The 138995-nt window shown below is 41.8% G+C and overlaps 3 protein-coding genes and 1 long non-coding RNA gene across 6 annotated transcripts; 2 read left to right on the top strand and 2 right to left on the bottom strand.

Moving 5' to 3' along the window:
• Positions 1-771: 771 nt before the first annotated feature.
• On the top strand, positions 772-23297 carry RNF32 (ring finger protein 32). Of its 3 annotated transcripts, none has more exons than XM_079946942.1 (9): positions 772-1053; positions 4773-4853; positions 5400-5670; positions 8207-8349; positions 9469-9501; positions 10672-10796; positions 11734-11842; positions 19512-19679; positions 22647-23297. In XM_079946942.1, exons 1-9 carry the CDS (start codon positions 787-789, stop codon positions 22884-22886), a joined length of 1437 nt encoding a protein of 478 aa, XP_079803068.1. In that variant the 5' UTR covers positions 772-786; the 3' UTR covers positions 22887-23297. The 3 variants fall into 3 exon arrangements, with proteins under 3 accessions (XP_079803068.1, XP_079803070.1, XP_079803069.1); XM_079946944.1 differs by having other exon boundaries at positions 922-1007; XM_079946943.1 differs by lacking the exon at positions 772-1053 and adding an exon at positions 1066-1365.
• A 389-nt stretch (positions 23298-23686) lies between these two features.
• Positions 23687-24616, bottom strand: LOC307199319. The gene is made up of 2 exons (XR_013831864.1): positions 24227-24616; positions 23687-23869 (listed from the first exon to the last, which is right to left on the bottom strand). It is a non-coding gene; the product is annotated as an uncharacterized lncRNA (long non-coding RNA).
• A 519-nt stretch (positions 24617-25135) lies between these two features.
• LMBR1 (limb development membrane protein 1) lies at positions 25136-86501 on the bottom strand. The gene is made up of 17 exons (XM_079946927.1): positions 86095-86501; positions 69680-69752; positions 66376-66415; positions 65014-65153; positions 59514-59617; positions 48123-48249; positions 47672-47740; positions 45880-45944; positions 43789-43861; positions 41880-41960; positions 40680-40756; positions 40034-40111; positions 39064-39137; positions 38715-38805; positions 34033-34099; positions 30318-30479; positions 25136-28894 (listed from the first exon to the last, which is right to left on the bottom strand). Exons 1-17 carry the CDS (start codon positions 86155-86157, stop codon positions 28809-28811), a joined length of 1470 nt encoding a protein of 489 aa, XP_079803053.1. The 5' UTR covers positions 86158-86501; the 3' UTR covers positions 25136-28808.
• A 22437-nt stretch (positions 86502-108938) lies between these two features.
• On the top strand, positions 108939-125412 carry NOM1 (nucleolar protein with MIF4G domain 1). The gene is made up of 11 exons (XM_079946692.1): positions 108939-110008; positions 110629-110753; positions 111421-111616; positions 113435-113758; positions 114469-114579; positions 114925-115092; positions 115888-116009; positions 121666-121798; positions 123044-123175; positions 123781-123890; positions 124978-125412. Exons 1-11 carry the CDS (start codon positions 109076-109078, stop codon positions 125153-125155), a joined length of 2532 nt encoding a protein of 843 aa, XP_079802818.1. The 5' UTR covers positions 108939-109075; the 3' UTR covers positions 125156-125412.
• The last annotated feature ends 13583 nt before the right edge of the window (positions 125413-138995 follow it).

Below are 138995 nucleotides of genomic sequence, written 5' to 3' on the forward strand. Positions count from 1 at the left end.
CTGCTTCTTGGGAGAAGGGCAATGACAGGCCTAGACAGCATCTTGAGAAGTAGAGACATCACCTTGCCAACAAAGGTCCGTATAGTTAAAGCTATGGTTTTCCCAGTAGTGATGTATGGAAGTGAGAGCTGGACCATAAAGAAGGCTGATCGCCAAAGAATTGATGCTTTTGAATTATGGTGCTGGAGGAGACTCTTGAGAGTCCCATGGACTGCAAGAAGATCAAACCTCTCCATTCTGAAGGAAATCAGCCCTGAGTGCTCACTGGAAGGACAGATTGTGAAGCTGAGGCTCCAGTACTTTGGCCACCTCATGAGAAGAGAAGACTCCCTGGAGAAGACCCTGATGTTGGGAAAGATGGAGGGCACAAGGAGAAGGGGGCGACAGAGGACGAGATGGTTGGATAGTGTTTTCGAGGTTACCAGCATGAGTCTGACCAAGCTGCGGGGGGCAGTGGAGGACAGGAGTGCCTGGCGTTCTCTGGTCCATGGGGTCACGAAGAGGCGGACACGACTAAACGACTAAACAACAACAAAGCACTATTAGCTACTCTTAACTAGGAGAATGAGGGGTCTCGTAGACCGACAACCCTCCATCTCTTCTCCAAGTGAAACACGTTCTACTGCGGTCCCCTAACAAAATCATCATCATCAGCAGCAGCAGCAGCGTTCACTGTAAACCACGCGCCGGATCCACCTGAGCCGCCCACCGCCAGAGGCGCGTACGCGCCTGCGCCTGCGCCTTCCCTCTTCCTCGCCGCTTTGCGTCTCCTCCCGCGCGCCGCGGATGTCCGTTCCGTCGCTCGCGCGCGCGCACGCGCTGAAACCTCCAATCACAACGAATCTTTCTCGCTCGCGCTCAACCGTCTCCGTCGCCGGTGGGCGCGCGCGCGCCGCGCTCTTCGCTAAAACACACGCGCGCGGGCACACAGTCTGTTTGGGCGAGCCTGGTCGCTTAGCAACGGGGCGCGTGGCCGAGCCTGAGGGGGGAAAAGAGCGGTTGACCAGGTCGGAGTGTTGGAGGGGCGAGGGAGAGAAACGTCGCGGGAGGCAGGCAAGCTGAGGGGGGAAATCTGGAGCGGGAGCAACTACTGTTAATCTGTTTATTACATCATTCATATCCAAGAGTTTTCTGGTTTCCTCCTCCCTCTTAACCCTTTTTCCTTTTATGTAGCAAAAGCCTGAGGGCAGGGACTTTTCTTTAGCCGTTTGTAAGCCGCTCTGGAGCCTTCCCTCCACCTTTTTCTGAAAAGCGGGGTAAAAATTAGTTAAATGAAATAAAACCAACATCTCGCCTTTCTTCCAAGATGCTTCAAGCAGCGCACGCCGACCTCTTTCCTCATTATTCTAACGAAAAGCCTGTGAGGTAACTTCGGCAGATTGGTCACCATCACTGAGCTGCTTGGCCGATGGTGGAAGTTTGAAACAGGCTCCCTTGCCCTGATTGGACACTCTTAACCAGGGGTCGCAGGTGGCGCTGTGGGTTAAAGCCTCAGCGCCTAGGACTTGCCGATCGAAAGGTCGGCGGTTCGAATCCCTGCGGCGGGGTGCGCTCCCGCTGCTCGGTCCCAGCGCCTGCCAACCTAGCAGTTCGAAAGCACCTCCGGGTGCAAGTAGATAAATAGGGACCGCTTACCAGCGGGAAGGTAAACGGCGTTTCCGTGTGCGGCTCTGGCTCTGGCTCTGGCTCTAGCCAGAGCAGCGATGTCACGCTGGCCACGTGACCCGGAAGTGTCTCCGGACAGCGCTGGCCCCTGGCCTCTTAAGTGAGATGGGCGCACAACCCCAGAGTCTGTCAAGACTGGCCCGTACGGGCAGGGGTACCTTTACCTTTACCTTTAACCAGGGGTCAGCAAACCTTTGAAGCAGGGGGCCGGTCCACTGTCCCTCAGACCTTGTGGGGGGCCGGACTATATTTTGGAGGAAAAAAAGAACGAATTCCTATGCCCCACCAAAAATCCAGAGCTGCATTTTAAATAAAAGGACACATTCTACTCAGGTAAAAACATGCTGATTCCTGGACCATCTGCAGGCCAGATTTAGAAGGCGATTGGGCCAGATCCGGCCCCCGGGCCTTAGTTTGCCTACCCATGCTCTTAACTAACCACTCAGGGGTGCCAACTTGAATAAAATACAGTATTGCAGTGGGCAGTTAAGCCCTGCCCTGCACTTGACACGATGCATGCACAAACCATTTGAAAAGCAATGCCCATCAACTTTGGGAGGGGGAGGGACCCCCTCAAATAATTTATTGGGGGGAGCAAAGGAACCTCGACCCCTAGGAGTTTTGCTTCTATGACACCACTGGACTCTTTGTAAAGTTTTTCTGTTTCATTTATGCTATGCGATTCATGCTCAAAGTGCTTTACAATAATTTTAAATTGGGATGCGAAAATATGTAGCCCTCTATTTTTATTTATTGAATTGATATACCGCCCTTTACCTGTAGGTCTCGGGGCAGTTCACAGAATAAAAGCAAGATATAAAACCACAAAATACATAATAAAAACAACAAGCCAGTAGCCCCCCCCCCCAAAAAAAAACACATTTTATAAGGGCATAGCAACTCCCCTCACCATTAGCTGAGGTGGTGTCCAACTACACCTAGAGAGATCCCTGATTTAAAATGACAAGATAACAAATCAGGGGTGAGACTCACCTTTTGGAATCACAGCAAGGGACCTGTGAGAATGATCAGTAAAAACATCATTTTTTGAACGTTAGTTGGCGTTGAATTCCAACAACAACTAGAGGGAGCCCTGATTTAAAACAACCTGCTGTTAAACCAGGGGTGGATAACCTTTTGCACCCATGGTCAGCACTCCAGAGGCTGCATGTCAAAATGCACAGAGCCAATTCTTGATTTATTTTGAAAAGGACAAATTTAGAGGTACAGGTCACAACACAGATTGGCATCACAGTGACCTTTTTTTTAAATGGAGAGATTCTAGAGGACTGGGTTTAAAAAACAATAATAATAAACCTTTGAGCACCACAGTATTAGAGCTGGGGACCTATGGGATCAGTGAGTAAAAACATTTAAATTTAATTTAAAATTTTTAAAAGATGGAAAAGTTGGGAGGAGCGTGCAAAACCTTCTGGCATTATGGTATCCAAGTGAGGAACCCAGAGAAAGAATCAGTTTTATAAAAAGCAAATCAAACTTTTATTTGGTATCACAGTAAAATGAAGAGTCCCCTGCACCAAGGAAGTTACATACTGTATTCCAAAGTTTGCTATAGAAGAGGAAGATGGCAAAGGAAGATTACACATCCATTTCAGATGTCCTCATTTACGCGTAGCTTCAGTAGGAAGATGTAGATTAAAGGGCTGTGATGAAAAATATGAACAGGTAGAAGTAGTATAGAGCACAGCTCGGAAACCTATTGCCCTACAGATGTTGTGGACTACAACTCTCATTTTCCCTGACTATGGGCCTTTTAGACTAAGGATGGTGGGAGTGAAAGTACACCAATATTTAGAAGGCCATTGGCTTCCCAGCATTCATCTGGACAGAGCCTGGCCCAGCCAGTCTGGCAGGTGCACAATGCAATATTAGTTACCTGCCAGACAATGTTTTTGTTGGTCAATTTAGTGACAGTTGGAGGAGAGCTACATTGTACTTCAGCTTTTAAAAAATCAGGATAAAATTGAATTCCTGTTAATGCATCTTATGTGTTCATAAGATTAAGAGGTTGTATACTGAGAGAAGTAGAGGGGGGTGATTGAAGTAGGAATCATAAATAAAGCACAGTGTTATGGGGTGTTAGGTGCCAGTAGAGGGAAAACCACAATGGACACAATCACACAATCCACTAACAGTCTGTTCTGAAGTCCCCCTAAAAGAAATGATGCCTAGCTTAGTTACAACAAACTCACATCCCGTTGCTTTCAAAGGGATTTAGTTGCAATTATCTTTTACTAGATTTTGTTTAATTAAATGTTGCTGCTCAGTCCTGTCCATGCTTTGGAGCACGTCCTGTTGATTTAAAGTAATAATTACTTCAAGTAACTATGCTTGGAATTATATCCTTAAAATAGTAATGTGCATATTTACAGATAATTCGCCCCCAAAAAAGTAAGATTTTTGGTTACAGCAAAGATTAGCAAATGGGGAGGCCAAGGTTTCTGATTAATAAGAAGATACCATAAGTGAGGTAGTACTGGGAGACAATTAGAAACAGAAGATGACCGAGAAAGAATATTTTTATATTGTGGAAGAATAAAGGAACTAGTAACTCATCTAGTCAGTCATGCTTTGAATATTAGTAAAGAAGAAGTCAAGAGGAAATCTTAAGTTAATAAATTATTTTTTATCTAATAGAAAATGTAGACTATTTGAAACATTTTAGAAGAAAGCAGCTTGCTTCAGGTTTTGGTCAACCATCTAGGATGGCCAAGCAACAATGAAAAATAATGTTAAACCTGTGACATGGAAACTGTTGGAACAATTGAAGAACTGAGAGATGTATTTTATAAGAGCTCACTTAAGTCTTTGAGAGGCCAGCTCTTCCAAATATATTCCTGAAGAGTTTTTGTCCACCACATATGTCACCAGAAATAGGCATGCCTGTTTTATAGCATACAGCTGTGATGCTAAAACTGACTCATGGCATAATAGACTGGCCCCACCTGTCTCATAGAGCAACTTCAACATGTGCCATTGTGCTACATACACATTATATTTTGGGTTATCATTCCAATTACTTCTCTAATGTTTGTATTTGTTGTTTTAGGACACAGTTTTGACAGTCTGTTCTATCTAATGTTTAGATCAGTGAAGCATCCTTCCATACTGAAGATAACGAAATCATCATTGCCTCCAGTTCCATGATGCAAACAAAGTATAGCAAGGTGCATGAATTGTATGGTTGTAAAACATGCTAAAAATTGTAACTTTTACAATAAGGTATTATAAATAGGCCCATTTGATGTATATAGAATATTATCTACTGACATGGGTTTTTTTTTAATGTGTAGTTGCTTTGGAAGGCAAGAGTAGCCTAAGGTTTGGTTTTTAATTACATCGAAACAAAATATGTTTAGGCATGTCAAACTTTTATAGTTCATAATGAGTTTATTGCACATAATAATTATGGGTTCAGTAATTAAGTTTAAAAATTGCTGCTATTTTATTTAATATAAATGATAAATCAAAGATTTCTTTTGCCTTTATATAAGTAAAAGTTAGGATGTGTCAAACATCAATCTTATGTTTCATATTATGGTAATTGTATATTAGTAAGACTTCAAGCATGGGAGTTGTAAGAGTATAAAGCCTCTGTCAAGCGAAAAAACCATCATTGGCTAAGGGCTGAATTTCTTTTGTTGTTTAATATGCAGTACATAACGTACACATACAGAAGTAATTTATAATAATAATTATGAAACTTTATTTAGGGGAGTTCCTCCAAACGAGACTCTGTAGCACTTACCGCCGTGGCATTACAAGATCACATTTTACATAATCTTCAGCTGCAGAATCTTTCATTAGCAGATCCTTTTAAGTCAAAGACACAGAGTAAAAAGAATTCATACAAGCCTGTGAAGAAGGAGACAATCAGAGCAGTAGTTGATACTGGACTAAAGAAAACAAGCAGGCACCAACAAAAAAATGAAGATCCAGAAAAGGAGTATGTTCTTGATCCTTGTCCTCAGCCTCTCACTTTAGGTAAATTATGTTACAATGTGTTATTTGAAAGAATATTAATTAAATTATAATAAGTATTTTCTTTCCATATTGCAACAAAGCAGAAGAAGAGTTCTACTTGTCCTTACAAGTAGACCCATGTAGTCTGCACTGTTTGGAAGCTTATGAGCAGGGCACAAAGAGAGCCTGACCTGGTTTGCCTAAGCATCTACTGTTCAGAGATAATACTGTCTCTGAACATGGAGGTTCTAAATATGATAAGTAGAAGGAAACTTTTAAAGACCAAGACTAATTCATTTCAAGACTTAGAGCAAAAAAAAATAAATTGGTAGGGAGGTGAAAACCTAATTTGTGAATTGATATAGCTATGATTAGCTTCAGGTGAAATGTAATAGATTACAGTGGTTGAGGGGGGGAACCACATAAGGTGCTGACTATATCTTTGATAATTGTGTTCACTGATTATGTTTGCTAACATAAAGAGGTATCTCACGAAGGCTAGGACTTACTTACTTGCATGCATAATATACTTTGTGACTTCATCCTTTAAAATAGTAGCTCTGGCTTTGGGTTAAGGGGCAATGTCTTTAAAAGAATGTATTGTTTCCTCCTCACCCATATATGTAAATTTCCACTGTGATAAAGAATAGCAAAAGACAATCCTTCCAGAATAAATAACTTTTTGAAAGAGAGAACTGAGGTTCACTCTTTATATCAGTGAACTGAAAATACAGTGCAATTAAACTGTATTAGCACCATCTAGAGTTGTATTATTACTGCAGGTGGGATAAGCACTTGGGCAACTATCGCTTTTTCAAAAGGCAGATACTAGTCTGGGCATAAAACTTTTACTTAACCTTTACCTACCCCTTGCTCAAAACTTTACAAGTTATGTTTTCATAATGATTTTAGGGCAAACCCATGAATAATGCCTGTAGTTAAACACTTCAAATCAAGAAGCAGACGTGTCTCATAATAAAAACACATGGATGCAGAAGCTTAGAATCCTGCCTCAGGAAACAGGAGTTGCACAGGCAACACATAATATTGCCATGAGATAACATGTTATATTATCTGGCAATCAGGAAGGCCTGCCCAGCTCAAATGTCTACACTTTTCTGACTCCTAAAGTTTCTAGCTCACTCTTATTAACCCAATAACAGAAAAGCATTTAGCCTTTCTTTCCCTTTCAATCCCTTCCCCCGGCACTTAAAAAATGTGACTCAAGCATTTCCAGAGGTTTAAAACTCTAATCCTGCAACCCCATTAGATACTTACAGGTATGTTTAGAAGTCTGCAACTGGAAGCTCATTAAGATATGTAGGTATGCAATCACATAACTCTCTGGGCAAAGGGACTTCATAGTTCAACCCTGCCAAAAATTGTTAAGATCTTGGTTTCCGTACATCATCCTACATCTTGGACCTCTTTCTTCTGCAGCTTTCTTTCTGCTAATATCTCAACTGCATTTTTAAAAAGGCATCTTACATTTGTTTGTGTATTTAAAGCACTTGCACCCCACCTTTAAGCTGCATAGCAAATGCCCATGCAAATAAAAAGCCATCAGAATTGGGAGGGATCCAGATTGGACATGCACACAAATCTCTGGCGCAGTCATACTGTATAGGCCCAAACTGGGCTTGCTGCTGCTATTGTGCAATATATGAGGAAAGTCAATTCATATATGACAAAGGATTTCTCAGAAACATTAAAGCCTGCTACATCTTTCAGAACTGCAGAAAGGATTAATAACTGCCTTCAAAGAACACTTCATTGAACTGGCTTGATGACCAAGATACTAGGTGGAAGGGTGAATCACACCTTCTGCTGGTTCAAACAAATAAGCCTGCAAGTTCCAAGAAATTTACAATCAGTTGATCAGTCTGCATTTGTTTAATTGTTCAATGCACTTTCTGTGAGTCATAACATGGAATGGTTTTCGTGCTATTGTAGGTAAATACAAATATACATACAGGGATGGGATCTGAGGTCTATACACTAAGATGTTCTGACCATCTATTTTTGATTCAGGATTTTGTTTGTTGGCACCCTGCACTGCACATATTCTCTCAGTAACTTCAGTTGAAGAGTTGCCAGAGGTTTTGCTTGCCTGAAAAAACTATAGTTTACCTGTTGCGTGCTGCTTTCAAATGGCACATCTGCCACTCTGAATAAGTGAGACTTAAGGGTTCATAAAACAAACCAATTAATTTTTTCATTTAAATGTAAATTTTAATATTCAGATTAGTAATAAGTTTAATATGTGCCCATGCACAAAGCATTAATTTTTGGTGGTTTCTTGTGGGACTAAAGCCAGCCTGCACACTGTCTGAAAGAACTCTGTCCAACAGAATTCCATTTTAAAAAGGGACAAATAAAGTTGAATTCACTGATTGCCTATTATTCTGTTACTTTCATCAGAGCCATTATTTTCAAACCTGTGTTGGCATGGTATATGGATGTATGTTTGTATACAGAGAAGGGTGAAAGCTTCCATGAGGAAAAAGCTTTAATGTGTGTCAATGTCATTACCATATTTTGGACTTTGTGTCTATAGCTCAGCAACTTGGGTTGGTGGAACCTCCTGCCATGCCACTAACCATTGAGGAATGGGAGCATGTGAAACAACGATCCATAAAACAAGGAGATTCAGTTCAACCTTGTGCCATATGCAGAGAAGAATTTGCACTTCAGCCACAGGTATTTTGTCTGTCTTAGCATTAAGTCAGCTATCCTATGAATATGTTGAAATATGGACTGAAATCACAGTCAAAGCGTTGGGAGAGGCAAGCAAAACTTAAATTATATCATTTTGCCACTGCACAGGGTCTTTTTGTATCAATGTGTATTCATAGAATGTATGCTGAAGTTGGGCATAGGAAAAGTTGGACCACTTCCCAACGTTTCTGAGAGAATGGAATAGTTTGCTACTCCTGAGCAAGCGTTGAATTCCTCTTCCCCAAGTAGTCTTCTGTCAACAAAGAGCTGGAACATGCTTTTTAATACAGAGTACCTTGTGTGGCTACTATAAATAGCTCAGGTCTAGGCCTTGTGAAATAGAATCATAGAATCATAGAGTTGGAAGAGACCACAAGGGCCATCGAGTCCAACCCCCTGCCAAGCAGGAAACACCATCAGAGCACTCCTGACATATGGTTGTCAAGCCTCTGCTTAAAGACCTCCAAAGAAGGACACTCCACCACACTCCTTGGCAGCAAATTCCACTGTCGAACAGCTCTTACTGTCGAATAGCTCAAAAGTTGCACCATTTTTGTAAACCGAGAGGGGGGAGAGAAGCAGGCCACAGGAGTTGAAAAACTTTAGAAGAAGATCCTTAAGTTTATGTATTACAGTCAATAATAAAAACTTATTATTATTATTATTATTATTATTATTATTATTATTATTATCATCATCATCATCACCATCACCATCACCACCATTTCGTGAGCAGAGTTCATGATCATTTTTAGGAATTTCAATTGTACTAAGGTAGAATTTCTTAATTGCTTGCAATCACGCTTTTAAGAAAGGGAAAGCCAATATAGTTTAGGAAACAACTTTTCAAAGTAGTTACTGCAACTTTTTGTTCTTGATCTGAAGTTGCAGATTGTTATTCTAGCCAAATCCCCCAAATTGTTAATGTAAGTTTTGCTAGATAAAGAATTACACATTGTGTTTGAGCCCTAAATATTCTATTTCTTCAACGAAAGCTATTTATCTGACATACCACTGGCAATTTTCACTAGTTATACCAAGAGTAGTATATAGTTTTTGAACTTTTAAGTTTCACAAGATGTTTTTATTCTCTCCTAACAGGTGCTGCTGTCATGTTCTCATGTGTTTCACAAAGTAAGTAAACCCTACGTTTATTAAAAGTGAAATGTGCATCAAAACAGTCTTGTACATTGTAGAATTAATGTGAATTTAAAGTGTTGAAGTCAGTCTTTTGTTTCTAAGATTCACAAGTTGAAATAATTTGAGGATATACTGTTTTGAGATAGTTGTTCTTTCTTGTAACACTAAGCCAAGCCGTGGTTTAGCAGGAATACATGAACTCCTGGAGAAAAGATTCTGGCTGTTTTGCTCCTCCTCTGTTCCTGCTGCTGCTGCTGTTGCTGTAAGCTTAGCTGCAGTTCAACATAGTGTGTTGCCCAAACCCAGACTCATGATTTGTCTCCTTAACACAACAATGGCATGTTGTAAATCATGAACCTATCTTGGTTTACAGCGCATAGCTTGTCTGAAGCAAGATAAACCATGAGCCCAGGTTCAGGTGCTGAATTAAACCATGGCTTAGTTCTCCATGGTAGGATTGAAGAATGAACCAAGTAATTGTGATCTCCAAGAGAGCACACTAAGCCATAGTTTGGCTTAGCTGTACATGTGAGATGGATCAGTGTCCTTTATCTTATTGTGAAATGTTATCATTCATATATATAAAGGCAAACGTACCACAATTGCATGTAGTTATGTACTCTTTAGGTTCTAGTTAAGTCAGTGGACCTAGTGTTGCATTCCATTTAATAGTTAAGTGTATCAGAATCAACAATGTGCAAGATTTAACTGGGTATAAGAATAAACAATTTGCAAAATTTAACTATGTGTGGCTCTTTATTTACTCTAGCTGCTTCATAGTTATTTTATTACAGTAGTTTTATAAATAGTCTGATATTCCTCTTAAAGAGCCAACACTGTTTATTAAAGTAAATCTGGACTTGGCAGTCTAAGTAGTGCTCTAATAAGGATGGCAAAAAGTGCCTAGACAACATGGAAGTATAGGAAGAACAGAAACAGATCAGGAATTGTAGGAACTCCTCTCCCCATTCCAATTTCATTACTTTGAAATAACCCGTTTCCATAATTTTAGCATCATGTACATTTGCTTTCCCCTGCTGCTAGTTCCTGTGCAAGCTTTGCATAAATTGTACCCACAAACTCATATGTATAAAGATGGTGGGGTAGTGGGGGAGAACACATTTCAAGCAGATTTAAAGGTAAAACTGAATGTTATTTTTCTAGGCATGCCTGAAAGCTTTTGAAAGATTTGCGGGTAAAAAGACCTGTCCAATGTGTAGAAAGATCCAGTATCAGACCCGAGTAATTCATGATGGAGCACGCCTATTTAAAATAAAGTGTGCTACAAGGTAAGGATGACTGGCAAATGACAAAACTGTTTTCACTGAGAAACATTTATTGGAAGATCTGCATACACAGAAGACACTACACAGTGATGGGTGCAATGTTGTACAGGAGCTAGAGAATGATACTTTAACTTTTTTTATTTACATTTTAATGGTTAACATTTATTTTTTACAATTTAATCATCTCATATTTAAGCAGAGATGCAAAGCTATGCAGATTTTTACTTTGAGGCAGATACTAAGTTAAGGTTGATTTTGCTCAGAAAATGTGTAATCATTTTCCAGGCTCATTCCAGACCATGTGGTCCATGCAAGTGCCTCTACTGGTGCAGTGGAATAGTAGTTACTACGAAACTACTAGAAATTTAAAAAGCTCAACAACTTCAATCCTAAAAAAAGCGCAACAACTTTGGTCAGCCCCCACGGCCCTTCACTTCATCAAATCTGGCCCTCTTTGAAAAAAGTTTGGACACCACTGCTTTTGATGGTAGATGTATGCGAAACCAAATGACCTGCTAGCAAGATTTTAAAGATAAAAGAAAGACCATAATAATATTTCTACCTATAGAAAATCTTTCTAACTTGTAGTAGCAATAATTAGTGTGAAATGGTAAAAAATGGAAGTGTCTAGTCAGGAGCTCGCAGTCAAGGGCTATGTTTTGCTGCTGTGGGAGAGCCTGTCATGTTCTAGTAGTGGTGGAAGACAAAAAACAATAACTGGTGCAAATGCATTCTGGATGCATGGTGGCCACATAAATTTGCTTAGCAGTTTTGGCTCCATTTAATAGAGAGCCATTCCTCTAAAGTAGCCACCGCTAACAGAAATGAGCTCTTTTTTCATCCAGTTTGTTAGTCCCAAGATAGGAGCCACCAAAGCTCGCAAAGCCCTATTTCTAGCCTTCATTCTGGGTGTTTTGATCTGTATCTTTTCTTGCTACAGAATTCAAGCTTTTTGGCGGGGGCATATTGTTAGGAAATGGTATAAAAAGCTAAGAAAAACAGTGCCTCCAAAAGATGCCAAATTAAGAAAAACATTCTTTGAAGAAAAGGTATGTGTAGCATTTTTTTAATTCTTAACAATGTTCCCCAGATTCCTCAACCTCAAATTATAGTGCTATAAAAACAAAACCAGTCCAGCATTTATTAAATTGTTCAGAATAAGTTATACTACAGCAGAAACCTAATACACCTTGATAATGTTTAAAAAGTATATAATGACTTTAGGTTTTTCCTGGAAATTGTCTTCTGCATGCATTTTATGTTTAGTCAAACTTGCAGGTAAGTGTTCTTTTGTTTTTTCTCCTATACAGTACATGGTGGAAGAGCTGGATAGCTACAGTGCTTCTGATTTAATCTCAGTTTTAGTTTAGACCTTTACCTATGGAATAGTGAGAAGAAGGGTCTCCACTTTGTGTAGCAGTCCACTACACAGAAATATGTTGGGGACACTACCATGTGGAATAATTTCAAATACCTTTCATAGTTCAGTAGCTGAAAACAAAAATGTTTTTCAAATGATTTAAAATAGTTATTCTAAGTTCTGCGGGAATCTTACACTTTGTAGTTTTGTGGAATTTTCTTATTATATTCTCGAAGGATTATTTAATGGTTAGGCAAAGTCATGTTTCATACATAAACCATATTCAATGCCCTTCTAATGATATGATTCAATTCCCAAAAATTATTCACATATTATCTATTTCTATGGATATCTCTTCTATGTAGAATAACAGCAGCTTTCATTCCAGTGTTAGTATCTGCAAAGTAGTTGCAGATATTAAGAGCGTATATATATTGTAACAAAAGGAAATAATGATTATGACAATAAGAAGCCATGTCCTCTCACCCATCATGCTCTCTGTCTTTCTGACCTTTCAGGTTCAATCATGTTGCTTTTCAATGCAGCAAAATCACTCTGAGTTGACTTTACTGCATCAGTTACAATCTAAGATGCGTGGTTTGAATCTTCCCACACCTAGTTAAAAAAATTGCTTCAATGCTTTACTGTGTCACAGTAATTACTAGATCTCACCATGTGAGGGCATATTTAAACAATGTATTTGCCTCTCAAAACTGATATGGGGAAATCACCTCAAGGTGACTTTATCACATAAAAACGTAACATGTTAATCAAGCTTCAGTCTTAATCTTAAAATGCAATCTGTACAACTTGAAAATATGCACTTATGGAATTAAAGGTAGAAAGCTAAATATAAAGAAGAGTTGGCTGAGCCACAGCTTGCATAATCATAGTCACTGGCCATGATCTAGAGCAGTGCTTCTCAACCTGTTTTAACTGATGCCCCATTTTAGCTAATACAGAAATCCCATCACTAACTTCAAACCCAACTTCCCTAATTATTTTATTTTAATGTTCAAATGGGTGGAAATTTCATGATGTTCAGTTTTTTACTTATATTGTACATATTTTTTTGGAAATACACCCACACACGGAATATATTCATATGCCCCTGGAGATGGGATGCCTCCTGGCTGAGAAATACTGAACTACACAGCTCACATACAAGGAAGCTTTCATATTAATTTCAACAAAAACACGACAATAGGTGTTCAGGCCCCTCAGACCCTCCATAAAGTAAACGTTGCCTTTTCCTTCTAAAGATTTTCTTCTGTTTTCTTTATTTAAAAAAACTGATCAACCATACCAACTCTTCCTTAGTTGCCTTATCCTTGCTGCTTCTTTCTAACACAGGGGCACACTACTAAAACCACTCAGATGACTTGTACATAAGAGGCAGCATCATTATATTAACGGTGTTACATTGTAATTGTTAACTCTTTAATTCGTTTTTCGTAGTCTCTATTTTTTCCTCAGTCCTAGTACATATTCTTCCTCCTCTCTCTGCATTGCCAGGAAGTTCTCAGGAAGTTGCAAATAGCCATGGAAGGAAGCCCCTTGTGGGGGGAAAGCCCTGCTCTATTACCTAGTCTTATTAAAAGGACCAGAATGCAGGACAGAATTTTATACCCTCAAAGTGGTCTACACACTGTCCTTGAGCAGTTCCTTTCTCATGGACTTAATGCTATGCCAGGAGTGGAGTATGAAACACCTGCAACTCACTTTGCTCCATCCATTCAACTTGCTAGGTTTGATGGACAGATAGGTAGTAATAACCAGTCATCCTTGTCTGCAGAAAATAACACATTCACATTCAGTTCTCCTTATGGAAAACCATTGTTCCTAATCATGTATTGCCCTTCACTTTTGAATCAGATATTCCACACTACTTTTCACAGTTATCCAGCCTCATTGTTCACTTGAAATATACTTTTTAATATGTGTACACTTCAAGGTCTCATGGGCACTCAACTTGATCCTGAAAAATATAAGGATGGAAAAATATAGGGCCATAGCTGCATGCACCAGTATGAACTTTATCCAGTTAGATATGGATATAATGGTCACATGGACAATTGGTGTAATAAACTTAGCTATTTATGTATTATTAATATATTTAATATTTAATATTAATATATTTAAGGGATTTGAATCCCACTTTCCACTATACAATATGTCTCAAAGCTATGAACAAGCCTTGTGCCCCCTTATGCTCTTCCCTTTCTGTCAACAAGCAAGCATATCAGAAAGTCATTGGTAAATTATATTTTCCTTTCTGTCAAAAAATCTATAGTTAATGGCTTTAGAGCAAGCTAGGATATCAAGTTGCATTTTGAAGTTGGCTTCATATTTTGGCTTTTCCCAAAGCAGTTAACTGTAGTTTTCTGATTTGAAAGTAATATAGAAAATGGATAGAGAAACAATAATTAACTGATGACTTCCTGGTATGTTTGCTTGCTCACAAAAGTGGGGGAGTGAAGTGGCTGTCTTTGGGGACACAAGACTTGTTCATATATCTGCTACTTATGCAAAGATACAAGAATTTAAACACAGGTACTGCCTTCCAACCAGCCCCTCCCAGTCCCTTACCACTTAATCTGTTCCATGAAATCATGATGTTGCCATTGTTGGATACATTCATGCAGGACCAAAAGAATGACACAAATCAAGACATGTGTCCTTATCAGCATCATCTGTGTTGCTCACATTACTTATCTACAAGTACCTACTGATAGATTCAGCAACTTTGAAGATAAAAAACATAGCCTGCAGAAACAACAAGATGGGTTTCATAGTTAAAGAGAAACTTGGTTTATTCATATGTTTTATCATTTATAATTCAAGCACCCAGGAAGATGCACACGGATTTTCATTAGATATATACAAAAAATACTAGTATTTTACTAGCAAGTGAAAGTTATGGCTGATTCTGCACGTTGTTAATCACTGTAGGTTCAAAGCTATCCAGTACAATTACATGAGAAGTAAGTCCCATCCAAATCAGTGGGGCTTAATTCTGAGTAAACATATAGGATTGCACTGTAAATATCAGTTTCTTAAGGCACTTAAGGCACTTAGTCTGCAATCCTCTGCACATTTACCTAGAAGTCAATCCTTGCAGGCCTTAGTTTTGAGTAAACATGCATAAGATTGTAATGTCACCCTGTGATCGTCCAAAACTGGTGTTTCTAGATTGCAAAAAAGCATTTTAATATGGAAGTCTTACCTTTTCAAAAGTTGCAGAAATGCTACAAAAAGATGGCTGAGTAAAATGTATTAAAATATATATTGACTTCCTGTGGCAGTAACACACAAAAGAAGGATCAGGTTTTGAACTGGTAAAGAAATTCTACAGTTAAACCTTGTGTTTAAAATGTCACTGCTAAGTAGAATGCATTTTATTTGTCTGACTGTGGCACAGTAGCCTTTTTATTAATCCATTCAAAATTTTACTAATAAACATCAAAGGGGTTGCAAAAGGTTACTGCAACCAAGCTATGCTAATTTTTAACACCAATGTATACACAGAGTGAAGTGTTGCCTAGAATTCAATGTGCTTGGTAGTGAATTTCTTTGATCCTTATCTAGAACTCTGCTTGTATATGTCATCTAATTGAAGTAAGATATTTTATTGCTGTAATTAAATCTTTTCAAATGCACTGCATTATCTTAAACTTAGCTAAAAATGCAGACAATTGTTTAAGAAGCTAGGTATATTATTTGTAAAACAGTGCAGCTTGTTCTAGTATCCTCCTTCCCCACCATGTGACTTCTTCCCAAAGATTTTAATTTAAATCTCACCAAACAACATAATGGTCCATGAGTTTGTTTAGCCATTTGACTTCCTTTATCACATAGAGATGGCAAACATTCTGTTGCTAACTTGATGTGGCTCCAGGCAGCAAGGCTATGAGGATTTTAAACCAGTAAAAGCTTATCAACTGATTCATTGATATGCTGTAAATTCCAGTCTTTTCATTTTACTTTAAAGTCAACACATTAGTAAGCAATTTGCTGACATAAAGATGGATTGCTTTAAAAGGGTTCCCCTTGGGTGGACAAAGTTCACCTCAATGCTTTTGTGTGCATCTTTAATTTAATCTTGTTCTTGGGCGTTGCCTAAAACTTGTGACTGATGGTGCTTTACATATTGATAAAAATATTTAGAAGGCCTCCACTTTGTCATATTGTTCAAGTTGAAGGGCAGAGAGGTCACAAAGTAGATACAAAATTAATTTCTTAAATATAGCATTCTTTTCCAAACAGCTTTTCTGCGAAATAAAGATATCCCAGTTTTTTAACAGGATATTTTCCTTTTATCCATTAATTAATTAACTACCTTTCCTTTGAAGAAAACATATAACTGCTTGGATCCTAAGTTGCTTATCCATTCATGTAAAGTGAAAGGGGTAGTTTCTGCCACCTCTCCTTCTGTTTTCAGCCCACAACACCCTATCACAAACCATCCCCAATAGTTCCCCAACGCCCAGGAGGGGAAGTGCCGGGGTGAAGGAGACGTGCGAACGCTCTATTGAGTCCAGAAAGGAAAACTTTAGGATCCCCCCAAATTTATTTTTTAATACAATTTACATTACAAATTTATATTTTTGGTGTCTGTTGAAGACCTTCCTTTTTCAACAAGCCTTTTAACTATAAATTTTTCATCAGTATCACTTTTGAAATTGTTTTCTTAAATGTTTTTATTGCTGAACACTTTGGGATGTTTCATAAATAAAAATAGATTAATTGCAAACACTGACTTTGGTCTTACTGACAGGAAGAAAACTGTCCTATGATCCTCAGATGAAGGGCAGTATAGAAATTGAATAAATAAATAAAAATATTTAGGAAACTTTATTCAGTGTCAAATAGCCAGGGGCAGTTTTAGGTAGAAAACAGGCAAAGGGTCCTAATCCTGATTGAGAGCACCTTCTGGATTGTGGCCCCACATTCTGGGTGAGAAGCAGATGCAATGCTGGTAATGTGCATAGGGAATAGGTAAAGGTAAAGGGACCCCTGACCATTAGGTCCAGTCGTGACCGACTCTGGGGTTGCGGCGCTCCCTTATTGGCCAAGGGAGCCGGCATACAGCTTCCAGGTCATGTGGCCAGCATGACTAAGCCGCTTCTGGCGAACCAGAGCAGCGCACGGAAACACTATTTACCTTCCCGCTAGAGCGGTACCTATTTATCTACTTGTACTTTGACGTGCTTTCGAACTGCTAGGTTGGCAGGAGCAGGGACCGAGCAACGGAAGCTCACCCTGTTTTTTTTTTATATATAAAATTTTTATTGAGTTTTCACATTTTATACACACAAACACACACACACAGACAAAGACAACACATATAAAGTTTCATATCCTTACTTTCCTAACCCCAGTTCTTGACCTCCCCCCACCCCCCCTTCATACATCCTAATTCAATTAAATTAGCTCAGCATATTCATATCTCTCATCCTTTACATATTATTATAATATATATATATTTTTAAAGAAATACTTAATTCTTATTACTTGGCCAAATTTTGCTTATCCAATTTTCTTATAAATACTAAATCCTTTTCTAAGGTCGACTCAAATTCCTTCCACGAATTTCCCTTTTATCTTAAAAATAGGTCATAATAATCAAACACAAAGGTCATAAACATTTTTTTTAAAAAAAATCTCCCCCCCCCCCCGCCCCGGTTTCTGTCCCTTCCCAATGTCCCCATGTCCACAAAAACAGTTTTTAGCCTGGATTCCTCACATCTGAGGCCTTTAAATCTCTGTCAGTCTCTCTGCCGATTTTGTTGATAGCCCTCTTTGTTGGTCATCGGGTCTCGAAGGAGTTCTAGCTCAGTCTCATCAAATTTTCTTCCATCCAAAGTACTTGGTACCAGCTGCTGCGAAAGGTCAGCTAATCTTCCATACTCAAAGAGGAAGCCCCAATCATATTTCTTATTTCTTTTAAATTCAAATATTCCAAGTGTTCCAGGGGCTTCCTCCCTCCTCTTTCGCATCTTTCGCAGATTTATAATCCAAAGGTCTTCTTCTTTATGTTCTGACAATGTAGGCTTCTGGTTGGTACTCTCCATCTGTACTGGCCCTTGTTCCCTCTCCTCCTGTTCCGAAGTTATCTCTTCTAATTCAGCTGCAGATTTTTTCCCGGTCAAGTCCATTGTGCATTCAGCAGAGTCACTTATTTTAGAGTTCAAGGTTATAAGTTGTTTACTCATAGCCGTAGTCTGCTCCTGCAGCTTTCCCACGAGAAAAAACATTCTTTCTATCTCTGCCTGTAGTTTTCCATCTGCAGCCATTGTAGTGTTTCAATGTTTCCCCTAGGGGGATTCTGGTTACTTAATAGTTTTTTCCCAACAGTCCGTTACTTTGTTATTTCACTACTTTGTTCCCAACCAGTTTAATTCAAATATAACAAATTTAGTCCAGAAAGGTGTTAAATAATAAGATTTTTAACTTTCACTGCCCGTTTGACAGCTCCTTTGACAGCTGTCAAACTCCTTGTTCCTTTTTCTCCAGCTCACATACAGGACACTCCCGGGTCTGGGGGGGGGGGGTTTAGACAAAGACTTCTAAAATTCCACTCTTACTCTCCAGCACAATCTTCTTCTGTCAAATTCATGAAAATATTATCTTTTAAAAAACACCAAAAAGAAAAAACTCTCCACCTTAGTTCTCCGATCCTTGCTTTAAATCTTCTGTAAGCAAGGGGGTGCGGACTTCCCTTTAGCACATCCCCCGATCATACCGAATTCAAAGGTTGAAATTTTAAAGTCCAAATTCCATTTTACTCACGGATTAATTAAAGTCCGAATTTCAGGGAAGAAAGTCAGCGGTCTCCGGCCATGGCTCGCGGCTTCGCTCCACTGCAGTAACGGTCCACTCACAGCACCACGCCGCTCCCCGTACCCTCTCCGCAGCCTTTAAAAAGGCTCTTCGTGGGTCGGGGGGGCGCTTTAGGTGCCCGCCGAGTCACCAAGTCCGCAGGCTTCAGCGCCTGCGGTTTCTGAGGGTCCCCGCGTCGCCGTCGCGGTAGAACCCTTCTCCAGCGGAGCCGATTCCCTCCGGAGCTCGGAGGGAATCCGCCATTAACCAGATCGCGCTAACCCGGAAGTCCCGGAAGCTCACCCTGTTGCAGGGATTCGAACCGCCGACCTTCTGATCGGCAAGTCCTAGGCTCTGTGGTTTAACCCACAGCGCCACCCGCGTCCCGCATAGGGAACAGGATTCATTATTTAAGCCTTAAGGATGTGTCTTAACTCCCAGCAATGGAGGCAACCCTGGCACTGATGCCTCATATACTCTTTAGATCTGCTTGCAACCTATTAGAATGGGAGTAAAATCTTTGTCTTACCATTCAGTTTTCAGAGATCTGCCAGCGATTATTGAATTCATACGATACCCGCATAGATGAACTCTTCTCCGAGATTGATTCTAATGTAGCTGAAAGTCAAAACGTGTTTCAGCAGCTGGACAAGAAGTTGGGCCCAGGCATAGATGAAATTGAATGGGAAAAGATACAGATGCAGGTTAGTTTCAGAGACAAAAATGTGTATTACTTCAACCTAGCTAAAAGACTGACTCTACCTCCTGTGCGTTGTGTTAATTGACTGGTAGCAGCCTTTTTGTACATATTATTTACATTTTTGTCCTCCCTTTTCCGGTGGTGTGCATGTGCTACTCCCATGAGGGAGGATTGGCTGGCTGGGCTACTTCTGCATCATTATCTGTGAGCTTAGGAGTTGAACAAAGTGGTGGACTACTTTTTCTGATCCAAGTCCAAAACTGCTTCCACTATACACCGCTGCACACAGAATTATCAGTGTGCCCTGTTCAGACAGCTAAGCCAGCTATTGGTGGTTGCCAATGCCAACTCGTTCTTGAAGCTTTAACATAATCTACCTTAGAGTTCTACCACCTGTCCAGCACAAAGCGTAGTTACCTGATTTGCTGCATTAACCCTTCATCCTATTCAGTGTTGGCATCTTAATGATCTAACCCATTGAGCAAGTTCAGGGAACCATTTTCAGTGCCAGGGCTTGATCAGAACTCACCCACCCTCCATGGGCTATTTTTGAGGGACCTATCCATCTTACATCATATGATCAGGCAATTCAGATTTCAAGCCAGGAACAAGTTCAGGTTAATCTCCGATTTTAAGAGCTGTAGTGCTTAGCACCATAACTTGGAAATAAAGAGACCTCTGTGATCATATAAGGTCAGTTGACAGATCAGTATGTGTGCTCAGAATGGGCCCAAATTCAGAGGCATGAGCGTACCTAAAGGACCTCTTGAACCCTTATACCTCAGCTTGATCAGAGAGATCATCTCAAGGAGCAGTTACCGTATTGGCCTGAATATAAGCTGCACCCGAATATAAGCCACACCTTTAAAAATTGGGGGGGGGGGGAATACAATACCCGAATATAAGCTGCTCCCTTAAAATTCTGTGAGCACTCACACCTGTTCCGTTTTACCGTATGTCTATTTCAGCAGCGATATCATAAAAATCAATTTTTGTAAGGTCGTGAATTTAAGCCACATTTTAACTTTTCATGGTCAGAATTGGGGGGGGGGGAGTGAGGCTTATATTCAGGCCAATACGGTAGTTGCTGTCCATGTTTCAGAGGCCCAACCAGTCTCTGCTAAAAATTAGGTATTTTGTGTCACTGCTACCATGCTATGGCACACTTTCCAGCAGAGATTCGACAGGTATCGTTGCTTGTGACTTTAGACCTTATCATGCCTACAGGTATTTGCAGTTGATTAATTTGATTAGCCTAGGGACACGGGTGCCGCTGTGGGTTAAACCACAGAGCCTAGGACTTGCTGATCAGAAGGTCAGCGGTTTGAATCCCCGCAATGGGGTGAGCTCCTGTTGCTCTGTCCCTGCTCCTGCCAACTTAGCAGTTCGAAAGCACGTCACAGTGCAAGTAGATAAATAGGTACCGCTCCGTCGGGAAGGTAAACGGCGTTTCCGTGCACTGCTCTGGTTCACCAGAAGTGGCTTAGTCATGCTGGCCACATGACCCGGAAGCTGTCTGTGGACAAACGCTGGCTCCCTTGGCCCATAGAGCGAGATGAGCGCTGCAACCCCAGAGTCGGTCACGACTGGACCTAATGGTCAGGGGTACCTTTACCTTTACCTTTAATTTGATTAGCAAGTCACTTTACGGATTGTTTTTAAATGTGTTTTATATTTTATAGTTGAGCACCACGATGATATTTTATATGATGGTACAGAAATACTTTTATAAATGCAGAAATTAGGCTTGTTGGCCAGAGATTCTTTACCCAATCTTAATAGTCACAACCCACTAGGGCTGTGCAATAAATCACCATCTCAAATACTGGTATTGAAATGATATCGTGATAAGTGTTTCAACAAGGCAATATACCGAGAACAAAAGGTGGAGACTTGACAGCTTCCCAGAGGGTAGCTCAGCTGATACTTTGCAGGCATCAGCTCTCCTGCTTTGTTTGCTCTCTCACTCTTCACTCCTTCCAAACCCCTCACACAAACCAGCAAACTCTTTAAGCTTAACCAGTATCTTCCACACCATCTCTCCCTGCTTTGTTCTCACTCCCCTCACTGAGAAATAAGGAGAGTGGCTGGCTGTTGGTAACCCCTTGCAAACACACAAACCAACTGTTTAAGCCTAACTTCCTGCTCTCGCCCAAGAGGTCTGCTAATTATGCAGAGCCTGCTAACAGTCCAGGAGGAACACGCGCCCCCCCCCCCAGGCTAGACAATCAAAGATCCAGCAGCAAAGTAGACAGAATGTAAAAAAAGAACTGGAAAGCTCTTCTTTCTCCCCTCACACTCACCCCCCACTGGTGGAAAAAAAGAGGGGGTAGAGTTTTCATTTTTATTTTCTGGTGGTGTTTATGTTGTTGGTTTCCCCTAAATAGCTTTCCTCCATATTAAAAAGGAAGATTTTAAAATTGATTTAAAGGAGACAGTCTTTGCTTGCTTGCTTGCCCTCCCTCCCTCCCTCCCTTTGATAAATAGGGAGAGATTGGTAGGATGGGGGTTTTGGGGGAGCCCTTCTGTGGAGGGGGATGGAGGGGAGAAGATTTAGCTGCTTGCCTTATGCTGAAATGGAAGTTGGGTACTATGTGAGAATGATGGGGAGTGTGTCTGTAAGCAATGCAAGCAAATGGGTGTCTACTCACAAGCAAGCACTACTGAATTCGTTGAGACTTACTCCCAGGAAAGTCGAAGTTGGGCTTATGCATGCATAGATTCCACTTAGACCTCCGAGTGGGGAAGCAGATGCAACTTGACTAGTAAATCACTTAAACTACTCTTAAATAAGTTGAAAATATATTAAATATATTCTATGGGAGTTTATTTATTTTTATTAAATCTACTTCCTTACATTTTATCATGATGCTGTATTGTGATGTTGAAAACCAGATATTGTGTATGAATACAAAGTGTTGCTATTAAGCCAGTTCAGTATTTTCTATGCTTACCATTTTCTTTGTTTTAGGCGTTCCGGCAAGACATAGTTGACTGCCCAATTTGCATTATGCCGCTCATCTACCCCACTCACCTGCAGGACGGAATTTCCCAAGCCAGCTACCCATCATGCTCCAGCAAGACCGTTCTGCTCTCCTGTTCACACATGTTTCATAGTACTTGTGTTCAAGCATTTGAAGACTTCTCCTTGGGAGAAAGACCCATATGTCCTTTATGCCGCTCCCATTATCAGAAGAAAATACTTAACTAATGTTTTAATATAATTTTTCAAGGTAACTGAAAAAAGGCATTGGGTTGTATCCAATGCTGGTCATATTCTTTGGAACAGACCCGTTGAAATTTAAGTCCATTAATTTTAATGGGTCCACTTTGAGTAGGCTTTAGTTGAATGTGTATTATAGAAATATTAATGTATTTCAAGTATATATGAATTACTTGCTATTTTCAGCAAGAGCTGCCACACAAGTTTTTCCTTTGTGCGTATGTTTATGTCAATAACCAAAGATTGCTGTCACTGGCCTTCTGGCAAGTCAGAGTGGGATGGGCTTTTATAGTATTGGATACAGTGTATCTTCCCATAATCGGGAAAGGGGTGGAAGAGATGTCAGATTGATGGGGGAAGGATTTACCTGGCCTTAATTAAAACATAGCCATTGATTTATATCCCTTTCATCCAGGTTCTCGAAACCAGAGACTGAAGGCAGAGGACATTGCAAGTGTGGTAGCAGTAGCAACTAGGCCACCATGTTCAATCTTGTCCCTCACAGACTCCCAAGCAGGGAGTAAGCACTGAAACTGGGAAGAAAGGCTCAAACCCTCAAATCTGTAAGCAACCTGGGGGGGGGGGGGTTATTTCATGTGTTTCACTAGAGTTGGATGTAAATACATGCTAGCTCCATCTCATCACCATTCCTATTTTTAGAACAGGGTTCTAAAACATACAAGAAACCTCCCTGCTGCAATTGCCCTTTGTCAGTCATTCCCACTGTTCCACATTGCAGGCAGTCACATTATAGAACCACCATCCTAATCCCTGAAGAGAGCTTTTCTCTCCCATAAAGTCAGTTCCTCACAAAATTGAAATAATATTATATTACTTGTACCCTACCCATCCGATGGGTTGCCCCAGCCACTCTGGGCGGCTTTCAGCAAAATATAAAAGAACTCACAAGGTTGAAGAATGGCTGTGTTTATACAGGATAGCCACTTGAAGGATAGTTAGCAGGAAGGTAACTTTTGTTTAAGGGACGTGGGTGGTGCTGTGGGTTAAACCACAGAGCCTAGAACTTGCCGATCAGAAGGTCGGTGGTTCGAATCCCCGTGATGGGGTGAGCTCCCGTTGCTTGGTCCCTGCTCCTGCCAACCTAGCAGTTCGAAAGCACATCAAAATGCAAGTAGATAAATAGGTACCGCTCAGGTGGGAAGGTAAATGGCGTTTCCGTGTGCTGCTCTGGTTCGCCAGAAGTGGCTTAGTCATGCTGGCCACATGACCTGTACGCCGGCTCCCTTGGCCAATAAAGCGAGATGAGCGCTGCAACTCCAGAGTCGGCCATGACTGGACCTAATGGTCAGGGGTCCCTTTACCTTTACCTTTTGTTTGTGGGTTCTATGGAGTCCCAAATGGGAAGAATAACAAGCTCACCAAGAGATGGGAATAGGAGGCAAGCAAGTAAAGAAACAATTGAGGCAGTTCTCAATAGCTTAGAAATGCTTTGTGTGAAGCCAGCAAGTTTTTTCATTTCATTTCTGGCAATACTTGCAAGATTTGACCATGTGCTCCTTGCCCAGGTGAGTGAGGCACAAGCCAAATACCCTCAAAAGAATTCTATTCCCTACACTCACCATGATGTGAGTATGACAACAGGCTAGAGACGGGGGCTAGAAAAGACAGCACCAGTATAAAGGCAATGAGGAAATGCTAGAACAGAATTCCAACTCACTTGGGGATAGAACCAGTGTCTTTCTGCTTAGTTCATTTGTGTATAGAGGTTCCTTCTTGAGTAGTCAGAAAGGAACTAAGTAGGAATACACTGGTTTTACCTCCTTATACTATATATAAAAAAGGTGTTGTACAGGAGTGAGGAGAGGAGCCAGTCTTCCAGAGCTTTCTACAAGATTCTGCTTGTGGTCAGCTTTCAAATCATGGGATGTATGTCTTCCCCTACCTGGATGTGCTTTCATCCATCCTCTATTTAAAATGTGTTCCTGGGCACATTAATGGTACACCCCAAACATTTGTAAAGGTGGTGTATCTTATTGTCCAGAAACTTCGCCCATACAAACAACTACATACATTGCTACCCACTCCCCATTTCTTCTGAAGAAAGTTCACAAGCTCCCTAAGAGGAGAACAGAAAATTCTCAGTGCAGAGGCAAAACATTTGTGAGATGTTCTCAATACCAGGCCGTACACAATGTCAAAGTGTTTTAAGTGAACAGAAGACAAGGTGCACCACTATGAAGCTTGAGCTGAATGAAACACCTCTGAACCAAGTAAGCTGTAGAAGAACATATTGTCAAATCCTTTAATTGACACTGTAAAACAGGCAACTGTGTAAAAGAGATTGGAGAAAGAGGTGAAGGTAAACGTCACATTACAATCTGTAAACAAAGTGTCCTAGTGAAGCCAACTTCTAAATAACCCCTCTATGTCTGCTTGACATTAGCTTAAAAAGCTAGAGAGTAAAGATGTGCTCAGACTTTGCGACAACAATTCTGTCACGCTGTGTTAACACAGTGTACCAGTGGAGGAGAAAGCCAAACAATGGCGCACTTAAGACACTTAACTTGCATACATTTTTGGTCTGATTTGATATACATCTAGCTCATACAAGAAAAGCATATTTGTGCTTTAGCCTCATAATGAGGCAGATGGTTTATGACTGAAGTAGAGGTTTTTGTACCTTAAAAAAAAGGTACAAAACACTTGACTACACGAGTCAAACCACTAGGAATACATTACTAGTATCCATCAAAGAAGTACTAATACCATCTACTTAAACACATTTAAGCCTTTATAACTTTAAGTATTTATGTGTAATTTTTATCACTATATTTGAAAGTAGAACTTCATCTGTAAAATAATTTTCAACTGAGGGATAAAATGACAATTTTAACAATTTCACATGGACAAAGTCAAGGAACAGGAGACCATCACATATATTTATAATGGGGGGAGGTGCTGAATCTGTCCCCCTTCTAGTGACTCTTATTTCCACATGCATCTCCAGGGTGGTGCATTGTGGATTTTTGTGTCAGTTTGGAAGTGGGAGGCAGCAATAGCCAGGTTATACTTCAATTTCACAGGGTGAGATGGCCTGTATTATTCTTGTATCACCAGGAAACTGATTTGCTGCAGTGGCACTGGTCACATTACTAGATAGGTCCCTCCTATTTTCCTGCCAAAGGCATTAAAACTTTACAGGGGGCAATTTAGACTTTGGCCTAATTTCATGCACGTGGCTGGGAAGGGGTGGGGAATGGAAGGGGAGGAAGCGGTCCTACCCATCACTTGCCTATTTAGCACCACAAATATTGTCCCAAATGTGGCCCTTGAGAGGGAAAGAAAGTACCCCACCCCTGATCGAGATGCACACCAGTACATAGGATAAGTTGCACACCTGATCCTAAGAAATTACAAGAATTGAGATGGAGCCTTCACTAATCAAATGACTTTTGGGGATGGGGGCAGGTTTCATACCATGTACCATTAATGCTAACCACCCTAGGATAACCAAAGGCAACATTCTCAGGGAAGCATTTCCTCTTGCACAGCTCCTGATTTGAATGGGGCTGTACAGTAGAGCACTTACAGGTGAACTAACCCAAGTTTATTAAGGTACTTACGGAAGATTCCTCATGCCATCTGCATTTATTGTCTTTGATGTTTAATTTGCAAATTTGTCTTAAGTCAACTCTCTACCTATGAAGAACATGGATTAAAATTCTCAATAATTGGTATGAACTTTGTCGAAAGCATGATAGCCACAGAATCACAAATACTTTCAAATTCAGTTGGATCCATCTATATGCTGACTGCAGTAGCTATGGTAATAAGCATACTGTTGGTGTACCTTTACTATACAGAATCCACTTTTTTTTCTGTAGGCATATTACTATTATGACATGAATGATTATGTTTCAGTGTGGTGTTGAGTGGAGGTGCCAAGCACACTAAAAATCCTAAAACCAATTACTACCATTTCAAATTGAGATACAAGATCTCAATATCGAAACTCTTGGGCCTGGTTCAGATAATCAAATGCTGTGAATGTGAATGGAAAAACAAGTCAGGAAGCAGAAGTTCATTGCAACTTCCCTTGCTTAACAGCTTCCAAACAAGCTTATCCACAAGTTGGCTGGTTTGTTCAGAAGCCATTAATTTCCCCATTTGCATGTGATGTGAAGTTATACTTAATTCATAACTACAGCTTCCTGGTTTCTTTTCCCACTTATGTGCAGGGTGCTGTATGTGGTGCACAGCACTTGTGCATATCCTGGCTTAATCTGATTACCCTAACAGTGTCACCGAGTGAGTCGAATTCTCTACATCTTCCACTGTGGCAAAAAGCCCCCAGTTTACAATTTATTCCAGTTCCCAGAAACAGTTTTATGAAAATAAGTTCTGTCCTGCATCTGTTCTATTTGTCATTTCCACTGACAATATTAGAAAAAATTCTATAATGTATTTACTATAAATGCTACCTTCCAAAATTTAATGCAAGATTAATTTTCATAAGAAATCATATGAAACTTAGAATAGTGTCTATTATCCAGGAACTCTACACTGATTTCAAACAGTGTAGAAAATGCTTGTGAGCCCCAATGAATCTAGTAACATTCTGAACTTTTTTAAAAAGCAGGATAATTTGCAGAATTATTTCAACATTGTACAACACATCAAAACCCAGTTTTGGACTTACTGAGATTAATATAATACTGATATTTTCAAAGTGAGGTAAAACATTAAAGTTGTGAAGATCCAGTTACTAACCTTATGGGATCTAACTTATAAAATGTGCTCATCTATGAATGGCCATGTCACTTCATCATCCAAGAACTACAAACCTTCAGCAAAGTTTCATAAAATGTCATGCTAGCCTTTACAATCTACCTACCTCTATTCACAGTATGTATGCTAACTTCCTTCAGATTCATATGTTACACACAAGATTTGCTAAAGTGTAACAATATCAATGAAAATTGCATGCCTTAATTGGAATCTATATTTTCATATTTAAAAAACGGGAGTTTATAATCTGCTACCTGATTACTCCATGTTTTTTAAAAAGATAGATCAACAAAGGAAATAATGAAAAAATGGTCTATTCTAATGAACTAGAATGCACTGCACACTTAACCCAGGGCATCTAGAGTGGGATAATTGTTTTAACACTTGTGGAAGTTGTGTGCTATTGTATCCTTTTCTCACTGCTTATGCATATAAGGCGACACATTACACAGAAGGGAATGAACAGAATTCTCTGTGCATTTAATGGAATTGTGTGATTGCCCTAAAATGCATGATTATGTACACAACAATCAGAGGTCTGTGAAATTACAATTTAGCACTGCAACCTAGGCTTTCGTTGTTGTGTCTCAGTAGAAGTTACCTTTAGTGATAACTGTAGGCCAGTTTGTTATTTAGAACCAGGAACTGCTGGTATCTTAAGACACAATGACAATGGAAGCTCATCAGACGGGCAATGAATGTACTGATCCTGAATCTTACCATATTCTCTATAAGTTGTCCATTTTCATAATGCAATTTTACTGAAAAAGCAGCAACTCTAGTAAAGGATTTGCCATTTTCAACTAGCAAGGCTCATCTCAGACACCCAGCCTAATTCTTCAGCAAAGGGTTTATGCTCGGGAGATTCTTGGCCTAATATGTTGATAGATCAATACGGAAGTGTATCCAAAGAGGAATGGAGTTTGCTTTTCCGCTTCCAGGTTTCAAGACAATTCTGCGCCAGCTGACACAGTAATTTAACATGGATCAATCTGAGCAAGAAGAGAGTACAGTCTGATACACCCAGCTTTCCTGGGTGCAATTTTTTTTGTTATCAACTTGGACCCAATATACAAACAAGAAAAAGCAATACAAAAACAAGTGCTATGAAGTGACAGGAATGTCATGAAGTCAAAAGGGCTCGGTTCCACCACCTGCTTTTCACAGTGTTTTCTGGTGCCCGTTTACAGATGGCTTTGCAGCCTCAGAGTCTCTTGCATTGTGTGAGAGGTGAAGCTTGTCTAAACCTGCAAAACATTTCAAAAGATAGTCCATTTAAATTTCTCTTTCACTTCTGACAAGTATAGGTGTTTTCAAAATCATACTAGTCTTCGTTCCAATACATAAATAAATTGAAGATTTTAGTCTCTGGAGACTTTATCTGAGAACATGAGAAACTAGACAGGATTATAAATGGCACAAGAACAGCATCTGTGCAACCTAACTGCCCCTTGCAACTGTCTAGTAGAACCTGCAAACACTGTAAAGTCATAATAGGAGGTATTTCCTCTCCCCAGGTCTAAATATTTGGTTGCTGATGGGAGAAGCAGAATGTCATGGCATCATTATACAAATTTAAATTCTATCAGTCATGACAGAGAGGGAGGGGAGCTGTATGTGAGCTTTCCATCACATCTCACTTTCACACAACAAATACTGAACATTCTACATGGCTTTGTCTATTGATTTCTAATGTGAAGTTGAATTCATACATCTGCAATTTCATTATTACTAAATTTCCAAGTAACAAAATAAGCCTCAAAAACTGTAGAACAATAAACTACATCATGCAGTTTGAAAAGCACAACAGAACATTCGTCTACTCAAAACATCTCTCTGTCCATGAGTCTCTGGTGGTCTTCTAATGTTGCAATTACTAATTTTCCACCTCAAAGCTTTCCAGCTTTTGCATCATTATCCAAAGCAAACCAATTGGCATGTCAAAACCTAATAAGAAATATCCTGTGCCCACTCTCAGTGTTGATGGATTTGATTGTGGCAACACATTCCTTAATTACATCTTATCTGAACTACTGTGATGTGCTGTTCACGACGCTGACTGAACAGTGAAAGTTCTACTGCTTCAGAATATTGCAGCCAGGTTATTGAACAAGGCAAACTGTAGGTGGCATGCAACTCCCATATTACAAGAGCTTCATTTGGTATCAGTCTGCTCCCAGGGAAAATCCAAAAGTACTGGCTGTTAAATCATTACAAGCCAGAGAACTACTTGGCTTTTGCAGATCATAACTAACATAATAATAATTTTATTATTTTTATAAATTATTATTATTATAACATTCTGATGGTAGATAAAGCTTTTATTCAAACAGGCTTTTGGCTTCATAAGCTGACTTGCTATGGACACTAAGTATGCAAAACAATTGGTTCAACTAGTTGTTTTTGTTTTTACTTTTGCTTCATTATAAGTACCCTTGAGCACCACTTGACAGAAAGATGGGATAAAATCAAACAAATAAATTGTTTTCTTAAAAGGAATAAACTAGATGAACTCAACACAGAACCACTCGCCACATATGTCTTTTTATACCACATGAAGGAAGCTGGAAACCCACACCAGGCAAATTACTCCCCCTATAACTCTAGAGGGATAGTTTAAATTCAAATTATGCACAATACGGCTATCAAAAGAAAGAGAACAAATGTTACCTAATGCTTTGAGAAGCTCCTCTCTAACTGCAGAGGTGAACTTTCTAACCAGACACAGGGTTGTCACAATGGCAAAGAGGATATTGTAGGATAGCACGATGTAGAAATTTCCTAACCAGTTAAACCTTCCAAAGTCTCCAAGGAGATCAAACCTGGTAATACCTGCAGGGGGAAGAGAATGTGACATAATTCAGAAAAGTGAATGAGTGTGATATCTAAGATTGAAAAATGACCGCCAAGTACTTTAATCGAAATAAATTTAAAAATTGTCCAGTAGCACCTTAGAGACCAACTAAGTTTGTTCTGGTATAAGCTTTTGTGTGCATGCACACTTCTTCAGATACACTGAAACAGAAGTCACCAGACCCTTCTATATAGTGGGAGGGTGGGGGTGGGGTTTTTCTCAGAAGGGTAGTAGGAGATGGGTGATTGGCTCAATGGGTATGATAAATCTGTTGACGACTGTTAATGACTGCAATTAGTCCTACAGGAAAAAGCAAGGGATAGGATTCAGATGACCAAAAATAGCTTTAGCATATGTAATGAGACAAGAATCCAGTATCTCTATTCAGACCAGGTCTCTCCATTAGTTTTCAGTTTAGTAATAAGTTGTAATTCAGCAACTTCTCTTTCAAGTCTATTTCTGAAATTCTTTTGTAATAAGACAGCTGCTTTGAGATCCTGCATTGAATTGTCCTGGAAGATTGAGGTGTTCTTCTAGTGGCTTCTCTGTCTTGTGATTCCTGATGTCAGATTTACCGTATTTTTCGCCCTATAGGACACACTTTTTCCCCTCCAAAAATGAAGGGGAAATGTGTGTGCATCCTATGGGGCGAATGCAGGCTTTCGCTGAAGACTGGAGAGCAAGAGGGGTTGGTGCGCACCGACCCCTCTCGCTCTCCAGGCTTCAGGAAGCTATCCCCCCAGCCCGGCAAGCTCCGAGAGTGATGGCGAAGCTGTGCGCAACTTCGCCATCACTCTCAGACCCGTTCCGGGGGCTGGGGTCGGGGGAAGCTCGGGCTTCCCTCGCCCCCAGCCCCGCAAGCTCCGTGAGCGATGGCGAGGTTGCGCAACCTCGCTTTCACTCCCGGACCCCCAGCCCTGAGGCTAAAAATGAAGCCAGGACAGCGAGCGGGATCCATCCCGCTCGCTGTCATGGCTTCTTTTCTCTGTAGGGCTTGGGGGGGGGGAATAATTCCCCCCCCCTTTATTCCCACCCCCCAAAAAAATAAGTGCATCCTATGGGCCGGTGCGCCCTATAGGGCGAAAAATATGGTATGTCCATTTATCCTTTGGTGTAGGGTTTGGCCTGTTTGTCCAATATAGAGAGCTGAAGGGCACTGCTGGCATTTGATAGCTTACACAATGTTAGAAGATGAGCAATTAAATAGGTCTGAGATGGTATTTTGATGTTGCTGGGTCCAGTGATGGTGTTGTCTGGGTGTATGTGGCAGCAAAGTTGGCATCTGGGTTTATTGCAGGCTCTGGTACCAGTGTCTATGTTAAGTCTGGTTGCTGTGTTATTGTGAGTGAGGAGTTAAGTTAAGATTCGATGGCTGTCTGTAGGCAATGAAAGGTCTTCCTCCCAGGGCTTGAGAAAGAGAACTGTCATTGTCTAGGAGAGGTTGTAAATCTCTGATGATGTGTTGAACTGTTTTAACTTGGGAGCTGTATGTGATTACTAGTGGTGTTCTGTTATCTTCTCTTTTGGGTCTGTCTTGCAACAAGTTCTCTCTGGGTATCAGTCTGGCTTTGTTGATCTGTTGTTTAACTTCATCAGGCGGATATTTTAGGCTCAAAATGGTTTGCTGTAGATCTCTTAGGTGAGAATCCCTGTCTGTAGAGTTGGAACAGATGCGGCAGTCATGTGGAGCCTGGCTATATACAATTGATTGTTTGGTATGGTATGTTTGGGATGGTAGCTGGAATTATGTAGATGTGTTTGTTGGTCAGTTGGTTTTCGGTACAAGGTGGTGTCTATGCACCCATCCTGTATTTTTATAGAAGTGTCCAGAAAATGTATTTCTTGCATAGATTGGTTCATTGTTATTGATGGTGGGGTGAAAGTCACTGAATATTCTAATACAGATAATTTTACTTTCCCATTTGCCATTCCCATCTATGACAAAGCTCTCCTCGTTTTATCACCCAGAAGCCTGCTTTACTCATACTATTCTGCAAAGCACCACATGACTCACTGTACCCTAATGCACTCCACTAATCCTCTTTGGACAGCTGTGTATATGCATTTCGTTAGTTGCGTTTTAACTGTTCATCTTTGCAGTTTTAGCCTTCCTTTTATCTCTATGGCAAACAATATAGGAATTTCATTTGTGTCCCTCAGCAGGGAACTAGGGAGTCTTGCCTTTAATTTGCTTTCTGTGTAGCAGCAATGACACATCCTCTTGTGTGCATGTGTGCACGCTCATTTTTTTCCTGATTATATTTTCTATAAGAAGGTCATCTTCATGCCAGTTGACCGTGAATATAAGGTTTCCCACCCCCCTAGAAAGCCTTAGCAGCAAAAGATTACAGACTTATTTTTACCACTCAATTTTTTTTAGGCTGAAACACCTAATGGCTGCAATTACTCACTTCATTATTTAAAGAAATGTGTACTAAAAGTTAAGAAAAATTGCTAAATTGATGAGACTTTCAAAAGCAGTTTGTGAAATAGCACAGGGGGCTTGTTCCATCAAAGGGAAAATATGCCTCTAGGCATGATCAAACATTTGAGAGTTCCTCAAGTAGCTCTTTCTAAGTTGTTGATGCTACTTTCCTTTGGTTTCCCTCGTTTTCTCTACTTATCTAGCAAGTGAGTATCATCAGTAGTTATGTGCTACACTGGCCTCCAAACTGCATGACTGCAATCTTGGACAAACCTGATGGTCTACATTCCATTTGACTTCAGGACTAGTTTTAGCACTGAAACTAGCTTGGTTGCCCTGACACCTGAAGGACACAGGGGTATGGCCTTGTTAATACTGCTAGACCTCTCAGCAGCTTTTGATACCCTCAATCAAGGGCTGGCTACTCAGCCTCAGAACTGGGGCACTTTGAATCAGTTGCTCCATTCCTATCACAGAGGCAGATTTCAGGTGCTGGTGGGAAACTACCACTGAGCTTTGTGAAATTTAGACTACAGCTGTGTTTTAGGCTTTTGTTGTCCTGTCCTTTTGCTGCTAATATTTATGCCTTGGTTTATTTTTAATCTTTGCTAGCCACACTTGGAGCACAATTTGCTTGAAATCAGGCCATAAAGTCTGTGCACACATCGACACACACAAATCCCAGGGTTTGTCGGTATAAGATTCTTACTGTCTATATTTCCTCCTTACACTACACAGAAGGCAAGGGTGTGCTACTAAGCAAATATATGTTGACTTTTCCCAGGGTCTTTCACTTAACTCTGTCCCTTTAGGGCCTACCACCCAAGCCACAGGCTTACAAGGAAACTTAGGCATTGCTGCTTGTGTTTCTGGAACCCCAGCAGCAATGCTCAAAGTATGGCGCTGACATGGGAAGAATGATCAGAGTCTGCACTGGCTTAAGAGCTCCAGCAAAGTATGTTCAGAAAGCTGTTTCATAAGATACTCAAGTTGTACCCAGATTTTCTTTCCTGAAAATATGACCATTTACTGATTCGATAGGCAATGGCAACAAACTACACACACCTCAATAAAGAGTTCTCTAAAAAACAGAAATAAAGACTTACCCAGTGTCCTTGACATAACTGGCAAAGCTGAACTGAGGACTAAGATCGAAACGCAGTTCCCAATTATCTGTTTGAACAAAAAAAGTATTTCAATGTGATTGATGAGCTCTAAGTCTACCATGTACGGCACTGAAAACACACCCCAGCTTCTTCTAATTTGATTTTAAAGTCTGCCCATCCCTAAGGTTAATGTTTCCTCTGCATTTCTCCAATATTGCTGTAAGCCAAGTGTTCCCAAACAACTCAAGTCTCCTCTAAAAATTCTTATATAGACCACAGGGATTTTTTATATTGGCATATACTGTATCATACAAACACAAAGAAAGCATACTAAGCCCCTATTTCTGCCACAGATGCTTTTTAACATAACAATGAATGTTATGTTGGCTTCCCAGATACAGAGATTCCAGCCTCTGTGCATCCAGAACGGCATTTGGTCTCTGTGTTGAAATGAGCAGCAGGTTGGACTTGCTGCTGTTTTTGGTCCCAAAGGAATCTTTGGGTTCTTTGCTGGTAAGAACCACTGCAGATCAAGAGATGAAACCGTAATGGGCATCCTTCTGTGAGGGAGGCACAGGGGGAAGGAGGGGGAAGCCCCACTGCACTAGAGGGAGTCCTTGCACTGGCTTCCATTTATGCAATGGGTGGTTGAATCTGACCCTCACACATTAATCATGGATTACATAAATATGTGATGAGCTCCACTGGATAAAGGTAGAGTGTATCAATCTAATAAAATAAAATGTGAAGCATTATATAGTATAGATGGGGACTGAACCTTACTGTTTCCTTTCTTCAGTTTCACAAAGGTATGAAAAAACAGCTGCCCTTAACCTCTGAGTACAGAACTGCTCTTTCACATTTCACAGTGCTTGTGCAAGACAAGTACCTCATATCAGTATTGTTCTTTAGTCATTTAGTCGTGTCCGACTCTTCGTGACCCCATGGACCACAGCATGCCAGGCACTCCTGTCTTCCACTGCCTTCCGCAGCTTGGCCAAATTCATGTTCGTAGCTTCGAAGACACTATCCAACCATCTCGTCCTCTGTCGTCCTCTTCTCCTAGTGCCCTCAATCTTTCCCAACATCAGGGTCTTTTCCAGGGAGTCTTCTCTTCTCATGAGGTGGCCAAAGTATTAGAGTCTCTGCTTCAGGATCTGTCCTTCCAGTGAGCACTCAGGGTTGATTTCCTTCAGAATGGATAGGTTTGATCTTCTTGCAGATATTTCTTCCGGCAATCTTAATTTCGGTTTGGGATTCATCCAGCCCAGCCTTTCACATGATGAATTCTGCATATAAGTTAAATAAACAGGGAGACAATATACAGCCTTGTTGTACTCCTTTCCCAATTTTGAACCAATCACTTGTTCCATATCCAGTTCTAACTATAGCTTCTTGTCCCACACAGAGATTTCTCAGGAGACAGATGAGGTAACCAGGCACTCCCATTTCTTTAAGAACTTGCCATAGTTCGCTGTGGTCGACACAGTTAAAGGCTTCTGCATAGTCAATGAAGCAGAAGTAGATGTCTTTCTTGAACTCTCTAGCTTTCTCCATAATCCAGTGCATTTTTGCAATTTGGTCTCTGGTTCCTCTGCCTCTTCTAAACCCAGCTTGCACTTCTGGGAGTTCTCGGTCCACATACTGCTTGAGCCTTCCTTGTAGAATTTTAAGCATAACCTTGCTAGCGTGTGAAATGAGTGCAATTGTGCGGTAGTTGGAGCATTCTTTGGCACTGCCCTTCTTTGGGATTGGGGTGTAGACTGATCTTCTCCAATCCTCTGGCCACTTCTGAGTTTTCCAAACTTGCTGGCATACTGAGTGTAGCACCTTAACAGCATCATCTTTTAAAATTTTAAATAGTTCAGCTGGAATACCATCACTTCCACTGGCCTTGTTATTAGCAGTGCTTTCTAAGGCCCATTTGACTTCACACTCCAGGATGTCTGGCTCAAGGTCAGCAACCACAGTGTCTGGGGTGTACGAGACATCCATATCTTTCTGGTATAATTCCTCTGTGTATTCTTGCCACCTCTTCTTGATGTCTTCTGCTTCTATTAGGTCCTTACCACTGTTGTCCTTAATTCTGGTAATCTTTGTACGAAATGTTCCTTTCATATCTCCAATTTTCTTGAACAGATCTCTAGTTTTTCCCATTCTATTGTTTTCCTCTATTTCTTTGCATTGCTCGTTTAAGAAGGCCCTCTTGTCTCTCCTTCCTATTTTTCAGAAATCTGCATTCAATTTCCTGTATCTTTCACTATTTCCCTCGCATTTTGCTTGCCTTCTCTCCCCCGTTATTTGTAAGGCCTCGTTGGACAGCCACTTTGCTTTCTTGTATTTCCTTTTCCTTGGGATGGTTTTCGTTGCTGCCTCCTGTATAATGTTACGAGCCTCCATCCATAGTTCTTCAGGCACTCTGTCCACCAAATCTAAATCCTTAAACCTGTTCCTCACTTCCACTGTGTATTGATAAGGGATTTGATTTAGATTGTATCTTACTGGCCCAGTGGTTTTTTCCTACTTTCTTCAGTTTAAACTTGAATTTGCTATAAGAAGCTGATGATCTGAGCCACAGTCAGCTCCAGGTCTTGTTTTTGCTGACTGTATAGAGCTTCTCCATCTTTGGCTGAGGAATATAATCAATCTGATTTCGATGCTGCCCATCTGGTGATGTCCATGTGTAGAGTCGTCTCTTGTGTTGTTGGAAAAGAGCGTTTGTGATGACCAGCTTGTTCTCTTGACAGAACTCTATTAGCCTTTGCCCTACTTCGTTTTGAACTCCAAGGCCAAACTTGCCATTTGTTCCTTTTATCTCTTGACTCCCTACTTTAGCATTCCAATCCCCTATAATGAGAAGAACATCCTTCTTTGGTGTCATTTCTAGAAGGTGTTGTAAGTCTTCATAGAACTGGTCAATTTCAGTTTCTTCAGCACCGGTAGTTGGTGTATAAACTTGGATTACTATGATGTTAAAAGGTCTGCCTTGGATTTGTATCAAGATCATTCTATCATTTTTGAGATTGCATCCCAGTACAGCTTTCACCACTCTTTTGTTGAATATGAGGGCCACTCCATTTCTTTTATGGGATTCTTGCCCGCAGTAGTAGATATGGTGGTCATCCGAACTGAATTTGCCCATTCCCGTACATTTTAGTTCACTGATGCTCAGGATGTCAATATTTATTCTTGCCATCTCATTTTTGACCACATCCAACTTACCAAGGTTCATGGTTCTTACATTCCAGGTTCCTACGCAATATTTTTCTTTACAGCATTGGACTTTCCTTTTGCTTCCAGGCATATCTGCAACTGAGCGACCTTTTGGCTTTGGCCCAGCCGCTTCATCAGCTCTGAATCTACTTGTACTTGTCCTTATATCGGTATAGCACTATTGTACTTATATCAGTATGGGACGCAGGTGGCGCTGTGGGTTAAAGCCTCAGCGCCTAGGGCTTGCCGATCGAAAGGTCGGCGGTTCGAATCCCTGCGGCGGGGTGCGCTCCCGCTGCTCGGTCCCAGCGCCTGCCAACCTAGCAGTTCGAAAGCACCTCCAGGTGCAAGTAGATAAATAGGGACCGCTTACCAGCGGGAAGGTAAACGGCGTTTCCGTGTGCGGCTCTGGCTCTGGCTCTGGCTCTGGCCAGAGCAGCGATATCACGCTGGCCACGTGACCCGGAAGTGTCTCCGGACAGCGCTGGCCCCTGGCCTCTTAAGTGAGATGGGCGCACAACCCCAGAGTCTGTCAAGACTGGCCCGTACGGGCAGGGGTACCTTTACCTTTACCTTTACTTTACTTATATCAGTATAGCACTATTATATTAAAACTTGCCACAACACAATATAAGTTTTCAAAATCTCTAGATATATGTAATTGGCCCACAAATCATTTTTCTAACCTGCTGTATGTGAAGGGGCTGAGCATATATAATGGGACTCCTCAACATTTTTAATCAAGGATCATCTATAGTTGTTTACTTTTCCACTTTCAAGAATTGCTTGCAAGATAAAAGCAAATATTTTCCCCCTCCTCCAATTCTTTGAATACAAAAAAGAAAGGAGAGAAGGAGAAAGGGGAGCTCAAAAATTCAGAAGTTAATGGACAGTAGGTTTTCAGTTTAAATAATTTTGATCTGTTTGTGGGAATTACTTTTTAATGTGTACACCATAGCACTAGTTCTTCTAAAGCCACTATAAAGTTCTGGAAAAGTCAAGGTAGCCTCAGAATAAAAAGTGTTTCTGAATAAAACTACTTCCGATTTAGTTATTCAATTTGAATTAATTTACCTGCATTACTTGTAGCAACCAAATTCTTTGCATTTCAAAGAAGCTCCTAAAGTACAGTTTGCACAAAGTTACTCATTAGCAATACAAGGGGGGGAGGGAACCCTTCAACAGATTTTCTATGGGTAGTTAACAAGCTTGGCCATTCCAGCACTTTACAAGTGAATGGACGCCATCCAAACTAAACAGGACAAGGCTTTTCCTTCCTTCCCCTCCCCCTCAAGACCATTCAGGGCCTGAAAAAATATTCTAGTCTGTTTACGCAACTTACAAACACTAATCACCATAAATGAGCCATTCAGAGCAATTACCATCTGTGGGAGTCAGGTTTGCCTTGGGTGGAAGAAATGGACAAGCAAGAGGAGGGAGACATCACCACCTCAGACTTTTTAACCTACCTTTGTCATCGTTGTGTCATCCTTTCTGGGAGTGAAATCTCCAAAAAAGCGTAAGCTATAGAAGCCAACAACCGAAGAGACCATTAGATAGCTGTGAGAATCAAGGAATAAAAGAACCACTAAAGAATGCCGGTTTCAGACTCCTAGAAGACTTAAGCACCACAAAGGGAAGGGGGGCAGAGAGAGAAAGAGAGAGAGAGAGAAATAACAACCACTTTTGAGTGCATGGGAATGGCCGGCCTGTCATTTTCTCTCTTCTAGGCAAGTGTCTTAGTAAATTAACAGCGTCACAGAAAATTAGACAGAATACTTGTTAACAGACAAGAACGCCTACTGAAAGAAAGGATACAAAATCAAAATGATCTCGAGTGCTGCTCCCACAAAACCAAATGTGGACAGAGAGGCATTTCCTATGCCAGGCCCCTGCAAGATTTAAGAAACAAAAGTATTACACAGAGGGCACTATTATTTTTCTGCCCATAAAATCTCAAGTGCATTGGACAGAAGTACAAAAAATGAAGAGTTATGAAGCATCATTTTCTGATAATCTTCTTACTAAGCTAATCCCTAGCCATTAATAATCACACACTATCAAGGCTGAAAACATGAGCCAGACATTTCAAAACGTAATTATTTTCCATCCAGATGAGTTATGTTAGAATGCCAGTGTGTACATTCAGAATATTGAAATGCACAAATAATTTGACGCAAATATAGGGAAACCAGGGGAATTGTAAAGCAGCTTGCCTTACTACCTACTGCAGTCTCAACAGTAAATGCAACTCTTTCTAAATCATGCTCCATGTGTAAATAGAGTAACACAGAAAAGTCACAACATAACTAAGATATATATAAAGAAGGGTGACTGTACACAACTGGAGCTTTGTTCAGTCTTGCTGCTGATGTGATCCCTGTTGCTTTAGATACATGCCACTTTAAACAGCTTTCCCCACCAGCGGTGGTGTTAATGGTGACATCTAACAGCTCTGTGCATTATTAACCTGTACACATATGCTGCTGCTTCCGACACTGATTATTGAGATTGTTCCTTTTATTCTATTTAGATATGTCCCACATGCCAAACAATGTGCGAAGCACACTTCACAATATGAAAACTTGAGGTTGTGTGGCTGCTATTAAACTCAAAGTCAGGGACAGAATTCATACTTCTGAACACAGGTCTCTTAGGGCTGCAATTCTATACCCATTTTCCTGAAGCCCACTGAATTCAATGGGACTTTTCCAAGTAGGCATGTATTAGATTGTGCTGTCAATGTGCCTTTTGCTGGTGTTAATATCACAAAAGAATAACACTTTACCCTTGACCCCTTTGGCATTGCAGTTTCATCAACCAGCAGGCAAAGAATATTGCAAGCAACCAAGAGGACAGAGATTGCCTTAAAAAGAAAAAGAAACATTAAGTCATGAAGGTTCAAAAATATTTGCTGTATTTCACACTGATTACCATTTCTGAGGAATCCCCCTCTGTACTGGAGAAGAAAACTTAGGGCAGTGGTTCCCACAGGGTGTGGCCTGCCACACTGGTGTGGCAGGAGAGGGTGGCAAGTGTGGCAGATTCAAGGACAATCAAAGAAACATTTAAACATTTCAGTGTAGTATAGTATCATATCACATCAATATAATTGTTTTATACTCTCTGGATGTCTTACAATCATATTATAAAGTAGTTGTGTTCTATGTTATAAATCAAGCACGAAAAGAAGTTGTTTCTTTTTGTTTTCCAATGTACTTCTTATCAATAAAAAAAATGGTGTGGCACAAGCAAATTTTTATTCTGGAAGTGTGGCCCAGGCCCAGAGAAAAAAGTTTGAGAACCACTGGCTTAGGGAGACAAAAACAGCTTCTTATTATTTTTGTTACTCAGCTCACACAGGTACATGAAAAAGATCACTGATCTCAAAAGGACAGGTGGGTTTTAAGCAATGGAAGGAAATTACAGCTTACAGTTTCAATTAGCAGCAGGATCATTACAGCTGGATACACAAGATTCCTCTCCCAAGCTGAAGCCTTTTTCCGTCGTTCTTTTAAGAGAAAAATAAGCAAACTTGCTATATTAAGGTGTTCAGAGACAAACATCTTTTCCTATTCTGAAAGTAGAAGTTCTCTAAGATATAGATCCACCACACTTAACTAAAAGAAGCCCAGATTAATATTGTAAGCAAGACTACTGTGCAATTCCAAGGACAACTTCCTAGCCTACCTCTGGTTTCAGGAGCAATTTGTAGGTCATTTATATTTCCCTGCCAGGCAATAAGTGGCACACACATTACTCTGCGTACTATTAAATTGTCCCTAACCACGACCAGGCAAAGCAGTGGAAGGATTTATTTTGGGGATATCAACCACCTACCCATCTTTCTGGAATGTTTTCCCCAACAATCTGGCTTCACATATGAGGAAGCACTTGGAACATTCAAACATTTGGCTCCCAGTATGGAGTCTGCAGTGGTACCCTTTTCACTACAGATTACATCACATGCAAAAAGCTTATCAAAAAGAGCTAACATCCCATTGACAGAAGAATGTATATGTAATTTATTTCCTCTTTTAATATAATTTTCCAAAAGCGTAGTCAACCCATGGAATTTGTTACAAGGTGTGGCAATTCTCACCAACTCTTTAAAAAGTGATTAGAGGAATACATGGGAGGATAAGGCTTATGATGGCTCCAGGACCAGAAACAGAATGCATCTGAAGACCAGCTGGTAAGTACAGCAGCAGGAAAGGGCTACTGCACTCATGACCCATTTGTGGGCTTCCCACAGGCATCTATGGGAATTGGGGTGCTGGTCTACACAGGTCTTTGGTCTAATCCAGTAGGGCTCTTATTTCCTTATCTTGTGTGACTATATCCATCCATCAGATGGGATACTTAATTTTTAAAAACAACTAAAAGCTATTAAGTGCATATTTACTGAGTCCCATCAGGGAAAAAGACAGGGCATAAATAAATCAAAACCCATTTACAGGACTGCAGGGTTTCCCGCCATGAAGTGTGATGTTAACAAAACCTATTGACACAAGAGATCGTCTTGGTAATAACACCTGATATGATAAGCACACACATTTCTAACACCACCCAGAAACAGTTTTAAACTGAACTAACACACACAGGGAACCACAGAAGAGGCCCGATGTAATTACCCAATTTTGTCTTCATACTCTTCACATTACTTAGTTCCTGCTTCAGCTGCTTTGTGTTGTACTCCACTGGTGAAGACATCCCTGTTCAAGAAGAAAGACATGGCCATTTGGTTAGGACTACTAAAACAAACCTGGCTGGATTATAACGGTGCAATAGAAGCAACTGCGCCAGGGCCCAGGCCAATAGGGGCCCAAGACTATGAGCTGAAGCTCCTAGCCCTTCAAGTAGGAAAGTTATGAAGCAAAATGTGCAAGCAACCTTCTAAATGATTTCAGTGAGAACACTCACACCAGCTGCTGCCAGCGATGTTTTTAGCCAATGAGTTAAATCAGAACTGTGACTGATGAGTTGTCTGAATCCTACACTATTGGAATTCCTGGGATCCTAAAGAGTCGTTATTTTCCTTCCTCTTTCCTGCTTTTTTCTTCTTTTCTAGCCCTTGGCATTTCCATTGCCCTTCCTTTCTTTGCAGAAACCAGGATGCACCTTTCCTGCAGTGGACCATCTGCAAAAATATAAACTGTCCTCTGCTTCCACATGGGAAAAGGCAAACACCTCTTTAACCATTTTACATCAGGACCAGAACCATAGATCACAGGTGGAGCATAATGTTTGTATGCATGGAGTCCCAGGTTCAACCTCTGACATCACCAGTAATGAGGATAACAGCACAGCTAGGAAAGTCCTCAAAGAGCAGCTGCCCCTTGGAGCAGAGTGAGCTAAATAATGGGCTACCCTGTATAAAGGAAGCTTTATTTGTCAATACAGGTGTTTGGATGCTCACCAAATCTCGCTGCATCTGCAGTAATTTTCACATCAGTGTTAATGGGAAATACATCAAATCTTTAATATTTACACTGACGCATAAATGACAGGTCTTACAACTTCCTCCGAGATGATAACAAGGCAACACTAATCCCAATATTTTGCCAAAGAGCAAGGCAACATTTTAGAGCAATCACATCAGAACTCTGAAAGACAGCACAAATTATTCAAAGCACTACAGCCTCTCAACTTCATTTCAAACAAGCACAAAAGTTTAATGTCTGCATTGTCTAGCCAATAAATCAAACTGGTAGACAGAACATGTCCAGACTAGTCATGAAAAATTAGAAGGGATTCTCCAAGAAAACCACAAAGCAGCTCATTTAAGGTCAATTTAACAGTATTATTTTGTTTTTCTTCCAGCCCCAACATAATATTTCAGTACCTCAAAGGAAATTGTAGGAGTATCTATTTGCATTCCCTGTAGGTGATTGGCAGTTCAACACCAATTAGTTCAAAATTACACTGTTACTAGTACGCAATAAAAACAACACCTTTCATCTTTCTTACATAGGTCAGAATACCTTCAGAGCCAATAACTTTGATCAAATAAGCATTTTTGATCCTGCCCCACCCGTCTCCTTGGATTCAGGAAAACTAATAGCTAAAGGCAACTTTTCCCTTTTAATATAAAGAAAGTCCTAGCTTTATTCTTTTGGTGTAGGAATGATGTGGGTATTGAAATACAATATGCTAGAAACACTGCTGCCAACCCAGTCTCTTTCGCAACAAGAAAGTTAAGGCAGATCAGCCATTGCAGGGATGATTTCCTCACCACCAAAAAAAAAGCATATGGGGAAAATAAAGTTATATAAAATTCACATTTTATAAATTATAAGTGTTTTTAATGACTGGCATGATCTTAAAATGGCATTTTTAAAAGACACAAGATTAATAATAATTTAAGTTTTTTCAGTTTGATTCCTAGAAGCATTCTGCTAAGCCAGAACCAAAGTAAAAATATTGCTGATTCTGATCCAGAATAAGCTGGTAAAGCTTATCATTTCTGTAGAAATGGCAAAATACTGCCTCTTTATACAACCAGATACAAGACGAACCACCATACGTATCAAACATACCTACCATTTAGCCTCCTCATGATAGCTTCTTCTTCTAAGGTGATGATATATATCTGTTCATCCAAGTCTTCAAGGATCTAAGTCAGAAATTTAGACGCTAGATAAATATGCATTACAGGTAGTCCATATACAATTCACCATGTGCAAAACCTAGAGGGAATAGGAGCCTAGGTATGAGGACAACCTATGCTGCTGGGCCAAGTGTGAACTGGCCCTCAGCTGACCAAAATGGCAACGTTTATTTTTAAAACAATGCTTCTGGCATTCTCCTAGGTTTTTCTCTTGGTTCCCAAACACAGTGGATAATTTTAAATTTGTGCATATAGAATTGATCCTATGTGATGAGCAAAATTCTTCACGTTGTCTACATATGGGGAAGGTTTGTTAAAAAATGTTCAGTTGACGACACAGGTCAAGACCACAATTCTGAAAATACGCAAGTACAGATTTATTTATATGTAGGACCCAGGTTACAACATAAAAGCATTTTCTATAACAAATACTATGAAACAAAAACTTTCAAGTTTGTTCAGACCTAATATTTTTTCTAGAAAAGTATTCCAGTTTAAGTCACCTGGCCTGAGATAGCTCAGTCAGTAGCGCATGAGAATCTTAATCTCTGGGTTGTGGCTTCGAGCCCCATATTGAGCAAAGGATCCCTGCATTGTAGAGGGTTGGACTGGATGACCCTCAAGGTCCCTTCCAATTCTATGATTCTATGAGTCTAACAGAACTTGGTCAAACACAGACTGTTTAGGTAAAGCTACTTTCTAGTTTGGGATTCAGGTCCCAAGCATCATATTTTCGGGCCCATTACAAACATGTTAACATGTGCCTTCTCCACACACTTGCCATGATCCCATACATACAACTTCATGTTATCATAAAATAATTTTTTCTAATTCTGAAATTAAATTGTATACATTTCTGAAATTGCACCATGGTGCACACTGAGGTTTCTCTGCCATGCCCCCAAACACTCCTCATTTCTGCTATTTTGTTAGAACACAAATTCCAGCCTGAATGAAAGTTCTACAAAGCTTGCTGACTATTTTGTAAAGAAAATGGTCCTAACAAAGGGAATAATGTTTTGCTTCTTTATCATATTGTACCAACACAACAGCAAACGTTTTACGAATAAATCAATTCATTTCACAGCTTTATCTTTCTGCACTTTTTCTTTGCAAAATCATGGATTGTTTTCCAAAAAAATCAATTTCTCATTAGATCCCTTGACCGACAAAATAGCCAGGTGCCATAACTGCAGTTTTTGATGAGTGCAAGCTTGCTTACACTTATTTCAGTGTCTGACAGAGAACCTAGCAGTGTGCAAAAAGTATGGAGGGCTATACACACTTCACTGAAAACTAACTGCAGTTCTTTGTTGTAAATATCCTTTAGTAAGGTAAGTGATAGAGACGCGGGTGGCACTGTGGGTTAAACCACAGAGCCTAGGGCTTGCTGATCAGAAGGTCGGCGGTTCAAATCCCCGCAACGGGGTGAGCTCCCGTTGCTCGGTCCCTGCTCCTGCCAACCTAGCAGTTCGAAAGCACGTCAAAGTGCAAGTAGATAAATAGGTACCGCTCCGGCAGAAAGGTAAACGGCGTTTCCGTGCGCTGCTCTGGTTCGCCAGAAGCGGCTTAGTCATGCTGGCCACATGACCCAGAAGCTGTATGCCGGCTCCCTCAGCCAATAAAGCGAGATGAGCGCCGCAACCCCAGAGTCGGCCACGACTGGACCTAATGGTCAGGGGTCCCTTTACCTTTAAGGTAAGTAATGATACTTCACACTCTTTTCCAAGTGGACTTGGAATATTTATTTTCAGGTGGAAATGTCTCTGAAATATCTGTAGGATATGTGTGAAACAGACATTTAGAAGTTTCCTCCAGTTTATCGAGGCGTAGTTAGGTATTTTATGACTGAAGAAAATATAGAACATATGGGTTAATTTGATTACAATTTAGCCTCATTATCCCCTCATGGTAATGGGGTTACAGCCTGGCCAGACCCTGTTCCTACTTGATCTCAACCCACCCACCCCCATGCTTGGGACCTGTTTGGATTTGCTTATTGCATCAAAGCAGGCAACACCTACCGTTGGCTTCACAAGCAACTGACCCATCACTGTAAACATTCGTGAAAGTCCCACTGGTGTGCATACTGTGGAGGAAAATGCAAGATAACACAGTTCTAGTCTCCATTAAACAGAATCTGAAAGAATTAATATAGGGAACGGGCAATTGTAGTTAGCAAGAGAAGCTCCATTCTGCCTAATAGTTTTGTAATTTGTTGCCATGCAGCATAGGCGTTGACTGTTTTCAAGTAAGTCAGAAACTCTAGTAGGGGTATGGAGTTAATTATGGCCAAATCCATTTCCTTTTTCCATTTTATTATTCTGTCTTGCTCTCATATCACTGAAATTTAAAACTGAGAATGATTCAAAAATGAGTTGTTTTGTCCAATTTATGAGAAACTACCTCCACCCTGTTACTGGTCAATATTCTGTCACCAGTAATGAATTTCCTGGGAGCATCTTGTAGAAATTTTATCATTCAAGTAAAAAGTTAAATTAGATACAGTTTGTAAGCTTGTATTTCTATGCTACAAGTTGCCCAGACAACAATGTCACTGAGTGACTACATAAATATACTTAGCAGATAAGTAAATAAATATCCCTCCCCTTTTAACAAATGCATCTGCACTCTGAGCATATACTGGGATAGAAACAGAGCTCAGCGGCAGAGCATATGCTTTGCCATGCAGAAGGCCTTGCTTCAAACCCCAGCATCTCCAGCTAAAAGTATATCAGGTAGCATAACATCATAAGAGGAGGCTGCTGAATCAGACCAATGGCCCATGTAGTCCAGTAGCCTGTTCTTACAGTGGTCAAGATGCCTACTGGAAACCTGCAAGGAGGACCTGAGTACCATCCGTGGAGGCAGAGCACAGCCTCTGTCATGGCTAAAAGCCACTGAGGGACGTCTCTTCTATGAATCTATCTAACCCCCTTTTAAAGACATATGGTGTGAAAGATCACTGTCTGAGACCTGAAAAGCTGTTGCCAGTCAAGAAGAAGAAGAAGAAGAAGAGGAGGAGGAGGAGGAGGAGGAGGAGGAGGAGGAGGAGGAGGAGTTTGGATTTGATATCCCACTTTATCACTACCCGAAGATGTCTCAAAGCGGCTAACAATCTCCTTTTCCCTTCCTCCCCCACAACAAACACTCTGTGAGGTGAGTGGGGCTGAGAGACTTCAGAGAAGTGTGACTGGCCCAAGGTCTCCCAGCAGCTGCATGTGGAGGAGCGGAGATGCGAACCCGGTTCCCCAGATTACGAGTCCACTGCTCTTAACCACTACACCACACTGGCTCAGAGTGGACCATTCTGAGCTTGGTGAAGTTTGACCTGGCATAAGACAGGCTCCTCTGTTTCTGTATATCTCATTGGGGGCACCCAAGCTGCTGTACGCAGCTTTGTCCTGAGATGTTTATTTGTTGCTCATGTTCAGGCAACTGGCAAGCATGCTGTCTCCTCTTGTTCATACACTGCAGACTACAACTGTAACTTTTCATGACACCTTGCTAGCTCTCAAATATGCGGTCTCCAATTTCCCTTCTGTAAAATGGACAAAACTCAAAACAGAGGTATATAAGAACCAAGTCTTTACATTTTTGTTACATATGAAAAGTAGCTGTTATGAATGCCAAGATATGGTTTTTCCAACACTGAAGTTTTCACAACTAGTGAGCGCATTTATAAAGAAATGTTGTTAATATTAATCTAACAAAAACCAATAGCCAGGGGTGAAAGGATAAAGGTGTTGATACTAAAACGTCAAAAATAATTACATATGCATTACTTCTTCTTCTGGTATATACTGCAAGACTTACGTAGAAGTAATAAACATCCCATCAGTGATATACAGGAATATAAATAAGGGAGGTAGAATTCCCAAAGATCTGAAAATAAAAAAGGTAAAATGGATTCAGCTTGTACACTATTTTGTCTCATTTGGGCAAAAACATGGGGAAAAGTATGCCGATCACCGTGCAATCATTCTGCTGCTGTCTTAGTAAACAATTACACTACCATGCTTACAAACTTTTGGACCACAAACATTTACTTTAACACTTTAACAGTGGCTGACCGAAAACATGGACAGATCTATCCTATGAATACATATATTTGTCAAGTTGCTTTAACCTCAATTAAGACTCTTGCTGAGCAGAGAAATGCAACTCCCCATACCTTCTGTTCGCCGCAGTGGCTAGAACCTAGAACTGCAAGTTATTCATATCAATGTTTTGAAAACAACAGAATATGTTATAAAGATGTCCGTACCATACAAAGACTCCATACTCGCAGCATCATTGTCTATGAGAGCTGAAGCCACCCAAACAATTCCAAGGATAAGCAGTGCAAGAAGAATGAGCATAACAAGGGTTTCCAAAATGCGTGCTTTGATCCCCTGTAATAAAAAAATAACTTGCATTTAAAACACGCACAAATATATATTGAACCACACACAGCTGATCACCATATATTTCCTTCCATAAGCGACTTTTGAGAGCCTAAACTAGACTTTCTTCTTCTAATGCCACAGACAACAGTTTACAGTTACTAACTGGCATCAGAGTTTTTAACCATTTTATTCCATAAATCTTAGTATTTTCACAGGAGCATTTTCAAATGACAAATTGCTTTTATTAAGTCCCTCAGCTGAGAAAGGATATTGGTCAAATGTTATCTACAGTTCCAGTCAAGAGAATGGAAAGCCAAGTACGGTATGTAATCCAGCCGGCATTAGTTTGCTCAAGTACAATGTGCCAATCCAAATACAGTCTTCCATCATAATGGTTTCTGCTCTGTTCCTTGCAATGTGAACACCCTCAAGAGCACAGCACAGCACTACACACACTTGAGATGCAATACCAGTTCCTTCGCATGTAGGTTATTGGAGATGGCTGGGTTTGATATAAACATGGCCCAACACAGTTTCTCCTGGGCCAGACACCAAGATCCTCACTTTAAAGTTCCAGCAGTGCAGAGGGCCACTTTCAATTCAGCAAGAGAAGGTAGCAAGTTTTAAAAGCTTAGCTTCTTCTTCATAAAAGCACTTCAAAGATCCTTCTATACTTCCAAATCCAATTTCCCTATGTCTATTGCATTTCTTTTCACGATTACAGCCATCCTGCAGAGGCGCATAAAGGACCTGATAATTAATTCTTCTAAAAAGCAGAATATGCCTGTAAAGTAACTTTTCAGCTCATGTATGAATGGCAGCTGAATTTACAGTCTTGAAGCAATGAGAGACTAGGAAGCCACAAAGCATAATTACTAAGAAAGAAGCCCTCTCTCCTCCCCTAATAAATCTGTATTAAAGAGGATTACTATTATGTCAATTGAAACACATTAAGACATGCCTCAATAAGTGTGTTTACAACTTATACCTAGAGGGTAGTTTCTCTCCATTCTCTCCATGTTTTCTGATGACAGTTCCCTGTTGACTCTGGATCAAACTTTGGACTTAAAATTTTCAGATTTTGTACTTTTGGAAAATTCCAGGAATAAGTAAAAGCGGAAAGCACACCAGGCTACCACACACATACAATTATATGGATTGGCTAACAAATATTAAGTATTATTGACTCAGAATCAAATATCAAGTCTTGTCAAGACAGTGTGTATTAGACTACAGATAAAATTTCTTTTAATTGTGAGAAAAGCGTGACTTGTTAGGTTGTTATACTAGATTTGGAACTTTCTGCAGTCATGCTTGAGGCTTACATTAATATACATTTGTAGCTAGTGTCCTCATTAAATTAGTGAAAATCACAGAAGCTGCCTTTGTTGTTACAATTATTCACTATTGGGACATGAGAGTCAAGAAACTTGAATAAGCGTTAGCAGACCTAAATGGAAGGGGAGCAACACAATTTTTGAATATACTCAGGCTAAAAGATGCATGGATGGATGACATACAGAAGCCTCAGACTGTCTAACAAAAATTGTTGTCTCTCATTCATTAAAAATGAATGAACTTGGTAGGCTGGTGGAAAACTACACATCCTACAATGCTTGCCCCAAAGTGCTCTCGATCAGCAGTAATATATACATATATTAAAGGAAGCAAAACATCAAATAAGAATACTAGACTAAGGGTCATTTTAAAATAATATATTTGCATACATATTTATTTTAAAATATTTTGGTACCACCTTTCATGTCAAGTACTGAAGTGGTGTAGTAGAACAATATTAAAATTTTAAAATACAGCGAGAAAATGCAAATAAAAACTAGGAAAGATATATTATGACAAGCATTAGCAAAGGTCGGGGAACACAACTGTGTTTTTTAAACACCATAGGGTTGCACTGGAAAACAGGGAGAACAAGCTCCTTCTGGTATCCTGGCCACAAACTGTTTAAGGCTTTATAGCTCAATACCAAAACCTTAAACCTTATTAGGTGACAAAATTCAAACTGATTATTAAGGTCAATTAAAATTTTCAAAGATCCTAAACTTAAGCTGTCTATTTCAACTGAATCAGCATTGCAGGAGTTCAAGTACACTAAATTATCCATGAAATTAAAACAGTCATATTTCTTTAAAAAAAAGTGGAGGAGGGACCTGAACAATAAGCTGACACGTTTCTACAGAACTCAGGATTTAACACACAATTCTGCAGAATATCTTGGTCTCTTGCAATGTCTGTTAACATTGCTTTGTATTGGCACTGCCCTCTATGCAACTGGCAAATCTGAGAAACACCCATGAAACAGACCCAACCAGAACTTTTTACACCTGCTTAATTCTTTTTCTATGGGACGCGGGTGGCGCTGTGGGTAAAACCTCAGTGCCTAGGACTTGCCGATCGTATGGTCGGCGGTTCGAATCCCTGTGGCGGGGTGAGCTCCCGTCGTTCGGTCCCAGCTCCTGCCCACCTAGCAGTTTGAAAGCACTCTTAAGTGCAAGTAGATAAATAGATACCGCTTTATAGCGGGAAGGTAAACAGCGTTTCCATGTGCTGCGCTGGTGCTAGCTCGCCAGCTGCAGCTTCGTCACGCTGGCCACGTGACCCGGAAGTGTCTTCGGATGGTGCCGGCTCACGGCGCACGACTAGCCTGTACTGGCAGGGGTACCTTTACCTTTTTAATTCTTTTTCTAGGAGCTTAGGAAAAAAATATTGATACAAATATTCTTTTCTAATGCTAGCACAATAATTTAGCATTCCAATACCACTACAGAACTTTAAAAAAATAATAAATGAGGCAAAAATGAATGAGTAATATGTAAATATGTACAAAAATATGTAAATTCATTTGTTTCATATAATTTATTCTTGCCAGAGAAGGAATGGGCAGGGTTGTTGCATGGTGTAGACCTGGCCCAAATTACCTGCCCATCATCTGTACTGATTACAACCCTGAAGTCACCGATGCTGCTGTAGTTTTAATTAGCAACCATAGTATCAAATGTCCTATATTGTGGCTTTTATAGTTTAAGGATTTTCAAATTTATGTTTAATAATAGCCTTAGCCACTAGTTGCAAAGAAAGCCCTAAGCCAGCGAGGATGCCACTTTAAACAAAACACCTATAGTAGTATGTTTTAAATGAATTTTAAAGAAAATATTAACTTAAGATTTTAGCAAATGTCAAAACATTGGATAGCCTTTGATGTCACTGATTAAATAACTTTTGCTTCTAGTTCTGGTAATGAAAAAGTAAATGGGGTGTAATATAGTGCAGCACAATTCAGCTGCATACCAGTAAACATTTCGCTGAGATCAGAGCACTAAAATTTCAGTCTGTGATGGATGATTTTTATAGACAAATAAATATGAGAGTAAACGCCAAATAAACACATACTCCTAACCACATTCCATTATTCTGTTTGGAAAGCCAATATTCACAGTAGCTTGTGCTTATCCCAAACTTCAGATATTTAAGCAGGCATAGAGTGGGACTTCTGTCATATAAAGGAACTCTCTTCTCATTAACATTTTTTTCTGGGCAGCTATACAGAAAACCCTGCTTGGGAAAAAGGCAAGAGTTTAATCAAGAGATGATTCCCCAGTGAAGAGCTGCCCTCGTCTTTAATAGTATTACCAACAAATAAAAGGGATTAAAGTTATTCCAGAATTTTTTTAGAGGAACAAAATGTTTTTAACAACAAATCTGCTAAGTGATGCACTACAAATATTCCATCACAGTTAAGATAATTCTGCACTTACTTCTTAAAACATCTAAAAGTCTGTTAAGATACCTGGCAAAAAAGCCAAGATCTAAAGCATTTGTACTAAATATTCAAAGATGATGCCAAATAAGATTCTCTCTCTGCCAAAAAATCAAACATTAAACCTATATGTAAGGCTGCTCCAACAATTTCTAAACCTGTTATTCTTGGCAGAGCTGAAATTTCAAATAACGTAGTTTATGAACTCCAAAATCTATCAGGAATGATCCTCTGAACTGAGGAGTCACAACGTATCAGTCATCTACATTAAATAGCCATGACTAATTTGCTTTTTTTCTGCTTAAAAAACATATAGGACCTAAAATCACCACAAAGGTGTAAATAATTTAACTGAAGTTTTATAGATTCCCCCCCCCTGCGTATTATCTGTACAGTGCTATGCAGTCTCTTGTTGCAAATTGTTTCTCACTGCTGAAAATTTAGGAAACGATTTTGAAGAACTACAGAAATGCTTAACATAACTTGAAGCACTGAGCTGTCATAAATAAAGTCTTTTGGGCAGTGGTCTCTCATTCATATCTGTACAAAAAAATAAGGCTAAGCCTGTTTTATTTTCAAACAGTTTTCTTATTACAACTGTTCTATGCTAGAGAGGGTGAGGTGGAAGTGGTGATGGGGTTACTACTTGACACACAACAGCTGGTGAAATATTGCTCTATTTTTTGTAACAAACACCAAGATCAAAACATTATGCAAGTTAAATTTCCTTGAAAGGTTCCCAGCAGGAGCCTTCCTTTTTGTTTTTCGCAGTGCTTGATTTCCTTTCACCCACAAAAAAAACGGCTCACCAAGAACATCCATGTGCCACTAACACTAAGCAGCACTTCCTTAATCACTTATTTCCAACAATTTATGGATGATCAGTGGCAAAAAAAACGAGCAAAAATAATGAAAAAACGCAATGAAGCGTCCTTGAGACATACTGGCTTAGACTTCCTACTCATTTCTCTGTCTCTTTAACATTGGGGGCCTGATACAAATTAGCCACTGAGGGGGGGGAAGTCATCTGGTCATAAAATACAGTACAGGGTCACTTTTATGTAAGTTTGCCAAAAGGGACATAAACCAGGACAATTTCAAACTGTGACACAGGATAGAAGTATATTAAAACAATCTTTGTTCCTCCTCTATTGTGCTGTCATGTTGCTCAGCTTTATAGATATTCTGAGCACCAACACTGGCCTCTTCACTTCCACCTGGCCTACCTAATTAATTAAGCAAGGAAGTTACCTCAAAATTTTCTACCATTTGCTTTTATTATCAAGCACTCTCTTTTGATGTTCTCAGAGTTAACTTCTTAATCCACAGACTTTTTGTGCTGTGTTTCAAACATGAAGATGTCTGGATACTTTGCATAATTGGTCAGGATGTTGCTGTCGCTCATGGTAAATTTTATGCCATAACTTCAAGGGCAAAAAAAAACACACACACAAAACCCAAGGTAAAAGTATGCTATGGTGTGGTTTTTTTATTCATGTTTCAAATTTCGCATTTCAGTAAAATACAAATGATGCCCCTTCAGAAGCACTTCTTACTATGATAATGCATTTGATGATACGTCAAGAAGCATCACTATAGCTAGGTTATGAACACATATAAACAGCATTTATCTTTCAACTGAGAATAAACACAAATTGAACTTATGGCCTTTGTGTACACATTGTGTGCACTGCTCCCCTGGGTTTCTTTAGGAGGAAGGGAGTGACAGAAATTTAATAAAATACATACATATACTGACAGCTGAGATTTCAACATATAGGCCAAAATCCAAATAGCTCCTTAAGCCAATGCAAAAGGTTTATCGTGGACCATGGAAATTTAAGAATTACTTTCCTTTCCAGCAATCTGCATCCCTATGCCGTATCCCCTATAATAGCAAACTCAGGTGGCTGAGTGGCAATACAATGGAACCAAAATGAGGTTACTGAGAAGCAAGAGGGAGACATCAGCTTACTTGGGTGAACTTCAAGCAACTTAGAAGTCTAAAACTTTTCTTTTTTTTTAATTCAGAGGGGGAAGCCTATTCTATTCTATTCTATTCTATTCTGATCACATGCTGTAGGCAGGAGCAACGATTTGTGAGATGTCAGCTCGCTCTGATCGGTTTTTCGGACTCGCCAAGCTGTAGCAGGTGTTAACTGTGTCCTTCTGTAAAACATCTAAGCAGAATTGTATAGCTCCCACCCCAGATCAAAACAAGGATACACAGAAAAATGTAAAAGTAAATAATGAACACATATTTTAAACAGAAAACTGAACTGCACACCCAAGAGGGGAGGCCCCTAGTTAAACCCTTGTCACCTATCATCCTATTTCTGTAAGTTGACAAGGGGTTAACTTGCTTGGCACATACCACAATGGTTCCCAACTGGACGGGTCCCAATTGCAGTGCTAGTGATCAAAGCACCTGATGCAAAACTGTGCAGCCGAATGCCGCATCATCAGAGGAAGACCACTTGTAAGTTCCTTACAAGTTATAGTATTCTAGAAGATATACTGCAATATTTTGTTGCTGATAAACTTGTCACAAACTGTTTTAAAAACTCATGAGGTTTTGTGTTCGTGGGTGTCTAAAGGTCCTTGTTATCAAGAACTAATTCCACAGTTCTTTGGATCACAGGCTCAGAAGGCAATGGTGTTTTGTTTTGTTTTGTTTATGCATGCATGCATGTATGTATTATTACATTTATGGATAAAGGTAAAAGACCCCTAGATGGTTAAGTCCAGTTGAATTTGACCTTGCGGCATGGCGCTCATCTCGCTTCAGACCAAGGGAGCCGGCCTTTGTCCACAGACAGCTTTTCCAGGTCATGTGGCCAGCACGGAACACCATGAAGAGTGCCAGATCACACAGAAACACCAATTACCTTCCTGTTGCAGCAGTATCTATTTATCTATTCATGCTGGTATGCTTCCAAACTACTAGGTTGGCAAGAGCTGGGACAAAGCCATGGGAACTCACCCTGTCATGCGGATTCAAACTGCCAACCTTACAATCAGCAAGCCCAAGAGGATCGGTGGTTTAGACCACAGCACCACCTGCGTCCCTATTACGTTTATATCTCAAGGTGGTGTAATAGTTCTCTCCACTCCATTTTATCCTCACAACAATCCTACAAAGTAAGTCAAGCCGAGAGTCTGTGACTGGCCCAGTGTCACTCGCTGAGCTTCTTGGTCAAGTGGGGATTTGAACCCTTGTCTCCCTAGTCTGACATTCTCCCTAATCTGACATTCTAACCATTACACCACACTAGCTCCAAAGAGCCAAGAGGGGAAAGAAGGACCCTCCCATTGCTGTTTTGGAAATACTTGCGGAAGAGCTTCCTCAAACCATCACACAGCGCTGTAACAATTCTCATGCTTCTGCTTGCGCAAGCAGAAGAACATCCTTGATTTAGCTTCCTTTTTCTGACACAGGGCTCAAGTGCATGACATAAAATAGTCCTTACACAAGCAGAAGACACCTTCCACATAGGAAAGCGTAGCTTGGCTCTAACACAATGACACAGAGAAGCTGCCAATTCACATAATAGGTAAATTATTCCAAAAAGAACCAGCTGAAGCACCAGCTGCATATTAACAAAACAAAAAAAGTCCAGCAGCAGATGAACAAAATCTCCTTGGGTAAAATATAAATTCAGAATTAAAATATAGGAAATTAATTACATTGCCCTTCTTATGTGCTTTTAATGTTTTGTGTATCACAATGACTGAATAAGTGAAAAAGTAGATTCTAAAAGTAAGCCTAGGTGAAATAATTTGGGTAACTAAAACAATTATGTTTGTTTACTATCAAGGCAATAATGAACTCCAAGACATTTAACAAGGGTGTAAGTACTGAAAACCAGCTTTCAGAGTGAAGACGGATCTATCTAGATTTACAATTTAAAGAATATGGAGAAAACTGCAGACCCAATAAAAAAATGTAACAGTGGACTAAGGGAAAAGGCCATTTAAGCCCCTTTTAAAAAGCAGTGAGTTAATCCCCTTAGGCCTAAAATATCCTGTCTGAATTAACAGAATGGTTTAATTAAAACCCTAGACAGAGAATCGTGTTTAGTTTGATTTTCAGAACACTGCATCCATCCGTGGTGAGTGGCCAATTTCCGTATCTGTATCTCTGTGTAATATGGAAGTGGTTTAAAAAAAACAACTTTTGCCCAAGGGAATCAATGGGAGCCTTCCAGAGGAACCATATGCCATAGAGAATGAATGCCATCAATTAGAACAGAATAACTCACAATAAATTTGCGAGCAGCAAAGGGTGGTAGTGATGAGGATTTATCTTTTTTAAACAGAAAATATTAGTCTAGTTGTTCTAAACATTACTAAGGCCTACTTTTCCTTATCAAAATATGTCATGATTTATTATACAATATATTACACTTGGGTAGGGGGTTAAGTTCTAGCCGTCAAGCCATCAGCCAGTACCCAAAAAGAGTCAGAAGACTTTCTTTCATAACTGCAAATTTAACACTGTCTGTCCTTACCTGTAGTAATAGGTTCAGGAAGGTAGCCGTGTTGGTCTGACGCGGTCAAAATATATATTAAAAATGTCCAATGGCACCTTAAAAAGGTAAAGGTACCCGTACGGGCCAGTCTTGACAGACTCTGGGGTTGTGCGCCCATCTCACTTAAGAGGCCAGGGGCCAGCGCTGTCCGGAGACACTTCCGGGTCACGTGGCCAGCGTGACATCGCTGCTCTGGCGAGCCAGAGCCGCACACGGAAACGCCGTTTACCTTCCCGCTGGTAAGCGGTCCCTATTTATCTACTTGCACCCGGAGGTGCTTTCGAACTGCTAGGTTGGCAGGCGCTGGGACCGAGCAGCGGGAGCGCACCCCGCCGCAGGGATTCGAACCGCCGACCTTTCGATCGGCAAGCCCTAGGCGCTGAGGCTTTAACCCACAGCGCCACCTGCGTCCCTCCAATGGCACATGAAAGCTTATACCCAGAACAAACTTAGTTGGTTCCTTAGAGACCAACTAAGTTTGTTCTGGGTATAAGCTTTCATGTCCATTCACACTTCTTCAGATAAACAGTAATAGTAATAATAGGATTAGGAAAAGGTAACAGAATTACATATTCCCATGAGCCTTAATCAAAAGCAGCATAGCTATGGTCCAGAGACAAAGCCATGGTGAACACTATCCAAGACTTGTTTCCAAAATCAGCACAGAGATAACAATCACGTTGAAAGAAACACGGACTGAGGGGAGAGTGTGCGTGTTTCTAAAGAAAATGTACATTCCTTAGCTGGATCCCAGCTCCGTAATGATGATTAGGGGATTGGTATCATTACATCTGTGGAGGCCTCAGATATCAGATACAGATTGTAGTCCTACCTAATGGGAGAACCTCAAGACTTGTTTGGGGGGAAGATAAATGGCTTTTCAAATGCTATAAAAATACTCACCATAAAGTAATATCAAACATCAATTCACATGTTTTGAATTAGATAGTTCAGAATTCATTCACTTCATCACTTACATCCTCATAGAAACTTGCACCTACTTCCATTAACAAATGGTTTGGGAGCACCTAATCTTGCTCCCTGAAATTTGCCATTTTAAAGGAAGGTGTAAATAGATACAAGGAAAAAGTGAATAGTTTTAATTGTTTATATTCAGGCTGCTACATTTAATCAATTTATCCAGAAGCACATTTACACACACACATATATATATATTTAGCTCTACTTTATTTACATTTTTAATATAGTAAAAAAAAAAATCATTATCAGGTGGCACTGTGGGTTAAAGCCTCAGCGCCTAGGGCTTGCCGATCGAAAGGTCGGCGGTTCGAATCCCTGCGGCAGGGTGCGCTCCCGCTGCTCGGTCCCAGCGCCTGCCAACCTAGCAGTTCGAAAGCACCTCCGGGTGCAAGTAGATAAATAGGGACCGCTTACCAGCGGGAAGGTAAACGGCGTTTCCGTGTGCGGCTCTGGCTCTGGCTCTGGCCAGAGCAGCGATGTCACGCTGGCCACGTGACCCGGAAGTGTCTCCGGACAGCGCTGGCCCCTGGCCTCTTAAGTGAGATGGGCACACAACCCCAGAGTCTGTCAAGACTGGCCCGTACGGGCAGGGGTACCTTTACCTTTTACCTATTTCCATTTTATTTACTGAGGAGTATGATTGTGTGTGTAAGAAAGTTTCATAAACACACACACACAATACAGATACAAAAATTCCTCTGCAAGCACGGTATGTACATTTTCATACACCACCACCTGTGAAGCAATGCAGGTATCATATATTCAGTGAAGGGCGACAGCTCAGTGGTAGAACATCTGTTTTGCATCATGAAGGCCCCAGGTACAGGTGAGAAAGACTCCTGTCTAAAAACCTGGAGAGCCACAGTCAGACATGTTGACAGTACTGACCGAGATTGACCAATGGCCTAACTAGCAGATTCCAGGATCACTGGGGTATTTGAACCGTTTTCATGCTCATACGCTGTCATATGCATTTTGTCCTGTCTGGGCTTCAAAATATAAATCTGTCTGAACAGGAATACGAAGGAGACTTCTAGATTGCATCTATGGGGACTCCACATGAAGAGGAAAGGGTTAATTCCAATGGCAGAGGTGGAGGATAACCTGCAGAAGGAAACTAAGACTAAGAAGGAGACCATACCAAACAATGGGAGGAGTTAGCAGTCAGCAGCTGTTCTATTTAGCTGATTGCAGTCTCTGGGAGCTTGCGACCAGGGCTTGTAAATAGGGGTGTCTGAAGTGTGTTTTGAGGGGAAGGCCCAGAGTGCTGTTACGGTGAGCCTGGTTCAAAATATTACTCAATTTTTAAGTGTCAGCCCAATGGTGGACCTGTCTTTTTGTGGCCCTGAATCTTGAACAGTTATGGGGGCCCATTTGCAACCAGCAATGTCTGGGTAACCACTGTTATTTTCTTTAGTGGGGTTGTTCCACAACAGATCACTGTACCGTTACAGCATCTGTGCTACTGACTCTCAAACTTTGGGATTGTTGAAATATATACAACCAAAAATTAATCAATTTAAGTCGTGTGACTCAATTTGGGTCTACTAGACCCAAAATTGTAAAGCAATGGGACTAAGATCGCTTCTGGGCCCCTTCAAGATTCATAACATATTTCAGATATAAATTCCCTAAATAAATCTCTCACTCACTCACCTGTTATACTCCTTCAAAAATATTATTTGTGTACTGTGTTATTTGTTTTATTGTAATAGCAAGGTTATCAAACCTAATATATTAAGAGGACTAGCCTAAATGCAGACCAGCCAAGAGTTTTGCTGCCACTATAATATATTTTTAAGTTCCTATTACTCAGGTTTATACATAATTATTGCCAACACCAATTACTATCATCATTTAACACACATCAATTTGTTTTAGCATAGATTCTAAAAGCTGGCCATTAGTTTTGTATATATAGCGTTGCTGGCTGCTCACAGTATTTTAACCATCACATTCACATATATTTAATATCCACGCACCTTTTTTAAGCCAGCAAAGCCTTCCGACTCCAGAAAGAAGAAAGCAAAGGGCATCAGTACAAACAAACAAAGGTTGGAAAAGAGAGAAACAAGATTCCATAAGCCTAGAGAAAAACAAAATGTATGTGTTACTTGTGAAAACTGCAGAACCTTTAAAGTATAACACAAAATGAGTTCTATCATTTATTTCACAACACCCTCACTGAAGTGAAGAAACATGCTCAGTTATTTCTAATGATTTCAAGTTTACTATAGCTGAAAGTGGTTGGGGAAATTAGCAAAAAAGGGGGGGGGATATTATCCTGCGAAACCCCTTCCCCGAGATGTCAGTTTGGGAGACATGTAAAACAGGGCACCATTGCCCTGATTTGATTTGGTTCTTCAAATGTCTTATAGCTGAATCTGAATGACTACGTGGCATCATTACACTGGGTGTATGATCCCTGGCTGGCTATATTGCACAGATATCCTGTTTTTAAAAAATACAGTATGCCAAAGCAGCTACCCAGAGTCAGCAAACATGAGCAAAATGGTAGGAAAAGGCCAGGTTTATGAAAACTTCAGAATAAACATGTTGGTTCTGTCAAATTTATTCATACCAAAAGTATTTGTCCACAATTCATAGAATCATAGAGTTGGAAGAGACCACAAGGGCCATCGAGTCCAACCCGCTGCCAAGCAGGAAACACCATCAGAGCACTCCTGACATATGGTTGTCAAGCCTCTGCTTAAAGACCTCCAAAGAAGGAGACTCCACCACACTCCTTGGCAGCAAATTCCACTGTCAAACAGCTCTTACTGTCAGGAAGTTCTTCCTAATGTTTAGGTGGAATCTTCTTTCTTGTACAGTGGTGCCCCGCAAGACGAACGCCTCGCAAGACGGAAAACCCGCTAGACGAAAGGGTTTTCCGTTTTGGAGGCGCTTCGCAAAACGAATTTCCCTATGGGCTTGCTTCGCAAGACGAAAATGTCTTGCGAGTTCCTGAGGGTTTTTTCCCCCTTTTCCCCCTTTTCCTAAGCCCTAAGCCGCTTATCAGCTGATCCGCTGATAAGCCGCTTATCAGCTGATCCGCTAAAAGCCGCTAAACCGCTAATAGCGCTAATCCGCTAAGCTGTCAATGGGCTTGCTTCGCAAGACGAAAAAACCGCTATACGAAGAGCCTCACGGAACGGATTAATTTCGTCTTGCGAGGCACCACTGTAGTTTGGATCCATTGCTCCGTGTCCGCTTCTCTGGAGCAGCAGAAAACAACCTTTCTCCCTCCTCTATGTGGAGCTCACTGCTGAATTTTATTCTCATATGCTTGTGAAAGATCACTATATCACTTAATTATTACCTTCCAGTGTTAACAGCAGAACCCAAATATAATGCTCACTGACACTTTCACTACTCTGCATTGCAGTGGTACCTATAGTTACCAACTTAATTCGTTCTGGAGGTCCGTCCTTAACCTGAAACTGTTCTTAACTAGAGGCCTGCTTTCGCTAATGGGGCCTCTTGCTACTGCTGCGCCGCCGGCACACGATTTCCGTTCTCATCCTGGGGCAAAGTTCTCAACTCGAGGTAACTCTTCCAGGTTAGCCGAGTTTGTAACCTGAAGCGTTTGTAACCTGAGGTGTTTGTAACTCAAGGTACCACTGTACTCAGTTTGAAAACTAGATTCCTCTTCTTGGAGGAAACCAATTTTCTGGATCCATTTCAATCAGGGATTTGGCCTGGTTTTGGCACAGAAACTGCTTGTATGATAGCCTCTGTCATGAGGAGAGATGGGGAAATATGTCCCTGTTAAGTTTCCTTGACCTCTGATCCTGGCCCGGCTGCACTGGCTGCCAATCAGTTTCTAGACCCAATTCAAAGTGCTGGTTTTGACCTATAGTGTTTTTAACGACTTAGGACCACAATACCTCAAGGACTACCTCCCCTCATATGAACTGCCCCAGACCCTGCAATCATCATGTGAGGCCCTTCTTCATGTGCCCCCTTCCAAGAGAGGTCTGCAGGGTGGCAACATGAGAATGACCCATTTCTGCAGTGGCTCCCCATTTTTGGAATGCTCTCCCCATTTGGAATGCTCTGGCTCACCTGCTGCCTTCATGACATATCTTTAGACACTGCACAGAAATGTTCCTATAAGACCTGGCCTTTGGCAGATTAAGCAATCTAGGGCTTTTAAAATGTGTTTTTACAGGGTGATTTATTTTGTTATTATGTAATCCATGTCATGTTTTCGTTTTGTCTATTTATGTTGTGCACTGCCCTGTGATCTTTGGATGAAAGACTGTATATAAAATAAAATAAAATAAAATAAAATAAAATAAAATAAAATAAAATAAAATAAAATAATAGATTGGCATCTGAAGTGGCTCAGTTGCATGCCACATGTTGTCTAGCTCTCTAAAAATTATTGCAGGCAGTGCAACACAGAACTCAACCTCATCCATTCAAAGTTTGGTCCTCTTTTCTTTAGAAGAACCTATGAAGCGAGCAGCTTGTGCAAGATCTTCGTCAAGGGGGGCAGGGAATCAAACTACACCCTGAAAATATGTTTGGAATGTTTTGCTATGCACACCTAATTGTTCTCCTATACTTACTTTGTCCACAAATATTTGTGTGCCAAAAACTGCTTTTATATGTATGAAGAAGCATAGGCCTATTACTGCTGGTAACTCTTTTAACCCCCAAAGAGAGGATATCATAAAGAAGGAACAAAAGGTTGTCTGGGGAGGGGGTAAACTGGCTGGGTGCGCAAAACATGGGGTGAGCAACCACACCCTAAGCATTAATGCGGCTGATGACAAACTACAATGTATGAAGGATTTTATGAGCAACCCACACAAACCTTGCCAGCTTAACTGATACAATCTAAATGTTAAAGCATTTAAGTAAAAGAAAACTGCAATTAAGCAAGCATGTTACCACTTCTGATAAAGCCTCACCCTTGCCGACAGTACTAGTGGAATAGAATGCAAGTCCTGCTTTGTGTGGATGTGGAATTTTCACTATATTCTATCCCCATCTGCTGGACACGTATGAGATAGCAACAACCTCACATTTGTCATGTTCATTTTATGCACATTCCACTATCTCAAGAGTCTTGAAATTGAGCTAAATTTATCTGGTGTTAGACATACTTTAAAATTATTGTTTTCACTTTAAAAGGTTATCTACCTTGGCTTTCAGAATCATTACAAATAACGGAACTACAATCACTAGCCTATTCCAGTTAGCTCAGTTGGTTACGAGCGTGGTGCTCGTAATGCCAGTGTTGTGGGTTCAATTCCCATATGTTCCACTTGCATATACCTGCATTTCAGGGGGTTGGACTGGGTGATCACTGGGGTCCCTTCTGAGTCTACAATTCTAAGTGTAATAAACCTGGCATTGCCTAGGTATTTGTATCAAGCACAATGCATTTTCAAAGTTTTCAAAAGATTTCTGAATTCAATTAGACATCCTTTATAAAGGAATCTACCACAGGAACAGACTGCAAAATTGTATGCTTACATGTAGATTACAGATATTACTATGCAAAATAAGATAAACAAACTTCATGTAGGAGCTTCTGGTTTTAAACTACCACGTGCGCCTCCCAGATACCAGATCAGGGCAGAAGATACACAAATATATTTTTATTAATTCAATTTCTCTATGAAGGACTCAAGGGAAGTAACACATTCTAGTGCAGGAATTAAAAATATTAAGTATCTAAAACAATCCATGCTAGTGCTTAATAAAAAATACCACAATTTAACTTCATCAGAATGACTGAGGACCCCCAAGCACACAAATTCAGTAGCTAACTAAAGTTAATACAATGGTACCTCAGTTTAAGAACAATTTGGTTTACAAACTCCGCAAAACCGGAAATAGTGTCTTGGTTTGAGAACTTTACCTCGGTCTAAGAACGGAATCCGAACAGTGGAAGGGCGCCGGCGGCAGGAGGCCTCATTAGGGAAAGCGTGCCTCGGTTTAAGAACGGTTTTGGTTTAAGAACGGACTTCCAGAACAGATTATGTTCATAAACTGAGGTACCACTGTATAACTTTGTATATGACATCCAATATCACACTGAGATTCTAAGCTGCTGACTAAGCAGTATGCTCCACCTGTTCAATGACTCCCCCCCAATATATATATATATATATATGGTGACTTCAAGGTTGTTATTTCACAGACCCTTTATTCACACGTCACTTATTTATTCAATTTATATTCCATTATGCCTTCAAGGAGCTCAAAGTGGCACACAAGTTTTTTTCTCACCACCACCTCACAAGGCAGGTGAGACAGTGTCTGGCCCAGCACTACTTAGTGAGCTTCATAGCTAAGTGAAGATTTGATCCTGGGTTTCCCAAATCCTAATCTAACTGCTACACCACACTAGCTTTCTCATCTTCAAGGCAAAAAAACGGGATAATTCCTGTCTTGCACAGCCAATAATCTTGCTTCTGCACTGCAAACTGAAGTACCAAAAAGTATACACATTCCCACACATCAGTCACTCAAAGCAGAGTTACCACTGATGATCTCCATTTATCTCATGCCCCCTTAAATCAATTCATCGTACAGTTGGATATGTGGGTTCTCATATGCAGCTTGTTGCTATTGGCGTGCTGAAGGATGACCAGGAGCTCCCTGAGGCAAACATCACGGAGGAGCAGCCCGTCTACCTAGCTATTTGCTGGGCCTCCCTCTGTTTTGACTTTAGACTGCCTTTGAACCATGTTACCTCTGGGTTTGAATGTATAATTATCATCAGGCTGCAATTCACATACCATTCAGTGCTGACTCTCAGCTACACTGCTTGTGTTATCACCTGTGGAATGCCAGTTCTGTGTGGTTCAGAATACTAATCTGAATATTGGACAGAAGTAGAGCAGGACATCTCTGACCTCATCAAAACAAACCCTATAATGAAAACAAAGCAGCCGCTCTTCCCAAGTTTCATTCTTCCCACACAGAACCAGAATGACAGCTAATTGGGGATGCCGCCACATCCCACAAATCTAGTATAGATAATTGAGGAGTGTCTAAAAGACAGCATTCAACCCCTTCTGAAAAATAGTTAAGTTGATCTATCCAATGAAAGTCCTGTTTGTTTGTTTGTTTGTTTGTTTGTTTGTTGTTTGTTTTGTTGTTGTTGTTGTTTTTAATTGGACTTACAATCACCCTGTCCCAAGACCTCAGGGTGGAAAAGAAAATGCTAATTATTGTACCATGTCCCTTGCCACCAAAAGCCAGTTTGACTAAAAGCATCTTGCATCAATTGCAGAAGATGCACAAGTTCAGGATTTGGAGAGCCCTTATGAAAAAAGAGCATTCTAAAGATGAAAAGCAGGTACGATTACCTGCCTAGTTTACTGAATGCCCCTACTTAGGATGGAAAACATTTCCTAAGGTAATCTGTGTACCCTAATGGTTCTGATTTGATGCATAGCTGGTACACTTAATTTTGTGTTTAAAATTCAAGTACCAATATTAAAATTGTATAATACAAACCATGAATTAGAGATCCATTTAACCACTGAATATAGTAGCTATGTGGAAAAGAGAGCAGGATTTCATTGCTGATTATTGAGAAAGGTAGAAGAAGGACAGCACCAGCTGAAACCGCAAGAGTAAATGTACTCAAGAATAGCCTGAAAATCAAAAGGAAGCATTATTGTTACTGCTAATACAACAGTTCAGACACAAACTGTTAAGTTAATGACAACAGCTTAAAAAGAGCTTCAATGCATAACTGCCACTGCCTTGCAGGCACCAGAGCTAATATTCAACATGCAAAGTTTAATTTTTTAAAAAAATAGAATAGAAACCTATCAAATATTAGCTGCTATTATTATTAACTTATATGTGGCTTACACACACCAAGATGGCCTCTAAGCAGTTCAATTAGCACACCATCCTCTCACTTCCTTATTTTTCCTTATACCTCACAAAAAACTATTCCTGAATGTGTTAAAGAAAACCAAACATCTGTCAAGGTTAATGAAAGTGCTCCCTCTGCTGTAAAAGTCTAGTACTGCTGAAGTAATGAAAAGCTCCGCATGGGAGCAAATTTCAAACAAATTTTGGTTTGCAGATGAATACTAAAAGGGAAACACACACATATGCCACAATCCAAAGAACTACACAACTAGATTGGCATGCATAAGGAGGCTCTGGGCTGAGAATTATCAGATTGCAGCTCCCATGTCATATGGAAAGCTGGTTATGATAAAGATATTTTTTATAAGAGTTTCTTATAAAAGCTATTCAAAAAGTCAAAATTCTCAGGGGACACCTAAGTTTTAGAGAAAATTTAAATACGGGGAATGCAGATTTTATTTTCAGATTTTGCTATTTGATTCATAAACACTGTATCCATTGTCAAAAACTAAGAGCTAAAAAGCCATGCAAGCAGCATATATTTTAGTTTTGTGAATGGAGAGCACAAGAGTATTCTTCTTCTGCAACAGAAAAACACTTATTTGGCCTCATTCATTATACTAAACCATGGTTTATTAAAATAAATTCAAACCATGACTTAGTGTGATGTAAAAATCCTGACCAGAAGCGTAATTACGGTTTGTTCAGTGTTTTGAAACCATGGTTTGTTTTGGGTTCACCAAACATTGGCCTGATGTGAACCCAACATCCTTCTTTAACCACAGTTTGTTTGCCCACCCAACTCTAGAAAAACTACAACAGCATGGGGCAAGAGCAGCTGGAAAACAAATAAAACTTTGGAAAACAATCCATGATTCATTCGATTGTCTGTGGGTTTAGCATTATGTACAAGCCAGACCTATATTTGCATAGCACCAGAAAGGTAATGAAAGCCTAAATAAGATATACATATACATACAAACATATACATACGAAATTCTATTGACAATAGCATCTTCATCCTCTTGCTCATCTGAAAAATAATGCATATTTGTATTACATTTTATTTCCAAGAGAATTGTTGCCTGCTTTTTACTTCTTTTCCAACATTTATATATATAAAAAAAGTTAAAGTGGTCAAAATGCACGGATTACAAATCAGTGAACCCTTGTTTAGACTGCCCTAGTCTTTGCCTTAAAGACAGATGCCTACACAGCAAGATAGCCCAATCTTTGTGCTGTCATAGTACAATGCTCCTATATACAAGCTTTTTTCCACCACTAATCTCAAATTCAGCATTTGAGTCTGCATCACAGTTTACAAAACCTATTGTTCTTGACTGACTGCCTTTGGACAGTCAATGAGGCAGCAAATGAGGAAGTTTTTAACTTTTACATAGGCAAGAGACACATCTTGGTGGCAAAATGCACAATCCATGTTATCCAGTGCATAAACAAAACAAACATCTCTCCCTTCACCCTCAAATGAGACCCAGAAATGTCAACAGAGGAAGCACAAGTGACTTAAGTTTCCTCCCTTGCTTGGTTTGGTAGAATGTCCTAAGGCCATCTTATGCTTATTTTATTTGCAAACACTTATATACCACCAATATTAAGAAAAAAATATATCATGGCACTGCAAAGCATAACATAAACAATAAAATTCCATTAATAAATTCCAATAATAAAGAAAAGTGAAATCTCAAAGCACTTTGAAACCATAGGTAAAAAGTTTATTTGTAGATGGGAGTACACATAATTTGGGGGGAAATTAGAATACAGTCGTACCTCGGCTCCCAAACGCTTTGGGAGTCGAACATTCCAGCTCCCGAAAGATCGAAAACCAGAAGTGAGTGTTCTGGTTTTCAAACGTTCTTTTGGAAGCAGAATGTCCAACAGGGCTTCCAATTGGCTGCAGGAGCCGGACTTTGGAAGGCAAACTGACTTCCGGAACGGATTCTGTTCAACTTTCGAGGTATGACTGTATGTACAATGCTTAATTTGTTATCACACTTTCTTTACTTCTTAGCACTTTGGCTCTACTTTAACAATGTTAAAGAAAATGGAAAATGGAAATTGTGCTTCCTCTGTGTTCTACCATGAATTTATATTTACAGATTGGACTAGCAGACATTCTCTGAATAGAATGACTCCCCCCCTCTGGCCTTGATAGGCAGGGTCTTCAAGATTGTTGCCACCTCTTCCAGGGGGAGCATTTGTCCTGCCCTCCAGACCTAACTGGCAGAAAAGAAACAACCCCTCGACCCCAAAATAAAACAACTCAGGGTAGATAGGAAATGAGAAACAGATTGAAAAGAGGTTTAATTTGAAAATTTCCAACTGTAAGGTGCAAGACAATATGAAACCGTATTAGTTATTAGGATTTGTATTAAGAAATTTGATATATATGATTTGACAAATCAGTGCAAAATTTCGTGTTTAAAGAGAAAAAAGGAAAAAATACAGTTTTGGAATTTTGAAACTTTAGAAAGCTCCATTAAAATATTGTCAGAAAAGAAATGAAAATGTAATCAAAATATTATGCAAGTTTTTTTTAATCAAACTGCATATTTTTTATCATGCTTCATATTTGTACTTTATAAAAGTACTGTATTTCATAAATGTTTAAATAAAAAAGAGAAATGTCAAAGTTTAAAGGAATTCATTTTCATAAAGCTACATTTATAAATATACAGTGGTACCTCGGGTTAAGTACTTAATTCATTCCGGAGGTCCATTCTTAACCTGAAACTGTTCTTAACCTGAAGCACAACTTTAGCTAATGGGGTCTCCTGCTGCCGCCGTGCCACCAGAGCACGATTTCTGTTCTCATCCTGAAGCAAAGTTCTTAACCTGAGGCACTATTTCTGGGTTAGCGGAGTGTGTAACCTGAAGCATATGTAACCTGAAGCATATGTAACCTGAGGTACCACTGTACACAATGTTAGAGATGAAAGTGAAGAAAAATGTCAAGATGGCTTGATGGTGCAAGCCACCAGAAGCTTACCCTTACCCAAGTATAACTTAGTTTTTGACGGATAAGAAATGACCAACCAGGTGCCTGTGGGAAGTCTGCAAGCTGGACATGAGCGCAACAGCCTTCTGCCCACCTGCAATTCCAAGCAACTGATAGTAGGTGGAATAATGCCTCTGACAGTGGAAGCAGAACATAGCCATCATGGCCAGTAGCCTTGGATAGCCTTGCCGTCAATTAATTTGTCTGAGTACACATAAATTTGGATGTTAAGTTTATTTATGTTTTATTAATTTTTCGATTTGCAAATTTAACAAGGAATTTGAGGGAAATATCATGAAAAGATGGGGAATAAAGTAAAGAAGAAGAAAAACAGGAAAAATAGTACTAACAGTAATAGTAAACCATAACATATTGGATACACTGACCATCAATACGTGGATCTTACATTAAAATACAAGTTAATATAAGCCATCCCGTTAAACTTTAATCTCAAACCCTTAAATAGCATATCATTTACTGACATAGTAATGATAAACTAAATTAGCAATCCTGAACCCATATTTATTTAGACTGCAACCATACTGCTATTTGTACCACTAGGATCCCTGTCATGCAACTGTTAATAAGATTGCATGTGGACTCATTGTTAAAACCCTGTTTATGGAAGACAATCTTACTCGGCTACAAGTGATCGCCAAAGAAGAAGAAGAAGATTGCCACCATGCAGTCTGTAGACATTTGGTAGCTAGGTGGCAGCATGGCACAGGCAATTAGCTTTCTTTCTGGCCATTGGTGCTTTCCAAGACTGTTAACACACATCTGCCTGGGCAGGTTTTGCCCCACTAGGTTATTGTCCCATTTTACATATGGCGCTGTTACATTACTTACTTATATTGTTGATTCTTTTTTAGATTGTATGTATAATTTAGTACTTATTTGTTCTTATATGTATTAACAGTTTAGTACTGGAATTTTACATGGTAAACCACTTGGAGATTTTTTTATCAGAAGCAATATATAAATTATTTAAATAAATAAACTTCACCTTCTATTAACCAACTTGCAAAATTATAAATGAAGAAAACAGGCACAAGTTAAGAGCTAAAGTCCTAACAAGTTGGGAAACTCACACTGCAAGAAATAAAGGTTGGGCAAATACAACAAAGAGATAATGTAAAATAGCACGGCTCTCTGGTCAAACACAAACTTTCCCCTCATCACCCAAAACACCTTTTTGGCGCTGTGCCCCAATATCATCAAGAGCATCTCATCTATTTCCCATTATGATTGCAGTCTACATATGACTATAAAAACAGTTACCTCCTTTCCTCTTGTATCTTCTGATAATGAAGTAGGAAACAATATAGAGAATAGCAAACAGAAGAAAACAGATCTGAAAAAGAAAGTTACAGAGTGAAGAGATTCACATCATATAACAAGCAGCAATTTAGTTTTCAAAAATACTAAAGTGACACAACCTATAATAAATAGAAAGAAAACATTATACCAACAGTATAATTACTAATATGCAATGCTTATGTTATTTTGGCTATTTTTGTAGCTTTTCCAAAGTACTAATTTTACTGCTGCAAGGGCCACACATAAGAAAATTCACCACTATATCTTCTTAACTAGTCAAGATATATTAAAAAGGCCAGATTGCAAAGGAATTAATCCATCATTTTTCAGGAACAATGTGTATTAATACGCAAGATGACTGCCAGTCTTATTGTCTAGTGAGCATGCCAGAAAGCTTCTGTTTTGCTTGCACAACACATTTGAAGATATAATCTGGCAACTGACCCAGAACACCAGTAGGATGCAATGATGGCACTCCAGCACTCCTGCAACACACAAAGTCTGCTAATTCATTGCACAAGTCTAGGTATTTTTTTACTGGATCACGCTTGTGAGAAAATAAACTATGCATTAAAATGGCGTTGAACTTTATACTAATCATTTGTATTTCTTTCAACCACTGACATGTAGACAACTACTGTACCCAGAATATAATACAGGAAAACAAAGCCAGATATGTTAGAAATAAAGTAGGAACAAAATGAATGGTAAGTTAATTGAAGGTTTTAAACCATTACACTTCCTGTAGTAGCCCCACAATCTTACACTAAAAAACCCAACTATTCAAATACATAATTTATGGGATGCCAATCCCCAATTCAACCGATAATTGACTAAGGCTTGCAATCCTATGTACACTTACCTACCAGCAAGCAAAGACTCCAGAATGTGGGGCTGCGCAAAACATCTCATGTCAAAGGACAAAGTATAAAGTTTGCAATCTGTGCTACATGGGAAACAACGACTACTGTATGTCTTCCTTCTTACAATGACTGGCAGCTGAACAGAGTGATCAGTGGAAATCAGTGGCAATGTATCTTTCTAACCTGATTTCTTCTTTTATAATCCTGTCAGACCTTGAACTTTTTCATTAAAAAAAATCTAACAATCATGATCCCAGCCTCAGACAGCAGGGTCAACAATGAGGAATGATGGGAGTTGTAGCTCACAGAACCTGAAGGGTATGAGATGGCTGCTCCTGGAATCAAGTGTCTAGAAAGAAAGAATGGCTGCAGTGGTTGAATAGGAATATTCTACGCTGCAACATTCTGTTGCAGGTCCCACTTGACTCTTACCATTATTGAAACATTGCGATACAAAATGTGATGAAAAATGCAACATGAAATTTAGTATTTCCTCTAATAATGAGAGTCTGTGCAATGTAATGTTGCCCATGGATAGCAAATGGCCAAAGGATTGCACTCCTCACATACACAAATTTTACTATTAATCATGTTTAGTAGTCAGTATGCTGGTTTAGGAATAACACCAAACCATGGTTTGGCATTACATATATCAGAAGAGTAATAATAATACTAAAAGTACAAAGGCACAACTGTGCCTTAAATGTCTGAGTAGAAAAACAGAAAAGAGATTAATAAAACAACAAAAATAACTTCATAAAAATATTCTTTAACTTTAAAGTCAAGTTTCACATTAAATACTGACTGAAAGGCATCATGTACTTTGAAGAAGAACGAACTCAGGACGAAAGGGAGAAATGAGCTAAGAGGAAGGCACGTTTGGCAAATCCTCGCCATGATCAACTCCTACCTGGATCCAGAACTGGTCTCCACAGTTGCCTGTTAAGACCATATTCATGGACACACTGTTAAGACCATATTCATGGAAGACAATCTTACTCAGCTATGAGTGATCGCCAAAGAAGAAGATTGACTGTATATTTGGATGTAAGTAGAATATTCCCTTCCCCCCATGCATACGTCAGGACTTAATCTGAGCCGGATTGTACCTGAACAGTATATTAATTTGCAGTTTCTTTGGACTCTGGCTTTATTCACTGTGCTTTCACTCAAATTAGCTATCTCTAAATGCCAATAACCAGTTATATCAAATGACTGGACAGATCAGCACTCTCCAGGCCAGCGCTTGTCAGCATATAGTACCCCATTCCTGGTTCAGCTCATCTTACCCAGCACTTGTCATTAAAACCCTGCAGAGTGCTTCTATTATCCTTCATTCTCAGGGTTTCAGGAAGGAGATAATGAAAAAACTAGAGGGTTGTTTATGCAGAGACTATTTTAAAATACATTATCTACAATTAATTGGCTAACACTTACGTTCTCATGCAAAAACACTTATGGATTAAAAATGGCTTGCTTTGCCAAGTTCAATTTGACTGGAAGCAGGGTCATATTTAATTCTGAAACAGTACTTCCAACCCACAGCGAGAGATCTATTATTCCAAATTAAATCAGTATGATTTAAAGCCAGAATAAAGGTAGTTCACATTTTTGCAGAGAACACCTAACGGCATGCAGGGATTTGCACATGCAATCAATTTCTGACTTCCAACTGCAGCTGCTCATAATTTCATCATAGTAATCTTCAAAGTGTATTTTTAGGATAGAGTAGGAAATGGGTCTATAAACAATTTGTCAGGTGATGCTATAGAGGATAATCAAAAGTATATCCTTTCCTCACCTCTTCCTCATGCTAAACCTCATCCAGTGTTCTACAACTAACCAACATGGTTGGCACCCATGTGTCGCGAGAGACAATGGAAGAGTGCGCCTTCGGGGATGAAGTCAAACCATTGGAGGGTCACAGCATCTGCTGTGGCTGTAGAAACCGATACAGAAGGGACATGTTTTGTTACAGCAGGGGCAGATGAAGGCACTAGGAACTAGAGTGGTTAGATAAATCGTCTAGAATGAAACATTATACATAAGAGATGGCAGCTGCCAGCATAGCCTACAGATAGTTAATTTCACTTGCACAGTATCTTTCTGTTGTTTGGCTAGTGGTTGAGACTCCAACAACCAAACTACAAAATGATACAAGTGAAATTAACTGTCAGTAGGATACACTAGCAGCTGCCATGTCTTTTTACATACAATGTTTCATTCTAGTGATTTAACCACTCTCAGTTCCTAGAAGTTTACATACCATATATTCTGTAATAGGGCCAAGAAAGGTTGGCAATATTATTATCACATTCCAAGCATATTGTGTCCAAGGACCAACATTTCTCATGGCTAGAGCTTGCAAAAGTAACTGAATTTAAGCTCTAGAACTTCTTAGGGATCAGATGCTGTACTTAAAAGGTTGGGTTTTTTTTTAAAGGCCTAAAATCTGGGGCAGGGGAAGATTATACAGCCCTAAATCATTCCTTAGATTTCCCCCCAACCCCAACTCAAGAGATGGTTCTACAATAGCAAAATACTACATACAAAAAAAAAAAAAAGGTCAAATGATGCAGGTCTGACAAGAAGCCATAATAACTCATAGCAAGCAAATAAACACCCAAAAAGTGAGGGGCAGTCCACATTAATGCCCTGAAGTATATTAACTCTTGGACGCAGGTGGCGATCGAAAGGTCGGCGGTTCGAATCCCTGCGGCGGGGTGCGCTCCCGCTGCTCGGTCCCAGCGCCTGCCAACCTAGCAGTTCGAAAGCACCTCCGGGTGCAAGTAGATAAATAGGGACCGCTTACCAGCGGGAAGGTAAACGGCGTTTCCGTGTGCGGCTCTGGCTCGCCAGAGCAGCGATGTCACGCTGGCCACGTGACCCGGAAGTGTCTCCGGACAGCGCTGGCCCCTGGCCTCTTGAGTGAGATGGGCGCACAACCCCAGAGTCTGTCAAGACTGGCCCGTATGGGCAGGGGTACCTTTACCTTTACCTTTATATTAACTCTTGAATAAAAGCAGCAGGAAATATAACCATTTGTGCACCATCTTCAAATTGCTGATACAGAACTGCATGTAAACCTGGAAAGGCCATAGTGGAGCTTTTTTCAATCTTGGGTCCCTAGGTGTTGTTGAACTACAATTCCCATCACTCCTTGCCAGCATGGTCAGTGGTCAGGGATAATGGAAGTTTATCCAAAAATGCTGAATGTGTATGAAGATAGATGACTGCATGAGGTAGAAACCAGGATGAAGGGGGCAGAAGCTGAAACAGGTGCTTGAAAAAGCACAGCCATAATTGCAAATATAACCATGGATCCCTCACAATAAGTTTTTATTATTCCCAATATTTAATAATTCCCAATATTTTCCAAGCTTAGTGATAGAGAATCTGGTTATCCTGTAGGTTATCTTAGGACTCATGATACGACACAAATGCATGGAATCAACAGCAATGCCTTCCTTAAACTATTTTCTCAGTGGTATTACTGTTGAGTCTGCAAAGTAAACCACATTAAAAGGTTTAGAACAATTTAGAACAGTTTCCCAAATTGAAAGCAGTGGATATAATTACAATTAGCAATCTTTCTTCTATACAGCAGGTGGCAACAGACTGATTCTAATGCAAGAGTATTCCCATAAGGAAATGCTTGTGTCCTTCAGGGCCATTTGACAACTAAACAAAGTACTAATAGCTACATGCAGATCCATCTCAAGCATCATAAATAAAGATATGCCACTCACAGACTTCTGCAAAGAATATCAAATCAAAATTTCCTTTTTATTTGCATTCCTTGGTGCCTCAGAAATGCTTTAAAAAAGAATGGAAATGGGAGTGGGGGCCAGGGAAAAAACAATGCTATCCAGGGTTGTAAAGACTGCAGAGAGAATAATTGGGTGCACTCTTCCCAGCTTAGATCAAATCTATGCTGCCAGGTGCCATAAGAAAGCAGCAGAGATAGTGCAGGATAGTACGCACCCCGGAAATGATCTCTTTCAGCTTCTGCCTTCTGGAAGAAGGTATAGGGTGATAAAGGCCAGGACTAGCCACCTGAGAAACAGTTTCTACACAAATGCAATTCTGGTTCTAAACGCAGCATAAGGGGTCTCTATAGTATAGTGTATTTTAAAATGGGGTTTCAGAGTTTTTAGGGGTTTTTTAATGTTTTATGTAGTTTTTATGTAGTTTTATATAGTTTTTATGTAGTTTTATGTAGTTTTTCAATTTTACTTGTTCTGCATGGGACAATGACAATAAAGATATTGTATATCGTATATATATATATATCGTATAATATTGTCAGTTGCCTTTGCTCATGAACTGCTTTGATTACAATTAAAGAGGTGAACAGAGCATCAACAATTTATTCCATATGACAATAGCTATCCATCTTCCTTAGGAAAATGGTGAGTCTGGAAGACCTTAAGAATGATGGTATCATTCAAGAATTTCTCAGTCCAACCCATATGTAGTATAACAACAATGACGGCCTATCATATAGGGTTGTCATAAGGATTACTGAGGAGGATATTGACAAGCTGAAATGTGTGCAGAGGAGGGCAATAAAGTTGGTCAAGGGTCTGGAAACCAAGCCTTATGAGGAATGGTTGAAGGAGTTGGATATGTTTAGCTTGGAAAAGAAGAGACTGAGAGGAGATATGATAGCCATCTTCAAACACCTAAAGGGCTGTCACATGGAAGATAGAGCATTCTTGTTTTCTCCTGCTCTGAAGGCTAGGACCCAAACCAATGTATTCAAGTTACAAGAAAGAAGATTCCGACTAAACATCAGGAAGAACTTTCTGACAGTAAGAGCTGTTCAAAAGTGGAACCGGCTCCCATGAGAGGCAGTGGACTCTCCTTCCTTGCAAGTTTTTAAGGTTGGATGAATCTAGTTGAGATTCTTGCACTGCATGAGGTTGGACTCGATAACCCCTGAGATCCCTTCCAACTATGATTCTATGAAATGTAGCTTCTGAGTGTGGAAGCATTCTTTACCTCAATTTTCAATGCCTGGAAGCCAAAGTTTACTTGGCATAACAACATAAAGAACTCAAGTTTGTTAACCCTGCTAGATCATCCACCCATAGCAATGTCCTCAGAAAACCCAGGTCCATCAAACTGATCTCCGAAATTCTTGCCATTGTAGAGGAAGGAACAAGAGGCTAGACCATATCAATCTCACTGCTTCAGAAAAGAACGTTGGAAGGACTGTACTTTCCATACTCTCAAGCCTTAGCTTATTATTATTGGTTTTAAAAATGAAGTTCCCAATTAAAACAGGAGGGCAGTATGATAAAGCCACAACAATATCAAGTTCTCTTCTGCTGCTTTTTGGAACACACCTTTAACAAGGGTAAGGAACCTCTTGCCAATGGGCCAAATTTGGGGTACCCTAGTTCCTAATTTGATCCACAAGGCCTGTTTCCCCAAAACATGCCCATCTGCCCCACACCTGACATCTTATGTGATGTCAAGTGTGGGGCACCTAATGGTGTGTCTGAATCATCTGTACAACAGATTTCCCTTGCAAAGCCCCTTGCACTGGTGTTCCCAGACACCTGACAACCAGTTAGCTGTCAGACATTTGGGAAGCACTGCAGAAGGGACAACCCACCTGTCCAGTCAGGAATGAGGATGGAGAAAGATCTGGTCAGTTGGGTCAAAAGGTTCCTTGCCCATGCTAGAAGGTAAAAATAAGGTGTAGGTTCTTCTCCTACATTGACTGTTCTAGACATAGGCATGTAGAAGAAAATTTGAAAATAAAGAAGTTGTTGGCACATGTTAATATGTTTTTAGCTTAAGTTGATCTTATTTATATTTTGAATTGTTTGAAATATATGTTTGAAACTTTTGAGAACTTAATGTGTTTTATTGTTTGTAAACCACTTAGAGATTCTATTTATAATCAAGCAGTATATAAATTTTGTTAAATAAAATAAATAAAATTCCAAGGTGGCACTTTTACAATAAACTATATAAATAAAACTCAATATATCAAATTATTCATGATATTCTTTAGTATAGAACTACATCCACACACCTGCATATTCATGGAAGCTAAGAGTTATAACTCATAAAAATTTATCCCAATGTATTGATTTTTCATACTTTTGATATGACAGATTTATAATACTCTACAAAAGCATTAAATTAGAACCAGTACTTTCATCCCCTTAGAATAAATAAGAAACTAGCATTAAGTTTTTATGAACAAAATATAAGCACAAACAGAAGGATGTGGAGTCACTAAAAATGTATAATTCTGTTTACAGCAGAATATTACTCCCTAACACAACTGGAGAAAAGCAAAAATCAACAACCAACAATCAAAAACCAAGCAGATCACTCCCTCTTCTCATAGGCTAATGTGACCGGAGAGCAATCCTGCTTACTGCTGGGTTCCTGCTTAATGCTTCAAAGGCTCCCAACAACCAGCTAGCTGTCAAGCACTTTGGCAGCTGTTCAAAGCAGGCTTTGATCAAGCCCAATTTTTATCAGTATGATGTCAGGTCAGGTACAGGGCAGGTGAATGTGACTTGCCCAAAATGGACTCAGGGGCCAAATGGGGAAGCCTGGTGGGCCAACACTGACCTGAAGGCTGGAGGTTCCTCGCCCCTGATTTAAAGCATTCGGATTTGGTCCATGACATGCAAGTTCATATGCCCACTCAGCCATAAGTTGCACTGGTGACATTAGGACAAAGGCTTGCCTGGCACCTTTGTTGCATATCATTAGGCACCAGGCAAAAACATTCCTCTTCTCCCAGGCCTTTGGCCACGTAAACAATCTATGGCCTTTTAAACTGGGAGGTGTGTTGTTTCTATTTGTTACTATGATACTTATTTCATTTTTTATGGTAAAGCACCATGTGATTCTCAGAAGAAGGGTGGTATAGAAATTTAATTCATTCAGTGGTTTTCAACCAGTGTGCCATGGCACCCTGGGGTGCCTTGAATGATGGTCAGGGCTGCCACAAGCAACACTGGCCTCTGTCCCTCTTTCCTTCCCTCCCTCCTCTGATGCCCTCTCATATCTCTGCCTACCCTGAGCTTGCACAGCTGTTTATTGCAGCAGCCCTGGCTATAAGCTCTGAAAAGGAATGGTGCCTGAAGGAGGCAGCTCTCTTTAGGCTAGGGTGAGGGCAGCTCAGAGACCAGAGAGAGCAGCAGCAGCTGCCTGGAGGACTCCCAAGGAGAAGAGAGGGGCATCAGGAGGCTGAGGGAACACTGCACAAGGGAGGGTGTTTGAAAAAGGGTGAGAGGTTGCCAGCTCTGCAGGCAAGGGGTGACATAACTGTACACCTGAGCCCCACAGATCAAACCATTTTACCAAATATTTGCAAAAATATTTGCGAAAAAGAATGAATGCTGAAAAACTTGACGTTTCCCAAAGACCGCAGAACAAGTTTATTAGCTGGGCAGGCATCTGGATTCTGGGGAACCATTCAAATTCTTGCCCGGCCAACAGAATTCCCACATCCAACCTCAAAACTTTAGGACTGTATTACAATGCCACATTCACTGACAATACTGAACAATAATTTTAAATAATCAAATTTCAACAAACCATGGATTAGTCTATGAAGCCTCCTCATTTGGGCAAGGCATGCCCATATGCCCAATATCTGACATCAAACGTGACACAGTTTCAGTGTGAGCTGTTTAAAAGTCCTTTTGCAAACAGCCCACACCACTCTTTGAAGTCCCAACAAGTGGGGCTACAAAGTGCATCACCTGCTGTTATAGTGATTATAGTAACCCCACCTGCCTGCCAAATTTGGCCCAGCAGAAATGGGGAGGTAAAGACCTGGTCCACCAGGATTTGCTCAACTTCCAACTACCAAAATCCAAAATAAATGTGGATTTATAAGTGTGTGAAATAGGCATTTATAAGGGTGTGAAACAGGCACTGCAATACTAACATGCCTGCTGCTGTGGCTTCAAGTAATCAGAGGGAAAATGTAACAATGATGACCGAATAGTTCAAACCCACTCTGGTCAACATTCACACAGAAAGAGAATACATTTCACCTTGAACTCAGCTGAATAAATTTCTATCCATTTTTAGCTTCTCAGGAAAACAACTGTCTGTGATGCAAGTCCTACAGGTCAAATAAAGGACCAATTGTACTGTTCTTTAGAAGACTCTCAGCAACATGCCAGGTAGGCCAATTAATCAAGAGTTATAGTGAGAAGAGAAAAAGCCTTCAATCCTAACATTATCATGTTCTTGTAACATTAACACATTCACGTTAATACTTGGCTTCCATTCATGGTTTGTCTGGAAAGAAAACAAATCTGTGAGCCCAGGTTCACACTTCACAACAAGCCAGGTTCTGTATTGGTTTGGGCATGTTTCCTCTCCCACATTGGCACAGTAAAGAGCAGAGCAGGAGAAGAGCACTTGTGCACATTAATTTATTTTAAACTATGGTCTAACAGTAGGAACAAACCCAGCCAAAGAAAAAATAGCATCTCCAAGGAGACATTGAAAAATTACTTAAGAGACAGATATTGATTGGTAGTTTGTGTGGAAAAACTAAGAACAAATGGCAGCAGCCAAATCACAAATAAATGTGATTGAGTACCCACATTTTCCCTTAATTTTTAGAAGCTACATACAACACTGGATCCAATCTAACTGTAAGCACACAACCTGATAGCTCAGTCAGTACAGTATAAGACTCTTAATTTCAGGGTTGTGGGTTTGAGCCATGCATTGGGCAAAATATTCTTGCATTGCAGGGGTTTGGACTAGATGACCCTTGAGGTCAATTCCAACTCTACAATTCTGTGATTCTATTATCAGAAAATCATAGCTACCTCCAGCAGAGAAATGGGAGTGAGTAGGAGCAAGTGAAACCAAGTCCATGCCCCCCCTCCTTCATCTCTTGGAACACTTATCAATGCGACTGTTGACTTTTCTACTGCAGTTACTGTATCTGGAATGAAGGAGGGGTCATAAATACAACACTTCACCTGTGAACAGGACAAAATTCATATTCATGGAAGAGGGATTTCTCTCTTCCCCCTACCTTCTGCAGTACCCAATAACCTTCTCCTGGGTTTGGAGACCCTTGGGAATGGTGTACAATATTGTGCACATGGCTGCAGATAGAGGGGGGGAGTTGGCTGATATCTCCCCCTTATGTGAATAGAGGAGCAACTTAGGAGCCAAGTTAATGTTCTTCATCCATATAAATTTGCTCTCTAATTAGATTAGGAAACTAAAAACTGCCATACATAATTAGTTCTTAGACAAAAGTAGTCACTCCCACCATAGGAGACAAAGGAACTCTGGGAAGGGATTGAGAGAAACCATGAATTAACAACCATAAATTACCTCTATGCAACATATTCTATTTAACACACCTACATGGAAAAAATACCCAGAGGATCTAATTTATACCAGGGAATTTCACTCAATACAGCAGAATGAATGCCATTTACTTAGACAGTAAACAAGCACTGAGGATGAAAAAACTGTATTTAATAATTGTTTCAATTATTTTCCAGATTTTCCAGAAAACTAATTAAGGATTTATATTTAAGATTTCCATGAAACAATAGCACCATGAGTAGTCCTTTAAACTTTTTCACGAAAACCCTAAATTCTACACACTAATCGTCAAAACTATAAATTTAATATCATTCACATTTGTTCAACTGGGTTCTCCTTAGAACTGTTGCCATGGTCTGGGAGCTTCTGGAGGGATATACAGTGGTACCTCGGGTTACATTCACTTCAGGTTACATACGCTTCGGGTTATAAACTCTGCTAACCCAGAAATAGTACCTCGGGTTAAGAACTTTGCTTCAGGATGAGAACAGAAATCGTGATCCGATGGCGCGGCGGCAGCAGGAGGCCCCATTAGCTAAAGTGGTGCTTCAGGTTAAGAACAGTTTCAGGTTAAGAACGGACCTCCAGAACGAATTAAGTACTTAACCCGAGGTACCACTGTATATGCATTTAGCACTGAGGGGGTCATAGGAGTCTGGTGCAAGGCAACCAGAAAAGTTATATCTTTTGATCACTGGCCATCAATCAACATGTTAAAACTGAAGCAATAAAGCTGCTGGCACATTTGTAAAGCTAAGCAGGGTCTGATATGGTTTCAATTGGATGGGGATTGCAAATTGAGATTCCTGCATTGCAGGGGTGGACTAGATGACCCTCAGGATCCCTTCCAACTCTACAATTCTATAACTCTTTTCTTTTCATTGAGTTGTGATCTCCATGAATCAGTCAACAAACTTTCTAAACTGCAAGTCATCTGATTTCTGGAAAATGTATTGTGCATTATTTATAAACATGTAGCCTTTAAAAATGCTAAGTTGGCATATTTGGTGCATCTCAACCATCATTTACCCTGAATGCTATCACTTCAAAGACTGGAAAGGATGTTATAAAAATAAATTCCACACTGGAGTTTTATAATTCAATAGGAAGGAAGTAGTATTGGAAGACACAAGAGCTACCCACGCTGGAGGAATGGCAGGCGAAAGTGATTGACTTTATGGGATTGGCAGAAATGACCGGCAGAATCCGTGACCAAGAGAAAGAGACTGTGGAAGAAGATTGGAAGAAATTTAAGATGTATCTTAAGAATTATTATAAAATTGAGGAGTGCTAAAATGCTGAGGGAAAAGAAGACGTAGAATTGCAGCGGAAAATTGTGTTTAACTTTAGGGTGGAATTGAAAAAGAGAATGAATTTACATTTAATTGGTTAAGAAGGGTTGCTGAATAATGGTTTAAAATTAAGGATGCAAAAAGGGAAAGGTATGGGGAAGTCCGGGAAAAGAGGGATATGGAAATAAGGTTAAGAAAATATGAGTTTTTGTGTTTGTTTTCATGTTGTTTTTGTTTATGTTGAAAAATTTGGAAATTAATAAAAATTTTATTTAAAAAAAAAAAAAAGGAAGTGAAGGCACCCATGGTGCAATTTCACTTCCAGAAAGTCGATTTTCTCATATATTGCTAAGAAAATGTTACAATTTGTTTGATGTTTATCTGTATCTTGAGTCTGATTAATCTATTATTCAGAGTCTCAATGAAGCAAGGGACTAGGTGAGGCAAGCTATCTGAAGCTGAATCCAAACAAAGATGGCATGATGACATGGGTACAAGAAACTGACTACTGTATTATTCTTTGGTAATTTTGTTGTACGTTTGTGCTGTCTGAAGAGCAAAAGGATGGTATGACTGCCAAGTCCACTTTCACAAACTAAATTTGTAGCTATTCAAAATGCAAACTAGGTTCCTAGCACCAGGAGAATTGGACCAACAGTAAGAAGATGCTGATGAGAATTATGAAAAAAGCAGAAGGCTAACTTAAGGTATTAGTTATTATGCAACTTTTGCACAGCACAGAAGTGTTGCTGTGCTATGTGTGGGCTGCAATTTCTGAGAAGGGCTTAACATTCACTTTACTGAAAATATCAGCTTACAACTGAAGGGGGGAAAAGGTTTTATAAAAGACCAAAGCTGAAAATAACAAATCCTCAGAAATGAGAACAGACCCTCAGTTGTTCACACCTTGATCTAATAAAACAAGCAAAACCAGAAGGGTCACTATAATCAAAACCAACAAGCTAAACAATCTGGTCTGCTCCTACTCTGAAAGGCAGGATTCTCCATGCATTAAATGAACAATGTGTCCCAGGCCACAGGAACCAGCCTGATTCCGGGAATAGTGTAGTGTAAAAAAGCAATTAAGGAAGTATGCCAGGTTACAAAAAGCTTCCAAGAACACTAATTTTATCTAACCTGTTACAGTTTTTTCAATAAAAAATTAGAGGCCAAAACTGAAAACACAGTTTGGGGGAAGTATACCATAACATTCCTAGAGAAAGACTATATATTCTATTTCTGGTTAAGAACAGCATTTAACACAGGCTGAGCAACTATAATATCCATTACCAAAAGTATTGTGCAGAGGAGATGACGTAGTCCTGTGACACTGAGGTGTTAACCACATATTCCCTCATTCTGATGCATGCCATGCTCAGTCTGGAGAAAGTGTGAAAGACGTGTGTAAGGAAAGAAGGAACGCAACAAGCTACCCCATACTTGCCTATGGAATTTACAAAGCAACATGGTGGTTTTAAGTACTGTCTTTATCTAACATTATAATCAGCCGAAGGAGAGAGAAATGTAAAATATTACACTGGGGGGTATTGAATAATGGGATGGAGGGCAAGCCTTACAGCACAGCAATTTAAGGTGGCATCAGGCAATAAATAAGCAAGAGTACAATTTACTCACACATCCAACTTTTCAGTATTAAATTGGCACATCACTTCATGGGGAGACGTGCAGGTTCACTTTTGTATTTGCAGAAGTGGGAATATGTGATAGAACCAAAGTGGACAACTCCGAAGAGGCCATACAGACAGTTATATATCTCTGAATGTACCCAGCATGCAACTATGCAAAGCTGGGGAGGCGGACAACAGGTTGGGGAAGAATGCTGTGAGAATAGTATTTAGTATGATATGGGGAAAAGCAAAACATTAGTGGGTACAGAGTCACAAAGTACATAGCACTTACGAGGCAGTTGGCTAATACAGGACTGATGTGGAGAGGCTAGACAAATGATGTACTCTTGTACTTGACTGGCACAGGTTCAACAGTGTGTGTCAGCATTAGAAAAATTCGGCCATGAAATTCACTTGGCAACCTTAAACCCATTACCCTAACTTACTTCACAGGGTTGTTATGAAGTATAGTGGGGTGGGGGATCCATGCACTTTATGAGCTCCTTTGGGGGCAAAGTGAGGTACAACTTTTCCCCCCAAAAGATGATGGGAGTCAATTGCAAACAACATGACCTCTAGAGATTCATCTATAAATGTGGGGGAATCTTTTTCAGCATGAGGGCTATATTCCCCCATTGGCAACCTTATGGGAGTGGCATGCCAGTTTAGGTGGGACTAGACACAAAACTGGGTGGAACAATAGGCATGACCACACACAAAAAGTAGGGTGTTTCTTTATGCACATACATCTCTCCACGCTTTACTCTGGCAATTAAGAAACATTATCCCAGTTCAAGGACACATTCCAGTCAGTAAAAAGCTGATGAGGAGCATGACCTGTGGAAAGTCCCAATGGCCAAACAATGAGGCCTGGAGGGTCACATTTGCACCCGAGGCCTGAGGCTTCCCATCTGTTCTAAAAGATGGAAATACAGTGGTACCTCAGGTTAAGAACTTACTTCGTTCTGGAGGCCCGTTCGTAACCTGAAACTGTTCTTGACCTGAGGTACCACTTTAGCTAATGGGGGCTCCTGCTGCCGCCGCGCAGTTTCTGTTCTCATCCTGAAGCAAACTTCTTAACCCGAGGTACTATTTCTGGGTTAGCGGAGTCTGTAACCTGAAGTGTCTGTAACCCGAGGTACCACTGTATATGCAACAATCCTGCACACCTGCTCAGTACATGATATGCAAAAGTAGTAGATGGTATTTATAGAAGGGCTGTGGTGACACCATATACTTCCAGCCTTGGGTTAAGGTTTGGATTATGATCTGGAGCTAGGAAGCACTTTATATGCAAATCAGAATGGCATAAGCTTCTTTGTAGAATGTACTCCCACATTCAGCAAAGGAAGTAAAAGCAATGGATAGCTGGATACGTCAAAAACACATCACTTGTGCAAAAGGTGATGGACTGAACTTTGAATGCTTCGATTTTACTCAGAAATTAGTACCAATGAAACTAATGAAACCATTGAGAAGTTTTATTACAATCAAGCAGTATATAATTTACTTACGGGTACTGAGAATCAGAACTAGAGAGTACAGCTACAGTGTGTGTGGTACAGTCAATACAGCTGCCATACTTGGTATGGGCTGTGTTTGGGGAGGGTTATATGAGAATGAGGAAGACACACTCCTGCAGGAATATATGATACATACCACTTATATTGGCTGTAAAGGTTTTTTCTCTACCCTGTATACCCATACTGTGGGCAGTCATATGAGCATAAGCTTTTCCAAGTGAAAAGATCTTCATGAACTAAGTGTCAGTCAGTCAACACTTTATATGCTGAAATGAAAGGTCACTGCAAGAGCGTCGCATGAATCCATTTGACCCACATAACTTATGCCCAATAGAGAGCAAAAGTATCCCATGAACACATTTGACCCACATTACCTTGTTTGTTTATTATATTTCAGACATGTTTGTTTACGCATTTATTATATTTCTAAGCAGTTCTTCACCTGAAAGGGATCCCAGTGTTATATACAGCAAGTAATAAATACAGTAACACAATGCTGTTTTAAAGTCACAGACCATAAAACCAACTTACAGCAAGTAAGCAAATCCCAGAACTCTGTCTAGAGAGACATCCCAGACTCTTAAGAACAATGATGCTGCTAAAGGGTGGTAAAGTGCTATTTATTATTGTACCTTCTCTGCCTATGGTGGGAACAAAAGAATTATAGAACTTTTAATAATAATAATAATAATAGACACCCTGCTCAGGTGTAGAAACTCTTTAGGCCAATCCACCTTGGAGACAGAAACTATGACCACACACTTCCAAAGCTGCACAAAAGTGCAACACGGTTAATGGTCTCATTACATGTTTGCCTTCGCAACTACTGTCCTAAAGGTAAAGGTAAAGGTACCCCTGCCCGTACGGGCCAGTCTTGACAGACTCTGGGGTTGTGCGCCCATCTCACTTAAGAGGCCGGGGGCCAGCGCTGTCCGGAGACACTTCCGGGTCACGTGGCCAGCGTGACATCGCTGCTCTGGCCAGAGCCAGAGCCAGAGCCAGAGCCGCACACGGAAACGCCGTTTACCTTCCCGCTGGTAAGCGGTCCCTATTTATCTACTTGCACCCGGAGGTGCTTTCGAACTGCTAGGTTGGCAGGCGCTGGGACCGAGCAGCGGGAGCGCACCCCGCCGCAGGGATTCGAACCGCCGACCTTTCGATCGGCAAGCCCTAGGCGCTGAGGCTTTAACCCACAGCGCCACCTGCGTCCTACATAATGCTTAAAACCTGGCTTTAGTCCCTAAGCAGCGGCCGTAGGGGCAACACGCACACAAATACGGAAAAACGTGGAACAGTTTCTTTAAAGTGAAAGGCGAAGCGTGGCTTGCGGAAGGTAAGGGAGGAGGGTGCAACTTAACCACAAGGGAAGTCCTTTTTAAAAACAGCAGCAGCAGCAGCAGCAGCAGCAGCAGCAGCAGCAGCAGCGTCTACTAACTGCCCGGGCGCATAAAACGCAGGTGCAAAACACGCGAGCCCTCTCGGCGCCGCCGCTTGCGAAGCTAGAGCGCAGCGCCGTCTCCCCGCCCGCGGGGGCGGTGTAGGCGGGCCTTCGTGAGGGGGGGGGCAGAGCAAGCGAGATCCTGAAGGGGCGAATGGGGTCGACACGTTAGAACCGTGGGGGGCGGTTGCAGAGGAAGGGGGCGAGGGGGCCGTCGAGGGAGGCGGTGCCAGTAGCCCCGAAAGGGCCCTCGGTTCCCGGCGGCGGCGGCGGCGGCTACGCACCGTGTACTCCCGCACTTGGCTGTGGAAGTTCTGCTCGCGGATGGTCACCTCGTCCGCGTCCATCCTCTCATCGCCGCCTCGCAGCCCCCTCAGGCAATGGCGGCCGCCGCCCCAGCTCCTCCTGCTTCCAGGGCGACGGGCGGGGGACCATGGCAGGGGGCGGCGGCGGATGCCCCTGACACCTGGGGGGGGGGAGCGGGTGAGGGAAAGAGGGCGGAGGGGGCGGGAGTGAGGCGCGGGCACGACGCGACACTTAACGACGCGCGCCGCTGCCTCCTGGCTCCCTCGCCGCCGGGTCTGTCACACACCGTCCTGCGGCTGAGGGGGGCGGATCGGACAGCCTCTCTGAGGGGGTACCCCGCTCAAGGGTGACGCTGCGCCTGCGCGGACAAGGCGGGGGCCCGCCCGCGCGAAGGCGGGCAGGGGGCAGGGCCTCCGCGACCACAGCGCTCGAGGAGGGCGGGGCTTAAGCGGCGAGGGTGTGGCTACCGCCGCCTCTTCTGCGTTGCGAGGAGAGAGGCGCGAGCAAAAGCTGCGAAGAGCGCGCGCGCGCGCCTCTTGAGGGCGGAGCTTGCGAGAGGGAGTGGGCGAGGCTGTGGAGTTGTTGACTTAGGAAGAGACATTGGGAAGAGGTGGAGCCGAAGATGCAAAGTGAGGCGGGGCTTAGGCAAAGGTTTGCGGGGTTCGAAATAGGCGGAGCCAGTGTGGCTGTTTCACGAGGAGACGCAGGCTCCAATGTTATTAAGAACGGAGCAGCGCAGCAGGTGCATGCTTATTTCCAGTACGGGAAATTTATGTTTGTATGCAGGGCCGGCATACCCATGAGGCAAGGTTGCAGGGGGTTGGACTACATGACTCTTCGGGTCCCGTTCCAACTCTATAATTTTATGATTCTTAGGTGAGGCGATGGGGACGCAGGTGGCGCTGTGGGTAAAAGCCTCAGCGCCTAGGGCTTGCCGATCGAAAGGTCGGCGGTTCGAATCCCTGCGGCGGGGTGCGCTCCCGCTGCTCGGTCCCAGCGCCTGCCAACCTAGCAGTTCGAAAGCACCCCTGGGTGCAAGTAGATAAATAGGGACCGCTTACTAGCGGGAAGGTAAACGGCGTTTCCGTGTGCGGCTCTGGCTCTGGCTCTGGCTCTGGCCAGAGCAGCGATGTCACGCTGGCCACGTGACCCGGAAGTTTCTCCGGACAGCGCTGGCCCCCGGCCTCTTGAGTGAGATGGGCGCACCAACCCCAGAGTCTGGCAAGACTGGCCCGTACGGGCAGGGGTACCTTTACCTTTACCTAGGTGAGGCGATGGCCTCTAGTGGCAGGATCGACAGGTAGCACAAGATTCCCCCCCACCCGATGTTCTAGCTTTCCATGTACAGTGGTACCTCGGGTTACATATGCTTCAGGTTACAGACTCCGCTAACCCAGAAATGTTACATCGGGTTAAGAACTTTGCTTCAGGATGAGAACAGAAATTGTGCAGCGGCAGTAAAGGTAAAGGTAAAGGTACCCCTGCCCGTACGGGCCAGTCTTGACAGACTCTGGGGTTGTGCGCCCATCTCACTTAAGAGGCCAGGGGCCAGCGCTGTCCGGAGACACTTCCGGGTCACGTGGCCAGCGTGACATCGCTGCTCTGGCCAGAGCCAGAGCCGCACACGGAAACGCCGTTTACCTTCCCGCTGGTAAGCGGTCCCTATTTATCTACTTGCACCCGGAGGTGCTTTCGAACTGCTAGGTTGGCAGGCGCTGGGACCGAGCAGCGGGAGCGCACCCCGCCGCAGGGATTCGAACCGCCGACCTTTCGATCGGCAAGTCCTAGGCGCTGAGGCTTTAACCCACAGCGCCACCTGCGTCCTGCAGCGGCAGTAGGAGGCCCCATTAGCTAAAGTGGTGCTTCAGGTTAAGAACAGTTTCAGGTTAAGAACAGACCTCCAGAACGAATTAAGTTCTTAACCCGAGGTACCACTGTATATGAAATTTATATCCGAAAGAACACTCGGGTATTTCCCCCATCTTGCAGGCTAAAGTGGTACAGTCCAGTAAGTGGTGCTTCTACTGTTTAGTGTGAGTCACTTAGTCTGAACCAGAGTCCAAAAAACTGTTCCATCTTTAAGTAACAGCAATGACACATCCGTAGGAATGACACATCCGAAGAAGGGTAAAGAACTCTCTCTTAACACCTCTGCATTCTTACCGTGTTGATTGCCGTGTGTCCATCAAGTTCTGTCAGCCTGTGTCTGTAATAAATCAACCACATTCCTTCTTATGACTGAATAGTTGGCCCCTATGGAACCAAAAAGCAAAATGAAAACAGTATTTTTCATTCTCATTATTTGAATGCAACTTGGTGATATTCAAGGGGCTTGCAGTTGGACACATTTACAGAGATTAGGAAGGAAGACTCCTTTATGGCTGCAGGATAGAGAGGATGAAACAAGCTGCTCCCTCTTTCCAGTTTAAGATGCACAAGGTCCTAAGTTTCATCCCCAACATATCCAGGTAAGGCTGGGAATATCCCGTCTGAAACCCTGGAGAGCTGCTACCAGTCAGTGTTGACAATATTGAGGTAAATGGACCAAGGATATGTCTTGTTATACAGCAGCTTCCTATGTTCCTAATTACTTCGGCTTTGATTTTCAGTTACTAGATAACCATCCAACAAGAATTATTAATTATGAATCTCACAATTGGTCTGTGATCATTTTTACATTTAGCAGATAGATGACGCTGATTCCTATTTAGCTGTACATTTGTAATAGCATTACTTACTTAAAGAGACTGTAAGTACTGACATCATTTCCATTACACATCACCAGTATTTTGATAGATTTGATAGTCACTGCTAAGGGCTATTTAACAAATGATTTGAAACACTTCATTTAGTTCATATTTGTTACACTTTGCTACCATGGATGTGTTAATGTTAAAACTGTCAAAACGTGATATTTAACTCAGTAATAGAATCATTGTTCCTAGGGTAACAATTCATTGTCCCAAACTATCTATAGTTATCTATTTTAATTCATTCTCACTCATTGGTCACTTATAAATCCTCAAGTTCACTTTAGTTCTAGACGTATGCATCTAGAATAAATACCATTTGCCAAAATTGCACTAAAAATTGTATATTCTTGTATTTAAAATGTATATTCTTATTTCTTAGAACAGCCTGATTTCTGTGTGCTATTCATTGTGTTCTCATGCTTTACCAGCCCAGGGAATCAACCAATCTGCATGGATGGATATTGTACAAATGTGAGGATTTGAGATTCATCATCTCTGCAAATATACATGTTTACATCACTAGTGGAAGAAGTATCTGAATCAGCACTACAGCAGATATTCCAACAAAATCAGGAAAGGCTAAAAAAGTTGGATATGTTCAGCCAGGAGAAAATAAGCTTTGGCTGGTGAATGGGGTCAGAATGTCCTTTCCATTTTCTTGTGCAGTCCCAGGGCAAGTGACAACTGAGGCTAAACATACATTCATGCAGAGACTGTGAAAGCGACCTCCCTGTGGCTGCTGCTTTGGACAAAGGATGGTGGCAGACTGGTCTCCTGCTTGCAGTGATGTTCTTTCTGGAAGGCAGCCTCCCAGGAACCATAGGTCCCCAGACATGTTCAGTTTATTCTCATTAAATGCATGTTATGGATCTATACACATATGAATTAAACATGGCCTGGAGATACTCTGTTAATTCTAACTGCAACTAAGCTTGAATCCAACCATGTGCAGAGTTCTGCTCACATAATGGAACTTCTTCTCCTGTCCCTTTAACCCACCCCCCAACACTTTGGAACAGATTCTGAGAGTGGGGAGGGAAGAGGAGGTAGAAGTGCCAATACCATTCCCCGCAGTCACCATGACATGCACAGGAAGTACAGCAAAATGTGAGGTTTATAGTATGTGTCATGAAACAGGATTTCTTTTTTTTTTTTTCAGAACTGTTCTGGATTTCCATTGCATGCCATGGTTCTCCTGCTCTCTATCAATAACAGCCACAATAGAAATACATTATGATATAAATCACAGATAACATCCTTTTGAAAGTGCAAAGGGGAGTGATCTAAGGAAGTGCAGTCACTGTGAATTACTGGGCAGATCTGCTGAAAACATTTGACCAATAATTTATGAGCTTGGGTATTTCTTGACATGTTTTTAATGTGGGAGTATGGATTTTTCAGAGTGAGCCATTCTGGGAAGTGTCCGTCTTGAATCACTCTAATTTCCGGGTTATTGGATGTATTCCATTCTAACGGTTTAAAGTTTGTGGAAAGCTAACTTTGTGTACAGGTTTTATTTCATAGTTGACCAATGTCCTTTTAATATCCGTTGCAGGGGCAGGGATGAGGCAATGCGTCTTGCTAGGTTGGCCCTGCCAGGTAACACTCATTAGGCAAAATAGACTGGGGTGTGGTGGGGAATTGTATAGTAACTATTAAGTTTCAGGAACATGGAAAGCATTATGGAGGAGGATGTTGGGTGTGAAGCAGTACAGTGGCTTACCTTGGGCCATTCACTATCTCTCAGCCTAGACCACAAGCTGGTTGTGAAGCTAAATGAGGGAGTGGGAGAACCAGGTATCACACTTTGAGCTCTTTAGAGAAGGGGGAGATAGAAGTGTAATCAATAAGTAAAACTTGCGTCAAACCATAGCAAAAAGATGTGGGACCTTTCAAACACCCATTAGAAATGGAACCCATATGTAATATTTTCATATTAAATGTGTCTCCTGTGGTCATACAAAAGGCTGCTGAAAAGGTCAGAGACCATCTTGGTCAGGCATGGGCAACCTCAGCCCTCCAGATGTTTTGGGACTACAACTCCCACCATCCCTGACCACTGGTCCTATTAGCTAGGAATGATGGGAGTTGTAGTCCCAAAACATCTGGAGGGCTGAGGTTGCCTATGCCTGATCTTGGTTGTGAGTCCTGAAAAAGCTGCTCCTTGCCTTGGGAGGGTGGGATCCTGACTGACTCCAGCTACAAAAGCTGAGGCTGCTGAACAGACTCTTGGCCTGGGGTATTGTTTAGAGGGAGGCATTGCTGTTGTTGATGTTAATTTTTTATTATTTATGTGGCAATTGTTCAATTTGGTTGTATACTTTTCAATGTTTTGTTTATTATTTATTACTACTTTTCTTTATGTTTGTAATTGTGTAATTTTTTTAATATAAGCTGCCTGGAGCATGGTTTTAACTTTGGAAAGGCACATGCAAATAAAATGATTGATTAATTATCACATCCAAAGCAGATGTAGCCCTTCTGCATACAAACATCAGCCAAGGTGGACAGGACCCTCAAAATCCAATCTTGGTATTACCAACATTCACAGAGATATGTTAAGTTCAAGGGCCCACTAACAATGGGCCTTTCCATCATCAATTGAAGACAATCTGTTTACTCAGCCTTTGCCTAACAGTTAATAGTAGTGCCTGGTGTCCATAAATTGTGGGTGTTCAGCTGATGACAACTGTTGCTTTTTATTGAATATTTATGGTGTGAACAAAGGGACACGGGCGGCGCTGTGGGTTAAACCACAGAGCCTAGGACTTGCCGATCAGAAGGTCGGCGGTTCAAATCCCTGCGACAGGGTGAGCTCCCGTTGCTCAGTCCCTGCTCCTGCCAGCCTAGCAGTTCAAAAGCACGTAAAAGTGCAAGTAGATAAATAGGTACCACTCCGGCGGGAAGGTAAACGGCGTTTCTGTACGCTGCTCTGGTTCGCCAGAAGCGGCTTAGTCATGCTGACCACCTGACCCGGAAGCTGTACGGCGGCTCCCTTGGCCAATAAAGCGAGATGAGCGCCGCAACCCCAGAGTCAGTCACGACTGGACCTAATGGTCAGGGGTCCCTTTACCTTTACCTTTTATGGTGTGAACTGCTCAGATGGATGGACAGACAGACAGACAGACAGACGGACAAGCAGATAATAAAGTCATTGATTTCACTATTGAGTGATTTTTATTGATTATAAAGTTTTTATGCTGTGAGCTGCTTCAATTTTTCCTTTGTAAATGAAAGGAAGTATAGAAGATACCCTTTTGATAGATTGACTGATTGCATTTATATCCCATCTTTTTCTCCAAGGAGCTCAAAATGACATACATGCTTCTCCCCCTCCTTTTTTAATCCCTACAACAGCTCTGTGAGGCAGGTTGGGCTGAGAGCCAATGGCTGGCCCAAGCTCATCCAGCAAGCTTCATGGCAGAGTGGTGATTTGAACCCTGGTCTACCCGGCCCTAATCTGACACTTTCACTACTGCACCACACTGGCTCCGATAAGTCATTTTTTACTTCAGGGCAGTATTTTAAAATACATCACTGCTGTCTTCACCAACTAGGTACCCTCCAGATGCGCTGGCAGGGTCTGATGGGAAACTAGAAGGCACCAGGTTGGCAAAGCCCACGTAACTATATTCTTGACGTCAGCCCCTTAGGAAGAATTATCTCCCAATTATACATAAAAGATGACCAAATAGGAAACACCTTAAATTTATATCAAATTATAATCGAGTTATTCTCCACTATCCTAATTATGTGCATTAAATATTTTTTATAGGGCAATAATTTCAGAGTCTCATGTTTTGTGGGCAGCTGCTAAAGTGGTAATTGCATTTTAACTTGAGAAAGACAGATCAATCAATCTCTGGTCTCAGTTCAAAAAAAGAATGTTTGCAACTGTCACTTAAGTCATTCATTCATCCTTTTGCAATATGTTTGAGTGGCGCTTCCCATTAACACCCTTAAGCTGCTTGCTTTCGGTGGGCAAGTTAATAGATAACGCAGGTAACTATGGCACAGCAATCTACCTACATGGGTAACATGCAACCTAAAAGTACCATCACACTTCCACTCGACCTTATGTCTGTCTTATCTCTATGAGATTGGGATTGCTCATATTGCTCCCAATGGGACAGAAGCAGGCTGTCTTTTTTTATTGCACTCCATACCCCTGATTCGGAGATCTGCAGGAGCCTTGATGCAGAAATAAAGCTCTTGCCCTGTGGCTTTCCCTTTCACTTAAATGTAGGGAAGAGCACCTTGCATTAGTCCAGATAAGAAGACTGGAAAACAGCCCAGTGTTTAAAAACACTACAGATAGCTCCAGGTGAGCAACTTGCTCCTCCAAAGGCTGGAGGTGATCTAAGGTGACTTGTGAGTCTTGACCTCAGGTCCACCCCTTTTCAGGTTTAGCTTCCTCTTCTTATTATTTATTGAATTTATATACCGCCCTGTACCCAGAGGTCTCAGGGCAGTTCACATAAAAGATCAACATAAAAACCACAATATATATAATCAAAATAAAAATAACACACACACACCCCCAAAAAAGCCACATTTTAAAAGGGCCTTGTGCACTTTTCCTTGTGCTGTGTTTTGTAAGGAGGTTTCAGGAATTGCACATGCTGTCTTTTCCTCGCATCTGCCAGAAGCCACCTGCCTGAACAGCTAAAAGGCTCCTGAGAGACGACTGGGACACTGCTGCTGCCTTGAGCAGGCATCCCCAAACTGGCCCTCCAGCTGTTTTGGGACTACAACGCCCATCATCCCTAGCTAACAGGACCAGTGGTCAGGGATGATGGGAACTGTAGTCCCAAAACAGCTGGAGGGCCGAGTTTGGGGATGCCTGGCCTTGAGTGTTGGAACCTTTAGGCTCTTAAAGGGCCACCCACCTGGACTGGAGGAGAGTGCTTCTTGCCACTGTCTGGTACACTCTCTGAGCCACTGGGCAAGCATGGTAGCATGGGAGGTACTTGGCTCCTTGAGACTCGAGGGAAGGAGCTTCTGATGGGTCTTGGGCACCTCTGGTCCAAATCTGGCTCTGTGTTCTGTGCCGGTTCCATCTCTTCAGCCAAAAGCACTGAAATCTCAGACGCAACTACACGAAGCAAGATAAAAGAATTGTTGTTGTCCTTTGTTTCCATCCCTTAAATTCTGTATTTAGATTTAGTTTCTGAATCACCAGTAACTGAGCTAAATAAGCTCAGTTCAATGTTCTACCAAGCTGCTCACTTCTACAAATGAGTCTTTGTGTGGCAATTGACCTGGGTGATCATCAATGCCGCACAGGATCAGCAAACTCATGTGTGATCTCATCTTCCATGAATTGGAAAACTGGGAGGGGGTGGTTCCCTCCAAAGTAAGGGCAGATTTTGCAAGAGTTTGTTTCTCTCAAGGCAAAAACAAGTGTGACTTACCTGTCTATGTATTCCACAAACATGCCACCACCTTTTAAATGCAGTTCCCATCAGTATTGCTCCATATAACACTGGTGGACTTTTATACTGGTAACCCCACCCCTATTGGCATTCGACCAGCTCTTGAAGACACATCTGTTTAGACAAGTGTTCTCCTAACCTGAACCTCCTGATGAAATAATTTTAATAGCTGTTTTAACTGCTATGCTATTTTAATGGCCTCGTTTTATTTTAAAAAATTTTGCTGGAATTGTTTTATTGGGCATTTCAATTATGAATGGATATATTTTTATACTTGTAAACCACTTAGAAGGCATTCTGGAATGTAAGCAGTATATAAATTAATAAATAATATTAACGGTATATATTCGGCATTGGTACGCCAGTGGCTTATCCACCTGGGTCACTGATTTGCTAATATGGCAACACTATTAGCAAATGGTCTGGCTCTGCATCACATGTAGTAAGTGTTCCCCATCATGCTTAAATACACTTGCCAAATGAGTTTATTTAAACATGATGGGGGGTGGAACATTTGCACAGGTAAATGATTTAGCTAAAGACCATGTAACAACTGTTTCATTCCCAAAATTACATGCTGCTCACACAATTAGATATTGCACTCAGAAATCATAACATTTGACTATAATATATTTCCCCCAATAGGTTTACATAATCCCTTTTTGCCATTTTCTCTTTGACAAGAAGCCATACACTTTTATTAAAGGCTTTTCCCTCCCAAAAATGTTAGAAATCTTAAGGGCCATAAATCATCTTAATTCTCACAATTAATAGAGGCAAGATTTATTCTTAAATCATGAATGCTCCTTTCTAATTAAATTCAAATGAGTTTAATACCTCTCCAAAGTGTTCGGATAATAAGTAGTCCCTTTTTTTGGACCTTAACATCCTTGATCCCTGTCAATAATTAGATTGGGTGGCTTATAAAGCACAATGCTTGGCATTTTTAAAAATCTTTATCTTCCTCTTCTGTCTCATTAACAAAAATGAATAGGTTCACTCTTCTGGCAGAGGAAACCATGGGGATTCAATGTTGCTCAAGGACATGACAGATTCTAGGGATATTGAATTACGTCCTTCTGTCCTCCTTGGAATAGCCACTGATGAACAGGAGACCTAGATTTCCAAACTCATAATTATTTCTCAACCAGAAAACTCAAATTGTATGATGAAGAAAAATTATGCAGAAGTATAAACTGAGGTCATTTTCAGTATTTGTTCCAAAAAAAATTTTTAATTATTGGCAGGATGTTGCAAATGGTCAGAGCTTGCATGAGACATTTTGCTGTTTCAAGCAGCTATGGTGCAGCCCAGAAACTATTAGGGATGCTCTAAGTAGTGGATTTCCTACCATGAGCAGGTGCTTGAACTGGATTACCTTTGAGGTCCCTTCAACTCTAGGATTCTAGGAGTATCTTGGGGTCTCGCTATTGAGGGTCTTCTCGTGATATTCATAGCATGAATGCTTTTAAAACGTGGTCTGTTCAGAGATGTGCTGGAGCAGATGATTCAACCTTAACCACTAAACAAAATGCAAACTGCTTTAAAGCTGTTGGTGTTTGTCAAGATGTTTACATTCCCCGCATTGCAAGCCATGCACTCACAGCTTCCTCTTCTGAAAGGTACAACTTTCTGCCAGGGCACATTTTGTGACTTTGCTAAAGGCAAAGGACAGGCTTGTGTGCCTCTTGTCAGATAGCTCTAAAAGTAGATCTGAATCACATTCTGACTCATTCTAAAGCACTCAGAAGAGATATTGAAGGAGAAAGAGATGTGATGTGATTGTTGACCTCCTGGAAGTAGCTCAACAGCCTGGCTGTTTTCAGTGCCCTCACCAGAGTTAGGGGTAAAAAATATATTTATGAGTGCAGCATAATTTAACATTTGTATGTTTCTTATTTTGCTCATTACTGTGTGAGGTATTTGATTGATCATCGCCAGCCCTGCTCCTTTTCCAGAATGCAGAAAGTAATTATGTGAGCAGCAAATCTAACTGATCAGCTCTTAGTATCAATAGTCAGGAGAACTTGACCCAAAATGAGGATTACAGCAGTTAGGACTGAGATTACCCAAAGTAAAAGGGGGAGGTTAAAATCCCACACCCAAAAACAATCTTCAGAATTTTATCTTCTGAACTATAGTCCTACAATTCTGATTCAAGGATAACCCTGCTCAAACCATCAAGGTCTCCTACTTCAAATGCAGCTTTAGAGAAAGCTGGTCCAAAAAGGTGGGAATCCTATCATACACTGATAGAGGAGATGATGGTACCATATTCCAAACCTCAGTACAGTTCCTAATAATGACCTGGAAAATGTGGCGCTGGGAGGCCCATATAGTGTGGAATAAACTAGGACCCCAGTCCTGGAAGGAGCAACATCAGCTTTTCTGGAACAGCTTCCTCTCCTGCAGCTATTACAGTCACTTACAGCCACTCCAGCAGACGGCCTCAATGGAAGAGAGGGGAAGCAGGACTCATTCCATCAGCCGTGCTGAAGAATCAGTGCCATCAGGTTACCCCTTCCCCTGAACTGCTTTCATATACTGCAACACGCTCTACGTGGGGCTACCTTTGAAGGTGACCCAGAAACTGCAATTAATCCAGAATGTGGCAGCTAGACTAGTGACTGGGAGTGGCCACCGGGACCACATAACACCGGTTCTGAGAGATCTGCATTGGCTCCCAGTACGTTTCCAAGCACAATTCAAAGTGTTGGTGCTGACCTTTAAAGCCCTAAACGGCCTCGGTCCTGTATACCTGAAGGAGTGTCTCCACCCCCATCGTTCAGCCAGGACACTGAGATCCAGCACCGAGGGCCTTCTGGCAGTTTCCTCATTGCGAGAAGTAAGGTTACAGGGAACCAGACAGAGGGCCTTCTCGGTAGTGGTGCCCATCCTGTGGAACACCCTCCCTTCAGATGTGAAGGAAATAAGTAGCTATCCTATCTTTAAAAGACATCTGAAGGCAGCCCTGTTCAGGGAAGCTTTTAATATTTAATGCTGTATTGTTTTTAATACTTGATTGGGAGCTGCTCAGAGTGGCTGGGGAAACTCAGCCAGATGGGCAGGGTATAAATAATAAATTATTATTATTATTATTATTATTATTATTATTATTATTATTATCCCAGCTAGTCAACATAAGGAGTACTATTTAACCCCCCCATCCCCCATCCATCCCTGTCCCTTTTTCCTTTTTCACTGCGTAGTTTTAGATTATAAGTCTGTGGGCAGGAACTGTCTTGTTTAACTGTATGTGAGACACTCTGGGAGCCTTTCGGCTGAAGAGCAGGATACTGGTGCAATAAATAAACTGTTGAGGAACTGACACTCTCCACTGAAAACATGCCAAAGAATCCTGGGAACCACAGTTTCCCTCCTTCACAGAGCTACAATTCCCCTTTAAAAACAATATTTCATCCTGCTCCCATTAGCTTTCCTTTCCCATTTACCCCCAGCTACTTATCTCCATTGCCTGCTACAGCATACTCCTTGCTCTGAGCAACACCAGACTGTTCAGTCCCTTCTTCGTTTTTTAGAGTGTAGGATTTATAAACAATACAAAATGGAATAGCTTAGGTTGCGTTCTTCAAACCTTCCAGTCCTGTTACCAAAGTCATGCAGTGCAATCCTAAGCCTTCAGAGGACTTCCTCCCAAAGAGGTGTGCACAGGATCGCGCTCTTTGTATCTTCCCCATGATGAATCCATACTGAGAATCCCAAGCAGTAGATATTTGTAAGCCAGAGGATGCTCTACGAGGCTGTGAGCTGCCTGTTCTAGAACTGTAAGTTCTGGGCCCGCAGCAGAGCATCCGTCACACAATTGACAATGATTTCTCTACATGATCTCAGTTTAATCTGCATATGTTTATTGAAAGATGAGATTTAATGGGTGAGTCTAACCTTGCTGCCTAATTATGTTATTGCTGCTTTAATATTTCTCTTTAGAAAGTCTCCTGAAGGGAATTGGGCATCTCCCCAGAAGGGAAAAGGTTTTGTTTTAACCGACCGGAAACATTTATACTGATGTCAGGAAGAATTATGGGTATGGGTAAGGTAAAATAAAGTCATTAAAAGTGAAAAATTTTGTTTATATGTAAATACATAAGCTACATTAACCAAAGCATTATGCTAATTATTTCTTTGCAACGATGCTAACCTTTTGCAGAATATACATGAGTACCAGAATGCCATACATTAACTGCCATTCCAATTAAAGTGTGCATTCAGAAACGCAGGTGCCCCTTAGGGCTAAACCGCATGTTACATACTGTAGCTGTGTGTGTCTGTAACATAACCACAATGGCTAGTTCTTCACTGCAATGGACCTTCAGGACAGAGTGGTGACATGACACACACACACACACACACACACACACACACACACACACCAGTGCTTTTCTGCTTGTGGGGATTCCAGTCCCATGATTGTGACAGAACCCCAAGCCTGGAACCCCAGCAGGAGATGGCGGGGGGCCAGCAGGGGGTGGGATACTGAATGAAGCACCCTACCCTGTTACTTCTTAGAACCACAGAAGAATAAGAGTTGGAGCTCATCTGGGTCTGCAATGCACGAGGCAACTACATCATCCCCAAGAGATGCCCATCCAGCCTCTGCTTAAATATCCCCAGCAAGGAAGGGCCCAGAGGCTCCCGCGACAGCATGTTCCACTCTCAAACAGAACATACTACGAAGAGATTTCTTCTAAGAATTAGCCAAAATCTGTTTCGGTGCAATTTTCACCCATTGGTTCTAGTCCTGCCCACTGCAGCAACAGAGAGCACATCTCTTCCATTTTCCAGTTACTGTAGTCAGTGGAGGCTACACACTCTGATCACAGTTGGTGGAGGGAGGGAAGTTCCACCCACCTCAGGATCCTACCCATCTATTGAACTTTGTGTCCCTGTTCAGGTATTGTAACCACCCTCACAGTCTGAGGATCACTGCTTACGCAGTCTTACCAGCCATGCATAAACCATCAGTCCAGTTGAACTTAACAGGGCTTTATAACAAATACACCTGCCAATTTCAGGATACATGAAGGCAGCCTTCCCCAATCTAGTGTTCTCCAGATGTCATTGGACTATAACTTCCATCATCCCTGAGAATTGGCAGTGCCAGCTAAGAGTCCAACAACTTCTGGAGGGCACAACGTTGGGGAAGGTTGCATTTAGGCAACCAGCAAAGGCCACAAAATGGCAGTGGCCAAGGATGGAACCAGATGGATAAGCGAGATCAGAAGTTTAAGCCATGAAGCTGTTGAATTCCCAGACTCAGACCCCAACACAGGAGCCCCTCAAGCCACTGACCCCTTAAACTATTGTCCCAACTCCCAATATGCACCTTGAAAACCAAATTCTCATGAGGAACTAGCCCCTTCTTCACCACAAGCCTTGCCATCTCTAGGAATCATAGAATCATAGAATCATAGAATCATAGAATCATAGAATCATAGAGTTGGAAGAGACCACAAGGGCCATCGAGTCCAACCCCCTGCCAAGCAGGAAACACCATCAGAGCACTCCTGACATATGGTTGTCAAGCCTCTGCTTAAAGACCTCCAAAGAAGGAGACTCCACCACACTCCTTGGCAGCAAATTCCACTGTCGAACAGCTCTTACTGTCAGGAAGTTCTTCCTAATGTTTAGGTGGAATCTTCTTTCTTGTAGTTTGGAGCCATTGCTCCGTGTCCGCTTCTCTGGAGCAGCAGAAAACAACCTTTCTCCCTCCTCTATGTGACATCCTTTTATATAGTTGAACATGGCTATCATATCACCCCTAAACCTCCTCTTCTCCAGGCTAAACATGCCCAGCTCCCTTAGCCGTTCCTCATAAGGCATCGTTTCCAGGCCTTTGACCATTTTGGTTGCCCTCCTCTGGACACGTTCCAGTTTGTCAGTGTCCTTCTTGAACTGTGGTGCCCAGAACTGGACACAGTACTCCAGGTGAGGTCTGACCAGAGCAGAATACAGTGGCACTATTACTTCCCTTGATCTAGATGCTATACTCCTATTGGTGCAGCCCAGAATTGCATTGGCTTTTTTAGCTGCCACGTCACACTGTTGGCTCATGTCAAGTTTGTGGTCAACCAAGACTCCTAGATCCTTTTCAAATGTACTGCTCTCAAGCCAGGTGTCACCCATCTTGTATTTGTGCCTCTCATTTTTTTTGCCCAAGTGCAATACTTTACATTTCTCCCTGTTAAAATTCATCTTGTTTGTTTTGGCCCAGTTCTCTAATCTGTCAATGTCGTTTTGAAGTGTGATCCTGTCCTCTGGGGTGTTAGGAGATAACAAGGCAACAAAGTGGGAGCTTTCTTGAGAAGCGACTGAGAACAAGGTTGCAGGCCAGAGGACTGCCCCTTTAAAGGTTCACACTGTTCAGCAAAAGTGTGGAGTCTGGGAAAGTTGATTTGGCTGAGAAGGATAAAGGGGCTCAGCTGAGCTTGAGATTTCCTTACAGCCAATTGGCAACAAGGAGCTATCCAAGGTCCTGCAACTCCAGCCTGATACTAGCTTCCTTGCTGACGAAATCACACCCAAATGTCTATTGTGCCCTGTGGTCAAGGCAGGACACAGCTTCTGATGACAAGTCTTCAAAAGATGCCTAAGAACATCAAATATGTGTTTACAGAGCAAATATGGAGGATTTACAGTAATTCCCATTTGTTTTCAAAAAAAAAAAAAAACCCTACATCCTCTTCTGTTTACATGAGCCATCAAATCCATATCTAGTCCCAATGAAGAGATTAAAACCTATAAATAGGGAAGGGGGGGTCACTGAGTTCATGGATGGTGACTTCAAGCTGACTTTCAGCAGGGATCAGTGGTAAGTTCCCCATGGAAAACTTGGGCATTTCTACATGTTCCACATCTGACATCACATATGATGTCAGGTGTGAGACAGATGGGTGTGGTTTGCAAAACAGCCTTAAAGGACCCAGTTTGGCCTGCTGGATACAGGTTCCCCCAGCCTTGATACAAATGAAGGATGCGGTGTTTGTACCTTTGGGAGTTAATTCAGTGCTGTTTCTTCTACTTTGACTTTCTCTTCTCCCCACTGTGATCATACATAGTAACAGCTGCGTGAAAATGACAGGCATGGTTGTGGTTTAATGGGAATAACGACTGACATCAAGGGCTAGATCAGAAGGGACTGACATTTTTTTGAAGTTAAAAATAAAGCCATTAATTTAACAAATATGGAGAAAGGACAGAGGCAAAAGGAAATGTCCCCCTGTTAAAAATTTACCACTTGAGCTTTGATGAAAACCACCCTATAAATGACAATATAATACAAGTAAGTGTTCCCAAGGTTAGGTCAACTTTCACGTTGAAGTTAAGTCTCTCATAGAAGGAAGAATTACATTTCTTGGCATGGACGCATTAATTATATAAATTTCATAAAGGAAATGCAAAGTCCTATAATGTGTGGCATTGATTAATGATGTTCTTCTGATTTATGGCTGTGTATTTTTGAACTGTGATATTTAACAAGCAGCTAATTTAAAAGCTAGGTTTCTGTCACAACTTTTTACGATGCTTCCAGCCATCCTATTGGTAGCTTGAAAATTATTGTGTTAACACTTTGGAAGGCCAATTTCTAAACCGACAGTTTTTCCACTGAGAAAATAAAATTATTGTGTACAGTGGTACCTTGGGTTAAGAACTTAATTCGTTCCAGAGGTCCGTTCTTAACCTGAAACTGTTCTTAACCTGAACCTGGCCGCACCACCGGAGAACGATTTCTGTTCTCATCCTGAAGCAAAGTTCTTAACCCGAGGTACTATTTCTGGGTTAGCAGAGTCTGTAACCTGAAGCATCTGTAACCTGAAGCGTCTGTAACCCGAGGTACCACTGTATTAAGAAATTGTGTTATATCTGTTTCTTCTGTCCCTTGAGTATTTCAGAGGAAGTGTCTCCCCCTACTATGATCTTGACTGTTCTTTAACCTTTGGAATACAGGACAAGCGTAGGGAAGAACTTAAATGTTATCCTGAATACATAGCTACCGCCAAAACCAGCAGCTGTACAGCTGCCTCCTACATGCCCAACAATAATGCTCATCAGAACTTATCTAAGCTGTGAAATCATGAAACTCTGCATTACCCTACCCTTCTTCATATCATTGGCTGCTCCCGGCAGGAGGAAGAAAATATACAATGCAATCCTATGTCACTGCCCTTAATGGAGCAGAGGGTCTGCCACCCATCCACAGCCCTGCTGAGAATGCTGACTAGGGATGAAGGTGAGGAGGGGGCAGGCAGATCACTGCACCAACCTGGAGCTGGCACAGCAACTGGGGCCGCATTGGGTTTGATGCCATCACGTGATGGCAACAGGATTGGCTTAGTATCCAACAGATCCAGGGCCAGCTCTGTCATTATCCCCCACCCTACTGGAATACCCCCATTTGGGGGCTGTTGGCTCTCTGCTTCTTGCAAGGAATGCACTGGCAGCACTTCTGCTGAATCCAATCACACCCAGCCTATTGCAAAGAGGGTTGGCATTGCTTTTCCAGTTCCAGTTCCTCTGGTGAGGATTTGCTAAACAAACAAATTGAATTAGAATATAAGAAAGGGAGGTATGAGGAGGTCTGGAAAATAAGTCAAATGAAAATAAGTAAATGGAAACTTTATGTGTTTTTAAATTGTCTTTATTTTTCGTATTTTTGTACCTTTGTATTTTTGTTTTTCTTTTTTTTGTTTTACAATGTATTATCTTTGAAAACCTTAATAAATATCTTATAAAAAAAATAGATGTTATATAGGGAAAGGGAAGCAAGACACAGTCATCACTTTCAGTGGCAGCTGTTCTATTTGCATAAATGCTGGGGGTTTTTTTATAAAAAGTTATGGATGCATGTGGAGAAAAGTCTTATATGAATTAACATCCACATTATTGTATTCTATTTTTATTGCGTGAAATTTATATACTGCTTGATTATAAAAAAACCTAAACAAAACCTCACAGCAGCTATAATAGTTATCAATGTCTCCATGCTTTTTCAGAAGTTTCATATATTTGTACATCATCACAGACGTACTGTAAATGTATGAGATACATTTGGCCATTAATGCTAATTTTCAGGTCTTTGAAAGCCATTCATCTTTGAAAGCATGACATCAAGTTTAAAAGCCCTCCTTTATTTGAAAGGTTAAGCCTATTAAACACTTAGTGTGTGTAGGGTTTTTTTGTAGAAAAACTGTGTATATTTAAAAGTCAGCACACTGCTGCTACAAAGAATTAAGTTATAGCAATTTTTCATGCTGCAGTTTTAAAAATTATTTTGTTTACACAGTCATTTCAAAGCTATGTGCAATAAGAACAGCAAAGAAGCCGATATATTTAAAAGAAAACTACAACAATGCAAAACAGGGGATCATGGCAAGGACTCATTTATCCAGCTGGAAAAGCCTGCCAGCACAAAAATGTCTTCAATTGTTTCCGCAAAGTGCAGATAGCGAGCACCCATCATATCTTGACAGGAATGCTATTCCACAGAACAGGGGCAGCCAGGTTAAATCTCTGCTCCAAGTTACTGTGGAACAGGCTTCTGTGATATCTGGCACTTGCAGGAAAGAACTGCAGATCCTAGGGATCTACTCCCTTCGCCGCATCAAGCAGTTGGTCCCTTACCTTTCCCGCCCCAACCTGGCCACAGTGATCCATGCAACAGTCACCTCCAGGCTTGACTATTGTAATTCGCTCTACGCTGGGCTGCCCTTGAAGCTGTCCCAGAAACTCCAGCGGGTGCAGAATGCTGCAGCGAGGCTCCTCACGGGGTCTCTGCCATGGGAGCATATTCACCCAGTGCTTTTCCAGCTGCACTGGCTCCCAGTGGAGTACAGGGTCAGATTTAAGGTGCTGTTTTTGACCTTTAAAGCCCCTCATGGCCTAGGACCCTCGTACCTACGGGACCGCCTCTCCTGGTATGCCCCACGGAGAGCCTCAAGGTCCATAAATAGCAACACCCTAGTGGTCCCGGGCCCTAAGGAAGTTAGATTAGCATCAACCAGAGCCAGGGCCTTTTCAACTCTGGCTCCAGCCTGGTGGAACGCTCTGCCTCATGAGACCAGGGCCCTGCAGGATCTGATTTCTTTCCGCAGGGCCTGTAAGACAGAGTTGTTCTGCCTGGCCTTTGGCTTGGAGCCAATTTGATTCCCTCCCCCTCTTTCTTTTTTCTTTTCCTTTCTCCTCCTGCGATGAGGCTTCAATATTTTAATGTTGTATTTTAATTTTGTTTTTAAGTTGTATTCATTCAATTTGTTTTTATTATTGCTTGTTAGCCGCCCTGAGCCCGGCCTTGGCTGGGGAGGGCTGGGTATAAATTATTATTATTATTATTATTATTATTATTATTATTATTATTTATATATAATGTCACTCAGGTGGTTTCTCATGTAATCTGGTCCTGAGCTATGTAGGGTCTTACATGTGAGTATGAACGCCTTGGATTTGGCCCAGTGGCAGCTAAGTGTTATATGCTGCTGATAGTTTGCCCCAAGCAAGCTAGCCACTGCATTCTCCCTTTGGACAACCCCGAGGATAGCCCCACATATAGCACATTGCAATAACTCAACTGCAAAGTTACCATTGCATGGACAACTGCGGTTAAGCTATCCTGATCCAGAAACAGCCAAACCTGTCCTACCAACCACAGTTGGTGCATTCTCAGTTTATCACCTTTCGCGGGTGGCGCTGTGGGTTAAACCACAGAGCCTAGGACTTGCCAATCAGAAGGTCGGTGGTTCGAATCCCCACGACGGGGTGAGCTCCCATTGCTTGGTCCCTGCTCCTGCCAACCTAGCAGTTTGAAAGCACGTCAAAGTGCAAGTAGATAAATAGGTACTACTCCAGCGGGAAGGTAAACGGCATTTCCGTGCGCTGCTCTGGTTCGCCAGAAATGGCTTAGTCATGCTGGCCACATGACCCGGAAGCTGTACGCCGGCTCCTTCGGCCAATAAAGCGAGATGAGCACTGCAACCCCAGAGTCGGTCACGACTGGACCTAATGGCCAGGGGTCCCTTTAGCCTTACTCTTTACTCTGTATGTCGGGCTTTGTTTTCTCTCTTTCCCCCAAAGTTTCTCCAATTCACACTGGTGCAAAGGGCTTACTGCATACCTGGAAACCACGGAGCAGGCGCTGCAAAAGTGAGGATGCACCAGTGCAGGGCGGAGACCAAATGTGGACAAAGTACCCCAAAGGTACTACCCCTCTCCCAACACCCCATACACCCTGATGCTAGCAACAGAATATCCTCTGCGAAATACTAACCAAATTCCAATTTCATAGGAGTTTTCCTATGCATGAGTAAAGTGCAATTTAACCTTGGAATCTTCATGGGGATAAATATATAGTTAGAAATATAACCTCTAAATACTTTGACAGATCAGCAGGACCTCCTGTGCCAATGAAGGAGAAATATCCATTAGGCATAAAGGACTTTTGTCTTGGAAGCGGAAAGCTGTAGCTCTGAGGCTCGTGCCACCTAAGATACATGATGTAATGACTGAAAATGGAGAAATGCATCGAAGGTAACAAACCATCTTCTGAAAATTAATGAGTTATTAAAGTTTCCCAGCCAGAGCTGGATGCAAATGCTCAGTACTTAGGAGGACGAGAAATGACGGCCTTGGGACTGCAGCCCGGGGACAGCAAGTCCAGGCTAGCCAGGCACTGCAGAGGATACAAATAAGTCAAAGCTGGCAAATTGGTTTCTTGCTGGCAATTATCAGTAATATGGCTGAAGGTTGGCCAGCTGCAGCGACTCAGTTTTCTTTTCACCTTTAGGGTAAGAACAAAGCAAGAAAATAAAAGGATCCTGGCTCCTTCTTCTCTCCTCACCCTCCCAATGTACTCTTCTCATACACACACATGCCTTTTGCTTGGCTGCGCTTTTATAAATCACTGTACTTTATCAAACACTGTGGTTGATGCTGTGGGAGATACTGATGACCTAGTTCCCTAAATGCCCACATACACACCCTGCACAGCTCTTATGAGGAAGCACAAGGAATAGTGGTGAGAGAAGGGCTGTAAATGGGCCTGCACAGGTTTGTAAAAGGTAAAGGGACCCCTGACCATTAGGTCCAGTCATGGCCGACTCTGGGGTTGCGGCGCTCATCTCGCTTTACTGGCCGAGGGAGCCGGCGTACAGCTTCTGGGTCATGTGGCCAGCATGACTAAGCCGCTTCTGGCGAACCAGAGCATGGAAACGCCGTTTACCTTCCCGCCAGAGTGGTACTATTTATCTACTTGCACTTTGACGTGCTTTCAAACTGCTATGTTGGCAGGAGCAGGGACCGAGCAACGGGAGCTCACATCACGGGGATTCAAACCGCTGACCTTCTGATCAGCAAGTCCTAGGCTCTGTGGTTTAACCCACAGCACCAACCGCGTCCCACACAGGTTTGTAAGCCACCTCAAATATTCTAAGGGAAAGGGTAGAAATGTTTTCAATAAGCAAATCCAATCCAGGTAAAAATTTATGAATAAAGCATGTATTATAAATATGCATACCCAGGGAAGTGTGCCTAGCAGTTACACTGACCATTATGTGGGATAACCAGCCTCATATAGCCAACATGCTTAAGTCTAAAGCATGAAGGGCCTAACCATAGAGTAAGCTGTCCTTAGTTCACCTTGAGAGGGACTGGGCAATCAAGCCTGTTCTTCATCCTCCAGTGTACCCGAGCTCAGCATATAAAGAAGTTTGAGCTGCTTGCTCCAAACGCTGACTACATGGCTCTCACAAGCCACTTTGGAGTTCTTATACCGATAATTTATGAACTTTCATCACTGTAACTAAGCCACGTTTTACTGCTTGTGCAACTTTTTATCAATGCTGTATGGAAAGGCACAGAAATCTGACCATTGGAGAGTTTATAAGTAAACCATTTTTATCTTACCAAATATGTGGTCTTTTTCTATGCTAGAGGAAGAGGGAAGTTTTGGAACTCACAAGGGCATGTTTTAAAGGTCTAACAGTCTATATTTCCACACTTTACTTTGCTGCATATTTTGTGATTTTAAATCTCTGCTGGGGTTCTGTCACCAAAGAGTACTTGCCCCAAACCTGGATGTTGGCATTCAAGAATTCTTCTTTTATATACCTATTTTTTCCTTGCCACCAACACATTAAAGCCCTGAATAGCCAAATATCTGAAAGAAAACCATCTCCCATTTCAACCCATCCAGTCTTCTTACTTTGGGGTAATCTTCCTACCAAGGTGAACATCATCCTTTAAGAGAAAGGTAGCTTTGGATTTGGATTTGGATTGTATTCTTTGCTATTTTATGTATTTTTTTATACTGTGTTTATTTTGTATTGATGTTGAATTGGCTTGAGAATATGCAATGATGTGTTTAAATATGTTGTACAGCACCCTATGAACATATTGTCAAGGATGATATAAAGATGCTTAAGTAAATAAACAAACAAACAGTTGCCCTGGCACCCCAGAAAGAAAAGGAAAGGACACTCTAGCCCATGGGTAGGCAAACTAAGGCCCAGGGGCCTGATCCGGCCCAATCGCCTTCTAAATCCGGCCTTCAGGCAGTCCAGGAATCAGCATGTTTTTACATGAGTAGAATGTGTCCTTTTATTTTAAAATGCATCTCTGGGTTATTTGTAGGGTATAGAAATTCGTTCATTTCCCCCCAAAAAAAATATATTCCGGCCCCCCACAAGGTCTGAGAGACAGTGGACCGGTCCCCTGCTGAAAAAGTTTGCTGACCCCTGCTCTAGCCCCATCCATGAGCCAAAGTAACAAAAGCCACCAAGTGCTACCCAAGTAACAACATTCAATCATTTAATATAGAAGCACCAACCAATACTTTCGAATTCCCTGCCTGTTGATATCGGGCAGGTGCCTTCACTGTATTATTTTTGGCATCTGCTGACGACATTTAGACAAGCCTACTACCCAGATGTCTAAAAAGTTTGTACGAGTTTTAATTTAACTTTTTTATTATTCTACTGTGATTTTAAATTAGGGTTGTGATTGCTTTGGTGATAATTTCGTTGTCTTATCTTTTTCTGTAAACTGATTTGAGGGTTTTTTCCACAATCAAGTGGTATGTAAATTTTATGAAAGAAATAATAAACAAGCAAATGCCAGAAAGGGAACATTAGACTGACCTGAACCAGATCTATAAGGCTTACAGCTCAGCAATTCTTTGCAGCCTTAAAGAGCTGATCTCCATACTCTTCTTTTTCTAGGACCTGTCTTTTTAGTCTAAAGGCTGGGCCTCTTTCTTATTCTTAATTAGTAATTGCTTTGGGAGGCTGAAAATTTTGCCATTTGTTGATATCATCTCATATGCAATGGATTGCTGAATTCTGTTTCCTTTCAGTTTATAGTCACAGCATGGCAAGGTGGCCTTTGCTGAGAGTAACAACAAAGGGATGCACAGCAAGCAGATGAACAACGAAATGAAAACCGTCTGAAAAAGGAGCGCTAATAACTCTCTTAAAACCGGGGTAGGTGGGTGGGAAATAGCCACAAATAGAGAATTCCTGTTTTGCGAAGAGGATCCGTTCCCAGAGGGAACTACATTTCCCAGCGTTCCTTGCGGAGGACGAGTCACACGGGCCAAGGGTCCCGAAACTTGCCCAGGTTGCAACGAAGGTCCAGCAGGTGGCGCTGCCGTTTCTAAGGCCCGAAACAGCCGCCGCGCCAAGATGGCGGCGCCCATGAGGCGCAACACCTGAGGAGAGAGAGAGAGAGAGAGAGAGAGGCCTAGCTTGTGTACACCGGCAGAGGCCATGAAGCGGGCGGCCCCAAATGGCCAGGCGCGCAGCAAGAGGCGAGGGCGGCAGAAGCAGAAGGCCGGGAATCTGCAGAAACTGGGGCTGGCGGTGCGGGAGTTCGTGGCGGCTGCCGGGGGACCCGAGGGCGGCCTCGGCCTCCCCTCGCCTCCTCTGCAGGAGCCGCCGGCGTCGAGCAGCCGCAAGAACCGCCGGGAGCTGCGTCGAGAGAAGCGCAGGTTGAAACGGAGCCGGCGGCGTCGTCTCCTGAACGGCGGTGAGGCGGTGACAAATCCGCGGCCTCCTCCTTCGGCAGCGCCAGCTGGGAAGAAAGAGCAGCCGCCGGAGAAGAAGGAGAAGAAGAAGCAGCAGGTTTCCTCGCCGGCCCCGGAGCCAGAGAAGCGCCTCCTCCCCGCCGCCGCCGCCGAGACCCCTCGAAAGAAACCCGGGAAGGCCTCTCCTTCGGCCTCGGCCCTGGCGCGCAAGCGAGCCTTGCTGGCGGCCAACGAAGAGGAGGAGCGGGAGATCCGGCGGCTGGAGAGGCAGCTGGGGCTGGCCAAGCGTCGGAAGAAGAAGCAGCAGCCGCCGCTGGAAGGGCTGGCGGAGGAGGCGGCCGCCCTGCCTCCCAGCTTCGCCAGGGACGGGCTGGGTTACGTGCTGGGGGCCCTGGAGACAGGGACCCCCTTCTCCGGCCTGTACGAGAGCAGCGAGGGGGAAGGAGAGGGGCCGGGAGGAGAGGGGTCTGAGGAAGAGGGGCTGAGGGGAGATGAGGAGGTGGGCCGGGAAGAAGAGGCCGAGGAGGATTTCGCTCTGGAAGAAGACCCAAGAAGCTCAGGAGAATCCAGTGGCGAAGGAGAAAGCGAGAATGAAGAGGAAGAAAGCAGATCCCCTGGCCTAAGGAACCCAGAGTCTGGAGCCGAGGAACCCACCTCTCCTGGAGAGCAGGATGAGGTCTGTTTAAAAAAAATTTGGAGGATGTTTAGGGGGTCTGTGAGATCTTAGTGAGATCAACATGGGTCATAGCTCAGTAGTAGTACATCTGCTTTACAATTAGAAGGTACTTGGTTAACTTCCATGCATCCCCAGATCAGGCTGAGAGAAATTCCTGCAGGCCTGCTGCAAGTCAGCATGAGCTATATGGACCAATGTTCAGACTTGGTACCCTGTGCCTCCTAAGGCATACCTTTGACAAGTGCACAACAACAAACTTTCTCCTTGGAGAGCAGCAGCTAATCTCAGCTTCCCAATGAGCGTACCTTTCAAACGTCTATAAGTTAGCACACCTAGATTTGTCACAGTCACCGTTTCCATTTTTAGGGACAGATGCCAATGTTAAAATGTGAAGATTTTTACCACGTTGGCTATCACATTGCCCCAGAGCATTTGTTTCCCGCCTTTCTCAATATCAGTGTGCCAGACATTCACATTGATGGCTTACATTATAGTAAAATATACAGAACAGGTTCCTTTTCATTCATAAATCACACGAGATCTCAATTTTCAACCATTTTCTCAAAAATTAAATTATTTAATTAATACATCGTCTTTTTTTTTTCTTTTCCTTCTTTAAGAATCCTTGCCAAGATGCTACAAAGTATATTCCCCCACATATGCGAAGGTCTGAACAGACAATAGATGCCCCAAAAAGGGAAGAATTGGAAAGGCTGAGGAAAACACTGAAGGGCCTAATTAACAGGTAGTATTTTAATTTTTTGATTTTATTAAATGTCTCTAGCACCCTTCATCCGAGGATCACAAGCCGGTTTACAATGTAAAAATGCAGAAATGTATAACATAGTAACAAATACCCCCCAAACACAGTTTAAATGGCCAGAGATTGTTTTATTAGCCAAAGACCAGTGAGAAGAGGAATGGTTTTGCTTGGAGCCTAAAGGTATTTAATGAAGGCAAGCCTTCTTGGGGAGAGTATTCCACAAATGGGGAGGCACCTCAGAAAAGGCCTGTTGCCACCCTCTGGACCTCCAGACGGGAAAAAGTATCTCAGATGATGATTTACAGGACAGTTTGTATAGGGAGTATTGAAATTTTCCTTACAGGAATCAGCCAAGACATCACATTTAAGGACTTCTAACTTGCCCTACTGCAATTTTTATTTGTTGCTCCAAGTATTATTGGCATCACTTTGTGTTCAGTTAGGGAAAGGCAGGAAATAAAGCAAAAAAAATTGAGCTGAATGGCCTATCAGTTCTTCTCAAATGGACAAAAGTGTTTTTATAAATATATACTTTAAACACCCATTAACACACATTTTGAAATACATTTCATATGACTGGATGTTAAAAAGAAACAGAACATTAAAGCTAACATTTAACTTTATTTCCATATGATTTATTTTCCGCTAGGTTGAGTGAACCAAATTTAGCCTCTATAAGTGGACAGTTGGAGGAGCTCTACGTGGTGAACAGTAGAAAAGATATGAATGAAACGTTGACAGATATCCTTATCAGTGCTTGCGTTACAGAATCAGCAATGCCCTCCAGGTTGGTGATGGAACATGTGCTTTTAGTTAGCATCCTTCATCGGACAGTGGGAATTGAGGTAATTTTTCTGAATCTTCCCCAATGTTGAGTAGCACAGTAATAAAGGAACTTTTCTACCATGCCTTTCCTTTGGATTCTACTAATAATTTCATGACACTTTGGTCATTTTAGATTTTATACTTGGTTTTTTAAAAAAAACAATGTCATACCAGGTGCTGTTAAGCAGAATGGTAGAATATAAATAAAGTCGTTATTTCAGAAAATATTCATTAAGTAGTACTTCACACCTTTGTGATGAAAAAGCCAAGGATCTTTGCATGTTGACCACAGAGAAAAGCAACTTCTGCAAATTTCACTCTGTGTGTTCTGCAGTAATTATTTGTTTGCCATAGTTCCATTAAAACTAACAGGAGGTTTGACACTGGTTTCTAGGAGCCTGAAGTGCATGTTCTGATTTCCAGCCATTTCTGAAAAGGGGCGTTTTTTATGAAAGACCACAGTTAATCACATAATTGTACTTCTCTCTCTGGCCTTCCTTTTTACAATTCTGCCCACCTCCCCACAAAAAAACTCACACATGTACACACACACACCTGCAACTTCAGGAATATGTTTCATGCATCTGATGGACTAAAGTCAAGGAAAGCTTATGTCAAGGAAACAAATTTGTTGGTCTTTAAGGTGCCCCAAGGCTCTTTGTTGTTTTTGCTGCACAATAGTAGTATAGGTACTTATTGAAAAGGGGGCATTTGTTTAAACAAAGGAGCTTTTCAGTTTTTCTGTAATCAACCAATACCCATAATTAATTGAATACAATTTGTAGAAAGAGGGGTTCATTAGTATTTCTTTGTTGAATCACATCTTTTCCCTCAAGAAGGCGAACTTGAAATGACCTCAAAGGCACTTACTATAATAAAACAATAAGCTGCTATTGGCAATCTGAAAGTCAGCACGGTGGCGTGGCTAAAATATTGGACTAGGGATGGTGAAACCTGAGGTCAAATGCCCTGACAGGGCAGAGGGGTGTGTGACTTGGTCCTTTGCATTAAAGATAAAGGTAAAGGACCCCTGACAGTTAAGTCCAGTCGTGAACAACTCTGGGGTTGCTGCGCTCATCTCGCTTTACTGGCCGAGGGAGCTGATGTTTGTTCGCGGACAGTTTTTTCTGGGTCATGTGGCCAGCATGACTAAGCTGCTTCTGTCGAAACCAGAGCAGTGCATGGAAACACCGTTTACCTTCCTGCCGAGGCAGTACCTATTTATCTGCTTGCACTTTGACTTGCTTTCGAATTGCTAGGTTGGCAGGAGCTGGGACCAAACAACGGGAGCTCACTCCATCGCGGGGATTCGAACCGCCAACCTTCCGATAGGCAAGCCCAAGGCTCAGTGGTTTACACCACATTATCAGTGTGCAAATTTTCTGCAGTCACACATTCATTTTAATAACTGGCCCGCCCTGTGTACAGGAGCATCACCATCCACTGCAATCTAAGGCTGTTTTCAAAAGTGGTGCTTAAGTGGACTTCTGTGCTTCTCTATGAATTATATTGAACAGCTCCACTTGTTCTTTCTTAATCACCTTGATATAGCTCATTAGCATTTGCAAGGGTGTCCTGCCAAACTAAAATTCATTCAGATATCACTTGTGAAATAGTCTTGAGTGAAAGGACATGTCTGTGTAATGCAGCCTAATGCAGTGATTAGTAATCTTATGCTAGCACAGCAGCTAATATTATATATTATTATATATGACTTTTAAATTGCTGGTCAGCAAATTTTAGGACCACAACATTAGTTATACATTGTTGGCTTTCTGTTTTAAAGTGTTTAAATGGTCAGCAGCTCATGGATCATGTTTGTGTGTTAAATGTTCCAGGTTGGCGCTCACTTTTTGGAAACTGTGGTGCGGCAATTTGATGAAGTCTACAAAAGTGAAGCTGAAGGGAAAGAATGCGAGAACTTCCTTATCTTAATTGCTCATTTGTATAACTTTTATGTAGTGCATTCACTGCTGATCTTCGACATCTTAAAGAAGCTTGTTAGCACTTTTTCTGAAAAGGATATTGAACTAATTCTGCTGCTGCTGAAAAATGTAGGCTTTTCCTTGAGGAAAGATGATGCTTTGGCCCTAAAAGAACTTATCACGGAGGCCCAGAAAAAAGCAAATGCAGTAGGAAAGCAATTCCAGGACCAGTCAAGGGTATGAATGCCTTTTTAAAGTACCTTTTTAGGGTAACTTTTTCATCAAAATGTGGTATCCCATGCTTTCTGGGATGGAAAGAATCTGTCAGTGGAACAAGGGGCGAGGCATTTTTTGACAAATTTTTCTTCTCCTCTAGAGTAGATTTGGGGGGCACTGGGGAGGTGGAATCCCTAAAAATCCTCTTCAACCAGTCCTTTGGCTGATTAACTTGTGATACTCTTTTAAATGTGTTGTGGGAAGGGGGGTTGTTGATTTGGTTTTTGTTCTTACATTTGTTATGTATTTTGTGGGGGGTTTTATATTGCATTTTTATGTTGTGAACTGCGCCGAGATCTGCAGATGAAGGGCAGTATACAAATTTAATATATAATAGTAATAATCACCTCCCTCTCCCTGTTCCATCAGCAGACAGAAAGCACTGAATACCACCCTAAAACAGAGTTTGGTAGGAACTTTAGTATCCCTATATTTTCCCAACACCACTTGCACTATGCTATGATGTGTTGGGCATTCTCTGGAAAACAAACAAACTAGAGCTTCTTCAGTTCTTCATAAATCAGTCAAACATTTGATTTTGTTTGACACATTTAAAAATTGGTATTAGGGGTGGGTGTAAAACTTCGGTTCTAGTCCATATTTTTATGCTACAGATCTTTGCCATTTTAGGTACTGGAACAATAATGCAGACTTACTGTCTTTCTCTAAAGGTTTGTTTCATGTTGGAGACCATGCTGGCACTAAAAAACAATGACATGAGAAAAATCCCTGGGTACGATCCAGAGCCGGTTGAGAAACTAAGGAAGCTGCAGAGGACACTGGTAAACTCCATGAAAAACCATATTGCTATATTTCTTTCATACACTGTGAACAGACTTGAGTATTGGCAAAAGCTGCTACTAACATCCTGGGCCTTAGGAGCTCCTTATGTTGAACAGTTGACTGTCTTAGTGCAACAAGGTTTGGTTTTCAGTATGAGCATTGGCTGCTGTGTTTACCAGTGGTTCAAAAAGAGGAGCACTTTCAGTTCAAGTAAACCACAGCCTGGGTTTCCATCATATCTGCTGCCAGATGTGACTGGAGGACATCTAATTAGGCTGACAACTAGGTATAAAACCCTTTATTTTTAAAAAATCTTCTGACATAGCATTCTTCCATTCTGTAAGACTCATAATAGCAGTTCTGGAAAAGAAGCTCAACTTCGCGTGTCATTGGAATCTCTCCTAACTGCTGAACAAGTTGGTCGGTGGTGGATTGTTGGGTCGTCATGGAGTGGAGCACCAATGATTGACAGCACCAGCAACCAAATGCAACCAATACTAACTGTAGGAAAGGTAAATGTGATCCTCCCTATTAACGTCGTTCTGGAAGTGTGTCTTAAGACAGTCTCCCAAGGAATAGTCTTGCTCTAGGGATTCTTAATGAGCAATGGTTGTGCTTAGAAATTTATTCCTTTCAAAATCTGTTACTTTATTTGCATGCCGCCTTTCCATAGTTAAAATCAAGCTCAAGGCGGCTTACAACATGAAATAAAGTAGGAAAGGGGGCTTCACGGCAGAAAACTGGTGCTGGGCTGCGAGCAAGTTCCAGATCAAATCCTTGTTGCTGCTTTTTCTTCAAAATAATAATACAGTGGTACCTTGGTTTATGAACGTAATCCGTTCCAGAAGAAGGTTCTTAAACCAAAGCATTCTTCAATCAAGGCGTGCTTTCCCATAGCAGCGGGGGACTCAATTTACAAACTGAACACACTCAACAGGAAACGGCACATGTTCTGCTTCCAAGTAAAAATTCACAAACCAAAACACCTACTTCTGGGTTTGCAGTGTTCTTAATCCAAGTTGTTCATAAATTAAGTTGTTCTTAAACCAAGGTACCACTGTACCCATTTTAATCGCACTTTTCAAAACGTATGAATAACATACTATGTAGTTTGGCCCTGAGGATTACATTTTTAAAATACCTGGGTTTCCTCACTTCCCGAGAAAGTTACGTAGCCTGAAAGCCAAACATTTGACTTTGCTCATATTCCTGATGAAGATGTTACCAGACTGTTTGAAATTATGAAATTCATCTGCGATATTAAGAGTTTGTGAAATGTTAAGTTTTCAACCTTTTCCCCTACTCAGGTGAGTTCGAAGATTCTGGAGCTTGCTCGTAAGCAAAGAATGAACACAGATATTAGGAGGAATATATTTTGTATCTTGATGACTAGCGAAGACTTTTTGGATGCCTTTGAAAAACTTTTAAAGTAAGTAGTCGCCAGGGTAGGATGATTTCAGAAACTTAAGCCTCTATTTGGATGCGAAATACCTTTCTCGTGAATAAGAACCGGCCAAGTCTTAGCTGGAGCAAGTGTACATTCTGCCTGGTGCAAACCCGAAACAGAAACATTCTTACAATGCAGTGCATGTTTATTCAGAAGTAAAATATTCAATGGAGCTTACTTTCAAGTAATTGTGCATAGGATTGAAACCTAAGATACAATCCCATTTTTGAAAAAGAGCTTGCTTCATAGAGGGAGAAAATAATTTTTTTGTGAATTTAGGCCTGTTAACTGAAATCAGATGGCCGGTCCTGATGGTTTGCTTAAAGTGTTGCCTGATGGATGTAAAAAAACACACCTTAATGTTCCTTTAATGGCTGTGGATGTTCTCCTGAATGGGCAATCTATCTGCAGGGGGTGGGATCTCAAGCTAGTGCTCTGCAGGGTGAAGGGGACAGCATGAAAGTGAGAGGCTGAATTTGAAGAGAAGAGTTTTAGCTTGGGTTAGCTAAACTGGAACAGCCTTGTGTATGGCTGCGCTGACAGCTTTATGAGTTCTGATGGTGCAGCAGCAGACTTGCTGTCTGCCTGTTTCCCGTAAGCTCTTTTTGTAAACTTTAAATTAAATGATTTTTTAAGAATCACAAATTTCTCTCATCCAAAGGCAGGTGCCCACACTTGCTGGGTCAAGGGTTCTTTTTCCTTTATCAAGAAACGCTACCAGATGCCTCTAGCAGGCTCCACTTGCTCAGCAGCTTGAATATAAATAAATTTAAATAAATAAATGTAAATATAAATTTCTAAGTACATATCTGTGCAAGTGAGGGACCTGTCCCTCAAGCCTTGAAGAAGACTCAGGTACTTGATGGTGAGGACAAATAGGTTTCTCGGTAAGACAAGCTGATTCTTGGATCCTGTCAAAATGAAATGAAACCCTATTGTGCCGCTCTTGCAAACTTTTGCCATTAGCAAAGCAGAGAGTGCATTAACACGGGTCTGGAATATAAGCTGTTATTACAAACTGGGACCTAGTGTAAATCGAACCAACATTGGAAAGAACAAGACATGGAAAGAACAAGACTCCCAAGGAATGTGAGGCAATCCTGAAAGTGAGCCTGGAGGTTGCATGGCAGGAGATGAGGGTCGTGAGTACCGTATTTTTTGCTCTATAAGACTCACTTTTTCCCTCCTAAAAAGTAAGGGGAAATGTGTGTGCGTCTTATGGAGCGAATGCAGGCTGCGCAGCTATCCCAGAAGCCAGAACAGCAAGAGGGATTGCTGCTTTCACTGCGCAGCGATCCCTCTTGCTGTTCTGGCTTCTGAGATTCAGAATATTTTTATTCTTGTTTTCCTCCTCCAAAAACTAGGTGCGTCTTATGGTCTGGTGCGTCTTATAGTGAGAAAAATACAGTAATCAGCTGCAACGGGTCGAGGTTGACCCAGAAATCCAGCTTCTTAGCTCTTAGTCGTGGGTGGGATGAATGAGCAGCTGAGGGACTGTCCGCTCAGGAGCCTGTCAGCAGTGATGAGAATAAAAAAGCTGGAAGAAATACTTGTAGTAAAGCTGCTGGGGAAAGGCTCTGCCAGAGTTGAGCAAGAGAAAATGCTCTCCATACTGGAAGTGAGTGGTTTGCAGAGAAACTTGCTGGAGCCTTCAGCCACGAGCAAGAACAACCTCTTCTTAAGCCTCTTATCACCTCGTCTCTGTGCCATGAAAGTTTAAGTGGGTTAGACCAGGCCCTTAAATTTGCACACCCCAGAGGCAACACCATACAGTGGAAATAATTCAGAAACCTGAAAGTTGGGGAAGTAAACGTATGGAGAAGCTTATCTGCCTCTATTAGAGGTCCGCTCCACTTCCACTGGGGGCATGGGAGGAGAGGAAGATTTGATGGCAGCTCCTTGGAGCGAAGTCAGTCTTAGCGGAATATGCTCCTAGATAAAGACATATTGTAATGGAACAGGATTCAGTGCATGTGTAGTAAAAAGCGGAAGGGGTAACAAATCTGGAGGAGATTCATGAGCCTGGCACATTACAATTCCTGCTGAACAACACAGGGGTTTCTTGGCAAAGAACTTTTTGCTGCAAGACTGTTTGACATTCACATGTTCCTTATGGAAGCATGCTTAGAAATGGCTTGTCAAGCAGGCGTAAAAGCTGCAGACATTGAATGCTATGGAGCCCCTGGGCAAGGTGTGTTGTGTCAGGAGAGTGGTGTATTTGGAATCAGCTGTTTTAGTATCTTCCCTACTTCAGGGATTTGGGGTGCCTAGGTAGAAATGCCTTACAAATGTTAGCTGCCAAGCTGCTTTTTCGATTCGGGTGTAGAGGTAGGTATCACATTTTGGTGGTTGAATGCACGGACAAATTAGGTAAATAGCAAGAGTAAACCTCACCCTGCTTTTGTTGCTGAAATGCCATTCATCGCAGAAGTCTTCCTAATGTAATGGAGGACACAGGAGGAACTGCTTATGATTAAGGATATTCTGATTCATGTTCTGAGAAACTGGGAGCAAATTGAGTGCCTGTGTAGGAATGCTCAGGGGGCCTTGTTACTAGTTGGAATTTGTTTTCTGGTTGGAATTTGTTTTTTGTCTAGAGAAGTAAATGTAATTGTTATGGAAATATTCTGTTATGTAAATAACTAATCATGGTTCACTTGTATGTTTTTGGCTACTTGCTAACTTCTCCAGTTCTCTGTTCCTGAGAGAACTTTCAGCCAGGAGCTATTTAATGGTAGCCGAACCACTTTTGAGGGAGGAGATGGTATGAGTTTGTCCATCTGTCTGATTACTGCAAATGGTCTGTCGTTATGGCTTTCCCTAAAGTGTCCCCTGATGGGATCTGACAAAAGAGCCTTAATGTTCCTATAATGGCTATGAATGTTCTCTTGAATGGGCAATCTACCTGCAGGGGGTGGGGTCCAAAACCAGGACTCTGCAGGGTGTATACATATGAGGGAGGGTGGGAGAGAAAAGGTCATTTGAATTTAGAGATGAGACCTGGGATTTTTAGCTAGAGTTGTCTAAATTGAGATAAAGCCTCGGAAGGAGGTGCCCTCTGGGATCTGATGCAACATTTGCAGGTTTGCTGCCCGGTGGACTGCCTGTTACTATCCAATATGCTTTGCTTGTATATTAACTAAAGCATATACTATAAGGACACAACACAAGTCTCTGGTGCTCTTTCATATACAATGTTGCTCCCAGAGTTTATCACTGCTCAAGAAAGCGGCAAGAATCCTTCATTTGAACAAATAGGCAGCAACATTATTTAAGATTCTGATGTAGGAGTAGACCCTACGTCTGAAAATATGAGAAACAGTTGCCACTCAGAAAAGCAAAATATCTCTTTAAAGGTTGTGTGTGAGAGAGGCTGCTTTTTGCCTTAAATTGTAGGCAAATAGCACACTTACCAAGTGAAGGAATCCTTTTCTGTTTAAACCCAATCAGAGAAAGCCCAAACAAAGAAGCACTTGAAAGAGGGAATATGGAAGCTCAATTAAGCTTCTTAGGTGGAGAGTGCCTAGTAAGAACACATTTCTATGCACACTTCTTGTTGTGTGCTTGTGAGGTTTCTCGAAAATTTAAGTCCAACTAACCAACTCAGCTGCAGGTGGCTTAAATTAAACTCAATTTTTTTTTACAAAGCCATTACTACTGTAAGCAAGCATATATGCACAAATGTAACAGGAGATCCCGTAGACCCCACTATCTAAAATTAAATTCAGCTATGAATCATGGTAGTGTATGAAATGTGTGGTGCTCACTTCATGGATTTTGGTGGGCCTTCAGCTGCATCTTCAGGTCAAAAACATTTGAACAATGGTACTAAATCCTGCAGAATAAATACAGTCATACCTTGGGTTGAATGCACTTCAGGTTGAGCGCGTTCGAGTTGTGCTCCGCGGCAACCCGGAAGTAACAGAATGCGTTACTTCCAGGTTTTGGCGCATGCGCAGACTCTCAAAATGACGTCTCGCGTGTGCGCAGAAGCAGCTAAAAGCGGTGTGCACAGACGTGCCGTCGCTAGTTACATTTGCTTCTAGATGCGAACGGGGCTCCGGAACGGATCCTGTTCGTATCTAGAGGTACCACTGTATATGAGAACCTTAGTGTTCTGGCATCCACATATCTCCCTATGTTCATTCTCAGCTCTTGGGTCAGGAATTGCCAATATTTTTTACTCTGTGGGCACATCTGCAAACTGAAGAAACTTGTGGGCACCACATACACACCTCAACCAAGCACAATTTATTATATTGGCTACAAAAGAATGCTTCTTTCAAGCATAATTTCAGCGGGGCAGTGGTGTGTGACAGGGAGGGTCTCATGTGACAGTGAGAGCACCATTGGTGATCCTTGCCACTAGCTACAGAAATTAGTTGCATTACTTTTGATCCTCTTGACTAATAACATCTTGTGGGGCGATCAGTGGCATTGTTTGCTACAAATTGCACATTATTCCATTGACTTCACTGAAAAGTAGCTCGGTGTAAAATGAAGCATTTTATCTATACCTTAGCAAAATCAGGCCATCCCAGCCATGTAGTTCATCTCCGACTGGGTAACTATAGATGAAAGCCTCATTTTGAAAGGATGCAAATTTTGTGCTTGACACTCTCTGCATTATAATATTAAGCATTTTTCATTTTAATTGGCTTTAGTACTGCCAAGCATTTGACAGCTCTGGAATCTAAATCAGACTTATTTGACAGAACAGGTACAGCACAAGTTAAGACTATTCCTTGCCAACAGCGTCTTAATCCTCTGCGTGGTCCAGCTCTGTGAGTAAGGAGGCCGTCCAGTCCTGCCAGACTTTCTGCTGAGACAGCCAGTGGGAACTCATTAATGCTGATTATATTTTTGTAATTAGGTTGGTTGAAATCCCCAACACCCTCAATTAGGAACTGGAAAAACTTGAGAGGGTAGTTTTTCCTTCGGTCACCCACTAGCAATTTCTTAATTCAGAATAGCTTGGCCTCCCCTCGGCTTGGTGCTTTGGGCTACAGCTCTCATCAGCCCCAGGAAGGACAGCTGGTAGTAGATAACCCAGATTTTTGTAACCCAGAGGCCAAACATAGAATTGTAGAGTTGCTAGGGACCCTGAGCATCATCCAGTCCAAGCCCCTGCAATGCAGGAATTTGCAATTGTCCTATATGAGGATCAAACCTGCAACCTTGTTGTTAGCAGCACCACACTCTAACCAACTGAGCTATCTACATATTGTCATACAGAGAGATTCCCTCTCCCAATTCTTTTGCACACCACTGCATTCAAAGATGGATCATAGTCCTACCTACCCTTCCTGTCAAGACTTTTCTCTCTATAAAAAAATTAGTAATCGTTCCACAACTGTATATTATGCAAAGCACACAGTTAAGAATGCTTTCTTTTCCAGAAACTCATGGTATGGATCTTGTTGTCCATATATTATTGAAATCATTATGCAGAATACACTGCAATGAAGAAACTGGTTTGGCATAAACTATTTACATCTTCTTCTTTTTTAAACTTGATGCGTAATGGATTGAGTTCGAGTCAAGAATGAATCGGGTGGCAGTAACTCTTCCATTTTATGGTAGTTCAGCCTAAACATTTCAGGAAATGGAATTTACATAATGGCAATTGATGTTTTAGGCTTAGGCTGAAAGATCAGCAGGAGAGAGAGATTGTCCATGTCCTCATAGACTGTTGCCTGCAAGAGAAGACTTATAACCCCTTCTATGCATATTTGTCTGCCAAGTTTTGCGAATATGAAAAGCGATTCCAGGTAAGCTCAGAACTTGTCTTTCTCTTTACTGGTTGCACCTTTTAAATTTCTGGGAATGAAAGTGGTGTTATCAAATGGTAATATATGGTAGTTAAATACACGACTGCTAAATGTAATAGCTGCATTTATGTAGAAGATACGTTTCGCGTGGGGGGAGCCATAACCCTTCCATATTGCTTATAAAACCAAACAACAGCATTGTCTCAGAAAGGAACCACAGCTTAGTGATGGATTGTATGGAAAATATTTCAGAGTCATTCCCTGCCATATCCATTTAAATGATTTGGAGCACATGAAAGTAGGCAGACACACAGAGAGAGCGCAAATACACATTCTGGGACCAGTGTGCTCCAGTGTTTAAATTAATCCTCAATTCTGTATTTAGTAAGGGACAGTCTCTCATGACAAGGGCACCATAAGGCAGGAACCTGTAGCTGGAGGCATAAGAGATGCTGTCTGCCCTTTCACACAAATTACCCTCCCTCTCCCCTCCGTCCTCTTTCAGTCCTTGAAGCAACTCCAAGGGAAGGAATGACTGATGATGCAAGCGTCAGGGAGAGGACAAATCCATTCTCTAGCAAAGCATGGTCTGCATGATCTGTCCTCCTTTCCAAGGAGGCCAGACCAGAAGAAAAAGCAAAAAAAGGGGGGGGATAAAAAGGGAAGATCTCTCTTCTGTACCCTATTCTCTTCCACTTCTGATCCTCCAACTGGTTTACGCCTAAAAGTTTCCCTCTGGAGTCAGAGGCTATCACCATTTGGCCTGTTAAAATGTACTGCACATAACTTACAATGCTGCAACAAGTAATTAACCGCACAAAGTGATCCTACCTTATATTGATGATTTGGGGCAGGGAGGGGGAGGTCAGCTGGTGAAGCTAGCACCATATCCTAAGACCTGCCATAATACCATGGGGAAGGTGGGTAGCTTTGATTGCAGTGGAGGAGAATGAACTGTGCCAACCCCTGAGCTGGTCTAGGGTTGTGCCAGTTTCTGGGACATGTCCAGGAAATAAAGGGGCTTAAATTTAGTGCCTCTGTGCCCAGCCCAGCATGCCCCGCTTTATCTCTAAGCAGGGCAGGGTCCTCCAGTGAGATAAATGTCAGCCTGCTAGTGTTACCTTCCTCTCTGCCAGCAGAGCAGTACCATAGATTGCCTTTTGTGGCCCCTCAACCAGCTTACCTGTGAGAGTAGCATTGTTAATAAAAAGCCTTTTCTCTTTTTACTTTTTTTTTTTAAACCAGATGACATTCCAGTTCAGTATGTGGGATAAAATAAGAGATTTGGGGAACCTCTCCACTACTGCTTTATCAAATTTAGTTAATCTCTTGGCTCATCTGTTGAAGACTAAGTCTCTGTCCCTCACTGTTTTCAAGGTAAGCAAAACTCTTGTTGTTGTTGTTTTTTTAAAAAAAACCTTTACTTTTTGATCTCCTGTTGGGCTCATACATAATGTGCATGTTCTTTGGTATGTAACGTCACCTAACAAGCAAGGCAAAGCAAATGGTTATTCTATGGGGGGAAATCTAGGTTTGCAACAGTATCCATGCAGGGGTACCCAGGGTGATGCTGTTTCACCACATCTGCCATCAGCCCCAACCATCATGGCCAGTGGTTGGAAATGATGGGAACTGTAGTTTGACAAAAGCTGGCAAGTGCCCTCTTAGCTGCCCTTGAGGGTGTTAAGATTTAAGCAAGTTGCTGTTGATCTCATGTTTCATGAAATCTTTCCCACTTCTTTGTTAATTGGCCAGTATGTGCAATAAACAGATGTCTTTTTGCATTGAATTCACAATTAAGCTTTAGATCCTATTGTCTATTCAAACAGGTGAGCTGAGCTCTCTGGAATTATTAATGACTGTTCTTTTGGTAATAGTGTACAGGTGATTTATTTAATACTAATAACATTAGCATTTTCATGACAGCTTAATAGCTTGAGAGTGTCTTAAGAGTTTTTGACATTTCATTGCTTTTTAACTAGGTAATTGAATTCAGTGAATTAGACAAGCCAAAAGTCCACTTCTTACGACAAGTACTGTCTGCACTGTTCTTGAAAACAGATCCAGAAGAACTAAACCACATCTTTGGAAAGTAAGTCATCCTAGGGGTTCCAGGTAGAATTTGTCAAACCATCATTTTAATGAGAAAAGGGGTTCTGTCTCAGGTAGTGTTAGAAACTGAGATATGAAAGCTGGGAGCTAAATGGCACCTTATACCTAGGATATGTGCGCAACAACGGAATGTCTAGGTGCACTTTTTAAAAACAAGAATACAAAGCTGAAAGTGAATGAACCGCTTTATTGGCCAAGGGAGCCGGCGTACAGCTTCCGGGTCATGTGGCGAGCATCACCAAGCTGCCTCTGGCGAACTAGAGCAGCGCATGGAAACGCTGTTTACCTTCCCGCCGGAGCGATACCTATTTATCTACTTGCACTTTGACGTGCTTTCGAACTGCTAGGTTGGCAGGAGCAGGGACTGAACAACGGGAGCTCACCCCGTCACGGGGATTCGAACCGCCGACCTTCTGATTGGCAAGTCCTAGGCTCTGTGGTTTAACCCACAGCGCCACCCGCATCCCCTGGTCTCAGGTAGAATTTGTCAAACCAGCACCTTACTGTCAAAAAGAGGTTCTGTCTTTTCTCCCCATTACTGTAGTTTAACTGGAACTAGAAGCTGGAACATTTCAGTTCTGCTGCAGAGCCCTAATGTGCTTTTCCTTATGGTGTCACCAGCCTAGCCATACAATGCTCCAGAATATTTTGTTGGTTTTTTTTAATAGATATTTATTGAGATTTTACAAAACAGATTTTACAAAACAAAAACATACGTAAGACAAGAATACAACAAAAGCAGAATATTTTGTAAGCCTCTATCCTGCTTGCCTGGCTGTACCCTATTAGTGATGTAACATTGCCCTAATGTGCTTTTCCTTATGGTGTCACCAGCCTAGCCATACAATGCTCCAGAATATTTTGTTGGTTTTTTTTAATAGATATTTATTGAGATTTTACAAAACAGATTTTACAAAACAAAAACATACGTAAGACAAGAATACAACAAAAGCAGAATATTTTGTAAGCCTCTATCCTGCTTGCCTGGCTGTACCCTATTAGTGATGTAACATTGCCCTAAAGAAAACACAGGGTTGGTTAACTTGCAGTTCTTTGTGTTTTTCCAGGTTGGCTGACAACCCAAAATTGGGAATGCTGCATGAAGGCTTGAAGCTTTTCCTCACCCATTTCTTGCTGAAGAATAATCAAGCTCACAAAAATCTTGAAGAAGCCACTTTGCTAAAAGAGAGAATTGAACTAGTGACTAGGACTTTGAAAGCAAAAGAATCTAAATTAAAATTATAGTGTTAGGTCCAATGATTTTTATCTATGGGAAATGCGGACTTAATGGGGGCAGGGGAATGACTTGAATGATCTTTCATAAACAGCAGACCTCATGTTCTGATCAGTTCCTTCACAATAATGTGGAGCTGGATTAGGTTTGATATTCAAACTGGCTAGTATTTATTATCCTTCTGTTAAAAGACAAAACACAGTCACTAGTGAAGTCTATTATTATCTATACAGTGTATTTTTGAAAATAAAAGTTTTGTACCCTTGCATTTTAATGTAGGGTTTGAACTTCTTTTTAAAAATTCAACATATGATATGTGATGAACAAACAGCGCTAGTGGGATTTAAAGAGGCTTTGTGAAAGTTAGAGGAGTATTGTTAAACAGAAATAGGACAGTAAGGGTATATTAAAATGCAATATCAAATTTAGAAAATGTGTAAAAATTGAAAAATATGGATGATTGGCAGAGAAGCTGATGGAAGTCCAAAAAGTTGAAATCTGTGAAAACTGTTTGATATGGTGAATTTGTAAAACAGAAAATTTTAATAAAAATTATATATATAAAAAATTCAACATATGCAAGTGGTATTGCCACATCATGTTTATAGTGCCAATTTAAATTCCTCATTCTCATGCCAGTCTGTTGTCACTCCCCACTCCCCCAATTCATTCTACTAAAATTTTGATAGCTAATGCAAACAGTACATTGAATGTCTCTCTGACAGTCCATTGACTATTGTTATTGAAATCAGTGCAGAAACTAACATTGCTACTCCATGTTACCCACTCCAAATACTTTGGAAGTCCCTCCCCTTGAAGGTTCCTTTCTATGTAGTCAAAACCCATTACTTTACCCATGACTTTCCCTTACTGAATTCCATAGAAGCCAAATGTCAGATGAGGGCATATGTCTGCTGTCACTTATGGATTACATTTGCTTAAACTGAAATTTTTGCTAGGGCGTCACAGTTCTCAGGTTCATTTGCTGCATTTTCTTCTGCCTGTGCTTAAACAGAAGCTGATCAAGAGTAGCTTCTTAAAGACAAAAATCAAAATGGTCGCCACACTTTCCTCATGCAGCAAAAGCAACAGAAACTTGTGCATCCTTAAATACTATGAAATTCATTGTGTGTGCAAAACAAAAGCTTTTTGCTGCAGTAGCTTTATTAGTTTTAAAGTGCCACTAATTATTGATTTTGGTTACTGTCCACAAATCTATGACCTCATCAAATCAAGCTGAGTAAAATAATAATAAGCAAGCCAAGTGGATTTTTTACTTTACAGCAGGGGTTCTTAACCTATGGTCCATGGATCTCTAGGGGTCCATATACCAGGTGCAAAAAAAAGGACTTTTCCATTGGGATTAAATAAATTGTATACAGAATTTTATGTGCATATGCATTTTTCTGGGGTCCGTAGCTTTCATCAGATTCTCAAAAGGGGTTTGTGACCCAAAAAGAACCAATGCCTTACAATGTCACTTAAGTTTCATGAGTCTGTATCTTGCCTGACCTTCCAAACACAGGATAAGAAAAGGCATTACATCGTTTGGAGAATTTGTGAAAGAATGGCTCAACCAATTCATTTGGTAAATTGAATGTCCATGTAACAAAAATTAGGACTTCGCTTGTCTTGTGTATACTATGAAACAAGTGTGTGGAACTTCTAACCCTCTAGATGTCATTGAACTGCAACTAATTTATGAATCTCTTTCAATGAGGCATGCTAAAGTGTGGTAATCTTGAAATACAATAAAAACCATCTACAAAACAACTATGCATATAAAAACAATTAAAACAATTGCATATATAAAACAATTTCAAATAAATTCAGATACTGACAAGATAAGATTCGGTACTTAGATGTCTTGTTGAAAGACGGGTCTTGTTAAAGAAGAAAATAATCAACAGGCACCAAAAAGAAAAAATGGAATTAAATACAAAATTGCAGTATGACTTCAGTTTTATATTTCCTATTGTGGGAGAGAGAGAAGGGTTGTAACTGTTTTGGGCTGTAACTGTCATCCCTGACCATCAACCATGCTGCTTGGGACCCTGGGACTTGTTCTCCAACAACATATGGAGAACATCAGGTTGGCTCTCCCTATGGATAAGAATTCCCTGTGGCCAAGGGAAATGTGGCTTCAAATCCCTGTATGTTTGTAAAGCTTGCTATGTGTCGCTGGACCCATCAGCCTATCCTATCTCAGAGACTTATTGGAAGAATAATGAGGAGCTAACTATTTCTAGAGTTGGGTCCATATGCACTACACATTTAGAGCAGTATCGTACTACCCTAAATAGCTATGGCTTCTCCCGAATAATCCTGGGAACTGTATTTTGTCAAGGGTGCCGGAAGTTTTCAGTACACCCTTATTCCCATCTCAGAGCTCCAATTTCCTGAGTGGTTTAACAATCAATCTCTCTTCCCAGGGTATTTATTATGGGATAGCTTCACATAACCAACATGCTTAAGTCTAATTAATGTATGAAGGGGTTAAAACCATAGAGTAAGCTGTCATGGCAGGCTTAGCTCACCTTGGGAGGGACTAAGTAGTCAAGCCTTTATTCACCCTTGAGAAGCTGCAACTTAAGACTGCTTGGCTCTTACAAGACACTCTTCAGTTCCTATACCAGGGGTCGGCACACTACGGCCCGGGGGCCAGATGCGGGCCCCCCCAGGCTCATAAATCCGACCCTCCCACCCACTTGGTCAGTCCCCTCACGCTGCAGACGCCTCTCCGCACGGGGACTGACTTCCACAACACTGGCACAGCTTCTGTGTGGGCAGCAATCTGAAGCGCGGATGCCTCTGGGCAGGTGCCACCACTTGCATGGCTTCAGATTGGCTGCAGGAAGTCCCTGCAGCCAATCCGAAGCCTCGCCGCCCGTGCGCTGAGGTAAACCCAGCGCGGCCATGGGCAGGGAGGCCGGTGGGCGGGTGGCAGGTCTGGGCCATGCCATGGGCATCGTGACGGGCATGTCATGGGGCTTCAGCCGCAGCTTGGCATGCCTGCTGGCCCTGTGCCTGGCACCCAGCTCGGAGCTGCTGTTGGTGGCACGCTTGGCGGCCGTGCTGGAGCAGCTGGAGGGCGAGCTGCCTGCCGCCTGCCCAGCGCGGGGCCAGCAGGCGCGACCTGCCTGCCAACCTGGCCTCGGAAGACAGGCCGCAGCAGTACACACCGCCTGGTTGCTCCATGGGGACTGGCTGATGGAACAATGCCAGTGAGTGGGCAGCGCCAATATGCATTCCTGAGCATGCGCAGAGTGCATTCCTCCTCCAGGTCCTGAGACAGCTGCGGGACCAGCTTGTGGGGTATTTATATTTTTCAAAATATAGTCCGGCCCCCCACAAGGTCTGAGGAACAGTGGACCAGCCCTCTGATGAAAAAGTTTGCTGGCCCCTGTCCTTTACCAATAATTTAGGAACTTTCACCACTGTAAATAAAGCGCAGTGATGGCCAAACTCGGCCCTCCAGCTGTTTTGGGACTACAACTCCCATCATCCCTAGCTAACAGGACCAGTGCTCAGGGATGATGGGAATTGTCGTCCCAAAACAGCTGGAGGGCCAAGTTTGGCCATCTCTGAACTAAGCCAAGTTTTACTGCCTCTGCAACTTTTTCTGAATTCTGCGTGGGAAGGCACATGAATCTGACCGTTGGAGAGTTTGTAAGTAAACCATTTTTAACTTACCCAAAGTGTGGTCTTTTTTTTTTCTATGCTAGGGGAAGGGGGGGACTTTGGAAGGAACTCACAAGGGCATATTTTAAAGGTCTATCAGCCTATATTCCCTTGCTTTACTTTGTTGCATATTCTATATCTATCTTTGTTGCATATATCTATCATCTATCTATCTATCATCTATCTATATCTATCTATTAGGTTTATATACCGCCCTTCATCATAAAATCTCAGGGTGGTTCACAGAATACAATCTTTTTTGATTTTAAATCTGTTGGGGTTTCCTCACCATACTCACCAAAGAGTACTTGCCCCAAACTGGATCTTGGCATTCAGGAATTATCCTTCCTATATTTTATTTTTTATTTGCACTAACATTTATTATTGTCTTTGACCGTGAAGGCAGATCATAGCCATTGTGGCTAGTAGCCAGTGGTAGCATTATCTTCCATATTTTATGCTACCATATTTTATGCTACCCATTTTAATTCAAATAATAAGTGTCCCTCAGACATTTGGGAAACCCTGGTCCAGGATGTAAGCATAATGTTTGATTAAAGACATAGTGCAGCTGTCAGTTGTACATTCCACACAGAGCTATTGTCGTGGATTGTAGCTTTTTTTAAAAGTCGGGGCAATGAGATGTTAAACCCACTATTCTGGTTTTTGGATCAGCGTTAACAGGAGAACACAAAGAAGTCTGTTTTGTAGCTTGAGAGAAAGTGTTACGTGGATAAATCACACACAATCCCCTTTGGCAGAGCTTTAACGCTGCAGCACCTGAAAAGAGCTGAATTTCTGCAGAACTCTTTAGCATTATATTTTTTCCATTGTGCTGCATGAAGGGGGAGGATGAGTTTGATATCAGCACTACTCCACAAATGTGCAAGTGCGTCGGCGTGACAGCCAGGCTTTGCCTTGGCAACTTAATATTGTCCTCGAAACATCTGGAATCGTTTGATTTGCATTGTTCAAGAGAACTTGATCTGTTAAACTGTCAGCGGCTGGGGGTCCAAACAGTGCCAATCAAATACATATTGTCAGGGAAGATGCATGTGTTAAGTTTAACGCTAAGATTCCCTATACCTCAATCCCACACTGGATTCCAGAATGTATATAGTTCTTTCCGCAAAAGCCCTCATTCGTGACATGGTATCCGAATGGACTTTGCCACAACTCTGCAACTGCTTTCTGTATAGAAATAAAGCTGAGGGCTGAAAGTATTTAATATTTTTACAAAATGCCAAAAGTGCTTAGTAACGGAAGGCTACAATTAGATAACTTGCTAATAGGTACATTAAAAAACAGGGATGCACACAGCAGAAATAATGGCCTCTGTCTTAGATGGGGGAACCTCTGGCCTTCCCAGCATTGTTGGACTATAATTCCCATCATCCCTGGTCATTGACCAAGGCTGGTGAGAGTTGGGAATCCAACAACTTCTGGAAGGGCACAGATCCCACACCACCAGACTTGGTTCATCTTTGATCTGATCCTGCAAAGTTCTTCTTTATGTTCTTAAGTCCAAAATAGCAGAGGTCACCAGAGCCCAGCATGAATAATGGCTGCACTGTTGCCTTCAGACTGCAAGCTGGTCCCTTACCACTGCATGGCATATTATTTCTAAGAGGCCTGTGACAGTCTCCCAGTTTGTATGGTTTGTGATCAAGCATTTGCCCTGAGCCCACAGAGAACAAAGGTACTGGTGTTTTGTTTTCGATTTTAATATAGTATTGTTGATTTACAGGGTCCCAAAGAGGGCGTGGCCTGGTTGTAATCAAGTCACCGGTTCTAAAAGGTGGCTTTGAAATGGTGTTCCTATTATTGCACTTGACTGCATTTTCGTTTTTGTTTTTGTGGTGTAAAACAAACCAAGCAACATCTGGCAAGTGGGGAGGTCGTGGTCTAAAATCACATTATTATTGTTCAATGTTGTGACATCAGATAGGTTTGTGAATATTTCAAATATAGATGCAACCACCCTTTTTGCCCCAATAGATGGGGCTTACCATGTGTAGGGGACTCTTTTACCAGCTGTCACTTCTCACAGTTTCAGATCTCCTAAACCTAAAGGCCCTTCTTTCCCATAAAGCTTAATTTACCGCTCGCCCCAGAGGCATATGAATCACACCTGCTTCTATAAAAACAGTTACTCTGCCACCAAAACCTGCTAGGATCTGCATTCTCACTTAAGTGAAAAAGCAAGTATGCCACAGTAGCCTCCCACTAGCATCGATCTGGGTGCTTACCCAAGAGTTGCCAACTTTTCAGTAAGCTTCTGCTAAAGGTAAAGGTAAAGGTACCCCTGCCCGTACGGGCCAGTCTTGACAGACTCTGGGGTTGTGCGCCCATCTCACTTAAGAGGCCAGGGGCCAGCGCTGTCCGGAGACACTTCCGGGTCACGTGGCCAGCGTGACATCGCTGCTCTGGCCAGAGCCAGAGCCAGAGCCAGAGCCAGAGCCGCACACGGAAACGCCGTTTACCTTCCCACCAGTAAGTGGTCCCTATTTATCTACTTGCACCCGGAGGTGCTTTCGAACTGCTAGGTTGGCAGGCGCTGGGACCGAGCAGCGGGAGCACACCCCGCCGCAGGGATTCGAACTGCCGACCTTTCGATCGGCAAGCCCTAGGCGCTGAGGCTTTAACCCACAGCGCCACCTGCGTCCCCAAGCTTCTGCTACAATGCCTTAAATGCCATTTTCATTTACAGAAACTAACAGGTGATGTTTGTTTCTATTAAGTGAACAGCTTTGCCCGCTAATTCCTGCAGATAAAATGCTCTGTTAAAAAAGGAGCATGTGGTTAGCCCAGGTACAGCAGACCTTTGGCCCTCCAGTTGTTGTTGGACTACAACTCCCATCATCCCTGACCATTGGCCATGCTGACTGGGACTGATGGGAGTTGGAGTGCAGCAATGTCTGGAGGGCCAAAGGTTCCCCGCCTTTGCCCTAGCCTGTCCACAGAGAACATCTGCACTGTGAATAGCTCATGTTTTGAATCATACTGAAACACATAAATAAAATATACATTAGGGCCAAGGCTGGCTGCTCTAGCTGATAACCAAACTGACTTACTTGATCAGCAAAATAGATGGTTAGAAGGACTGACGTACCATAATGACCACAGTTGCAGCCCAGCATCAAAACTTTATTATACTTTGGGTCTGTGATAGTCAGTGACAGGTTGTGGACAGGGTGGACCTGCAAGGAATGTAATTTCCTTTGATTTGGGAAGGAGAGCTTGTTCTCAAGTTCAAATGCTGTCTGATCTCCATATTGGAAGACATGGGAAGATTTTGTTGTATATGTAAAAGAAGTTACAGTGGTACCTCAGGTTACATACGCTTCAGGTTACAGATGCTTCAGGTTACCGACTCCGCTAACCCAGAAATAGTGCTTCAGGGTAAGAACTTTGCTTCAGGATGAGAACAGAAATCGTGCTCCTGCGGCGCGGCGGCAGCAGGAGGCCCCATTAGCTAAAGTGGTCTTCAGGTTAAGAACAGTTTCAGGTTAAGTACGGACCTCCAGAACGAATTAAGTACTTAATCTGAGGTAAAGGTAAAAGTAAAGGTACCCCTGCCCGTACGGGCCAGTCGTGTCCGACTCTAGGGTTGCGTGCTCATCTCGCTCTAGAGGCCATGAGCCGGCGCCGTCTGAAGACACTTCTGGGTCACGTGGCCAGCATGACGAAGCTGCAGCTGGCAAGCCAGCACCAGCGCAGCACACGGAAACGCCGTTTACCTTCCCGCTATAAAGCGGTCCCTATTTATCTACTTGCACTTAAGAGTGCTTTCGAACTGCTAGGTGGGCAGGAGCTGGGACCGAACGACGGGAGCTCACCCCGCCGTGGGGATTCGAACCGCCGACCATACGATCGGCAAGTCCTAGGCACTGAGGTTTTACCCACAGCGCCACCCGCGTCCCCTGAGGTACCACTGTAATAGAAACCTGGTTGCTTGTCCCTTGTTCTTCAGTCGTCACTAATGGTGAATGGGTATTTGTTTGTTGGCATCCTTCTGTCTTGAGAGGCAATGAATTGCACTTCCGGGGATGTAGTCATACCATTGGAGAATCACAGCGCCTGCTGTGGCTGCAGAGACCAGTAACTTGTAACTGCTGCCTCCTGTGGTGTTTTTGTGGTGTTAGCAGCACCAAAGCAACCTCTCTGGGGTGCAAGCCTGGCCAGTGTGTCTGGAGGTCCTGGGCTGCCCAGATGGCAAGACCCCCCTCTCAACCTTGCTGATGTCGTCCAAAGGAAAGCAGAGTAATACATTTGGCACCAGCTGGGCTGCAGGAGTTGCCAGAAGGAGGCGTACAAGGCACCACCTTAGTGTTTACTCCTTAGTTTTTTATTCTCCCAAAGATGTCCTGCAATGCAGCGGTTATGGGTTTTTCCTCAGGGTTTACTCCTGAAGTCTTCCTGGTAATCACAAATATGGGAAGTGCTATTGCACTCAGGTTCTGCTTCACATTTCCTAGAGACAGATAACTGGCCACTGAGAGAAGAGCATGCTGGATCCGGTCACCTGATCTAGCAGAACTTTTATTAAGTTCTCAGCAGACTGGTTAATACCGCTGGACGTGGCTGCTTCACCCATTGGTGAGTACACTAGCTGCTTCTTCCAGAGGCCAAAACACAAGAAGAGAAGTGCTTGAATACATGTGTCCATCTTGTTAAGAAGGCAGGGCCAACCTAAGAAGCTAACTGAGCAGGCAAATAAATCTGACTTCAACACTAGTGATGATGAGGACAGAATCTACCACTCAACCTGAGGGTAGCAGGTTAACTTAGGAGCCACCCCTTGTGACCACAAGTGTGAAAGGTGCTAAGCTAGATGGATCAATGGTCTGATGGTATAGGACAGCCAGGTGGCTGCTGCCCACATAAACACACAAACACACAGCATGGACCTCCTAGCAGAGCCAGCTGTGTTGGGCATATTCTGGCAGAACGTGTGGCTTTGGATAACTGGCTGCTGGCTGGCTGCCACCATTTCCCATATAGCAGTCAAAGGTAACTGTAACTGCATTTGAATTCTTATTGACCTCCTTGACCATGAAAGGTCTTGTATCCTGTTACTAATCATTTGAAAAAGTAGCCCACACCAACCACCCAAAGGCCAGCAGGAGTCAAGGGTGAAACTCCATCTATTTTATTGTCTCGTGATATAGCCCTGAAGGAATTCATATATCCTGGTCAAAAGAGAAACTAGATGTTCTGCAACTTGGCATCAGCTAACAAGTAAATATGGGATCTGGGGGCTTAGGCCACAGTCGTGACCCCGCTTACCTGGGAGTGAGCTGCACTGAATTCTATTGGATTTGCTTCTGAGTAGACATAGTTAAAATGTAAGAAGAGCCCTGCTGGATCAGACTAAAGATCCATCTAGTCCAGTGTTTCCCAAACTTGGGTCTCTAGCTGTTTTTCAACTACAACCCCCACCATGCCTTGCTAGCAGGACCTGTAGTCAGGGATGATGGGAATTGTGGTCCAAAAACCCCAGCTGGAGACCCAAGTTTGGAAAACACTGATCTAGTCCAACACCCTTATCTCACATTGGCCAAACAGATGTCTCTGGGAAGCCCACAAGCAAGACCTGAGAACCACAGCATCACTCTCTCCAGTAGTGATTCCCAGGAACTGGCACTTAGAGGCATACTGCCTCCAACAGTGGAGAGAGCACATTGCCATCCTGGCTAGTAACCACTGACACAGCCATGAGTTTGTCTTTGTCGTTTAGTCGTTTAGTCGTGTCTGACTCTTCGTGACCCCATGGACCAGAACACGCCAGGCGCTCCTGTCTTCCCGCAGTTTGGTCAAACTCATGTTGGTAGCCTTGAGAACACTGTCCAACCATCTTATCCTCTGTCGTCCCCTTCTCCTTGTGCCCTCCATCTTTCCCAACATCAGGGTCTTTTCCAGGGAGTCTTCTCTTCTCATAAGGTGGCCAAAGTATTGGAGTCTCAGCTTCAGGATCTGTCCTTCCAGTGAGCACTCAGGGCTGATTTCCTGAAGAATGGATAGGTTTGATCTTCTTGCAGTCCATGGGACTCTCAAGAGTCTCCTCCAGCACCAGAATTCAAAAGCATCAATTCTTCAGCGATCAGCCTTCTGAATTTGTCTAATCCTCTTCAAAAACCATCCTGGTCGGGGGCCATCACTGCTCCTTGTGGGAGCAAATCCCACAGTTAGGACTGCGGTGTTAGGCAGTAGGTGCCAGACAAATGGAGCAGACCTACAGCACAAAACAAGGAGCCTTCCAGGATGGAGCTGGCTCTGTGATGATCCCTTCATTTAGGAAGACTGTTTGTTCACAGGGCTTCCAAAACAGAAGGGTCTAGCGCTTATGTGTTAGGGTTTTCTCATCAGTGAACAGTTTTCCTTAGAACACATGGATCCTATTTGGGCTTATTTGTTATAGCCCTTAATCTTTATGCGACTGTTCATTAAAGACATCCATGTGGTGGTGTTAAGGGCCACACTATATCCTTGTTCCTACTCACTGCCTCTCCAGCAAAGTGCCAAAAAACTTTTTTTAAAGGCTTTGTTATCTATTGACTCTTAGATAAGTCTTTGGATCATGCATTAAAAACAAAAGTGTAAGGTTACAGGCGCGGACTTATGTATGCATGTTAACGTTACAAGACCAAAGAAGAGACAGAAATGTTGTTGTTCAGTATTTTTATTTAACACTAATAAATCACCCACAAACTTTTTATAGCCGTGTGTAGCCCATAAACTGGCTGCTCTGGAGGAGCTCTAAGTGCATGCAGGCTTTAGAGTTGCACAGGTCACTTTGTCATGCCAAATTATGAAGGGGGGAATTTGAAGCTTCTGATCTTAGGCTACAGTTCTCTAACCAATGGGCTGCAATCCCAGGCCCTTAAGCTTTATCAGTATTCTGTGGTGTCTAAATAAGAAGCCTGTGCAACGGGAAAGCTCACACACTCTCACACCAAGAAAAGCTAAATAAAGGGGCTTGCTTTCCTCCTGGGCATGCAAGCTCCCCTGTGACCCCTCTGAGCCAGGCTCTTTCCCTGACCCAGCTGTTTCCTTGCTGTCTCCAGAAGGGCCTAGCTTGAACCAGTGTTGACTCTTCCCCATTGGCCCCAAGAACTCAGGACTCAGCTGGGGGCTATAGCAAGATAAGGACCTTTGTTCCCCTCCAGCTGAGTAAACCAAAATAAGTTGCAATGGCAGTGCTAAATCTCGTATAAACCAGGCCTGTGTTTTAGTTGGGTGGCCACTACTGAACAATTCCAGTCTGAGAGGGAACCTCCACCCCCCTCCCCTGCTTCTTGTTTGACTTCAGGGCAAGCTGAGGCTACTGAGGGGTTAAATGTACCTTAAGCAAATACGAAAGGGAAATGAATGGATGCAGGTGGTGGAACGCCCCTCCCCAGGTGGAGGTGTGCCTCATGCATTAACCTTTGATTAGAGCAGAGGATGCACATGACAGCAGTTTCAAACTATGCTGCAGACTAAAGGACTGCTTGGTTAAGCCGCCCACCTTGCAATACTGTCTGCTATGCTTTGCTCAGCTTTGGGCAGGACCCTAGTCCCCTCCCAGAGCTACAATTCCCAGATTTCGCTGTGAAGAGGGATTGGTTGTTAAGCCGCTCTGGGAGCTGTGGCTCTATGTGGGGGCATAGAGGACTCCTAACACCTCTAAGCACCCTTAACAGGTGTCAGGGAAATAAACAACTCTCTGAGATTTAGAAGACAATTGAAGATATAAAGGTAAAGGTAAAGGGACCCCTGACCATTAGGTCCAGTCACAGATGACTCTGGGGTTGCGGCGCTCATCTTTCTTTACTGGCCAAGGGAGCCGGCGTACAGCTTCTGGGTCATGTGGCCAGCATGATTAAGCCGCTTCTGGCGAACCAGAGCAGCGCACAGAAACGCCTTTTACCTTCCCGCCGGAGCAGTACCTATTTATCTACTTGCACTGTGTGCTTTTGAACTGCTAGGTTGGCAGGAGCAGGGACCGAGCAACAGGAGCTCACCCCATCATGGGGATTCAAACCCCGACCTTCCAATCGGCAAACCCAAGAGGCTCAGTGGTTTAACCCACAGCGCCACCAGCGTCCCTAATTGAAGGTATAGGGAAGTTTTTAATGTTTGTTGTTGTATTGTGTTGTACTTTTTGGGAGCTACCCAGAGTGGCTGGGGTAGCCCAGGACTCAGCTACTTTAGTAAAACAACAACAACAATGTTTTGAATGCGTTATAAACATGCAACACCAGATGGTGCAAGAGAGCAAATAAAATTCTATGAGATTTTTACATAGCGCTTTTTTCATAATGATTTAATTTCTGACTTATTTATAGCGGTGTTTTGTTTTTGTTTTTCTATGTGTAGATCCACCCCAGTCAGATGGGTGGCATCTGAATAAATTAGCATTAGCATTAGCATTAGTACATTACAAACTGCAGCTCCCATAATTCTTTGGCTGCAGACATGACTATTTAAAGTGGTATCATACTGCTCCAATTGTACAATGCAGCTGTATGGAACCTGCAGCCCAACAGATGCTGCTGAACTTCACCAACCCCCCCACCACGCCCAGCCTGGCTGGGGTAGAGGGGAGTTGGACTCCAACAACATTCAGAGGGCCACAGATTCTCTATCCCTGGCCTCAGTATCAAATGCTGGTGGCAGCGAGGAGTCTGTGGATATTCAGGAGAGTAGAACTTCTGGGTGTTTGACACACACAATCAAACTCACAGCAGCAGCTGCAGCCTGTGTGCCTTCTACAGTGGCCTCTCAACATCTACAAGCAAGTACACACCAAGGTACATTTGTTAATAGGATGCCTTGTAATCACTCCCTTGTAATCACTTTAATTTCTGGGCCAGAAGTGAAAAGTATGTTCCATGGCTTCCTTCCAGGGATGGAAATCTTATCTAAAAAGCTACGCATTCTGTTTTCTAGCAGCACAGCCCCCTTGATGACCTTTTCTCTCCCCCCCCCCTCTCCTGCATAGTTTCCACACCCACAAACCAAATAAACCTCCTTTTTACATCTTTATCAACCAGGTTCAACTTTTTTTCATTTGAAGGAGGGGGGTAGTATTTGTTTACTTCCCACTTTCTGGAAACACCTGGAGAGCCATGCCATGATTTATGAAGTGAAAGTGTTAAATGAGGCCGCCAGCTGCTAAGACTGACAGCGCTTTATACGATTTTATGAGGTGCCCTATTATGGAAAATGAACTTTAATCCGCCCATAAAAAGTGGGATCTGAAAACCATATTTACCCTAGTAATCTGGCATGCTGAAAGCATTCTTGGGACACGCAGGGAAGGCTTTAAAGGGATAAAGGTTATACAAAAGGCACAATACACTGGTAGGCTTTAGCCATTGCAGCCTGTGGCCTGCTGCTACAAGTCTTATTTACAGTCTTATTTACAGTCTTGAATCACACGTGAATACACACACCTCTTGAGACACACAGGAGAATTGCATCGTAGGAAGACTGGCGCTCCAGCTTGCTGGAACCTTATTTACATTTTAAAACTACATTGATGTGGCACTTTTTTTTATTGCAACCCTCAAATCCCTCCCTTATTCCAAGGGTTCCCAACTGTCCAGAACAATCAAGGGACAAACACACACACAGACAGACAGAGAGAGAGAGAGAGAGAGAGAGAGTTTACTAGCTTGCTGCACAAGATTATATTCTGTTGACTTTGATGCAAGGTTCAACGTTGACAACTTTTCCCATTGTTCCTTTGCCTGATGTTACAGATGTTAAAACTCCTGGCACTTTTCCCACCCCCTTTTGTTCTATGCCATTAAAAAGTTCATTTGGCTCTAATAATAATAATAATAATAATAATAATAATAATAAATGTATTATTTATACCCTGCCCATCTGGCTGGGTTTCCCCAGCCACTCTGGGCAGCTTGCAGCACATATTAAGACATAATAAGATATCAAACATTTAAAACATTTTTTCATTTTTTTAAAATGCATCTAAGTGCTGTTAAAGGCACAGGAGCAGAGTATTTTAAAAAGCTGGCAACTAAAAGTTTTGGAGACTATTAATACCAAACAGAGTGGGTATTATACAGGCTTGTGACATATGCAATGGCTAAGGACAGAAAATCAGTCTGTAGAGACTTTCTCTCTACATTTGTATTTGTAAGGTGTTGTTTGTATGGTTAG

This window comes from Podarcis cretensis (genome assembly GCF_951804945.1).
Source record: "Podarcis cretensis genome assembly, chromosome: 12".
Classification (NCBI taxonomy): Eukaryota; Metazoa; Chordata; class Lepidosauria; order Squamata; family Lacertidae; genus Podarcis; species Podarcis cretensis.

Bases quoted from the DNA above. Each gene is read 5' to 3' on its own strand.
- RNF32 (XM_079946942.1), top strand. From the start codon at position 787: ATGTCCGTTCCGTCGCTCGCGCGCGCGCACGCGCTGAAACCTCCAATC. The intron at 11,843-19,511 runs GTATGTGTAGCA...CTTACCATTCAG, and splicing joins AAACATTCTTTGAAGAAAAG to TTTTCAGAGATCTGCCAGCG. The intron at 19,680-22,646 runs GTTAGTTTCAGA...TCTTTGTTTTAG, and splicing joins GGGAAAAGATACAGATGCAG to GCGTTCCGGCAAGACATAGT.
- LMBR1 (XM_079946927.1), bottom strand. From the start codon at position 86,157: ATGGACGCGGACGAGGTGACCATCCGCGAGCAGAACTTCCACAGCCAA. The intron at 65,154-66,375 runs GTATGTATATGT...TTTGATTTTCAG, and splicing joins GCTATTGTCAATAGAATTTC to GCTATTCTTGAGTACATTTA. The intron at 28,895-30,317 runs GTAACATTTGTT...AATGTTTTGCAG, and splicing joins GGAGCTTCTCAAAGCATTAG to GTTTAGACAAGCTTCACCTC.
- NOM1 (XM_079946692.1), top strand. From the start codon at position 109,076: ATGAAGCGGGCGGCCCCAAATGGCCAGGCGCGCAGCAAGAGGCGAGGG. The intron at 110,009-110,628 runs GTCTGTTTAAAA...TCCTTCTTTAAG, and splicing joins CTCCTGGAGAGCAGGATGAG to AATCCTTGCCAAGATGCTAC. The intron at 123,891-124,977 runs GTAAGTCATCCT...GTGTTTTTCCAG, and splicing joins CTAAACCACATCTTTGGAAA to GTTGGCTGACAACCCAAAAT.